The sequence below is a fragment of the Ursus arctos genome, unplaced genomic scaffold, assembly GCF_023065955.2.
Source record: "Ursus arctos isolate Adak ecotype North America unplaced genomic scaffold, UrsArc2.0 scaffold_29, whole genome shotgun sequence".
In the NCBI taxonomy this organism is placed as follows: Eukaryota; Metazoa; Chordata; class Mammalia; order Carnivora; family Ursidae; genus Ursus; species Ursus arctos.
The window spans coordinates 14,316,071-14,460,249 of record NW_026622974.1 but is presented as its reverse complement, the minus strand read 5'-3'; the positions used below and the strand labels follow the sequence as shown (position 1 = coordinate 14,460,249).

Genomic DNA, 144,179 nt, shown 5'->3' with positions numbered 1-144,179 from the left:
CTATCTCTGTGGAATAAATAAATAAAATCTTTAAAAAAAAATTTCAATAAGTAGCTTATAAAAAGAGTAAATAGAAAACTGTTATCTCACAACAAAGAAAGAAGGATATGGGAAGACCACTACAAAATTGGAAACATTTTGAACTCATGATTTTAAAAAACAAATCTCGTTTACAGCTCTCTCACTAAAGTATCCTGATAAAATGTCATATTGGCTACCTACCAGTGGTACAACTAAGGCAATTCTATGTGCATCCTTAGCACCACTAAAAGAGAGAAAACAAGGAAAGAAGCTGATTCCCTGTCTCACAAAAGGAAAAACTCCAGGTAGACAAGGACTATCTTGAGAAAGGCAAGAATCTTTTCACTGGTTTTACAAGTATTGCTGAAAGGCAAAAGGAGCCATACCAGACTTTCAGATGGTGATGCTCAATGAAAAAAATAGATATAATTAAATGGAACAAATTGAATTTGTGAAAAACCATAAATACAAAAGGATACTCATGTTTTAAAGTAATTATTTATGATGCAAAAGAACGGCAACTCCAGTAATATATAATTACACTGATTTTTAATAAGTGGTGGTATCTGAGTATTCTGTTTCTGTACATTTCACTCATAAAGTATAAACCTTTCTCTATCAATTAAATAAAGGAATGATAAGAGGAAACACTAAGCTGTATACTCCTGGGAAAGAACAGGGAGGACTGGTCAACAGAGTAATCACATGTCATAACCATGGCTGATCAGCGCTACAGGTCACACAACAACCAAATAAAAGAGGAGCTAGCAATGTGTCCCCAAATGATGGCTTGGACGAATGTTCTCAAGAGGAGAGGTAATTTTGTACTCAATCTTTTGTTCTGGAGGTAAAGTCCCCAAATTATTAGTAATGAGATGTTACCTACTCAAGCATAAGTTTTCAATTATACTAACAGTCCAGGTCAATAGAAATGATAAGACAGTGCATATGTAATGCGGACTAAAGAAAATTTCTCAGCATAATTGTGGGAAAGGGAACAGCATCTGTAAGGCTAAAGCTCAATGGAAATGTTTGGGCTTACAGAGTCCCTCAACTGAGCACTGAGGTGAAGTTATAAAAAAGTGCAAGCACCCAGCCTGAAGCACTCCCGCTAAGGTTTGGAAAATACAATTAGCTCTAGATGCCAAACAGGAGTCAATTACCCAGAACTTGCAACCTCAGCTTCAGCAAGACAGTAATCTTTTCTTTCTTTCTAGCTTGGAAGATGGCTATATGCTAAGGAAAATACAGAAATATGTCTGATGAAATGACTATAACTTAAGCAGGCATAAGAAGCAGTTTAAGAATAAGCATGTTTCCCAAGAATGAGAGTAAAAATAAAAAAGATAATCAGAAAACGGAGCTACAGTGGGTGGGGGATGGGCTAGACGGTGATGGGTATAAGGAGGACACTTGTTATGATGAGCACTGGGTGTTGTATGTAAGTGATGAGCCACTAAATTCTACTCCTGAAACCAATATTAGACTATGTTTTTTTTTTTTAAGATTTTATTTATTTATTTGACAGAGATAGAGACAGCCAGCGAGAGAGGGAACACAAGCAGGGGGAGTGGGAGAGGAAGAAGCAGGCTCATAGCGGAGGAGCCTGATGTGGGGCTCGATCCCATAACGCCGGGATCACGCCCTGAGCCGAAGGCAGATGCTTAACTGCTGTGCCACCCAGGCGCCCCAATATTAGACTGTATGTTAACTAACAAGAATTTAAATAAAAATCTGAAAAAATAAAGAAAGAAAACAGATCTGCATGCACTGTATTAATCATTTTTAAAGTAGGTTAAATATAAACTAATATCTTTAAAATTTTTATTTTAAAAATGTAAACTTTAAACTGTCTGCTTTTTTAAGTGACTATAACAATTAAATCTGTTATACTTTTAATTTTAATTACATGTTTGGGAAATCTGATTAAAAATGTAATCAATATCTAAGTGAAAAATTTTGTTTTTTTCAACTTATGATAGTTTTCTAAGTATTTAAGCATTCAGAATAATATCATTTAATAGATATACAATATTAAAATATTGAGTATTAAGAAAATTACAAATAAATAAAAACCGTATGATGCTGGAATAAAAAGGCACATAGACCCATGGGACAGAATGAAAAGCCCAGACATAAACTCATGGATATATGGCCAACTAACTTGATAAGGGCACCAAGATCACACAATGGGAAAATAATAGTGTGTTCAATAAACGGTGCTAGGAAATTAAATATCCACATCCTAAAAAGGTAAATGGACCCCTATCTTACACCATTCAAATGATTAAGTCAAAATGAATCAAAGACTTAAATATATAAGACCTGAAACCATAAAACTTCTAGAACAAAACCCAGGGTCAAATACCTTTGACATTGGTCATGGGAATGATTTCTTGGCTAAGACATCAAAAGTACAGGCAACAAAAGTTAAAATTAATAAGTGGAACTATATCAAACTAAAGAACTTATGCACAACAAAGGAACTATCAATACATTGAAAGGGATACATTTGCAAACCGTGTATCTGTTGGGGGTAAACAAAATATATAAAGAACTCATATAACTCAATAACAAAAAAGCAAATAAAGCAATTTAAAAATGGGCAAAGAACCTGAAAAGACATTTTTACGAAGAAGACAAACAAATGACTGATGGGTATATAAAAGTTGTGCAGCGTCACTAATCATCAGAGAAATCCAAACCAAAACCACAATGTGATATTACCTCATACATGTTAGGTTGGCTATAATCAAAAAGACAAGTGGTAATAAATGTTTCCGAGGATATGAAGAAAAGTGAACACTTACACACTGATGGTGTGAATATAAACTGATTGGTGAAGCCATTATGTGTAAAACTGTATTATGGTTCCTTAAAAAATTAAAAATTGAACTGTCATATAGTCCAACAACCTCAGTCCTGGATATATAGTCAAAGGATTTGACATCTGTATCTCAAAGAGGTATCCGCACACCCATGTTCATTATAGCATTACTCATAGTCGCTAAGATAAGAAAAAAACCTATGTGTCCTATGATGGATGAATGGATAATGAAAATGTGGTATAGGAAAAGATCCTGTGATTTCCTGGATAAATATGGATGAAGCTTGAGGGCATTATGCTAAGGGAAATAAAACAGAGAACAACAAATACCATACAGTATACAGGTGGAGTCTAAAAAAAAATTGTTTTTAATGATTTCACAGGAACCAGACTAGAATGGTGGTTGCAGGTACTATGGGGGAGGGGGAACAGGGTGATAGAGGCCAGAGGGTACAAACAAATTACAAATAGTTTAAAAATATCTCTCATAAGATATTGCATAAGAGCCTATTGGGCATTAAAGTTAATAAGAAGAATAGCTACTGAGTACATGCATGTGCTAGGGACTGTTTCCAGTGCTTTATCCTGTCTTCTCCCTCAGTTTACCCATATCACAGCACTATGAGCTTACACCGCTGTAGTTTGTAGATGAGGAAACTCCAGCACAAGGAAATGAACTTGTTCTGGGTTATACATCATGCAGTCCCCCCAGGCAGGGCAATTTCCCTTGTTTCCAATTTTAACTACTGTGATGCGATGCTCAGCCCCTCTCCCCCGGTCACACCAGCATGCAATGAATGGCACTGAGTCACTGTCACATCTGAGTTGAGTGTGACTTCTCTGTAGAGCCCAGTTTATACAGATCATACATTGGTCAGTTTGCATCGGGGTAGCATTTACACAAGGGACAATGGATCTTATGGTAAGATGTTCGTGCCTCACACCTCTACTCTGCTGACAGCAAGAAAGCAAGGCTTCATTTAAAATTCAAATCTTTGGGAGGACATCTCTGAAGAAAATGTGGCTGCCCAAACCCATAATTCATATTTTGAATGACAGTCATAATGTGTGAAAGAAACAACATTTTGAGTTCAAAATCATTTCAACACATTAAAAAATATTTTTACCTTCGCTCGAAATACCAAGAAATACAGACACATAGGTAGTTTTGAATCATTTCGTGTTCTTACCAGAGTTCAACTCCTTCCATTTAATTTTACTTTTACAATTGCAAAGAAAGTGAAAAAGGATATGAATGAGCCACAACTATAATTCTGGAAAGGACCAGTTTCGCCCTGCCTCTCAGCATCATCCAAGAGCATGAGTTTCCATCTTATTGTTACGGTCCTGTCGGCATTTAATGATCAGCTGCAGTAAAACTCACTTATGACTGCATTGACAGTGAGAAAACTACAAAACATGTTTCAATATTGTTGCCTAAATATCTGGACCGTGTATGACAGAGCTATTTTGTTGCCCTTCTAAACAGAGATATCCTATTAGAGATTAATGCAAAAGCTAGATAGCTGCAACATCCAAGCCAGTCTCCTAGACTAATGATTTCATAAACTGGTCATACTGCTAACAGGTATGTCCAAATTGCCCAGAATTAACCCAAAAGTCTTTCCAGGATACATGAGGACAATAGTGTGTCTATTTCAACGCTTATATTCTCAAATTGCCCTCCAGTCCCAGAGAGACAAACGTCATCCTTCCTTCCTGTGCTGCTCTCAGCTTCTATTTCTGTACCTTGATCTCACCCAGTATCCCTTTTGACCTTCTTTCCTCAATTTCTCCCTCTCTGCATTTTATTAACTTACATAAGGGTATATTACCCACTGTTGGCAAATGTTTTTGCACATGTGGAGTCCTCTTAGCAATTCTGAAGGTAGAAATAACACCAGTCTCCTATATTCTAAATCAGGCTTGATTGTACACTTCCTATCACTGAGCTCTACAGAGACCAGAAGTCAACAAAATGGAAATCCATGTCTCTTCTTGCTCTTTCATTTCTAAACCTTTTTGAGGCTCTTTCTGACAGAATCACCATTGTCTTCTTTTTTTGTTGCTATCATCTACCAACTCTTGCACCCAAACACATGGTCTGCATGTAGCCTGGGGTCATCCAGGTCAGGGTCACCGACTCCTCTTCTGGTCTCACAGTGGTCCTGGGTGATGTTGATGTCCATGGGCAGGGCTTATTCGGCAGCCTACCTTCACGTCCAGTGACCGTCTTCTCAGTCCACTTCCACAGTCACACCCTGGACCTTATCACAACCCAAATCAGCTCTACTTCTAAAATCTCTTACTCCTATTTGCCTGTCTCTATCTATGGCCTTTCCTTTCTAAGGCATTCTACCAAGAGCCATAGCAGACTCTGCAGTCTCTCAACTACATCATTTATTACACATCTATCAGCTCAGTTCTGGACTCTCTGCCTTTCCTGTTCAATCTTGGCCCAACACCCAGATCATTAAGCTCCACAACCCTCTTCTCTGTACTATTTTCTATCCGTCACACACATCTTGTAAAATCTCATCCCCAGAGCAAGCTATGTCCTAGTTATTCATGTTTCTGCTGCAGAAAACTACCTAATAGGGAGAATGCATGCCACAAGAAATTCATGGTTTCTACCCCAGCCGGATCTTGAAACCCTCCCAGGAACCCTCCTAAGCATCACTAAGTAGCACATACTGCATTCTCCTCAGTTGTTAGTCTCAACTTTTGCATTTCTCAGAAAACCATGACTCAGCCCCATGCCTCCTCAACCTCAGCACATCAACTTGCCTTACATTTAACCAAGAACATTTAGCTGAAACAAAAATAATTTTCCCCTTTACAAAATTACCTACGTTGTCTATACTCTTCCTTTTCACCTAGGTATTTGTCTTGGAAAAATGTACACTGCTCCTGTATGTGTCTCCTTTACTCTCACATGATACTTCCCACACCAGATGTGGGGTTTTATCCCACACCAAGCGTTTTCATGACACCAGCTGGGTGCCCAACTATACAACTCAGTGCTGACACTCTACCTGGAGATAGCCTCAGATCCCACAGATTAAGGGCTCAGTCCCATAAAATGCCCCCTCCCACTTCAGATGTCAATAGCAAGTCTAGGTTGTCACCTGTGCTTCTGATGGACTCCCTATAGGTTTGAATGGACACCTCCTCATATTTGATTAATTTGCTAGAGTTGCTTGGAGAAAGATTTTCCTTACTAGATTACCAATTTATTATAAAAGGATATGAACTCATGAACAGCCAGATGGAAAAGTTGCATAAGGCAAGATAAGGGAAAAGCATATGGAGCTCTTATGCCCTCCCAGACACATCACTCTCCCAGCACTGTCAGAGGTTCACCAACCCAGAAACTCTCCAAATTCCATACCTGGGGGTTTTTATGGAGGCTTCCTTACATAGGCATGATCCACTGAATCCTTGGCCATTGGTGACAGATTCAACTTCCAGCTCCACCCAGTTCACACCAGAGACTGGGGGAGGGGATGGGACTGAGAGTTCCAACTCCAATCACTTCCTTGGGTCTCTAGACAACCAGTCCCTATTTTAGGTAGGGTCTAAAAGTCACCTCATTAACATACCAGAAGACATCTTTATTAGCTCTCACCACTTAGGAAATTCCAAGGATTTTAGGACTTCTGTGTCAGAAATGGAAACGAAGACAAAATATTTTTTTATTATAAATCACAATACTACACTGAGAAAAGGATTGTGTACAGATAGCTTATTGGGAATGTGATCCCAGAAAGAGGGTATGAGGAACAGGAACAGATGGTTGAAATAGGAAATAAGGGAAAACAAATGCAAGGATTAGCTTTTGAGTTGACCACATAGACAAGCAACTTTTTTGTGTACCGGCAATCTTCTCAGAAGGCTTAAGAATTATAAGAATTGTCCATTCAGGAGACAAAAATCAAAAATATTTCTTGATCAGCTCCCACCACTAGTTGGGGAATTGTGGTCCCCTGGGCAACAGCTCCCTAATATACCTTTCTAGATTTTCTCCAGAGTGTCTCACTGAGTGGTCAGTAGTCTACTTAGCATCTCCTCTTAGAATTTTCACAGATTTCTGAAATCCAACATGCCAAAACCAACTTGTCATGTCCTCTCCACTAACAAACACACACACAGAGACACACAAACACACACCTGCTCCTGTAACCTCCCCATTATCATCTACCTACCTGCCTAAACCATAAAACCTTGAGTCAAGGCAGATTCCTACTTCCCTTTTGATATTTTAATCCCATATTTCACAATTTCTCTTTGAGCCTTACCTCCTGAATAGCTTTTAAATTAATTCCTTCCTTTGTATTCCTACTGCCACTATCTTGTTGCAGGTTCTCATTGCTTTTCTCTCTGATTTCTTTAACTCCTGCATAACCAGTTTCACTGGCTTCTGCCTGATGGCTCTTCATTTACTTCCAGGATGAGGTTTTCAAAGTCTAAAGCTGAGACCCTAAGACAAGTACTCATGTTTACGCAGTTTATTCAGGATGTTACCCCAGAAGGCACAAATAAGGGAGCAGGAAAAGCGAGGAGGGAGGAGTGTCATCAAAGGATGCACACCTCTGTTTTTCTTTCTTCTTCTAATTATCCCTAGACATTTATTTTAAATGTCACATTTCTGAGTTCTCACAACACCCTGTTCAAATCTGTATTGTTAATCTTAACTCTGTAATCTAATTGCTAACTTACTCCTCATCTTCTTCTCTAAATTATTAATCCCTGAAGACCATATCCTGATCCTTCACACTGTGTCTGATATACTGGTTGCTCAATTAACACATCGTGAGTAAATAAATGGATGGATATTTTTATTTTATTTTTGTAGATGAGGAAATTAAGACCTAAAAGTAGTCAAAGAGGTTGTTCAATATCTCAAGGCTTGTAAATTAGAGAGCCAATTGTCACACAGCTGTCTTTATTCCCTGTCCAGGGAAGCAGATCTTGCTCTAATTATTATTTCTACCACTGTTACCACTGTTACTAGTGTTACCACTGTTACTCCCGTTGCTGCTATTCTGTTTCACCCCCTCCACGCTCTTTGCCCTATACATAAACAAGTTAAAGTCTCCCGTAATTTCAGAGAGCTGAAGGCGGGAAGAAGGAATTTTGTCTGACTTTGATGTTCTTCTAGCTTACATATTCATCTTAATTTGCTTTTTAGTCCCAAATATCCCTGCTTTTAGCATTATCATTTCCTGAAAGTTTCCTTTTCATTTCCTATGCTTCGGCTTTCATCTTTAACATTCTGCTGTCAGCCCCACTAAATTGTCTAGTGGTTTTGTGCACATGTGTCATTGCTACTGTTTGCATATTTCCTTTGCATTTCATTTAATTCTGGTTAACTCTTTCTTTTTTAAGATTTTATTTATTTATTAGACAGAGAGAGAGAGAAAACAAACAGGGGGGAGGAGCAGAGGGAGAGGGAGAAGCAGACTCCCTGCTGAGCAGGAAACCCAATGTGGCACTCCATCCCAGGATGCAGAGATCACGACCTGAGCCCAAGGCAGAAGCTTAACCCACTGAGCCATCCAGGCGCCCCTAACTCTGGCTAACTCTTGACTTTCCCTCCTAAAATACTGTCTTCTGTTACTGTTAAGGTTTGTACTCTTATCAGCTCTCCAGCCACCACACTCTTCCTCTTGTACTATCTCAAACTTCTCATCTAATTCTACACCTTTCCAAAACTCAGTCCTCAAGCTGCTTTCATCACATTTCATAGCACAAACTGGATTTTTTTATGGTGATTTCTTGATCTATATTTCCAAACCACAGCTCCTTTCAAAACTTGATTATATATTTACAATTATGTAAAGATCTTTTTACTTGAATATCCTATTATCAACTTAAGCCCAACTTAATTCTCTAATTTCTTTCAACTTTTATTTTACCAATAATCCTGACTCTTATACCAGTCAACAGTCTTGGTTCCATTCTGCCTATGACACAAAGCATTGGTTGGTGCCCTAACCAATTTGAGCCTGATAATATTGTATCCCGCAACCCTGCACACGCAACCTTTAGAAATTTGTGACAGTCAACTCTTCCTTTATTCATAACCTTCAATGGTTTGTAAGTTTACACAAGATAACATCCACATTTCCGGGCCCGCCATTCAAAGTAGGCTCATCAAAGCCTGTGAGGACAGTGGCAATACTGTGGCTAGGATTTGGGATCTGAAGGCTGACTCCTTATCTCCCATCGCAGCGAGAAGTGTGAGCTGGACAATGCTGCTTCACTCCTCCGAGCCTCAGTGTTCCACCTGTACAGCAGGGATAATATACTCTAATTCCTGCAAGGATGGCCAGATCAAGTGAGATAAGGTACATATCTGGCACAGAGTAACTGCAGTAACTGTTCAGTAACAGTAGCTGTCATTCATTTCTAAATTGCAGTTTGGGGGGAACCTCGGCGGCCGGTTAGGCGGTCAGTTAGGCATCAGACTCTTCATTTCAGCTCAGGTTGTGATCTCAGGGTGGTGAGATCAAGCCCCACGTCAGACTCTGCCCTAAGTATGGAGTCTGCTTAAGTTTCTCCCTCCCTCTGCCCACCCCCACAACACACTCTCTCCAAAACAAATACACAAATCTTCAAAAATAAGTTAATTAAATTAAATTAAATGCAGTTACCACTCTAACAGTCAGGTCTACTCACTGCCCTATAAATTGACCCAGCACACTTAGGCCTCGGTAACTTTTCTTACATAACTACCTACCCTTTATATGACTGCTCATCCCTTGAAATAATCAAATTCTAATCATTCCTCCAAGTCACGATCTGTGTCTAATCTCCCCTGGAAGGCTTATCTTTTTTTTTTTTTTTTTTTTTTTTTGTTACAGTGAATGAATTCTTCCTCCTCTTATCATTTAGGAAGTAAAGGTATTTTTGTGTTATTCAGCTGACTCTTACCAGATTCTGCACTTTGTTGCTTATGGTTCTAGAATATGCAGTTTGTCTCTAACCAGAAGCAAAATCTAAGCTTCTTGATGACAGGAGGTGTGCTTTCTCTTTGTTCCTTTCTGCACTTTATACATATTAGATGCTTAATTCATTGAAGTCCAACAACAGGCCATAAACATAGAGATGATGTTTTACTCGTACCCAGGGCACATGTTCATATTTTTTTCCAAGATTAATGTGTTTATTTTAGAGAGAGAATGAGAGTGCAAGCAGGGGAAGGGATGGAGGGAGAAGGAGATAGAGAATCTCAAGCTGATTCCCCTCACCTTGCCCTGATGAGCACGGAGTCTGACGTGGGGTTTGATCCCATGACCCTGAGACCATGACATGAGCTGAAATCAAGAGTCAGAAGCTTAACCGACCAAGCTACCCAGGCACCCCTTAGGTTCATGCTTCTGATATCAGCTATGTTAATACATACTTCATATAGATGCATATATTTCCAAATTTCTGTAGTGTATTAAGCTATCCAGGGACTGGGGCACCTGGGTGGCTCAGTCAGTTAAGGGTCTGCCTTTGACTCTGGTCACGATCCCAGGGTCCTGGAATCGAGTCCTGCATCGGGCTCCCTGCTCAGTGGGGAGCCTGCTTCTCCCTCCGCCTGCAGCTCCCCTTGCTTGCGCCCTTTCTCTCACACACTTTCTCAAATAAATAAAATCTTAAAAAAAAAAGATATCCAGGGACAAATAAGAGTTACTTTTCCTTGTGATGTAATGTTCCTAAAAAAATTATTTTTCCATAGAACTAGACATGACAACAGGTATAACTGTGACCTATACCTCCTTAGTCCAGGAAGTGTGCGATTCACTCACTTCCTGATTTAAAGCCAGCAAACTTAGTGTCTACACAAATAAAAAGCATGTGCACACACGCTCACACACACAGAGCTAGCTCACAGACAGCAATTAGTTTTGAGCCTTCTGTTTTATTCCAAGAGTTGTCCTTTTGATATCCCTGAATCTGATCACTAAGAAGCTGAAATTGAAAGAGTACCTTTTAAATGTAGGGAAAAATATAACTGTTGACTATGTTACCATTTTTCTCTCTCACAGTATTATGCCCCCAAATATGGCTTCGATGTTTTGTTTTCTTTTTGTTTTTGTTTTGAGAGAGAGAGAGGAGAGGGAGAGGCAGTGGAAGAGGGAGAGAGAGGATCTTGAGCAGGCTCCATACCCAGTATGGCATCTGATGCAGGGTTCGATTTCACAACCCTGAGATCATGACCTGAGCTGAAACCAAGGCACTTAAGCAACTGAGCCACTCAGGCGCCCCTCAATATTTATTATATGCTTCTTTTAGTCCACTTGAGGTTTATCTGACCAGGTTATAAAAATGAAAACATTATCTGAAGCAGTGAGGAATGTGCTGACAATTGGATACACTTGAATGTCAAATATTAATATTATGTGTAATTATATTATTTTAGTATATTTTGCTAGGTTGCACTTCTTTCGAGATATTTCCATGCGAATTATTTTAGTTTTAAAGTTGTACAGGGGAGGCACCTGGGTGGCTCAGCCGTGAAGCATCTGCCTTCAGCTCAGGTCATGATCCCAGGGTCTGGGGATCGAGTCCCTCATTGGGCTCCCTGCTCGGCAGGAAGCGGGCTTCTCCCTCTCACACTCCCCCCGCTTGTGTTCCCTCTCTCGCTGTCTCTCTTTCTGTCAAATAAATAAATAAAATCTTAAAAAAAAAAAAAGTTGTACAGGGAGCTCTATAAAGTCCCTAAATCTAGTAAATAACCAAAAAAAAAAAAAAAGAATTATTTTGCATGGAACTTAACTCCTTTCAATCAACTTTCGTTATCTCCTTACAGTTTCTAAAAAACCATTATAAAATAAGTTGGGTATTAATAACAGCAGTCAATACTTACATAGAGTCTGCTCTGCATTAGGCATTGTTCTACAAGCCCTTCATGTATTAACATAGTTAATAGTCATTATTACGTTCCTTGTGTTACAAATGAAAAAAGATTAAATGACATGTCTAATATAATGTTATTCATATTGCCTCAATTTTTTTGTTTCATATATTTAATAAATATTTAGGAACAGTGACCATGTATGAGCCACTATCTTTACCAATATTTTTCCTTTGCTTTGATTCTCTCAATTATTTTTTTTCTTATTCATTTTGATTGAGTATATGTTGGAAGCTATAAACAATTCGGAATGTAACATATATATGCACACACATGTATATATTTGGATGTATACACACACACACACACACGCATCCACTAAACAAAACACTCCCACGGCTGACTTTGAAATCAGACAATTTATGTGTTTTATTTCCCCTTCCCCCACCTGCTACAGATGCTCCAGTCATTGTCATTTCCTCAGCATCACTGCTAGGACATACATAAGTATTTGTCCATGGTGATTCTGTAATGCCCTTCCTTCTCTACTCATTTGAACCCTGTCCTTTAGGTCCTATCTTCTTCATGAAATCTACTCCAATATTTTCACCCTCCTATCCTCTGTCCTCTGAAATCCTGCATTTATTATTCTTACGTGATTCCTGCAGGGACTATAATACATACTTCTAAATCCTATGAGGCACTTACCACTGTCTAAGACTTAATAATGAATGCCAGTTGGTTGATTGATTAATAAGCACAATTGTCCATTAGCTCATATTTCCATTTCGTGAAAATACAGCTTAAGAACATGTAAATTATTACGATGAAGAATAGTTTGAAAGAAAAGCCCATGCCCTGTGGTAAATAGAGTTAGCATACCCTTATTAAACACCAAATTAACTTATAATTGTTTGTTAAAAGATATGGAGCCAAAATAGATATTGAGTGGGTAAAATACTTCACTGATGTTATATACATTATTTCCTCTGCATATACCCAAGATACTTAATAGGTTTTATAAATGTGCATTTTACTTAAAAAAAAAAAAAGTTTTCTCAAATTGCACCTTTACAGAGGATATACTTTCCTCCTAGGTGAGTCATCTTTTCGTAATGACTCATAATCTCCTTCTACAGAGTCCCTTAAACTCACAATCTCTTTTATAAGAATAATTTTAAGGGGGAAAACACTTCAGTGCTTTTCCCATCAATTGTAAATAGATTCAAAGTGGTTGTTGCGATATGTGGGTTTGACCTCCTCCATATAGAAGTATCCAGTAAAACAAAACAAAATCATTGTGGGCTAACGGTCCTGCCTGTACTTACTGGTGCTACTGCATTGTCTTAATGTAAACAGGTTCTGAAGGTATCCTTTTATAGGAAGATACTCTAGAACTATTAGAAAGGGAAGAATTGAGGTTCTTTACATGAAGGATCAAGCAAAAGCCAAATAGTGTCCAGAACATCTGCTTCTTTGTTGGTACAGGGCAGGACTATGTCGCTTATGTTTCCATTCTTGGCTTGACCTTTGTGGTATACAGAGGTTGGCAAACTGAGGCCCACAGGCCAAATTCCTTCCTCTCTCACCTGATTTTTATAAATACTGTTTTATTTTAACACAGACACATCCATTCATTTCCATGGTGTCTTGGCCTCCTTTCAAGGTACAGCAGCAGAGTCGAGTGATTGCAACAGACACCATATGGCCTACATCTAAAATTTTTACTATATGTTTTTTACAGGAAAGGGTTGCAAAGCTGTAGTCTAAATTATAGGATTTAAAATTCTTAATCTCACAATTACCCAATAAACACATGCCATCTCAATCCTTATCAATGGATTTGAAAAATCAGTGAAAAGGACAAGGGGACTGAAAATCTAATGAGTTAACCAGTAAGTCTTGTCAAACACACATACTTACAATTATAATTGCCACTGTTACTATATTATTATTGGTGAAACTATTGAGCATTTCTGATGTACCATGCATTTTACATGGCGTATCTCATTTATTCCACACAAATAACCTCGTGAGATAGGTACTACTACAATCTCCGTTTGGGAAATAATGAAACTGAAGAGTGGTGAGCTTGGGTAACTTGCCCAAAGGAACAAGCAGGAGTAAGGACAGGCAGGACAGGAGTTGGAAACAGATCTATTCTAACAGATCTAAACTTTACAACTCATATTTTCAACCACCATGTTCACTGAGCAACCCCACGGACTAGGGCAGGAAATAAAGAAAGAGAGAAGATCCAGCCCCTGCTTACCCCTCAACAAACTTCTAAACATGTTGCAGACAAAATATATACGTCATAAACATCTATACAGTGTTTGTGGTAGGCACTATTCCCAGAACTATATTTACCATTCCATTTGATCTCCAAAACAACCTTTAGGACTCAGCTCTATTATCTACCACTTTCTAGGTGAGGAGCAGAAGGGTTAGGCTACTTTTTCAAGGCCACACAGAAAATAACTGTGGGGTCTCTGCTTAATCAGCCTGCATTGTCTCACCCTACTGTAAACAAACAATACCCACATAATTGAAGCTTTCAAATGATTTTTAAGTCCCTTACTCTTAAATATAACCAGATATCAGGAAATACTGGACATTAAGGAGACATTCTAACACGGAAATAAGCAAACATAAAGGAAGTAATCAGAGATTAAAGAAAGCTTTTAAAAGTTCTTGTAACTGCTATATTGGAAAATTTTTTAAAAAGATGTTTTATCTATGAAACACTAATAGAATGCTAATGTTTAAAAGGAGGGATATTCAAACCACAAAAAAATAGGTTTTGAAAAATCAGACTAAAAGGGCACAAGAAAATCAGAAGTATAGAAAATAAACAAAAATAACATGGCAATAATCAAAATGGTAATAATATGGAAAGATTAAAAAACTCAACATGTGTCAGAAGAGTCAAAATTTTTCGAATGAATAAGACAATTTTTCAGAACTGAAGGGCTTAAGTTTCCAAATGAACAAACCCAGCACATTGAAAAAGACCCATATCAATAAACATTATCATTAAAATTGACAAAACCAGCATAAAGATAACTTAAACACTTTCAGAAAGAGAAAAAAAGTATTTCACATTTAAAGACTTTACACCAGAAACAACTTGTTGTTGTAAAATTGTGAAGTGTAAAGTACAACTTATGACTTCTCAGCAGCAACAGAAGCTTGAAGAAAATGGAGCAAGGTATTCTTTATTTTTCTACATGAATTGTAAATTCTGAGGGAAGAGTTAAAGCTTTCCAGTAGGATTTTCATATTGTCAGTTTCTCTTTATACACCTAACAGTTTTGCCTTGGCTATTTTTTTTGCTATATAACATTTTATCTGTGTTTCTTCATGGTTTATTGTACCTTTTTTCCAATATGTACTCTTTCTGTGCCTTTTTAATCATCATATATTGAATTCTGCTTTAATACTAGTAAGGTCACCTCTAGTCTGTATTTTTGTACATTTATCTTTTAGAGCTTTTGCTACATTATGAGTTTCAACGGTCTAGTTATTTCATTTCAGAAATGTGTCTTATAAATATCAAGGATATTTAAATATATTTGACCATATATTTTTCTATCAATATCAAAATTAAAGTGTCCATGATCTTGCACATGCTTTTCCCAACTCTTACCTTAAAAATGGCAAGAACTTTAAATTTCATTATAAAGTGTTTCCATTATTTTCAATTAAAAAAATAAGCATGCTCTGGCAAACAGGATAGGGGTTAAGATGGTGGAGGAAAAGGATGACCCTAAGCTTGCCTCCTTCCTTGAACACAGCTAGATAAATACCAGATCATCCTGAACACCCAAAAAATTGATCCGAGCACTGAAAGAACAAAGCTGCATGTCTACAAGCAGAAAAACAACCACCTTGAGGAAATGCTAAGAGTTGATTTGGGGAAGAAAAGAACCGCAGGCATTGCAGAGGGGAAGGATCCCAGAACATGAAGAGAGAAGAGAGGAGAGAAAGAGAGTTAAAGAGAGAGAGAGAGGGAAAGAAAACAGTGAAAACACACATAGGGGATTGCACAGGAAAAAAATCTTCCCCAAAACCATTGTGAAAAAGGAGAGGGCTTAAATATTGCAAGTTGGTTTTGGGTTTTGTTGTTGTTGTTGTTTTCGTTTTTGTTTGTTTGTTTGTTTTATAAACAGCAGAGCATGGAGTCTGAAGTTTAGGAAGTCAGCCCCATCACCAGGGTCATGCCTGGCAAGCTGATCAGTGCTCCAGTGGGGAAGGAAGGCAGAGACCCTGGAATGGGCAGAGTGGTCAGAGGATCCGCTGGACTGCAGGGTGAGAAATAATTTTCCTGCTTGGAGTGCACTTGGTAGAGCTGAAGTGGCCTCTCCAGGGGCAAAAGATCCAGCGGGTGCCAATGAGCTGCCCTGTTTACCAGGATAAGAGCAAGGATAACAGCTGAGGGCAGCAAACCTTGACGTCAGCTTTATGCTGCAATTTAGCATAAACTCCAAACTGCTGTGTGGTCACGTGACTATTTTCTGGGACAAGCTGACATCAGCCTCAGTGCAGTGAGACCTTCCCCCGGAGTATCAGCACACCGAACCAGGGAGTCTCTGAAGTTTAGAGTTTTGAAACACAGCCATACCTTAGATAAAACACAGCTGAGCTGGAACACAGACAGGGTGAAGGCAGGGATATGATGGAAGCTAAGGGCACAGGAAGGGTGATTGCTTGTCTGTGAGGGCTTCCTGAAGAGTGGCTGGCATGAACTTCCCATTCCAGAAGCAAGAGAGTATTTGGACGCCATTTTCACCACCCACCCACCTGCAAGGATCTACCTCAGTGAGCTAAATAGTGCCACCAAGTGGAGACTGGAGCTGCTACACCAAGCCTTGCCCTGCTGTACCACGCAGGCTCATCTCCACTAGGGCAAGTCCACCTGAGAATCAGAGCAGCAGGCCCCTCCTCCGGAAGACCAGCACAAGTGCTTTGCATGCGACAAGTCTACTGATCATGGAGTGCTGCAAAACTTCAGCCCTAGGGGAGATAGGATCTAGCTTCCTTTATATTCTTATTTTTTTATTAAAAATTTTTTTTAAATTTATTTTTATTTATTCTTTAATTTATATATTTTACCTTTATTGTTTGAATCTAGCTTCTTTTAACAAGCAGACCAAAACACACCCAGGATCTAGGATTTTCTTTTTGTTTTTGTTTTCTGGACAAAATGACAAGACAAAGGGGTTCACCCCAAAAGAAAGAAAAGAAAGTAGAAATAATGGCCAGGGATTTAATCAACACAGATATAATGAAGACGTCTAAACTAGAATTTAAAACAACAATTTTAAGGATACTAATAGGGCTTGTAAAAAGCATGGAAGACACTAGAGAATCCCTGACTGTAGAGATAAAAGAACTAAAAGCCAGTGAGGCCAAAATTAAAAACACTATAGATGAGATGGAAACCCAAATGGATGCCCTAACAACAAGGAAGAATGAAGCAGAGGAATGATATAGAAGATAAAATTATGGAAAATAATAAAGGTGAAAAGAGGAGGGAAAGAAAGGTATTGGATCATGTAGGTAGACTCAGGGAACTCAGTGACTTCTTAAAATGTAATAACATTCATATCATAGGAGGCCCAGAAGATGAAGAAAGAGAAAAAGGAATGGAAGGTTTATATGAGCAAATTATAGCTGAAAAGTTCCCTAATCTGGGGAAGAACATAGAGATCGAAATCCCAGAAGCACGTGTAACTCCCACTAAATTCAACAAAAGCTGGCCATCGCCAAGATATATCATAGTCAAATTCACAAAGTACACAGACAAGGGAAGAATCCTAAAAGCAGCAAGGGGGAAAAAGTTCTCAACCTACAAGGAAAGACAGATCAGATTTGTAGCAGATCTAGCCACAGAAACTTGGCAGGCCAGAAGAGAATAGCGAGATGTATTCAACATACTGAATGGGAAAAATATGCAGCCAAGGATACTTTATCCAGCAAGGCTGTCATTCAGAACAGAAGGAGCGATAGAGTTTCCCAGACAAACAAAAACTAAGGAGTTTATGACCATTAAACCAGCCCTGCAAGAAATATTAAAGAGGTCTGTCTGAGTGAAGTTAAAAAAAACCACCCAAAGCAACAAAAATTAGAATGGAACAGAGAACATCACAAGAAATGCTAACTTTACAGGTAACACAGTGGCATTAAATTCATACCTTTCAATAATCACTCTAAATGTAAATGGACTAAGTGCTCCAATCAAAAGACATAGGGTTTCAGAATGGATTAAAAAAAAAAAAAAAAAAAACAAGACTCATCTATATGCTGCATTCAAGAGACTCATTTTAGACCTAAAGACACATGCAGATTGAAAGTGAGGGGATGAAGAACCATCTAGCATGCTAATGGATGTCAAAAGAAAGCCAAAGTAGCCATACTTCTATCAGACAAATTAGATTTTAAAACAAAGACTGTAACAAGAGTCGAAGAAGGTCAGTATATCATAGTTAAGGGGTCTATCCATCAAGAAGATCTAACAATTGTAAATATTTATGCCCCCGACTTGGGAGCAACCAAATATATAAATCAATTAATAACAAACATAAAGAAACTCACTGATAACAGTACAATAACAGCAGGGGACTTTAACACCCCACTCACAGCAATGGACAGATCACCTAAGCAGAAAATCAATAAGGAAACTATGGCTTTGAATGACACACTGGACCAGATGGACTTAACAGAAATATTCAGAACATTTCATTCTAGAGCAGTAGAATACACATTATTTTTGAGTACATGTGGAACTATCTCCAGAATAGATCACATACTGGGTCACAGATAAACCCACAACAAGTACAAAAAGATCGAGATCATACCATCCATGTTTTCAGACCACAATGCTATCAAGCTTGAAGTCAACCACAAGAAAAAATTTGGAAAGACCACAACACATGGAGTTTAAAGAACATCCCACTAAAAGAATGAATGGGTTAACCAGGAAATTAAAGAAGAAATATAAAAGTACATGGAAGCAAATGAAAATGAAAACACGACAGTCCAAAACATTTGGGATGCAGCAAAGACAGTCCTAAAAGGGAAGTATATTGCAATATAGGCCTAACTCAAGAAGCAAGAGAAGTCTCAAATACACAACCTAACCTTACACCTAAAGGAGCTAGAAAAGGAAGAGCAAATAAAGATTTGCCAGCAGAAGAGGGGAAATAATAAAGATTAGGGCAGAAATTAACAATATACAAACAACAACAACAACAAAAACAGTAGGACAGATCAGTGAAACTAAGAGCTGGTTCTTTGAAAGAATTAATAAGTCAAACTTATCAGAAAGGACCTAAATAAGTAAAATCATGAATGAAAGAGGAGAGATCACAACCAACACTGCAAAAATACAAATAATTATAAGAGAATATGATGAAAAATTATGTGCCAATGAACTGGGCAATCTGGAAGAAATGGAAACATTCCTAGAAACATACAAACTGCCAAAGCTGAAACAGGAAGAAATAGAAAATTTGAACAGACGCATAACCAGCAAAGAAACTGAATCCCTAATCAAAAATCACCCAACAAAAAAAGGTCCAGGGCAAGTTGGTTTCCCAGAGGAATCTACCAGACATTTAAAGAAGAGTTGATACCTACTCTTCTCAAATTGTTCAAAAAAATAGAAATGGAAGAAAAACTTAAACTCCTTCTACAAGGCCAGCATTACCTTGATTCCAAAACCAAAGACTCCACTAAAAAAGGGAATTACAGGCCAATATCCCTGATGAACATGGATACGAAAATTCTTAATAAGGTAGGAACAAATCAAATCCAACAGTGCATTAAAAGAATGATTCACCACAATCAGATGGGATTTATTCCTGGGCTGCAGGCGTGGTTCAGTATTTCTAAATCAATCAACATAATACACCACATTAATAAAAGAAAGGACAAGAACCATATGATCCTCTTGACAGATACAGAAAAAGCATTTGACAAAATTCAGCATCCATTCTTGACAAAAACTCAACAAAGTAGGGATAGATGGAACATACCCTGACACCATAAAGGCCATATATGAAAGACCGACAGTGGATATCATCCTCATTGGGGAAAAACTGAGAGCGTTTCCTCTATGGTCAGGAATAAGACAGGGATGTCCACTCTCCTCATTACTATTCAACATAGTATTGGAAGTCCTAGCCACAGCAATCAGATAAGAAAAAGAAACATTGTATTGGGAACTGTGTTTGGAGGGTGTGACAATTCTTGCTAAGGAGCTGCTGTTAGCAGTTTAAAGGAGGGGTGATAATTACTGGAGCAGTTAGAGTGGGGGTTGAGGAAATGACTAATTGAAAAAGAGGCCCAAGGCTGTAGAGGCTGGGGCTTTGATTTGGGATCACTGAAGGATGATAATGATACTAGTTAAACTGGACGTGAAAGAGAAAGAAAAGGTGGCTACATATTGATTTGAAGCATCTCAGGAACCAGAACTCAACCTCAGAGTTACAAACTGAGACTAGTAATGACTCAGTCTTAAAGTAAAACTTTCTCCTAATCCTGACTTGACTTAATAGCTGGATTCTGTACTTAGCCTTTTACATAACTTGTCCTGTTACCAAGTACCCACCTGTAAAATCAGTTTCTCTCATTTATCTCCAGTTCCAAGGACGGAGATGCTTTCTCTACTGCCCACAGTCCATTGAAATGTGTCTGCTTCTTGTTACTCCCTTAATCCTAACTCCTCGTTTCTATGTATCTCTTATCTCCCATCTGAAATCAGTTAAAATTCTGAGATGAAGGCCATGGAAACCAACTCTGGCTAACTTATTCAGTAAAATAATAGTAGGTGCCACAAAGACCCCATAGGAAAGTTAGAAATCCAGATTTAAACAAGCGTCAGACCCAAAGGAAGGATAGACTATGAGAAACACAACCTAAGGCCAAGAAAAAGGGTTAAGACGCAGCTGCCGGTCTTGCTACCATGATACTGCAGGACTTTTCAGGCCACCAAAGCAGATACTTGAAACTACCACTCCAGACATTTGATGCCACCACTGCTACCGTGAATAATATCTAAACTGACTAGCACTGTTTTCTCCAAGTTCAAACTCCTTGTCAGGCGTGTTCTCTGGCTGTACTTAGGGTAAGGACAAGGACTTGCTCATGTATTTGATGTCAAGTATGGAAACAGAGATTGTCACCCCTCTTGGCTTCTCTAGTGAGGGGAAGGCATTGTGTCTTATGAAATTATCCAATACATATTTATTGAGGATGTACTGTGGGTCAATTCTAGGCACTGGGATACAGTAATATACAAAACAAGCAGATATTCTTGCTCTCATGGACTTGTAGGGTAAAGGTACAAGAAAGTTTCTGGCACGCCTTTGCATGATTTTCCCCCCCCAATCTTTATGAACTAGTTTCACAAAGATCCAAACTCTAGACAAATGATTGACTGATTTTCCAAAATTTATGTTTCCTAAAGAATTTAGGTCAGCTGCGGGGTTGGAGATAATCTCTAATAATAGATGTGTCCTAAAACTTTGAAAAGACAGCTATACCTCCATTTCCTTTTACAGCTCTGCACTTCAACAAGCTTAGCCCCCTCACCTCCTACTTCATGTCTCCCCCCAGTCTCATGCTTCTGTTTAACTCGTACAACACAATGAAAATTTGTACCATCCAGGGCTGTGCCTCTTAGATCTGTAACAATTTTTTGGTTCTAAGTGTACTTGCATAGGCAAATCCTCAAATATTATACAAACAACTAATCCTTATCTATATAGCTTCAAATCTAGACCTTTCCATAGGACGAACTCCCACCAGCAACCATCTCTCACCCAATCTCTCAGCAGGAGATAGGGGAGAGAAATGCAACTGGCTTATTAGTTAATTCAGAACACCTCAGATATAAGGGATAAAGACCTGAAATATTTTATGCAACGGTTTCTAACCCCAACCCCTTGAAGCCCAAATGGGGGAAGCTGAAGAGTTTAATACTGAAGTCTACAATTATCAATGAAATATCCTACAGAAACAATGTGATGAATAGGGTCAAACATGAATTAAATCATAGCAATGATATTTCAGGTACCTAAGGGTTAGACAGCTTCACTGGGCTGGGCAACTAACCAGCATGTATGTCTTGTCTACCTGGGAGAAAGTATTTCAACTTTGAAACAATTCAATTTACAAATGAATTTTGGAAAGGCAGTGTTTTACAATCGATCATTTTTGTTTGTTTCAAAACTGGTTTTATAGAAGTTCCTACCCTTATCACCATTTCTTTTAGATTTGAAGATTCATGGGCTTTATGGAGGCAAAGATTGAAAAAATGCATAACCAAAACTGTTATAATGCTTTTATTAGTATCTGCACCCCTTAGTTCCTCACAGTGAAGAAGCACTTGACTTCCAAAACCTTCAGAAGGAGAAAACAAGCCTTTCCCAGGTCTAGATGTCAAAATGACAGCAGAGGCTGCAACTGTGACTCAACCACCTCGCTGAACAAAATATCAGTCTCCTAGGAAACCTACGTGAACCAGAATTGTAGCACTCTTTAACTGCCGGAGATGTTTTCATACAACGCACAAATTATCACCTTATGGAAAATTTCACTTTGAAAATCTTTACTAACTACTAAGAAAGAAGGTGAAATGTAAAGCTAATTCACTGATTTACTCAACAAATAATCATAGAGAGCCAACTCCAGGCTCGAAATTGTTCTGCTAGCTGGACGTACAGCCCTAAAATATTTGATAAAGCCATTGCTTCTCTAGAGCCGACAATCTTACTTACGGGAGAGTGTCAATTAAAGGAAAAATTATATAGATTATAATGTCATATATTTTAGTCTGTGGCAGGGGGAAATAGAGCAGATTTCAAGGATACGGAGCCATGGTTCGGGGTGCTACGTTAAATAAGATGGACACAGAAGGGGGCTCAGAGGAAATGAAACTGCAGCAGAGACTCGGGCGATGAAGGAGGAAGGCTTGCAAGGGAGCAAGCCAAGTACATATGTCAGGGGAACAAGGAACAGGGCATGTGAACGCTTTACGGCAGCCACATGTTTGGTGGGTGTGACACTGGGAGGTGTTGAGAGCCCGCTGATATCACTGTAGTCGAGTGAGAGCGTGAACAGGAAGGAGGCAGAAGCTTCAGCTGGAAAAGAAACAAGGCCAGGCCATTCCAGGATGTGTAGGCCACAGTAAGGACTTGGGATATATTCTAAAGCGAGACGGGAATTGAGGCAGGGAAATTTTAATCGGTGTGGGTAAGCAGTAACTTTATTTTAAAATGGGCTATTCTGAGGAATCTGTGCAGGAATGTGAAAAATCCCTTAAGATAAAGGAATAGGATACATATTATATGATACCATTTATATGTGGAATCTAAAGCAGAAAGTAGAGGGTGGTTACCAGAAGCTGGGGGTGGTGAGGGAATTAGGGAAATATGGGTCAAAGGAACAAACTGGACATTAGAAGATGAGTAAATTCTGGAGATCTGATGTACGGGGTTAAGATTACAGTCGACAAAACTGCATTATATACTTCAGTGTTGCTAAGAGACCATCTTAAATGTTCTCACCACACAAAAAAAGTAACAATTATATGACATGATGAAAGTATTAGCTAAGGCTAGGGTAGTCATCATATTATAATATATAAATTATAAAAAATCTATAAATCTATACAATGTTATGAGTCAAGCATATGTCACTTAAAAAAAGATGCAAGAAAATGCTCATAGAACAATTTTATTCCTGGCATATTAAGTGAGTTATCTTTATTTCTGATTATTTAGTTAATTTTGTTGGTCTCCTGTCTTATAGATTTTTGACAGGAGAGATCCTACAGCTTTCATGATAGTCCATTGATTCCAACAATATCAGGTTTTTTTTTTCAAACTGCCACTGATGTTATTATTTTCTACCCTTCCAAAATCCTCACATTCAAACTCGAGTTCTGATTATATTTTAAGTAAGCATAGCAGAAAAAAATAATCAAAAAATTCTGTTGTGTGAAAACAGAACAGGGTTGTTGTTTGTCAGGTGGTATCACTCGAACTCTTGCTAGTTCAGCAACCGGGAGGGACTTTCAGGCCTGACTCATTGACATTAATGAGTCCTTGGCATTCGCTGTGCACAGTGGCCACAGCGACTGGCAGACGTGACCACATGACCTCAGTCAGGCCATTTGAAGTAGTTCTCATGTCTGTGGGAAGCTGAGAGAAAGAATGCTCTCTCTTCCCACGGAACAAGAAGGGTGAGTTTGTATGGCTAGACTTGCTGCAATAAGTCAGAGCTCCCTGAGAAAAGAACAAACCAGGAGAAGTGGAAATAAAACACTCGAAGAGAGAAACCAGAATTTGGTGTTAGGACTTCAAACTTTGACTCAAATTTCACCTAAAGCCAGTCTTTCTCTTAATTTCTCCCTTGATGTGAGCCATAAAATTAATCTTAAGTTAGAGTGGGCTTGGTTTTCTATCACTTGAAACTAAAAATGTGGTAATGGATATATATTGAGTTCAAACAATCTTGAAATGTGTATGCTAATGAATTACAATAATATAGAACACTAGATAATAGAATTTGATTCTCCTAAACAGTGGGCAACACATCTTCTCTCCTAGCAAATGAAGAGTTATATGTTAACATATATAAGATAAAATTAGCAAGCTCTACCAAAGCCCACAGAGAAATAGGCATAGAGGTCTGGACTTCAGGTAGAGTGCTGGGACCTGACCTGGACGCGGGGAATGGAGTGGATACGGGTTTCAGAGCACAGAACCAAGGGGAAAGCTGAATATCAGAGCCAAGTAGACGGTTCAACAGTAGCTTCAAGTCACAGAGAGAGGCCAGTTACTAAGTCGAATACAAGCAAGAGGCAAAAGATCACAAGGATACCCAAACGTGAAGAAGGTTTGAAGTGGATATTAAAAAGGCCAGACTTGAAGGGGGTGTCTCCTAATCTAGGAATGAGCTGCAGGGCTCTTTATAGGTCACCTCTGAAGTCAGCATAGGTAGAGAGGGAATCACTGAAGGCACTGAACAGACACAAATATGCTTGACAAAATAAAATATTCAGTTATGTATCCAGGCCAAGTAAAATATTCAGAATTCAGTAGACCTTCAAATCCCCGAGGCAACATTACTTTGAAAGGAGGAATATCTTCATGTAGAAAAACACTCCCTATTGATGAAATGGTAATTCTCTATGACCTGCAGCCGAATCACCGGAAGCAATCAAACTACAAGATGAAAGTTGTATTTCTCTGCTTCTCTCCTACCCACCCACCCCCTCCTAACATAAAATGTGTTTGGCATTGACTGCTTCACAATCAAAAATAAAGACATGACTTAAATTTATTGTAATTGTATGTGTGATTAAGGAAAGAAGGAGTACTTGAAAAGTATTGCTGCATAGACAGAACATGGAGAGTACACTTGCCCCACAGCTACAGGTCAAAGTGAGTCCCAGACAAAATTGTGAGATCCAAGTTCTTACCCAAGCAGTTCTTACAGTCTATCCCAGACAGCAGCAGCAGCAGCACCTGGGAACTTGTTAGGTGGACCTACAGAAACAGAAACTGCAGGGAGGGGCCTCAGCACTCTGTGGTTTAACGAGACCCTCAGATGCTTCTGATTTATACTCAAGTGTACGATCTGCTGCCTTAGCCCAGCCTCCTCTCCATTGGAGTCACCGAAGCCTTCTCTCTGACAACTCAACCATAATCATTTTCTGAGCACATACTGGTCACAGAAAAAAAGAGAAAAGCTTCTTGCTATTATAGCAAATGCCCTCAAGCATTTAGAAATGCAAAACAAAACAAAACAAAACAAAAACCATTAACAAATTAAAAAAGAAAAAGATGGAAGAAAAAAAAATTGTTTTTCTTTTTTCCCCGGGTATATTTTTTCTTCCTGAAAATCAATTGTTACTGACGGCCAACCACAAAAGCGTTTTTGCAGTGTGTTTGCTATGGATGACTACATTATGTGAGGATTCAAATATACATTTGTTAACATTTTTTATTTGTTTTCAATTTTAAGCAGAAATCTATTTGAAGTATGTATTAGCAATTTACACTAGGAAGTGAATAGTAACTATACTGAAAACACAATACTAATCATAGATAGAGTCTTCATATTGAGAGGGATATTATTGGTTGTGGATTTTAATCTCTACCAGAGCAGAAAACTCTTTTTCTAGTATCCATAGTAAGTGATCCAAAGTGCCTCTGGTTGAATATTTATAGGGAGAAGAGACAGTTGCAGTAAGACTCAGACTAAGACTCAACAATGATGAGAAACTTTTCAACTTGAACTGAGAAAGCTACCTTGATACACTATTTTGTTGATAATCACCCCTAATTTAGGCTCTCTAAGCCTGGTAGCAAGTGGAATTTGCTACAACGTGATATTAAAAGAAGGATCCTGCTTGCATATATCCCATTGTTTATTCATTTACTTTCATGTAATTTAGCCACAAATGGTCAGACATTTTGGGTCTATATGTAGCTACTTGAGGGTTCCTAGCGTTTTGAAAGCTCTAATGAATCTCTCGATATTCTCTTGCTTGAAACATTAGTTTAGCGCAGCAGCCAGAGAGCCTCATTAAATATGGGATATTAGTCATATATGAAATTTCCAGATAAATAAAAATTTCGCTATCATGAGAATAACACTAAAAAATGTGTAGTGCAAATTTTCACAGGTGGAAATGAGCAGACTTCTTATAAAAACCTTTGGTGTACAGAGCTGATCTTGGGAGGAGAGAAGGACCAATTTGCTTAAGGCATTTTGGAAGAGAAAAATTCAAGACCTTGAGTCATGTTCTATTAAGATTCAATATCAGTGAGAGCTGAATTCATTCATTCACTCATTCATTCATTCATCCATCCATCCATCCATCCATCCATCCATCCATCCATCCAACCACACATACATCCAATTCATTCATTCATTTAGCCATTCATCTATTAAGGACCAAGCACAGATCTAGGTGTTAGGGACACAGCAGTAAGGAATGTTCCTGCTCTCAGCTCCTGGCCAAGTCTGCTGTCAGAGAAGAACTCCAACAAGGTACTTGAATGGCAGCATCTGACACGCTAAAGACCAAAGTACATAGTAGGAGAGATTAGATTAGAACACCAGCATCCCTGGCGTGGCGGCTGGGTTTTGTGGAGCAATAACTGAGCATGGGAGTATGAATAGAAAGAATCTTATTTTTGGTACTCATTGTGAAACATCACTATGGTGCTGGCAGGGGCGTAGACCAGCAGGAATATCCTGCTGCTATGGAGAAACATCATCCCACATCCTAAGCCATCCATCAGCTCCCATGCTGTTTGAAAAAAGGGAACTGATGGCAACAATGGATCAATTATTTCTGTCTGCTTAGTGTCTGAACATAGTACTAACCTCCTTCTGATGGAATAAGCTGGAATTTTTTAACAATGGGAGTCAATGGGCAGATGTTTCAAGAGAGAAATAGTAGATTCACTGCTAATAAATAAGTAAAGTATTGAATGGCTAACTGAAAAAAAATCAAGTGGTTATATATGTAGAAAAGCAGATGAATTGGTAAGGTTGATCACGGAGGTGATTACTACAGCGATGCCTGAGTGTATGTCACTGTGCTATGAGCTACGTATGCATCATATTCGACCCTCCCAAGAATTTGGCATGATAGATCATACATCTCTTTAATTAATAACTTATACAATATCACACGTCTAATAGAAAATAAATAATATTATAACTACTGTGGGTATATATTAACAGCTCAGGGCTTCCTATTATTAAGTCAGGAGGTTTTTATCGCAAATAGGCTGCCATATTAAATAGCTAGCTAAAAGAAATTAGTCTTTTTTCAGTGACTTGGGTCTTCATTATGAAGCTATTAATATTATAATAGTATAATATTACTATATTGTGTTCCCATGCTTAAAACAATTTGAAATTCTTTATGTTAATGGGCAGAAGATATAAGGCTCCACTCCCAAAAAAGTTTCTCCTATTTTTGTGTCTTAACCAGGAATCTGCAGGAAGCTGAACAGACCAAGGTAATCCACCATTTGCATAATGTCCATCTTTGGTTCCACCACATTCTACATTTCTCCTTATCGGTAACATTCACTGCTCTCTGGAGAAGGAACTTAATTTTTCCCTAGTATTTTTGATGAACGGCTGCTCGAGTCCAGGAGGATATACATAAAATTAAAATATAAAGTAGGGAAAGCTTGGAATATTGGAAGACCTTTATAATCCAGAAGACTCCTTGATATGCTCTAGCCCTGAAACGTCTAGGGTCCTAAAATGATAACATTAGAAGCTTCTCTTATGACTTTTTGTCCTGGTGAATCTACTGAAATCTTAAGATATTATTTTTGCTGAAAATTGTAAATAACACAGAAAATATTTTTTTATTATGTTAAGTTAGCCACCGTACAGTACATCATTAGTTTTTGATGTAGTGTTCGATGATTCATTAGTTGCCTATGACACCCAGTACTCATCACAATACGTGCCCTCCTTAATACCCATCACCCAGCTACTCCATGCCCCCAGCTCCCTCGCCTCTGAAACCCTCAGTTTGTTTCCCAGAGTCCACAGTCTCTCATGGTTTTTCTCCCTCTCTGATTTCCCCCTTTCAATTTTCCCTTCACTCCCCTATTGTCCTCTGTGCTATTCCTTATGTTCCCCATATGAATGAAACCATATGATAATTGTCTTTCTATGCTTGACTTCTTTCACTTAGCATAATCCCCTCCCGTTCCATCCATGTTGATGCAAATGGTGGGTAATCATCCTTTCTGATGACTTAGTAATATTCCATTGTATATATGGACCACATCTTCTTTATCCATTCATCTGTTAAAGGACATCTCAGCTCCTTCCACAGTTTGGCTATTGTGGACACTGTGGCTACGAACATTGGGGTGCATGTGCCCCTTCTTTTCACTACATCTGTATCTTTGGGATAAATAACTAGTAGTGCAATTGCTGGGTAGAGTAGCTCTATTTTAAAATTTTTGAGGAAATTCCATACTGTTTTCCAAAGTGGCTGTACCAGCTTGCCTTCCCACTAACAGTGTAAGAGGGCTCCCCTTTCTCCACATCCTCACCAACATTTGTTGTTTCCTGTCTTTTTAATTTTTGCCATTCTAACTGGTGAAAGGTGGTATCTCAATGTGGTTTTTATACAGAAAGGGAATTGTGTAAAATTCTTTGTGAAAGATTATTTCCTTGACTTAATCTCGAAACAGAATTGTATCTCTTCTTATATAATAGCTGGAGATCGTTAGGATAACAAGGTCCAAAAGTCTAAAATTTAGAGGTACTTCATTCAGTTCCTACTCTAACCCTAAATGGTCATTACTATGGAAAGGATACTGGCAAAGTTACAAAATAAAAACAAAAACACAACAACAACAAAAAACCCCGTCATTCTCCAACTTTCGTGCTAGAGGGTATTTTTGAATACATTATAACTCTTGATAACTCTTTTTGCCAATATGATCAGACATTCCTGCATCTGTGTATTCTCTTGTACAAGTGCCTTCTTATCTCAATTCAGCCTTCACTCCCACCCAATAAGTCAATGACTTCATATAATGTGGGATTCTAGTTCAAAATATTTTAAGCGAGACCCTCAAACAACTTCATATTTTATCTGCAAAATAAACTTTATGGACTATATGACAGCTATTTCTTTAGTTTTTTTTATTTACTTCTGAGAATACAAATGGACAGTGGTTGAGAATTTTCTAAATTCCAGCCACCAGCTAGATAGATGGTAGTATAAGCTGTATCATAATACTTCACATCAGTTGTTATTCCAGACTGTAAACAAGGGACTGCTAAACTAGACCACTAGATCTAAACTAGATCAAATACTGACAACCTTATAAGTAACCTGTATGTCTATAAATTCCAAGAAGACTCAGGCTGGCTGGTCTAATTAAAATATATTACATTAGGATTTTAGAGGGCTTCAGCTAAATTTTATAAAAATGTTCTGCAACGAGTATAATTTAAAACAGCACATATACATGCAATGACAACTAATATATATTTCATTCTTTCTATAAATGTTGAAAACCGAGTATGTATCAGGCATTGTCTGTGGTTCTGAGGGTATTGAATCAACAAGAAAGACAATGTTCTTGATCTCAAGAAATTTACATTCTTGTGGGAGGAAAATCCAATAAAAATAAATTGATTTTACAAATTTAGGGTATGATGAAATCTACAAAGGAAATAAAAACGGATATCAGTATAGAGGGGGACTGAACCTGAGAGTAAGAGCCTTCTATGAATAGAAATGTCAGAGAAGGTTTCTCTCAGGAAGTACACTTTAGCTAAGATGTGATTAAATTTTAAACTTCAAATATTAAGCTAGCATTTGATGTAAACTAAAAATATTTTTGCATAAAAAAGTTTAGAAAGAAATGAAACACAAGTGAGAGTGGTGAAACTCAAAGGAAATAAAGGTAATACTTGTGTTATGTAATAGTGAAATTTCAGCATTTGTTTTTTAAAGCAGACTTGATTGTATTGATAAACATTCACTGGATGTGACTGAAAGCTCTAGTGAGTAAGTTATTACAGGAAGATACACTCTGTGCACATTAAAATGATGGAAGGGAGATAAAAAGCAGGAGTCTTATTAAAAACCACCTATCTGTATTTTTGCTCAGGATGACCCATATTTTCTGTTCAAATCACCTCCACATAGGAAAATAGGATTTGTCATGCTGGATTAGAGCATTGCCCTATTACATGTGCAGTGGTGATTCCAGCAAGAGTCAAATAGCTATTGCAGCATATGAAAGTAAAAACTTCTAAAATAGGTTGTCATACTTGCTGTGTTCCCAACAGTAGCCTAAATTCCATATGGAGCTCATTGGACTTCCAGTTTAGATACAAGATATTTAATTCAAGAACTTTCAGACACCTTATTTTATAGAGATCTGTGTAAATGTTCATACAGTCACGTCTTTCAGCTTCCTTTCTCCCCTTGTAAAATAATCTTTCTTTATTTAATGTCTGTACTCGAGTTGAGTGTCATAAAGGTAGGGGAAGCACGAAGGTAAAGAGCTAGAGAGTTCTATGAAGTGTGGTTGAGGCAATGACCATGTTCATCTTTTAGACTGCCCTATAGAGGTTTTCTTTCTCCCTCAAAGAAGAAATCTGTTTTCCAGCTATGTATTTTAATACAAAGGACACACAGTGTGATTTTCTGTGGTCCATGAGCTCATAGAAGTGGCTCCATCATCATTCTTTAGAACTACCCTGGCTGAAATGACACACGGTGGACCCTACTCATATAAAAAGATGGTTAATTATGGATAAAATTTTTTTATGCCTTATTCAGGGATTATGTCTTGTACCTGTATACAAAGTTATGCTTGCTTTACTTCCATATTTTCTTGCACATTGTAGGCATTCAGTAAACTTTCTTTGTAACAGCCTATCAAATTTGATTTTTCAGTTGAAAAATTTAGGCCATTTATTAAGAAAACCAATATATTTGATTTTGTTATATCATCTTATATTACACTTTCTATTTTTCTGCTTTTACTATGTAATTTTTCACTCTTATTTGCCTTTTCTATAATTAAATTTATTTGTTTGCCTTTTTACAGGTTTGTAAGTTATAAAATACATTTCCATATGTTCATGTTAATTTGGTATTTTTAATATGTATATTTCAGTCAACAAAATTAAAGTCAGTCAACATGTTTACCTATAATTGAAACAATTCATTAGAAAGTTTAACTACAGTCACCCATACTCTCCTATAGTCTAGTAACTATTATTTTAGGTTTATCTTGTTTAAAATTAACTTCAGAAATTAGATACAATTATTTAATTTATATAGGCACTGTTTGTTTTTATTCATATAGATACCAGTTTTTGCTCACCATTCCTTCCTGCATTATAGGCCTTCCTTCTGGAATCATTTTTATTTTCTCTAAGGTATTTCCTTTAGTAAGAATATGTGGATCACTAGCTCACTTTTGATTTCTGAAAAATCTTAATTTTACTCTCATTTTTAACATATAGTTTCACTTGTATAGAACTCAAGTTTTCCAGGTTATGGGGTTTTTCTCTCAGTGTTTTGAAGTTATTATTCATAGTTTTTTGGTTTCTATTATTTTGTTAAAGAGACCACATCAGTCTCATTGCTTCTCCCTTGTAGGTAATTTGTCTTTTCTCTCTGGCAGACTTTAAGATCTTCTCTTTGTGTATGATATTCGGCAGGCTCACTCTGACGTATCTACATTTGAAAATCTCTGTATGTATCTTGTTTGGAATTTCTTGAACTGCCTGCATCTAATTGAATCTTCATTCAGTTCCGGTATTTTCTGAGCCATTATCAGTCTGCATTTTTTTTTTTTCTGCATCTGCTTCTTCTGGAATTGAGATTAAATAATTATCAATATCTTTCATTCTATTATTAATTTAATTTAATTTCTCTTTTTTAAAGATTTTATTTATTTGTCAGAGAGAGAGATTACAAGCAGGGGGAGCAGCAGACAGAGGGAGAAGTAGGCTCCCTGATGAGCAAGGAGCCCAATGAGGGACTTGATCCCAGGATGCTGGGATCATGACCCAAACCGAAGGCAGATGCTTAACTGACTGAGCCACCCAGGCGTCCCTGTTTTAACCTCTTTTAATATCCCATCTCCTTTTCTCTCTTTTCTATTTTCTTCAGATCTTTCATCCGATTTATTAATACTTTCTTCAATTGTGTCTAACTTATTTTTTAACTAATCTATTCTTTATTATGTCAAAATTATATATTTAATTTTTTGGTTATTTTTCAAAACTGTCAGGTCAATATTGATAATCTTTTATATTTTCATCATATATTTAGCATTTACCTTTATGTCGTTAAATATTATAAACATATTTATTGTCTCTGATTATTTTCTATCTGATAATTACCTAAGTTATCTGATTATTATAAATTATTTGACATTTCTGTTTTAGGTTCTCAGGCATACTTGGTTTCTACTTCTGCCACAGTCCTTTATAACATATTCTAAGCAGCTGCTTGGCTCTACTTGTTTCATTGGTCAATGTATTCCCACTTGCTTTTAATCTTGTAATTAAAAAAAAAAAACTGTCATTCCATGATGATATTCATCTTATTCTCTTTGCCTTTAGGAGTTTTTTTTCCTCTTGTATATCTATACATTGTTGAGGAGGATAGGAAGAGTGAAAAGGCAAATGTTTTTGCTCAAACATGAGGTGTTCTTGTTGCATACTATTTAAATTCTTTTTATACTGGATTGATCTGCCTTATCACCTTTGTAAGTGCTTTATATGTTATAAATATGTTAAGTCATCAAATATTATTATGTATCTCATGAGTGTTTGTTATGAACATACATAGCTTCGAAGAATAAGAAAACATTTTCCCCAGATTCTTAGAAATAAAGATTATATTCCATTTTTTCTACTGTATAACACAAATTATTTACTCATCTAGAATTTTGATTCTTTATCTGTTAAAAGAGTTAATCCATATTCTTTTAACTAAATTTTCTCATAAAAAATTAACTTTTGTAAATATTTGAAAAGCTTGTATTATAACCTATTGATGTAGGCATGGGAGGTCATAGATAATTTTTTGGTGGTAGTTTTTCTTTTGTCTTTCATTCTTCAGCATTTTATGCAACATAAGATTTTGCATACATTTTCTTTCCTTCATTCTAAGACTTATTCTCATGAGATTGAATGTTTGCCTAACAGTGAACTTGTCAGAGTAGAAGCTAGACTGCAGTAAATTGAAGGCCGAATAGTGCAAACCATGAGTATAAATAAATCTCCCATGCAATTTGTTAAGGATAGGTGAGAAGAAAAAGAAGTAAGTGGAAGGGGACGTGGAATCAAGCAGGTTACAGTTTTAGAATGAAACATACTTGAGCATGTTAAAATGCAGATAGTGATTCACTTTTAGAACAGGCAAGATTGGAGATACAAAAGAAGCTGTGACAACATCTAGAAAAAGTTCCCAGAGAAGGTTGAAGAAAATGAGATCTAGAGCACAAACAGAAAGATAAAACTTAGAAGAGGAAATATCTCATTTATTTTAATAAAAATTTAATAGTAATAAATGATCAAAGGGTTGGTCATTGATTGATTGACTGGGATAGCTGAATATTGAAAGAAGCCTATATCATAACTCAGTGGCTAAATAACTTGCATTTATTTAGTTCATAAATCTGAAAATTTGCTAGGGTTTGGCTGGAATTAAGTTTAAAATCACTTACCAAAAACACCTGAAAACAATTGGAAATTGAATAACACTTCTAAAGGTGCCATGGATCAAAGATGAAAAAACAAAGAAAATTAGAAATTGTGTCACATGAAATGAAAAAGAAAACTCCAGAGAACAAAAGTGGTGGGATGTATCTAAAACTCTTTAAAAGAAAATATATGTCCCTAAATGCTTATATTAGAAAAGAACAAAGTTCTAAATTATAGATTATGTTTCCATCTTAAGAAATTAGAAATGAAGTACAAATTAAATCCAAGATAGGGAGAAGGAAGGAAACAAAGATGAGTGAAAATAAATTACATAGAAAATAACAATAGAGAAAAATAAATGAAACGCAAATTTGTTTTTTAAAGATTAGTAAAATTTATAAACCTCTGAATAGATTTATCATGAAAAAGAAAACATAATATTAACATATAAATAATACCAATATCAAGAATGAATGATACTACATGGCCAAAAAGGCCCCAAATATCAAAAGGATAATAAGGAAATACTATGAACAACTTTATGCCAACAAAATTGATGACTTAAATGAAATGTACAAACCTCTAAAAAAAACACAAATTTCCAAAACTGACACTGAAAGAAATAGAACATATGAATATCCCTATGTTATTGAAGAAATTGGACTGTAATTGAAATTCCCCTCAAAAAGAAAAAATGAAAACTGCAAGTCGGGATGGTTTCACTATTAATTCTATTATACATCTAAGAAAGCTATAACAGTCCAAAAAATCTTTCAGAAGACAGAAGAGGACAGAATGCTTTCCAATCTGTTTTATGAGGCCAACTTTACCCCAATACCAAAAGACATCACAAGACAAAATAATCACAAATCAGTATATCTTATTAACCCCCCTTATTGTTATTGTACCATTTTACTGATATGGAAAGTATGGCTTCGAGTAACTTGCCCAGGATCGTATAGCTAGTAATGACAGACTTGGGGCTAGAACTCAGCCAGCCCATGCCTTTAATTACTAAATTTTTGTTTTTTACCTGAAGCTGTGATTTCTAATCCTTATCAGATTCTAGATCTAACACCCTGTAAAATTAGTACCTCTACAAATATCTGGCACCTGATACACTTTGCAGAATAATTGTTTCAATTGGGTATAGAAGCACCTAGGGTTCCCTAAAAACCAGAAGTCTTACCATAAATATATGTATAATTTCCACTATAAATACTAGCATTCTTTATTTTGGTTACTAATTTTTAGGCAGGGGAAACAAAAGCAAAAATAAACTATTTTTTATTAGTTTCTGGTAATAAACTTATCAAGGTAAATGACTTCTGCAGAGTGAAGGAAACAATCAACAAAACCAAAAGGCAACCTGTAGAATGGGAGAAGATATTTGCAAATGACATACCTGATAAAGGGTTAATATCCAAATATATAAAGAACTTATAAGACTCAACACCTGGGATACCTGGGTGGCTCAGTCAGTTAAGCATTGGCTTTTGGCTCAGGTCATGATCTCAGCAAGGAGCTCGCTTCTCTCTCTCTGCCCCTCCCCCTCACTTGTGCTCTTTCTCTCTCTCCCTCTCTATCTCCCAAATAAATAAATAAAACCTTAAAAAAACTTAACACCCAAAAAATGAATAATCCAATTAAAAATGGGCAAAGACATGAATAGAAATTCTTCCAGAGAAGACATCCACATGGCCAACATACACATGAAAAAATGCTCAACATCACTCATCATCAGGGAATCGGGGAAATACAAATCAAAACTACAATGCTATATCACCTCACGTCTGTCAGAATGGCTAAAATCAGCAACACAAGAAACAACAGGTGTTGGTGGGATGTGGAGAAAGGGGAACTCTCTTGCACTGTTCATGGGAATTCGAACTGGTGCAGCCACTCTGGAAAAGAGTATGGAGGTTCCCCAAAAAGTTAAAAATAGAACTGCCCTATGATCTAGTAATTACACTACTAGGTATTTACCCAAAGAATACAAAAAATACTAATTCAGAGAGATACATGCACCCCGATGTTTATAACAGCATTACCTACAATAGCCAAATTATGGAAACAGCCCAAGTGTCCATAGACTGATGAATGGATAGAGAAGATGTGGTGTATATATGCAATGGAATTTTACTCAGCCATGAAAAAGGAAAATCTTGCCATTTGCAATGACATGGATGGACCTAGAAAGTATTATGCCAAGTGAAATAAGTCAGAAGAAAATGACAAATATGATATAACTTCACTCATATGTGGAATTTAAGAAACAAAACAAATGAACCAAGGGAGAAAACAGAGAGAGGGAGGCAAACCAAGAAGCCGACTCCCAACTATAGAGAACAAACTGATGGTTACCAGAGGGGACGTGGGTGGGTGGGGAGAATGGGTAAAATAGGTGATGGAGATTAAGGAGTGCACTTGTGATGAGCACTGGGTGTTGTACGGAAGCGTCGAATCACTATACTGTACAGCTGAACCCAATACTACGCTGTATGTTAACTAACAGGAATTTAAATAAAAACTAAAAAAACAAAGGAATTGAAAAATCCTGAAGTTTTAAGTGCAAAAACTTTGCCCATTTCTGCAAACTTTTAATAATACTTGGTAAGAACAATAGAAATCAGAGTTGGAGAAAAATTTGAAGAGCAATTAGCTTATCTACTCCATTCAATAAACCCTTCAGGCAATTCTATAACATCATTGTAACTGATACTCCTTCAGAATCCAGGACATACTTATAGCTATGGCAAACACCTAAGTATTCAGTGAAGGGGTAAATTTCTGGTCACCACTCTTACATTTAGAAAAAGTCTCAGCTAAAATAAAGCCTGCTGTCCTGCTGCACTTGCAATTTTTAGGGCTAGGAGACAATTTTCAGTTTGAGTTATGAGTAGAAGGTAGGTACTTTCTAATTGCCATGAACACTGAAGGTACAGATGTCTACTCGTGCTGTGTTTGTAAAGACATCAACATACACTAGGTGCAGACATGCTGGCAAAGAATTTCTACATAGGAAGGGCTGTGGAATGGAAATATCTCTGCTATATCCAGGTGTTTGTGGAATATATTATTTCTAATTTCTATGCAAAGTTAAAGCTTCTGACTAGATTACAAAACAGTATTTTAAAAGATAATTTAACAAAAGCTCACTAGCTGAACTTAGTTTTTTTTGATACTCAGTCAAGTGGTTTTCTGTTGTTGTTGTTTTCCCCTAATATCACTGGAAGCAAGCTAGGAGAACCATGCTAGCTGAAACTGAATTTGTGAGCATACTCCCTAGAAATCACCAGATGAGGAAATGGAGTCTCGCAAATAGGTTGCAAATACAACCTATTCCAGACACACGAAACATTGACCACTGTTGTTGCATTTAAATTAGTAATTTGAAAACTACAAAGGTTCATTGAATAGCTTGATTTAATTTTTTGTCATTTAATTATTAAAACAATAAAATGTATTCATTTATGTAATAAATATATATTTATTATTATTTATTTATTTGACAGAGAGAGTGAGTGAACACAAGCAGAGGGCTCAGTAGAGGGAGACGGAGAAGCAGGCTCTCCACTGAGCAGGGAGCCCAAAGCGGGGCTCCATCCCAGGACCCTGGGATCATGACCTGAGCTGAAGGCAGACCCTTAACTATCTGAGCCACCCAGGTGCCCCCATATTAAATATTTTTGAGGACAGTTATATAGAAGCCCCTGTAAAAGAATCAAAGATATATAGGACATCTATCCTGGCCCCAAAGAAGTGTACAGAAGAGTAAAAGAGTTGTCAATATATGTCAATTACCATAACCTAAGACAGGATACGATTAGAAGCAATGTACAGCAGGGGAAGGGTCATGATCAATGGTGAGCAGGGAGGCTTTGCTGGGAGAAGCGACATTTACGCTGGATCTTGTAGGGTAAGCAGATTTCATTAGGCAACAGTCAAAGAGAATCCAGTGAATGGCATTAACAACAAAGAAAAAAAGGATAGCTAGCTTGAAAAAGGTGGAGAGCATAAGGCATTCTGGAAGAATAGTTAGCATAATAATGCCTGGACTGCTCTTTCTGAGGTAATAAATACACTTGATAATATATGATATAATATTATATAATGATTTATTAAATATATGACTTAACTTAAAATTTAATCATATTTTGGCAGGTTTTACTAATTTAAACTAATATCCTGACACAACATTTTTATGAGCAGGGCAATTAAATCTGTACCTGAAAAATATAATTATAATTTTAATTACAAATTTTACTAAAATATGGTGTAGATCACTACTGAGGCTGTGCATAAAAGCAGTCAGATGCGTCAAATCACTGTCTTTCTGCTGCTGCTGCATTCCTGACAGACATAAAAAGTCACCACCAACGGAAGCTCCCAATTTCTTTATAAGTGTGCTCAAATTAGAAGTATTTCAAAGAAAGCATCAATTTTATCAAAGATAAATGAATATGAATCAAGATACTTTCTATGTTAGGGGCGCCTGGGTGGCACAGCGGTTAAGCGTCTGCCTTCGGCTCAGGGCGTGATCCTGGCGTTATGGGATCGAGTCCCACATCAGGCTCCTCCGCTATGAGCCTGCTTCTTCCTCTCCCACTCCCCCTGCTTGTGTTCCCTCTCTAGCTGGCTGTCTCTATCTCTGTCAAATAAATAAATAAAATCTTTAAAAAAAAAAAAAGATACTTTCTATTTTAAACTCCACAAAGCAAATATTCATCTTGATGCCCTGCGTCAGGCTCCCTGCTCAACCTGGAGCCTGCTTCTCTTTCTCCCTGTGCTCTTCCCGCCTGCTCACTCTGGCCCCTGCTCTTTCTCTCTCAAGTAAATAAATAAAATCTTAAAAAAAAAAAAAAGACCAACAATAAATTAACCAACTGATGGTAAGGAGTATGCTATGCACCCATCTGAGATTTTTTTCAGCTCAACTTGCAGAATTTAGTAATTTAATCTGAGAAGTCAAAAGAAATTTTGTAATTGTCTCTCATTCCAATTATTTTCAGCTGTGTTCAAGAGGTACAGACTAAGCTATATGAACCTCTGTGGTTCAATGAGATCAAAAGAAAAAAAATCAAAATATTCCATTATGTTATTAGCAAAAAAGAAAGTTGTCAGTTGAGTGCAAGTGTAATCTAGTCCATGGCACACTTACACATATTTTACTCTAAATTGTGAAGAGGAGCTGATTGTACAGTTTATTGTAGCTTTTATTGCCTACCATTGGGAAGATGCATAGAAAAATTATTTCAACGATTCATTTAACTGTCTTAAAATTATATCAAAAACGTGGGAACTTTGTGAAGACTATTATGTGAAGAAAGACTTAATTCAATGAGTGGGTCATTTGGGTACCTTTAATAATGTGCCGTCCAACAACTGTCAATGGATTTCAACATGGCAGTGTGAATTTTAACTGGGACTCAGCCATCTCTTCCCTTTCCATATGTTTGGTTGCCAAAGCATGGTGATTAGTATTTGTGGGACTGATTGGGGTTTCTCTGGTCTGCAGGGTGCTAACTGCCTCCACTTTGTCCCTTTGTATTGAAGTCTTTATCAACAACTGTGTGGACCTTTTAGCTCCATATAAATCCTAAGTCCTGTGAGAAATACAACTTCATCAAAGGGCAAACAGGATCCCATGCTGTTCTCTCTCCTCACATTTATGGGTAATCAATGTCCATTTAGTTGTATTCTCTAAGGCCTGATGTCTGCCCCATTACCTAAAATGAAAACTGCTTTGTATGAATGTCAATAGTATTTATTAAACTGTTTCTGATTTCATATAGCTAGAAACGCAATTTTTAAACACAGAAAGAGAAGAAATTGGTAATTGCCAATACATACAACTCCTTCCATATCACAAATATATAAAAAGCCTATATTCCTAAATAAATGCAGCCTTAAGCATGTCAAATCTGCAGGAAATCTCTCTTAGAGTTGAAGAGGAAAGATAGGAGAGAAGCCATATTTGGAAGGCAGATGAAAATGTCTGTAAGCAGCCAGCTGCTTCCTATTAAGAGCGTATCCATGGAAAGACTTCTGTTTTTCTTTTCCTTGTAGAAACAACATTGAACTTAATTCTTTTCTAGCCTAATCCATGTCCCTACATCCCATAAGCACTTGGTGAAAGAGGAAAAACTTAAGAATAGAGAGATCTAGAACAGGATTTGAAGAAGGGACTATAAAGAATACAGAAAGAAATCCTCCTAACAACTAAAAGTAGAAGAGACTGACCTTCCATCATGGCACATGGACAGATTGGCAAGAAGAGAGTTAGAAGTAATGGGGAGGGACAGAAGGAGAAGGAGAGAATCTGCTTTGTAAGTTGGGGACAGAGGTGGGGCTCAATCACAGGACCCTAAGATCATGACCTGAGCTGAAGAGTCAGACTCTCAACCAACTGAGCCACCCAAGCACCCCAGTATATAAATATTTTTTATAAGAAAGTTCAGATCAATTTCACCTGGGTCATGGATGTTTGCTAAAATTAAATCTCCATTGACTGTTGACAGAATTCATTTTCACCCCATCCCCATACTGCCTGTCTAAAAAATAATGTATTTAAATATTCAAATTAAGTCCTTAGAGGCTAGGGCATGAGGAGAATTAATGCATTGTAGGGAATAGACTCAAATTTGTTTGAAACAGGCTCAACTTCTAATATCTAATCCTGTAGCTGTCCCATGAATTTCAGTTTTATTTGGCAAAATAAACAGACAGTCCCCAACTTACAAAGTTGTTTTGACTTTATGATGGTGCTAAAGAGATACTTATTCAGTAGAAATGGTACTTCAAATTTTGATCTTTTCCTGGGCGAGGGATAAGTAGTACAATACTTTCATGATGGTGGCCAGTGGCAGCTCCCAGTCAGCCACGCAGTCACGAAGGTAAACAACAGATATGCTTCCAACCCTTCTGCCCCCACACAACCATTCTGTTTTTCAAATTCAGTATAGTATTCAATAAAGTACATGAAATATTTAACACTGTATTGTAAAACAGTCTTTGTGTTAGACCAACTATAAGCTAATATAAGTGTTCTGAGAACATTTAAGCTATGTTCTCTAAGTTAGGTGCTTTAAATGTATTTTTGACAGATGATATTTTCAACTTACAATGGGTTTATTGGGACATAACCTTATCACAAATTGAGGAAGATCTATAGTATGAGTCAAAATGAATCAAAGACAGAAATGAGCAAAGGTGGGAGTGGATAGAGGCAAGAATAGTCAAATAGTTAACCACTTTTCTTTTCACTTTTCTCTTTGCCACATTCCTCATTTGCTACTCCCCCTCCATCCCCTTCTCAATCTGAGGAACTCCCACTTTATTATCAATGCTCCATGTAGATGTTTCCTCCATAGTGAGTCTGACCTGAAAAAAACTTACCCCAAAGAGTAATCTTTTTTTCTCCTTCGTGAGCTCTAATAATTTTGTTTATATATCACAAACACTTATTATTTGGATAAAATTATTCATTTTTATGCCCATCTTCACCTCTACTGGGTTTTGCATATCCAATAGTTAGCATTAAGTAGTCATTCAATAAACATTTGTTGAATAAAATGAAGAAAAACCAGTGTAAGGACTTAACGGCTGATCAGCAGAAAATCCAAGACATTTCCCATTTCTTTTCATTCACTTATCATATTTCTTTCCCATTCCACCTTCCCTTGCCTCCCTTGTCTCCCTTGCCTTCACTTTTCTTCCTTTCTTCTGGTATTTTTTTTTCCATTTTTATCTCCTATCATTTTCTTCTTTTGTCTTTTTCTCTGTTGTCACCAGAGTTTTTCATTTTCATGAGACTAAGAAACCTAAGTTTCAAATTTACTATTGATAAAACTATTTTGTATTCTTTTTTTTTTAAGAATTTATTTATTTATTTGACAGAGAGAGTGAGAGAGAGAAAGCCCAAACAGGCAGAGCGATACAGGGAAAGGGAGAAGCAGGCTCCCCACTGAGCAAAGAGCCCAATGCAAGGTTTGATCCCAGGACCCTGCGATCATGACCTGAGCTGAAGGCAGACACCCAACTGACTGAGCTACCCAGACACCCCATTAATGATGAAACTTAACTGGGGTACCTTAGTGGTGCAGTCAGTTAAGTGTCTGACTCTTGGTTTCTGCTCAGGTCATGATCTCAGGGTCATAGGATCAAGACCCATGATAGGCTCTGCACTCAGGGCAGAGTCTGCTTAAGATTCTCTCTCCCTCTCTCTCTGCCCCTACCCCTGCTCTCTCCCTTTCTTTCTAAAATAAATGAATTAATTAACTTTTAATTTTTAATTTATATAGAATTTCTTCTTGACCTTAAAATTTTAAGAAATATAGAAGAATTATGCTTTATCTTTTTCTCTTTTTATTTACTCCTACTTTCTCTGATCCACCCCATATTCCCAAGATTTACTCACAAAAAAGTCTAACTAAAGTTATTTCTATTTTCTTTAAAACGTAACTAATTTCTTTTGATTCATGGTAGCGGAATTGCCTGTCAAAAGAAACATTTCTTCTGGTTGGTGCTCAAGATTGCTTATTGTTGAAATATGTATATACTCTCACTTAATCTGGGAATTTTCATTTCTTGTAGATTCATGGCATCCCTAAACAGAAAAATTATCTGGAGCCAAGAATAATCCTGAATTTTTTTTTATCTTAATGTCAGAAGAATAAATCAACACATGAAAGATTATTGATTGCAATTTAGATTTTTTAGTTTCAGACCTCAAATATGAAACCAGATAGGAGTATTTAAGGAATTCCCCAGGTTTTTTTTTTAACTATAGTGTAATTAATTTTGTTCTAATCAGTTCTTACATTCAAGCACATTTCAAAACAATTTCTTTTTTTTCTATTTGAAATAGAACATGTTCCTTGCCTTCATATAAATTATTTAATTTGCAAAACACAATATAGAATATCTACCTGCGGTTTTCTATTATAACAACCCCTTTTCCTATTTCTTTTTTCTTCGAGAAATAGACTTTTGTTTCATGGAGGATGCATTGCTCAAATAAAAGGTAATTTTCATTACTTTTTGACACCATATACTCAAACCCACTTATCACCACAGTGTCCCAATATGATAGGACAAACACATTATTTTCTTTGTTTTATAGAAAAGCATACTAACTCTTATGAAGGGTAAGTGATTTGTCTAAAGGCATGTAACAGGGAGGAGAATGTCGAAATTGATTATTCCTAAACAAGTATTTTATGAAATCTCATTTCCTCTTAACTCTTAACGGCAATATTAAACTTACAGCACTACCATTCTGGGTCCTTTTGCTCCTTCTGGCATAGTTCTTTTTGATCCATACCTATGATAAACATTAAAGGATATCATATTACACCAGTCCGATAGAAGAGGCAACATTAATATACAATACATCTCGTTGGTGGAGGAGAGGGGAATTCCTGTTAGTAGGATACACTGGAAGACTTACAAATCCCCTTGGTATCCTGTTAATGTCCAGCTTGTAAAAACAATATAATTAATTAAAACATGCATTTACAGAGTATTGGAAGAAGAAAAATTAATGATCATATTACCATATAGTTAAACATGCAACCATCTTTAAAAATGCCTTACTTCTTTGTATTGCTCCGTGATCTTCGTTTCTGGCAACGAAATCCACCTTACCTGGCTTAAGCAGTAAGGCATTAATGGAGCCATACCGAAACCTCAAAGAATCATTAGGAATATCGACATCTACTATGGAACTGGCCTGAGCAGATTGCTTCAGACCCTAATGACACCACAACTTTAACCCTGCTATAATTGAAATTTTTAATTTGAGATGCTATCACATTACCCACTGCCAGCCCCAGAAACACCATGCTGAATTGGCTCGATTAGGAACTTGTCACCCCTGTCAACCCCAGAAACAATCATCTGATTCTACTACCCAAGCCAGCAAAGCACATTTTCCATGTTGAACCTATTTGTTCACCTGGCTCAATCACAAACCAAAGTTCAGGGAGATTTTCTTCTCATTGGAGGAATATAGATCATCTGTCTCACCTTAGCAGGAAGGGAAGCTGAGGAATACGAATTTGGGCATTCTATCTTTGGAAGGTGACATTCAAAAAGACTACCAAAATGTGAAGGAAACGTTTAAAAGATTTTTGATAGATCATTCTTTACAACTGTACAAAAATATTGCTCTCATTTGTAGATGTATATAGAACAGAAAGAAAAAATTAAATACAACCATCTACTAAGTTTTTTTCAGGTAGATTACCCATAGCTCATTGGCTCTCAGGTATTTCCTTGGCAAGAAGTTCTGAAGCAAGCTTTATTTTAAAATTGTAAAAGGTGTTCACATATTTCAGTTGTAGTTATTTCAAAGACTAATCAAAGGAGATGTCTAAAATTAGGTTCTTCAAAGTATCAAAGTATCTCTGGAATTAGTCGACACAAAACTTTGACGGGGTGTGGTTAATGAAGCATACTGCTTTCTGTGCCTTTAGAGTTGCACTTTTGTTAGACTCAAGGTACAGTGCTGAACTTTATTTGCTTCCCTTTAATACAGACTTTCAAGCTTGCGCATTTTTTTGGGGGGGGTAAAACCTTAACAAACACAGTTATTTCCAGGTAGTTTTAGAAGATACTCTTTATCAATAAAGAGATATTATTTTGTCTTGCTAATTAATCTAATCTGTGATCTATTCTCTTTTCTTTCCTGCATATTGGTTTGAGCCCATAAAGTTAAATAATCAGATGAAGGGAACAGCATTATCATCCAGCTATTGTCAACCATGGGATCATACCAGCAAAATCTTGTTTTGCTAGGAGATCTGCCACATCTAACTAGCAGGATATGTTTCTTGACTTGCTCATTTGCACATTTGGAGTCTAGCTTCATTGTATTATTACATGAATAACCTTGAACAAATCATTTAAATTTTATATGTTACATTTTTCCAGGGCAGTAAAAGCTAAAGCTGATATACATGACTTTTGCTTCCAAAGAATGTTGGTAGGATGGAATTGATAGCATCTGTACATATTCTGTGTTTCTTTCAAAGAATGTATGAGGTAAATACTGAACTGTGGTCATGTTTCAGTTGAAGAAGCAGCTCCTTTCTGAGTTTCTGTCAGCCTGAATCATCGCTCTTTCCCTGGGTAACAGATTCTCCTTCTCTTTGAGGATATCATCTTTCACTGCTTCATGGATTTCTGAAGGGGCTACCAAATACAGAATCTCATTCCCCTGACCAGGAATGTGAATGCATACCTCAGGCCGAGCTTATTAGAGTTGTCTACGTCCATGCCTCTAGTCCATCCATCCAAAGGCTTGAGACATAAGTAAAGACAAGTCAATATGAGCATCTCTCTGAGATTCGTGTATGCTCAAGAGACAGGCTCTTTCTTGCAGGGCAATGGCCCTCTCCCAATTTTAGTATACTTCAGGATCACCTGGATGGTATATTAAGCTATAGATTAAGGATAGGGAGCCCAGGTCCAGAGTTTCTGAGTTGGCAGGTCTAAGATGTGACCCTGACATTTGCATTTCTAACAAGTTCCTAGGTGTTGCTGATACCCCTGGTCCAGGGTAAACACTTTGAGAACCACTCCTCTGGAATCACTAAGATGAGGCAAGCCTAAAACCAACAGGGACCCATACCCCTGCTATGTGGATAAAGTATTTCACTTTTTAAATGGCATATCATGAGGCCAAATCTCATAGAGGTGGAAAAAAAGAGAGCAAGGAAGAAATGAGATACAGAGAGAGAATGGTGAGGTCACCACTTAGGCTCTGGATCCAGTTGGCCCTATGCTTGGCCCCATCTCTGTTTTTCCCAGTTATATGAATACATGGATGTCCTGTCTAGCTTATTCTAATTTGAGTTGGCTTTCTAATTTTTTTAAAATAAATAATTCTTGTTCACTCAGTTTCCAAAAAATGAAGGGAATTTTATTTCGATCGCAATCATTTAATGACCAAAGTTTTATTTAAGAAAGGCCCCAGAAAAATGTATGGTACTGTGGCCATGTTTGAATACGTGGGAGAAAGTGTTCAGGCATCTTTATATATAACAATATTTTGTACCGAAGTTTTTCAAATAGGTTTGCCATTTTCATGCGTCATACGCTGGAATATATTAGATAGTACAGAGGATCCGTGCATCCCTGATTGGTTTCTTAAGAAACAGATACATGTAATTATTTTGAATTACCATTAAAGATGATATTTAATTTCAGCACAGCTTTTTCTCTGCTCATCACTCTCAGTTGGGTTTTGAAATAGTTCATCAACAGAGTTCAAATTATAATAATATAGGGGCAACATAATATTTCCCTTACTTACAAACATACTTCTAGTACTTTAGCTTGGAAAATACCCCAAAGGAGGGGAGGATCTGTCATTTTTTGCATATTCGCCCTATCTGTTTTACTAATTCTTGAGTGACTCCAATCACAGAATCTATTCGGAAGTTTAAATTCCTTTCCAAAAATAAAAGTGGAAGGGCATAAGAGAGTGGTGCAGGGAAGGTGCAGGAGAAGAATTTTGATGATCCTGCTAGGTAATTAACACAATAAGTAATGCCTTCTTTGCATGAGCTCTCAATCACCCCACAGAGCCAAAATCAAAGTCTTTTCATCTTTTATTTCACCCCCATTTCTGAGGATCTTTTCTTTACACTTCACTGAAAAGTCCTCCATTTCTCATTAATGCTTTAAGTACAAAGCCAGCTCTGGTGATGATATAATTTTTTCCCAAGTCTAAATTAGGTTTCATACAGAGCATTACAAAGTCAAAAGGCAGAACTCATGCTGTTCTGCTATTTTACTTAGTGTTTATATGAACCAACAAGTATGGAGTTTCAGAAGTTTGTTTGTTTTCTTTTCCTTTTTTAAAATCAAATTTTTGTACTTGACTTAGTAGTTATTAGAGTGAAAATAGCGCAAGTGGTCAGTTTTGACTCTATCATTAGACTTGCTTTTCCTGCACAGTTTACAAAAAATACATAGAATTTCATTCAACAGAGAATGTTTGTGTATGTAGCCAAGGAATGCAATCTAAATATTAGTAAAAACCTTCCTTGTATTTGCATCACATGAGACTCTATTAAATTCAACTTCCTGCTGCTATTAAAACCCAGTTTTTATTGATTTCTTGTTGTTCTGGGATTTTGATTAACCAGAACTATCTCATTTTACAGACATTGCTGATACTAAACTTGGCCATACACCATGCATCAGTTCTTTTATATTGCCTTTTATACTGTGCTTTAAAACATTGGAAATTCATTAGCGAACATGTATTAAATATCTGCTTAAAACAAATATTATATTAAAAACAGCTGAGGGGCACCTGGGTGGCTCTGTCAGTTGAGCCACCGACTCTTGGTTTCAGCTCAGGTCACAATCTCAGTCAGGGCCGCGGGATCAAGCCCTGTGTCCAGCTCCACACTCAGTCCGCTTGGGATTCTTTCCCTCTGTCCCTCTCCCCGAACTCTCTCTCTCAAACAAATAAAATCTTTTTTTAAATAAAAGAGTAAAAGTAGCTGAAGATATAAAAGTTTTCTCTGTCAAGAAAATTCCAATCAACTATGAAAACAATATACATTATACATGCAAACACACACATAAGCAACACACATACACATATATACATAAAGCATTTTAGTACTTTTATGATACTGTTTAATTTCTATTTAATTACCCATCCAATACTATAGGCAAATAATGTAATATTAATCAATTCTTAGTACACAGTCATTTCTATTCAAGATTAGTTAACTAAGGATTTTTCTTTTTCCTGATTGCTTTCTGGAAGTAACTAATTCCTAGGACTTATTTGGCCTTCATTAGAGCATCGTGTGGTAAGGGGGAGGGAAGAAAGGTATTTGGCCCGCATCATCTGCACCTGTCCACACTGGCATGTACTGACACGATGCGCAAGTTCTTGTCCGGTCTTGTGCAGGATCACCCCTCAATCCACTGATACGTCCTTCTCATTGGCACTCTCCAGTCTATTCCCATTTTGTCCAATTTGTCCAAACTTATAGGCCACTCTTGCTATTTCTCTGCCCCTGTAAAGGGGACAGAGTCTTTCAGTCTCTTCTATGTCACTCCAGGACCATGGAAGACTTGTAGACATACCAACTCAACATAACCAAATGTGAATTCTTGGCTTTATGTCATTACCTGCTTTTCCTCATTCTTCCACATCTCTGTGAATGACACCACTATTAATCCAACCGGTTAAGGGAAAAACCTAGAAGTCTATCCTAATTACACACCTAAGTCCTCTTTCTTTCTACTTCTCCTTATTTCCCAGTCCTTAGTTACTGCCTGATCTGAGCCTCTATTAGCTCTCACCTGGACTACTGCAATATCTTGCTTCCTGGTTCTCTCTCCTTGTCTGTAGTTCTCTCCAATTCATTTTCCACAGAGCAGTTAAAGTGATAATAGTTGCTTAGGGGCTGCCCACTGCACTGAACACCCAACCTCCTTACCATGGCCTCACAGTCCACATGAATCTGTCCTCTATTACTTCTTTAAAATTACGTTGGTCCATCCCCAATCACATCCCACCCCACTCCACACTCCGCTTACCCCAAAAAGCTTTCCATACATACCCATACTGTCCGGGTGAATCCTCCTTCCTCTACCTCCATAACTGTTCCTTATTGAAGCCTATTTGATTTATGGCCCTTAAGTGCTAAGTATATTTGGTTTTTGTTCTTTTATGTTTTCTCTCTAGATGATAGAAACCATGTCCATTTTTTTTGTCTTTATGTGACTAGGACTCTTCTCAATAGTCTTCAATAAAGTAGGCACTCAAAAGCATCCGTTGAAGTAGGTACCAGATGGGCTGATGCAGAAGAATCACACTCAGCAAGGTAACATTCTTGTCAAAGCCGTATTTCAAGGACAAATTCACGAAATCCTGGAGATTCACTCTGAAAATTCCTGAGGTTTAATTTTGTTTAGTAACTCAAAACTCTGGAGTCATTCTAGAATCTCCTCTCTCCCTCACTTACCCCATTGGTCCTAAATCAAGATCCTTAAACATTTGATAGACCTGGACATTTCTCTTCTCCACTTCCCTAGTCTACACCACTGTCAAATTAGACCCCGAGCTTCACAATGGGCTGCTGACCAGTATCCTTGTCTTGCCCTCTTCCAATCTGCCCTCCAAGCAGCAGTCAGAGTGACTTTTCTAACTTTTAGCATTCCCACCCCACATTGCTTTGGGAATAAAGACAAAACTCCTTAACGTAATTTCTACAGCCTTTACAATCTGTTTGTTGTCTACATTTCTGGCATCCTCTCTAATCTCTCTCATTCACTTACAAAGAACCTTTACTTGGCTTCTTTGAGATAATTCCTCCCTCCAGACCTCCCTAAAACATAATTATTTGCCATTTAGGCCTACTTTCTCTGGCCAACTCCTACTTTTCCTTCAGGTATCAACCTAAACATTACGCTTGAAGACCCCTTCACCAACACTCTAAACTATACCAGTTTCTCCAGCTATAGCTCCTAGTCATGTGGAATTTCCCATAAAAACATCCCTCGTAATTTATTTTATTATTTAATGTCTTTCATGCCAGACTGAAATCTACATGAAATGATGGCCTAAGTCTGACTTTTTGCCCCAAATATCCCCAGTATCTGGCAGAGAGTCTAACACAGAGCAGGCCCTCGATAAATTTCTATTTAAATAATAAACTTCCAAACTTAGACATGAAAGAGACTCCTACTTCCAAAGTTCCAAAAGGACTGTGTATGTGCATGTGTATATGTGTGGGAACATGTGTGTGCCATCACCATAAAAGACATCTTTGTATTAAAACCACTGGCAACAAATGAACATGGAGGCCATCCTCCCTACTGCAAGGAGCCCTGAGAATCCTGAAAAATGGATAATTTCATTTCCATCTCATCAGATAAGATCATATGTGTTTACTTCCAGACTCTATCTGGCAATTGGAAAGCCTCCTTCCCTCACCATACACGCACACACACATCTCCCACCCCTCAACCCTACCCCTGCCCCTGGTAGTCCTTGGAGGATAACTTGAAAACTAGTACAGTGCAGCTAGTTATCAAATCATGGTGTTCATATTATGCTATTCAATTATTCCTGTATTGCATTCATAAACTCATCGAATAGAGACGATCTAAGATGGTACATGAGAAACAAAATATAACTGGCATTGATGTAATTTTTGTCCAGGTTTGACTATTTAGAAAATGTGTTTTCTTTTAAAACAAGTAATTATAAAGAGTTAAAGGAAGCAATGATCATACTGAGAGGCATCATTTAGAAAGCACCGTACATAAGTGCTTAAATTAGAATGCAAGAAAAGTTCAAAATTAATAAACTAAGTATCCGATTTAAGCAGACAGAAAAATTATGCTTTATAAAAAATTTATAAATGCAAATAAATTAGGAAGAAGATAATAAAGATGAGATCAGTCATTAATTCAAGAGAAAACAAAGATACAGGAGAGTACAATTAAACAAAAATTTGTTCCTTTGAAAAGGAAAATGAAATAGACAAGTCTCTGATAAACTTGGTTAATAAAGTAAGGAAAAGAATGCATAAATTAAAGCTTGAATAATATTAGGAAGGAAAAGTAGGAAATAAATGCAGATCCAAAAAGATTAAAATGATATTAATAATATGAATAATATAAACTTATATATTCCAATAATTACAAAAATATATGAAATGGATATATAATATATATATAAATACACACATTGTCTATATTTGCTACAAATATTTTTTCCTCATTTATCTTGTCCACTTTCCTTATCCTGCCTTTTGGTGATCAATGTTTTAGATTTCATGCAAAATGTAGCAAACTTGTTCATTTCATGGCTAAGGCTTTCTATGTCTTACTATATATTTCTTTTTGAGTCACTTTGTTATAATATTATACCTATTTTGTATAACCATATTTATATATAAATATATCATATATAATAATAAATATATATTTACATTATTTATATATATTATATATTTATATATAAATAACATAAAATATATATTCAATATATAATAATATAATATATTATATAATAATATAATATATTATATAATAATATATTATATAATAATATATAATATATAATAATGTGCCAATAATATATATTTTATATATTGTATTTATTATTATATATTTTATATTATATATTATATTATATATAATATATTAATATACTTTTATACAAATATATCATATAATTATATAAATTACATGGTATATAATTACATATAAATATTATGTAAACAGTGACTCAAGAAAAAATCGATAGTGAGACACAGAAAGCATTAACCATGAAATGAATAATTTTGCTACATGAATATTAGAACATTGCTCACCAAAAGGCAGGATAAAGAAAGCAACCAGAGAAGGCAAATCATTCAATAAACTGAGTACATAAGGAACTAAATTTCACTGAATTCAAAAAGCTTTTCTATATTAAAGAGTTTAGCAAATCATTTGTGGTTTACCAAAGGAAAGCTATATCATTTCAAACGAGAAAAAATTTAATAATTTTTGTAATTAAAAACAAAGCTTTCTCAAAATTTGTCAATAGAAATTATTTATGGCAGACACCATGCTAGGACTGGCCGTTACATAAGCATGTTCCATGCCCTCTAGGAAATGATATTATAGTGGGGGATACAAAGAAATAAAGTAGTAATGACACATTAGTATGATAAGTGAAAAGCAGATTTGTTCCTGAATGATGTTTTTGATATTCATTCACTTAATAATTCATTTAGCAAATATTTATTGTATATAAACTGAGCTACTGCTCATAGGAATACTGAAGACAAGAAATAGTCTTTACCTTAGAGCAGCTTACAGTTTCCTGGATATCATCTTACCAAGCCCCTATGATTATCAACTTAGAATATAGAAAAAATGCTCTAGAAATTGGAGGTTTTAACATTTACTGTTTTGTTATTCAAAAGAAAATTGTAGATCAAGGACTTGCACAGATTTAATATCCCTGATGCAAGGATTTAAGCACTGTAAACTATGGCCCAGTTGTGAGGGTAATTTTGTTTGTTTGTTTGTTTGTTGTTTTTTGTTTTTTTTAGATTTTATTTATTTATTTGACAGAGAGAGAGAGACAGCCAGCGAGAGAGGGAACACAAGCAGGGGGAGTGGGAGAGGAAGCAGGCTCCTAGTGGAGAAGCCTGATGTGGGGCTCGATTCCAGAATGCCAGGATCACGCCCTGAGTTGAAGGCAGACGCTTAACAACTGCGCCACCCACGTGCCCCTGAGGGTAATTGTAACATATTGAAAGGTAGCCACCTACTAATGTTGACCTATAAAGTGGGGGTGATCAAGGGGGGAATCTAGCTTTGTGAGATTTGACTGACCTGAAGAAAAAGTGAGCAGTCTAGAAAGATGATGGCTCTTAGTCATTAATCAGAAGTCATCTATAACTTACACAGCAGAGGGTTGGAATTATTGGTATCCTAGATCCATGGTAAGATTCCTTCCACCATAATGATCATAAAAGTAATGATGTGATTGGTGATGATAATAGCTGATATATATTTACAACTTACTCCATGGCAAGAATCATGCAAAATATTTTGCATATACTCTCAATTACTACTCATCACAGCAGGGGTTATAAGCATTTATTGCTCTACTTGACAGATTCAGAAACTGAGTCTCAATGACTATAATTTGTTGACATGGGCTTCTAGCATCTAGCTTGCTGCCCTGCAGAAAAGATGTACCTGGAAAGAAGCCATATGGACTCAAAGCTGAGACTTTGAGAGAAAGGCAGAGTACGAATGGAATCATTTAAACACCTGGAACCAACCATGTGTAAAGCTAGATCCCCCTCTTAATCACCTCTATTTCATAGGTCAATGTCATTCCTTCCTGGCTTAAGCTAGTTTGACTCAGTGTTCTGCACCATATTATCAAATGAGATCCAATACAAATGGTTGGACATTCACAACCTTCTTGAGATGTATCCCTCACAGATGATAATTTTTGTCCTTCACTGGTTAAGTTCAGGAAATCTTTGATACAAGGATCACTGGAATCTTGGGCTGCCTTTAAAACACAATTCAATGAAGCACAGTTCTCTCAAATACCTTAATGGTACTAATACCCCACAATTTGACTCTGTACACCAGTGCACTGTCATAAGACATTTCAGACGAGCTCAGATCTAAGGTACATCCAGCCTAAGGCTGCATTCTGAGAGAGGCACCAAAGCTGATTTGTAGGTAAAGGTAAATGTTCCCACCATATTAATACTCAGAGGTTAGGGTATACCAACTTCTCACTAAAGGCTGATTATGGAATTTATTATTCAAAACTGTATCTAGGCCAGTGTCTGCCAAAATTCATTTTACGAAAGAGTAATTTGTAAGATAAGACAGTACAGGGACTGTCTATCTTGTGAGTCCTCCTCTATCTACCTAGCCCCTAGCATAGTGGCTAACACCTTGCAGGCATATAATAAATAATGAATGGGCAATGTGTGATTTCACGGGGATTTTTAGGAGAAAAGTGTCTGTGATCATATGGGGAATCACTGTAAATAATCGTACTTGTTGGTCACCACAGAAGAGGGCCCGGCCAAGGTGAGTGAGGACTGAACCTGGGTATTGCTTTGTCAGTGGCCTAACTATGAACTGTGAATCTCTAAAATGATGGATATAATACAAGATATATCCTAAATTCTATGTGACTAGACATTGGTTCCCCTTATAATCTTAGAAGAAACATAGAATCAAACAGCTTGTTTTTACAGGGGTGACAGTTACAGAGAGGGGACAGATGATAGAGGGAAGATTACTGCCAGCCACTCTTTCTAAATATCGAACTCTTACTGGTAGTGTCTAAGGAGAAATTCCACTCTATTAGATTTACCTGTCAATGACTTTTTAATTATTGCTATAAGATATGATAGCAAAATGACACACAATACTGCTCACGGCTGAGGATGGAGAATATTTTCCCCTTCATTCAATTACCCATTCTTGACAGTGTTAGATGGATTTTCTTTTCAGCCTTCATTGACTTTTGCAGGGTGGGATGTCTGCGTGTCCTGTAGAAGTCCCCTTTCTCAGACCATGGCACCTGACAGACTGATGCCTTTCTCTCTTGAAACATTTCATAAAACAGCAGTTTGGGAGATAATACTCACTTTTCCCTCTTTTTTTTTCTTTTGAAAATGGGATCAACTTCTACGCAAGGAAAAATAAATGTCTTGAGATCAGATTATCATAATCCTTTTGATAGGTGATAATGTTGAAACAACATACAAAGTCCCCAGAAACTACTGTGAAGAAAATGGGAAAGGATTTTTCCCTATATAGAATAGAATATATTCCCTAGAGGTTGAGTTTAACAACAAGACTTGTTTACAAGACGTGTAACAGCAGGCATTGTAGTACTTAAGACCCATGCACTAACCAAGGAATTGAGTTCATGAGCTAATTAATCACTGAGAAATTGTTCCTTTAAGGAATTTTAATTCCCAGTAACCATATGGGATCAACCAAAAAATGTATTTTCCACATTTATTTTCCTATTTCTCCCCTGCCCTTACTCTATTCTCTTCTGCATCTGGTAAAGGGTGAGCACTCATCCTGACAGTCTAATGTCGTAACCTCCCATCAGTCATCTTTCATCAGGGTCAGTCAGTGAGAGGCCCTTACAACAGTTTGGAAGGCATGAGGGAGGAATACACCTCAGTGTCCATGTCCCTTTCTCTCTATTTCAAGTGGCAAACTAGCAACACCATGTTTTTTTCAGGCTAGTCATGTTTCTAGATACCCCCAGGAAAACACCAGCCCCTAGATTCCAGTAGTGACCCTCATCACTTTGTTCCTTCAGGGGATGATAGCAACTTCCTATTGTTCATCCTGGACTGCTTCCCCACCCTCCATTGCCTTCCCTGCTATTCCATCACCCGTGTAACCAATTCCTTTCACTATATTCCTTCTGTTGGCGATGATTAGAGAGGTTTCCTTTCCTTTCAGTTGAATACCAACTAACAAATTTAATTCCATTTTATGCATTTTTAAGACAATTTGTGACATCCATTTTAGAAACCCGGGGAGGCCTTTTCATTGTTTACAACAAAATGAGATAAAATTCGAACACAGTAAAGCAGGGCAAGGCATTAGCTCTATCTTCAAAGTCTTTCCCATTTCTTTCTGAAGTACATTTCCTAATGACACGTGAAGAAAGAAGCATTATCCAACCGAGTAGAGTGGGAAACATTAATTCAATGTACTACATTGGGACTATCTCCTCTTTTTCCAAGGAAAAATTATACACAGTAACCATGGAAAATATGTAAATGGCACAATCTTCTGAATGGACAGTAAGAAAACCAGGTCTTGGTGCTCACAATATTATCCAATCTGAGATACATTGTCCTGGATGAGTTATGGACAATGTTTTCCTCATATCTCTGGTATACTTTTTTTTTTTAAAGATTTACTTTATTTATTTTAGAGAGAAAGAGAGGAGAGAGGCAAAGGTAGGGGGAGAGAACCTCAAGCCGACTCTGCCTGAGCATAGAACCCAATGTGGGGCTCGGTCTCATGACCCTGAGATCATCAACTGAGCTGAAAACACAAGTCAGATGCTTAACCAACTGAGCTATCCAGGCGCCTCTTCCCTTGTACACTCTTAACACAAAATAATAAGACCCCATATATTCAGAGACTAGAACTCTAAAGACATATGCAACAATATGTGGTCTTTCTCATTGCTCAGTCCAAGCTGAGTGAGTAGGGCATATCTGCAGGCCAAGAAAGCCACAGTGCAGGAGAAACCATCCAGTCATCAATCCAAACAATTCTACAAATAGTCCCTACAGTTGTTGAAAGAATATGCCAACCACTATTTTCTAAAGGTTGATTCAGGACCTTTGGATAATAAAGAGAACCAAACATGCTCTTTAAGGTTGTAAAAATGAGAAGCAACATCATTCAAAGAAAGACACTGACTCGCCAAATGTCAGGAACAGTATTTTCCTTTTCTCATGATAGTGTACTTCTGTCCCAACTAGCCTTGGTCTCTTTAGGTCTTAGTCTTCCTACTGGACAAATATATCTTGGTCTTCCTATGGGGCTCACTATTGTGATATTTTCCTTTTTTTCCTTCAAATCTCTGGGGTTAGTTTCCTTACCAGTTAGGATCCTTAGAAAGGTGGTACATTTTAGAACAACACGATCTAGGCCTACATTCTAGACACAAACCACAATATAAAAATCAATTCCAACAAATTTTATCCATTTACATAACAAGGACAAGAGTGTATCAACCTAACTCCATATGTGTTTTTATTTTTCCCCTTTTTTCTTCTTTTTCTGTTTTATTTAAATGCAATTTAGTTAACATATACTGTATTGTTAGTTTCAGGAGTAGAATTTAGTGATTCATCAGTTGCATATACACCCAGTGCTCATTACATCAAGTGCCCTCCTTAATGCAAATCACCCAATTACCCCATCTCCCCACTTACCTTCCCTCCAACAACCTTCAGTTTGTTTCCTAGAGTTAAGAGCCTGTTATGGTTTGCCTCCCTCTCTGTTTTTCTTATTTAATTTTTCTTCCCTTCCCCTATGTTCATCTGTTTTGTTTCTTAAATTCCACATATGAGTGAAATCATATGATATTTGTCTTTCTCTGACAGACTTATTTCACTTAGCATAATACCCTCTAGTTCCATCCACGTTGTTGCAAACGGCAAGATTTCATTTTTTTGATGGCTGAATAATATTCCATTGTATATATATATATATATATATATATATATATATATATATATATATATATATATATATATATATATACCACATATTCTTTATCCATTCACCTGTCAACGGACATTTAGACTCTTTCCATATTTTGGCTATTGTGGACGTTGTTGCTATAAACATTGAGGTGCATGTGCCTCTTTGAACCAATTGAACATGGATGCAAAAATTCTTACCAAGATACTAGCTAATAGGATCCAACAGTACTTTAAAAAGATTATTCACCTGGGCTTCAGGGAAGGTTCAAAACCAACCAATGTGATGCACCACATTAAAGGAAGAAAGAATAAGAACTGTACGATCCTCTCAATAGATGCAGAAAAAGCATTTGACAAAATATAACATCCTTTCTTGATAAAAACTCTCAACAAAGTAGGGGTAGATGGAACATACCTCAACATCATAAAGGCCATATGCAAAAGACCCACAGTGAACATCATTCTCAGTGGGGAAAAACTGAGAGCTTTTCCTCTATAGTGAGGAACACGACAGGGATATCCACTCTCACCACTACTGTCCAACATAATACTGGAAGACCTAGCCTCAGCAATCAGACAACAACAACAAAAAATTAAATAAATAATAAAAGGCATTCAAATTGACAAAGAAGAAGTCAAACTTGGCTCTTCACAGATGACATGATACTCTATGTAGAAAACCTGAGACCCCACCCACCTCCCAAAATTGCTAAAACTAAAATAGGAACTCAGCAAAATGGCAGGATATAAAAATCAATGCACAGAAGTCGGTTGCATTTCTATACACTAACACTGAAACAGAAGAAAGAGAAATCAAGGAATTGATCCCATTTACAATTGGACCAAGACCCATAAGATACCTAGGAATGAACCTAACCAAAGAGGTAAAGGATTTGTACTCTGAAAACTATAGAACACTTATGAAAGAAGTTGAGGAAGAAACAAAGAAATGGAAAAACATTCCATGCTAATGGATTAGAAGAACAAATATTGTTAAAATGCCTATTCTACTGAAAGCAATCTACACATTCAATGCAATCCCTATCAAAATATTATTAGCATTTTTCACAGAGCTGGAACAAACAATCCTAAAATTTCTATGGAACTAGAAAAGACCTCAAATAGCCCAAGTAATGTTGAAAAAGCAAAGCAAAGCTAGAGGCATCATCATTCCAGACTTCAAGCTGTTTTACAAAGCTGTAATCATCAAGGTCATATGGTACTAGCACAAAAACAGACACACAAATCAACAGAACAGAATAGAGAGCCCAGAAATGGACCCTCAACTCTATGATCTTTGACAAAAGAGGAAAGAATATCCAATGGAATAAAGACCATCTCCTCAACAAATGGTGCTGGGAAAATTAGACAGCAACATGCAGAAGAATGAAACTGGACCACTTTCTTACACAATATACAAAAATAAATTCAAAATGGATGAAAGACCTAAATGTGAATAGGAAACCATCAAAATCCTAGAGAGGAACATAGGCAGCAACCATAGGTGTTTTCAAAAGTGAGATTAGTCATCTGTCATTTTAGTGCATTACCATTTATCATTTTGTCAGTCTTTAGCATCTAAGGAATGTTTCAAAAATATTTTAACACCTGTGAGAGAGACACATCACCTTACCTGCGCCATTTCAGTGGACATCAGCCTGACATCCAACTCCCACTACCTGCTTTTCTTTGCCTGTGGGTTTTTTCTTGACACTACAACCTGCCAGATCAGACCAACCAGGAAATTCACGGCCCTCTAGAGCAGTCCTGAACCAACACACATCCTTCATGGGTGACATTTATCTGAGGAATATATGAACCGTCCCCAGTGGGATAAGAACACATTGCCTGTGGTACCACTTTGCTTGGCAATGCAGCCTTTGTTGTCTGCCTTCGGTGACCCTACCACTACTCACTCTCTTCAGTGTTCCCTTCACTGTTCAGACTATGTGCACTCAAACCTTTGTCTGGGGGGCTGCTTCTAGGGGAATCCATATTGGAACAAAACCAAATTATTTCTCAGTCCACTGCGGGAACTTTAGCCAAGGTGAACCAGCCTTTCGGGTATAATCTAGGGCAGAACCAAGTGAGTAGGTGCTGCTCCTGGTGAAGCTGCAGTGATTAATGGAGGAAGGAACTGCATCTACACTCACCTTTCTATGCTTGGCTTCCTTATATTTTCAGCTTGCCGGGTTTATCTAATCAGGGCACCTTTGGGCACAAAAACATAGAAAAGTTTCACAATGAAAATTCAGATGACGGAGTGCCCAGAAATTGGAGGCCATGGATATCCCACCATGGTAATTATAATCGGCCATGCTCACTTTCTGATCAGCTTTGTTTTTTCATTTGTTAGTTTGCCATTTAAGATGCCAGTGAATTATTAAAAGATTATATCCTTTCCCAACCATTATGATGATACTATTTTTGTTTCTCTGACTATAGAGAACTAAAATAAAAATTAGATGCAAATTAGTGCCAATTTAGCTTACTTTTTAGAATCTCAAGTACTGAACTGTGAAATGGTTGTGATAAAAGTCTATTTATTCTTTCTGACTCATGGCATCAGGTTGCTGTTTTCAGGAGTAAATATGTTATCTGTCCAAATACAGCTTTGCAACTGGTTTTAAGTGTACTGGATTCCAAAAAATAGGGGTATGTGTGCATGTGTGTGTGAAGACTGTACTTCCATTGTTAGCCTCTAAGCTTTTCCATTACTTACCAGTGATGGGGTTCAGGGCAGGCTGCCCCAGAATATGCCACTTTGACATATTGACTACTTTGAATTAAAGTTACTTGAAAATAGCCAGTACAATGCAACTCTGACACTCCTCTCTGTCCCCCTGAAAAAAGGAAATAAATCTCCTGTGTGAAAAGTATCCTCCCAGAAGCAGAAGATAGACATCCTCAGAACCAGAGATAGGGTATTCAGAGCTGAGAAAGCTATGTAAACAAACTCTGCTTAGTTTCTTCACCTATTAGCACCCAAAGCTGGGTTTCTTTGTCTTGTCAGTTCTTCACAGATTCATTGTCTCTTTGTCTAGGAGGTATAAAAAATGCCTGCTTCAGTCCCTTGTTTGAGTCCCATATTTTTATGGGGTACCTATACATACATAATTAAAATATTTGTTTTTCTCCTGTAAATCTGTTAATATAATTAATAGACTGGGCAAAAGAACCAAGAGAGGTGGTGGAAAGTTTTCCCTCCCAGACACCATCTTCTTTACAGCACAGGCCATTACACAGTATAAAGAGTAAACCATAACGAATAGTTATTTCCTGTGGAGAGTTACTTTCCTTTTGAGTTCAGATCGCGTTAGGTTAGGACAAATGAAAAGAAACAAATATTAGCTTATTGAGAGAAACAATTAATAATCTATTTCCATTGTTTTTGGCAAATCATAAGCAAGACATAAATTAAGAAAAGATTGTTTGAAAAAAACACGAAGATGGTAAATTGGTATTTACATTGTTCTTTTTTTGTTTGTTTTATGGGTTTTGTGGGGTTTTTTTTGTTGTTGTTTTTTGGTCTGAAATCATTTGTTAAAGACAAAGAATACTTCATTACTGCAAAGGAATGCCATAAACTTTTAAGACAAGTGCTGTCACACTTTTGTGAACTATCAAAGTCAAAAAGGGCATTATTGTGAGAGAAAAAGAAAGACAACCAGAGAATTTTAAAGGCATTTAGCTACTCTGCTGTCCTCTATTAGTGTTTTTATATGCTCAGTGATATAAAGGAAGCAGAAGCATGGAGCCTGGGGTGTAAGAAGAAAACAGACACATTATAATAACAAAGTGAAGAGACAAAGATTCCACTGTCACAGAGAACCTCACATTGCTTAATTTCAATTTAAGGGGTTACTTAAATGCATAGCCTTATGGAAATTTAATGATATGTTATGGTTCATCTGAACTTGTCAGATGGCCCCAAGCTGCGATAATCAACTTTTCAATGTCAGATTCATTTACTCCTCGAAGAATCCTGAAATAGCCATTCTCTCCCCATGACTTTCCCCAGGAATTGGCAGCAATCTGTAGAAAAAAAAATGAGAAAAGCTGAGTATCATAGTTGGATATTTAATCCTGACTGTAAAAACACAGGGAACTCATATGTAGCTTTAAATACTTTTAACTTTTTATAGATCATAATTATTAAGAGTCTAAATATTTTCTAAATAAGAATAAAAGTTATATTATTTATCAGTTATATTAATATGCATGCATATTCAAGTTCACAATAACCAGAATTGGTATAAAACCTCGCAGTTCCCAAGCATACTACAGTAATATATGTATGAGCGTTCGAAATACCACATCAAAAGATGATACACAAGCTGCAATTATAGTGTCTCCTATATGACTGGCTCTGTGCTAGGCACCAGAGGAACACAGATAAATAATATATTATCCCTTGTTCAGGGAGCTAATGGTCTAATGAAGGACAACAAACATAAGCCAAGGACTAAGGTAAAACTATGCACAGGCAGCTACTGAAGACAGCTGAGGGGCATCTCATGGTTCAGGAAAGTTGTCATGGAAGAGGTGCCACGTGGGGTGCATATTAAAGCCTGGGGATAAATTAACCAGATAAAAAGAGGAGGAAAGGGAATTCAGGTAAAGGAAAACAGTAAAAGCATAAACAGCAAATCATGGAGCAGCATGAAACACTGAAATGAAACAATGAAATTATTATAATTAGATCATAAAACAGAAGCAGTTTGGTAGGTTATAAGGCTGAAAGGGAGTTAAGGAAATGCATACTGAGAAAATAATGGTGAAATGATGACAAGTTTGAGTTGCTTCCAGCAGGAGAGCAGGGTGGACAAATTTATATTTTGATTACATTACCCTGTGTGAAATGAGAAGGATGGATTTAAGAGGGTAAACACAAGAGGCAGGGAGACTAGCTAGTAAACTTGTAGTAATCAAGTCAGGTGTCTTAACGGGGGCAGAGAAACTAGGAGAAGAAATAGGGAAAATATTTGAGAAATATTCAGAATAAATTCAGTAGGAATGAAACATTTTCTTTCTACTTTTATTTTTAAATTTTAAAATATGAGGATGATTAGAAAGTTAGACTAGGTTCAGAATGTCCCCTGGGGTTTAGAGCTTGAGTGAATAAGTCTTTGGGGGGTGGAGGTAGCAAAAACATTAATGGAATATGTAAGAATATCATGAAGGCCAGAAGGGAGCTGGTTGACCACAACTAAGTGTAACAGAGACAGCCCTGAAGGATATATACCCAGACATGGAATTGCTGAATCAATAGTAGTTCCATTTTTGATTTTCTGAGGAACCTCCATAATGTTGTCCACAGTCGTGCACCAGTTTGCCTTCTCACCAGCAGTGCACTAGGGTTCCCTTTTCTCTACATCCTCACCAACACTTGTTTTCTCCTGCCTGTTTGATACTAACCATTCTAACAGGTGTGAAGGAAAGGAAATATTTTATTGTGGTTTTGATTTACATTTCCCTGATGGTTAATAATATTGATTACATTTTCATGTAACTATTGGCCATTTGTATTGTTTTCAGGGGGAGGGGGGAGTACAAGCTGGGGAAGGGGGGTAGTCAGAGAGGGAGGGAAAGGGAGAATCTTGAGCAGATTCTGGCCCAGCATGGGGCTTGATCTCACAACCCTGAGATCGTGACCTGAACAGAAACCAAGAGTCCCATGCTTGACTGACTGAACCACCCAAGCTCCCCTATTAAAGCACATTTTAATTCAAAATCATCAGACTGGAAAAAGCTTCTACATTTAGGATTCTGTAAAACCTACATCGACCTTGAAAGTGCAAAGCATGTAAAGGGCTTTAAGGAAGGCAGGGTTCATAACCCCCATCCTGAAGTTATTTCCTGTAAGAGTCTTAGTTACCTTCCTAATTTTTAAGGCTATTTCTCATATATTAATGTGGAGGATATTAATAAGTACATGTGGCAAGTACTAGCATAAAATATATCTCTACCTCCAAAATACACATTGATACTCTTCACTACTCTTCATCTTGAATACTCCTATTTTAATTCATGCAAAACTCCTCTCTCACTTAGACCACCACTGATAGCCTCCTAATGATTTTTTCCTCTTCTTTCCCTAGCCCCATTACTTGGTAGACATAGGGATTTTTCTCACATCAGGACTTTTGCACATGCTATCCCACTTTTTTTTCCTGTGTATATATGGCGTCCCTTGATTTCAGTTCAGGTCATGATCTCAGCTCGGTTCAGCTTGTGAGATTGAGCTCCACACTGGGCATGGAGCCTGCTTAGGATTCTCTCTCTCTCCCTCTCTCTCTGCCCCTCCCGTCCCCTTCCCCATGCACACACTCTAGGAAGGAAGGAAGGAAGGAAGGAAGGAAGGAAGGAAGGAAGGAAGGAAGGAAGGAAGGAAAGAAGGAAGGAAGGAAGGGGAAAGAAAGAAAGAAAGAAAGAAAGAAAGAAAGAAAGAAAGAAAGAAAGAAAGAAAGAAAGAAAGAAAGAAAAGAAAGAAAGAAAAGAAAGAAAGAGAGAGAGAGAGAAAGAAAGAAGAAAGAAAGAGAAAGAAAGAAAGAAAGAAAGAAAGAAAGAAAGAAAGAAAGAAAGAAAGAAAGAAAAAAAGAAAGAAAAAGAAAGAAAGGCAACTGATTTTTGTATGTTGGTTTTGTATCTTGCCACTTTGTTATTAGGTCTAATAGATTTTTGGTGGAGTGTTAAGGTTTTTACATATAAGATCATATCATCTGCAAACAGACACAGTTTACTTCTTCCATTCTGATCTGGATGCCTTTTGTTTCTTTCTCTTGTCTAATTGCTCTGTCTGGGACTCCCAGTAGTATGAGGAGGCACTCTTATTTTATTCCTGATCTTAGAAGGGAAATCTTTCAATCCTTCACTATTGAATATGATGTTTACTCTGTACTTGTCATATATGGCCTTTATTATGCTGAGGTATACTCCTTTTTTTTTTTTTAAGATTTTATTTATTTATTTGACAGAGAGAGAGGCAGCGAGAGGGGGAATACACGCAGGGGGAGTGGGAGAGGAAGAAGCAGGCTCCCAGCAGAGGAGCCCGATGCGGGGCTCGATCCCAGGACGCTGGGATCACACCCTGAGCTGAAGGCAGACGCTTAACGACTGAGCCACCCAGGCACCCCTGAGGTATACTCCTAAACTCAATTTTTGAGAGTTTTTAATCACTAAGAGATGTTAAATTTTGTCAAATGCTTTGTCTATATCTATTGAGATGATCATGTAATTTTTGTATTTCATTGTATCAATGCAGTGTATCACACTTATTGATTTGCCTATGTTGCCGGGCGTAAATCCTTTTGATCATGATTATGATCATTTTAATGTACTTTTGAATTCAGCTTGTTAGTATTTTTTGGAAATTTTTACTCTTTATTCATTACGGATATTTTCTTTTCTTCTAGTGTCCTTTTCTAGTTTTGACATCAGGGTAATGCCAGCCTTGTGAAATGCATTTGGGAGTGTTCCGTCCTCTTCAAATTTTTGGAAAAGTTTGAGAAGGATTTGGTGTTAATTTTTTAATGTTTTTATTTAAATTCCAGTTAGTTAACATAGAGTGTAATATTAGTTTCAGGTGTAAAATATAGTGATTCAACAATTCCATACAACACCTGGTGCTCATCACAAGTGCACTCCTTAATCCCCATCACCTATTTCATCCATCCCCACACCCACCCCCTTTCTGATAACCATCAGTTTATCCTCTAGAGTTAAGAGTCTGTTTCTTGGTTTGCCCCAGTCTCTCTTTTTATTTCCCCTTTGCTCATTTGTTTTGTTTCTTAAATTCCACACATGAATGAAATGGTATTTGTCTTTCTCTGAGTTATTTCACTTAGCATAATATTCTCTAGCTCCATCCATATCATTGCAAATGGCAAGACTTTCTTTTTTATGGCTGAGTAATAATCCATTGTATATATATATACACTATGTCTTCTTTATCTTTTCATCAATCTATGGACACTAGGGTTGTTTTCATAATTTGGCAATTGTAGGTAATGTTGCTATAAACATTGGGCTGCATGTATCTCTCTCAATTAGTATTTTTTGTATTCTTTGAGTAAATACCTAGTAGTGTAATTGCTTAATCATAGGGTAGTTCTATTTTTAACTTTTTGAGGAACCTCCATACTGTTTTCCAGAGTAGCAGGACAAGTTTGCATTCCCAAAAGCAGTGCAAGAGAGTCCCCTTTCTCCACAACCTCACCAACACCTGTTGTTTCTTGTGTTGCTGATTTTAGCCATTCTGACAAGTGTGAAGTGATATCTCGTTGTAGTTTTGATTTGTATTTCCCTGATGGTGAGTGATGTGGAGCATCTTTTCATGTGTATGTTGCCCACATGGATGTCTTCTGGATGTCTTCTTTGGAAGAATGTCTATTCATGTCTTCTGCCCATTTTTTAACTGGATTATTCATTTTTGGGGTGTTGAGTTTTTAAGTTCTTTATATATTTTGGACACTAACCCTTTACTAGATATGTCATTTGCTAATATCTTCTCCTATTCCATAGGTTGTCTTGTAGTTTTGATGATTGTTTCCTTTGCTAGGCAGAAGCTTTTTATTTTGATGAAGTCCCAATAGCTAAACTTCTGTTTCCCTTGCCTTCCCTTCCCTTCTAACCCATATCTAGAAAGAAGTTGCTACAGTTGGTGTAAAGAGGTTACTGCCAGTGTTTTCCTCTAGGAGTTTTATGGTTTTAATCTCACATTTAGGTCTTTCATCTATTTTGAATTTATTTTTGTGTATGGTGTAAGACTGGTCCAGTTTCATTCTTCTGTATGTTGCTGTCCATTTTTTTTCCCAACACCATATGTTGAAGAGATTGTCTTTTTCCCATTGGATATTCTTCCCTCCTTTGTTAAAGATTAGTTTACCACATAACTGTGGGTTCATTTCTGGGTTTTCTGTTCTGTTTCATCTATCTATGTGTCTATTTTTGTGCCAGTACCACACTGTTTTGATCCCTACCAACTAGTAGTATAAGTTGAAGTCCAGAATTGTTATGTCTACAGATTTGCTTTTCTTCTTCAAGGTTGTTTTGGCTATTCAGAGTCTTTTGTGGTTCCATACAAATTTGAGGATTGTTTATTCTAGCACTGTGAAAAAATGCTGGTGGTATTTGATAGGGATTGCATTAAATGTGTAGATTGTTTTGGGTAGTACAGACATGTTAACAATATTTATTCTTCTAATCATGAGCAGGGAACGTTTTTCCATTTCTTTGTGTGATCTTCAATTTCTTTCATCAGTGTTTTCTAGTTTTCAGAATACAGGACTTTCACCTCTTTGAATAGGTTTAATCCTAGGTATCTTTCTGTTTTTAGTGCAATTGTAAATGGGATTGATTCCTTAATTTCTCTTTCTGCTGCTTCATTATTGGTGTATAGAAATGCAACAGAATTGCCTACATTCATTTCGTATACTGAAAGTTACTGAATTTGTTTATCAGTTCTAGCAGTTTTTTGGTGGAGTGTTTCATACAAACTACCAAAACTGAAACCAGAAGAAATAGAAAATTTGAACAGACCAATAACCAGCAAAGAAATTGAATCAGTAATCAAATAACTCTCAACAAACAAAAGTCTAGGGCCAGATGGCTTCACAGACGAAGTCTACCAAACATTTAAAGAAGAGTTGATACCTCTTCTTCTCAATCTATTCCAAAAAAAAAAAAAAAAAAGAAAGAAAGAAAGAAAGGAAGGAAAACTTCCCAATTGATTCTGTGAAGCCCACATTATCCTGGTACCAAAACTAGATAAAGACTCCACTAAAAAAGAACTACAGGCCACTATCCCTGTTGAACACAGATGCAAAAATTCTTAATAAAATACTAGCAAACTGAATCCAACAATACACTAAAAAAAATCATTCACCATGATTAAGTGAGATTTATTCCTATATTGCAAGGGTGGTTCAATATTCACAAATCAATGTGAGCTACTACATTAATAAAGAAAGGGTAAGAACCATATGATCCTCTCAATAGTTGGAGAAAAAGAATTTGACAAAGTACAACATCCATTCTTGATAACAATCCCCAACAAAGCAGGAATAGAGAGAACATACCTCAACATCATAAAGGCCATATATGAAAAACCCACAGCTAATATCATCCTTAATGGAGAAAAATTGAGAGCTTTTCCTCTACAATCAGGAACAAGACTGGGATGTCCACTCTTAACCCCTGTCATGTAACATAGTACAGGAAGTCCTAGCTTCAGCAATCAGACAACAAAAAGAAATAAAAGGCATCCAAATCAGAAAGGAAGAAGTCAAACTTTTACTATTTGCAGATGACATGGTACTCTATACAGAGAACCCAAAAGACTCCACCAAAAAACTATGACTCGTGTTAATTTTTATTTAAATATTAGGTAGAATTCACCAGTAATACCATTTGGTCCTGTGCTTTTCTTTGTTGGGAGGTTTTTAATTACTGATATAATCTTTTCACTCCTTATTGGTCGGTTCAGATTTCCTATTTCTTAATAATTCGGTTTTAGTAGGTTGTATGCTTCTAAGAACTTACCCATTTTTTCTAGGTTATCCCATTTGTTGGTATATAGGTACTCATAGCAGTCTATTATGATCCTTTATATTTGTTGTGATGTCTCCTCTTTCATTTCTGATTTTTACTTACTTCAGTTTTTCCTTTTTCTTAGCCTACCTAAGGGTTTGTCAATTCTGTTTGTCTTAAAGAAAAGGAAAAAAAACAGCTCTTAGTTTTGCTGATATTTTATATTGATTTTCTGGCCTATTTTTCACTTATTGCTACTCTGATGCATATTATTTTCTTCCTTCTACTAATTTTAGGTTTCGTTTGTTTTCCTTTTGCTAGTTGATTGAGGTATAAAATTATTTATTTGTGATCACGCCTCTTTTTTGATGTAGGCATTTAAAGCTGTAATGTTTCTTCTAACTGCTTTTGCTGCATTGCATAGGTTTAAATATGTTGTCTTTCCATTTTTATTTCAAGATACTTATTAATTCCTCTTTCGAGTGCTTCTTTGATCCATTGATTTTTCAGAAACATGTTTTTCAGAAATAATTTCCACACATCTGTGAATTTTCCAGTGTTCTTCTTGTTATTGATTTCTAGTTCCATATAATTGTGGTCAGAAAAGATACTTGGTATGATTTCAATCTTACATTTGCTAAGGCTTGTTTTGTGACTTAATATATAATCCACCCTAGAGAATGTTCTGTGTAGGCTTGAGAAGAATGTGTTTTGTGCTGCTCTTGGGTGGAATGTACAGTATATGTCTGTTAGGTCCATTTGTTCTAATGTACAGTTAAAATCCAGGGTTTCCTTATTGAATTTCTGTTTGAGTAATCTGTACATTGCTCATAGTGGAGTAATGAAGTCTCCTACTGTTATTGTAGTGTCTATTTCTCTCTTCAGATCTGTCAATAATTGCTTAATTTATTTGAGTGCTCCAATGTTGTGTGCATAGCTTATATTCTTTTGATGAATTGATCCCCTTTTCATTATAAAGAATTTTTCTACAATTTTTTTACTTAAAATCTGTTTTGTTTGATATGAATATAACTACCCATGCTCTCCTATGTTTTCCATGTATACGCAATATCTTTCTCTTCCCTTCACTTTGAGCCTATGTGTGTCCTTAAAGCTGAAATGAGTCTCTTGTAGGCAGCATATAGTTGGGTCTTGTTTTTTAATCCATTCAGCCACTCTATGCCTTTTTGATTAGATAATTTAGTCATTTACATTTACATTATTGGTGAGTAAAACTTACTAATGCCATCTTAATACTTTCTGGCTGTTTTGTAGTTCTCTGTTTCTTTGTCATCTTTTGCTATCTTTCTTATGGGTGATGATTTTCCATTGTGGTATGCCTTAAGTCCTTTCTCTTTAACTTCTGTGAATCTACTGTAGGCTTTTGCTTTGTGGGTACCACAAGACTTACATAAAATATCATATATACATTTATATATATGTCGATTTTATATTGACAACAACTTTGATCACATACAAAACTCTATGCTTTTACTGCATACATAATTCATGTATTTGATGTCATAATTTACTCTTTTTGTATTGACTCTTTGCCTTCCTAGTCAGTTCTGACATCATAAAGGAGCAATTCAAAACTGTGTCTAAAATTATGGCTTCAATTTACCACTTCAAAGATGGAATGGCCTTAAATTAGCTAGAAATGAGACAGCAACAAAGTATGTGAGAGTTTTAGCAACAATGAACTAAACTGAATTCCAATTTCTAAACTTTTTATTCAGTTCCAATATGCATACTTTCAAAGCTAAGAAGTCAAATAATATTAGTCCTAACTTAAGATGAACTGTCAAAAATAATATTTTTAAATTCTTGTAACTATGTTATGTAGCACTGTACCTATTCTCATTTGGACGTCTGAAAATCATTACTACCCACATTTCATCCTTAGATCTTTGGTAAAATCAAAAGACTATGTGAGGCTTTTATAGGCAAATGCAAATTTATGTACTAATGAGATCTAACCCCATAGGTTTGCAAAAAAGACAACATTATAAATTATAAATTATGAGTAGTACTTAGTAAATCAGCACTAATAAAAGACACCTCAGAATATGTGTTTTATTTATTAATCTTATTCTTCCTACTGTTATTTCTTCCATTCCCTCACCAGTTTTTTGTTGTTTCTTCCAAATGCTTGAATTTTAAACAATTTAATTATAAAGGAGTGGGTAAAAATGTAGGGAAGAAATTTTCTAAAGATTTAAATTTCTAAAGATTTTTAAATCTTCTTTTGAGATATATAGTACAGTCACACGTATAAAGTATATTAATAATAAGTGCACAGTTTAGTGAGTTTATACACATTTATAAGTATGTAACCTATGTAACCTCCATGTAGATCAAGATAAAAACCATTTCTAGAATTCCAGAAGGTCTACCATGTTCCCTCCCTGTCGATATCTACCTTCCTATCTACCATCAGTTCTTCCTGGAATTGATGTTTTTAATAATGCAGTAATGCATTATTTTATTCAATAAATAAATATATATGTTACAGCATATATCACTAATTTATTTTTAATTGCTGTGTATTTTTTTAATTATATAACCGTACCACAATTTGTTTATGTATTCTCCTGATAAACACAATGAACATAAGCAGTTATACCATCTACACATTTAACATAGAATGAAAGTTCTATTACTCCATATCCTTACCCATACTTGGTAATATCAATCCTTGTAATTTAAGCCAATCTAGTGAACATGTGATAATATCTCCTGTGGTTTTAATTGGCATTTGATGGACCGCTAATCATGTTGAATACCTTTTCATATGTTGTCTTGCCATTTGGATTTCCTCATTTGTGAAGTAAGTGTTCGAATCTGTTGTCCGGTATTGTTATTGAGCTACTGTTATTTATTTTTTCTTTCTTTCTGTATATTTGTAAGAATTTTATGTATTCTACATGTGAATCCTTGCCACGGAGGGAGAGAGGGAGAGAGAGAGAGAGAGAGAGAGAGAGAGAGAGAGAGAGATGATAATCTTCTCTCAGCTTGTTTTATTTTTTCTATCACATAATGCTGCCTTCTGATAGTTTTTATTTTAATGTAGTCTGATCACTTTTTCTTATAAAGTTTATTCATTTTCTGTGCAGTCTAAGAAAGCTTTGCCTGATTGATATTAACATATTTTGTCTAAGTTTTCTTCTAGAGATTTTATTATTTTGCAATCACACTTCCAGTCTATGCTCCACTTCAAATTAGTTTTGCATGTATTTTGTGAGTTAGGGGGTCAAGGTTCAGGTTTTTTTCCGCATGAATAGAAAGTTGCTGTAGCTAAGGAATTGACAAACTATGGCTCATGGACAAATCTGGTCAGTAACGTTTGGTACAGATCATGAGTTGAGTGTTATGTTTTGATTTTTTTTTTCCTTAAAGAGTTGTAAAACAACTAAAAGAGAATATATAACAGAGACTTGTTGTGATCCCCAAAATGTAAAATATTTGCTACCTGGCCATTTACAAAAAAAAAACAAAAAACAAAAAACAAAAAACAAAAAAAAAACCAAACCCAAATAACAAAACAAAACAAAACGCCCTGCTAACCTTGGTCTAGAACTGTTTATTATAAAGAGTCTCCTCTCTCAGCTCAAATTCAGAGGTTTCTCTGCTGTAAAACAAGTGACCATATCCTGTGCTTTAAATCCAGATTATTTTTTTTGTGATATTAGCCTATTCCTCTATTATTTTGTTAATAAAATGATATTTTCCCCAGTTGTAATGATATATAACTGACATGCATCAGTGTAGAGCATAATGGTTTGACTCACATGCATTGTGAAATTATTACCACAGTAAGTTTAGTTAGCATCTATCACCTCATCTAGGTAAAATAAAGAGAAAAAGCAAAAAAAAAAAAAAAAAAAAAAAAGAAAAAAGAAAAAAGAAAAAGACAAAAAATTTCCTGATGAGAATTCTTAGGATTTACTGTCTTAACAGCTTTCATACATATCATACAGCACTGTTAACTACAGTGATCATGCTGTATATCATATCCTTAGTACTTATTTATCTTATAACTGGAAGTTGGTACCTTTGACCACCTTTCTCCTACTCTTATGGCCCTCAACCTCTACCTCTATTAATCACAAATCTGATCCCTTTTTCTATGAATTTGGGGTTGGTTTGTTTTAGTTACTACATATAAGTGAGAACCTATAGTATTTGTCTTTGTCTGACTTTATTTCACTTAGCATAATGCCTTCAAGGTCCATCCATGTTGTTGCAAATGACAAAACTTCCTCCTTCTTTCTGGCTAATATCCCATTGCACATATATACCACTATTTTTTAATCCATTGATTGTTTTATGGACACTTTGTTCTGTATCTTAACTATTATAAATAATGCTCCTATGAACATTGAGGGTGCAGATATCTTTTCAAGTTAGTGTTTTCATTTCCTTTGGATATATTCCCCAAAATGGAATTGGTGGATCACATGGTAGTTCTATTTTTAATGGTTCGAGGATCCTTCATAATGTTTTCTGTAGTGGCTTTACCACTTTACAATTCTGCCAACAATGCACAAACTTTTCCTTTCCTCCATTTCCTTCCTAGTATTTATTATGTTTTGTCTTTTTGATGATGACTATTCTAACTGAGGTGAGGTGATATCTCCTTGTGGTTTTGACTTACATTTCTCTAATGACTAGTGCTGTTGGGCATCTTTTCATGTACTGTTGGCCTTTTTTAGGTCTTCTTTGGAGCTAAGTCTATTCAGATTCTTTGCCCATTCTTTAATCTCATTATTAGTTTTCTTGCTACTGAATTGTAGGAGTTCCTTAAAAATTTTGGATAGTAACCCCTTATCAGAAATAGGATTTACAAATATTTTCTCCATCCCATAGGCTGACTTTCATTTGTTACTTTGTTTTTATTTTTGCCTTACTGCGTGGAAGCTTTTAGTTTGATGTAGTCCCACTTGTTTATTTTTTTGTCACTTGTGCCTTTGGTGACATATCCCAGAAGTCATTGCAAAGATCAATGTTAAGGAGTGTTTTCCTTGTTTTCTTCTAGGAGCTTTACAGTTTCAGGTCTTCCATTTAAATCTTTAATCCATTTCAAGTTAATTTTTGTAAATGGTGTGAAATAAGGGTCCAATTTCATTCTTTTGCATGTGAATATCCATTATTCTCAACATTATTTATTAAAGACTACCTTTCCCTAGCCAGTTAATGCTACTTTTTTTCTAAGGAAAAACTATCCTTTTTAAAACTCTGGCCTTTCTTAAGTTTTTCTCTTCATCTTTTATTTTCAACTATTTGATTATGAAATTCCTAGGTGTGGTTTTCTTGCTTTCTCTTTCATGGAGTTTATTGAGCTTTCTGAATCTTTTGGTTGATGTCCTTCAATTTTGGAAAACTATTGGCCATCATGTTTTTAAATATTTATTCTGGCCCATTCTCTCTCTCTCTTAATCCTTCTGAGAATACAATTATATACATGTTAAACCATTTGATTGTGTCCTACCATTTGATTGTATTCACACTGTTCTTTATTTGCTTTTGTTTTTCCATTATGTTTTTCTCTGTGTATTACAAGTTGGATATAATTTATTGAATTTTATTTAAGTCCACTAATTCTGTTTGCAATTTAACCCATACAGTGAGTTCTTAATTTCAAACGTTGCACTCACAGATTCAATGAATCATATTTTAAATATATTTAAATCCTTTGTTAAAATTATCATGATTTCTCTCATCTATGGAACATAAGAACTAGGAAGATCGGTAGGGGAAGAAAGGGATAAAGAAAGGGGGGGTAATTAGAAGGGGGAATGAAGCATGAAAGACTATGGACTCTGAGAAACAAACTGAGGGCTTCAGAGGGGAGGAGGGTGGGGGAATGGGATGGACTGGTGATGGGTAGTGAGGAGGGCACATGTTGCATGGTGCACTGGGTGTTATACACAACTAATGAAGCATCGAGCTTTACATCGGAAACCAGGGATGTACTGTATGGTGACTAACATAATAAAAAAACATTAAAAAAATTCTCCATTTTCATCAAGATTTAAAAAAATTTTTTTACAATGATAATTTTTTTTTTTAAGATTTTATTTATTTATGTGACAGAGAGACAGCCAGCAAGAGAGGGAACACAGCAGGGGGAGTGGGAGAGGAAGAAGCAGGCTCCCAGCGGAGGAACCTGATGTGGGACTTGATCCCGGAATGCCAGGATCACGCCCTGAGCTGAAGGCAGACGCTTTAACGACTGCGCTACCCAGGCGCCCCTACAGTGATTATTTTAAAGCCTATATCTAAAGTGTTATCTACTGCTTCTATTGATAGTTTTCCCCCTTAGTTATTGGTCACATTTTTCTGCTTCACATGTCTCATAATTTTTAAATATATGCTGGATATGTTGTCCTAATAAATATTGAGATTGTCCTTGGTATTATTTTCCTAAGAAGGCTAGACCTTTCTTCTGCTAAAGAAATATGGTGAGGGACTAATCACCTCAATTTGTGCAGAAACTAGTTGGGTCAGGGCTGGAGATAAGCTTTTGTTAAGCTCAGTCCACACCTGATTTAAAATATTGGGGGGGGGGGCTTGCCTATTATGTGTGTTTCAGGCTGTCTTCCAATGGGACTCCTCCTCCAGGTTCTCCAAGATTGCAGACTTCACTCTTTCATTGCCCTCCACAGCTACTCACCCTGTTCAAGCAGCAGTAAATTTTCCATAGGAAGAAATGGCTGTGTGTTTTAGGTTCCTCTAAATTCGAATCCAGCTGGATTCTCTTTCTCTCAGAGGTCTCTCTCTCTCTCTCTGCATATTCCAAATGTAATCAGCTTGTGCCCAGCCCTACTGAATGCTCACAGGACAGAAAATCTTCTCCAGATCTCTAGATTCAGATTTCTCATTTCTTTAAAAATATGAGTTTGGAAAATTAATTCTGATGTTATTTTCAACTTATTTAGTGGAATATATGGCTTATTGTTATGTATTACATTTTACTTAGTTTTGGAAGTCATCCATTTTTTTATTATAATTTAATATATTATAGGCCTACTTGTAAATACTTTAAAACATTCATGTATAATTGTGGGCAAATAAAACTTCTCTGAACTTCTCGGTGCTCTTGCAAAAAATTCTAATCCCCTGACACACAAAGAATGTATATGATATAGAGATAGAGAATATTTGCTTTCACTTCTGCCAGAAATATTTTATCTTTACATTCAATGAGAATTAGATCTGTAGCCATTTGTCTAGTTAATTGATTTGATCCAAAAGAATAATAAAACTTCTCTTATCTCCCCAAGAGGGCCAAAGAGTCAGAGACCAGACAAGGTCTTAAATTAAGCCCATGGTGCCAGGAGTACTGGAACACTATCTCCCTTGGTATTTATATGTTAAAAAGGATGAAGTTCAGCATTTAGAGACATTATCTGTGTTTATCTGGCCCTTGGAAAGATATATTCATATTCCTAACGGTAAGGGTAAGAACACAAGACCCTTTCCATCCCATCTTAGTAGAATTTTTTTTTCTCTCCTTGCAAGAAAGGAGGTTTCCTGTCTCCTATATAGATAGACGGAGAAAATCCACTGTTGTCTGTCCCTCATTTATGAGGTATCAGGTGCTACCTGTATGGAAAAACATTGTTGCCTCTTATCACTGTAAGACTAAAGTAGGAGAACCCATGTGGAGACCTATGGTTATTGATCTGGATGTGAGTATCAGTTAAGTACTCTTTTCTTCTGACCCACGTTCCTTAATTCAAGTGGGATAACATTTCAGACCCTTCATAATTCTTGGCAAGACAGTAGGACTACTTAAAGATTTCATATATTAATTAAACCAAATAATAATTTTTATGTAAAAAGAAAACTATTTTAGTGACGACTCATTTTTTCCTGAATTTACACATTAATGTCATTCATTCACTCATTCAACAAGTATTGTGCATATTCCCAATACGTAGCAGACACTTTGCTTTGTCCTTTGGATACAGTGGTAAATAAAGCAGATATGATACTGGCCCAAGATGAGCATACAGTTAAGTGGAGAAAAAAATCAACCAAAATGTGTGACTTAATAAAATACTATAATTTTTAGTCTGATTCTCATTATTACCACTGACATTAAACAATTTATCTAAAAGAGTTATAGCAGAAAGAAATCTTGCCTGTATGCCCATGAAATACAGTTTTCTTTGAAATTTTTTGACAAGTAGTAAGTTCAGAATTGACAGTAATTGCAACAAAAATAACGTAACAGGGTGGTATACATACTTGTGTTGGATATATAAGAATGAGTGAGTTAGTGTATGTGTGTGTACACCACCCATGAGGCTCTAGGGTGGAAATGATGAGGTTGGAGGTGAGAGGGTCACGAAAGTTTTCTTGTGCCCTTTCATTCATATTTACTCCACAAATAGCTATGAGGTGCTATATGCTAAAAACTTATGAATTTAGTACATTAAACAAAGAATTTGTTTTTGCTTCTAAATATTATATTATTATGAAATTGAATAACTGTTTAAACTCATTTAGTAGAAATCCCATACAGAAACTTAATTGTAGGTATTCGAACAACATATCCCCTCCACAAATTATGAATTTTAGCTATTGAGCATTAATGTTAATTATTAGCTACTTCAAGCTTCATTCTAAGGAAGATAATGATATTTAAGAAAGCTCAGTTTAAATACAAAGAAGCCTCATTCTATTTAAAAGCAAAATACCTCCATGTATCAGCAAAACAGTTATAAGGGGTAACCACATATTTGGGTGATTGATTTTTGTGAGTGCCTTGTGAAGAAATCTAATTAACAAGAATCACCCTGATGAGTATCACTCTTAATAGTTAATGTGTTATAAGTTATAATATGCCCTCTACTGCATATATTCAAATTCCAATTTCATAATGAGTACCATTACCTATTCATTCTATTTCTGCTTTTTTGCAGTAATTAAAACTAAAATTAACATATACATAATATAAGGACCTGGGACAATTCACCAGAATTCACTGTAATTAACTGAATATTTGAGGTAATATGTTCCAGTCTTCTTTAAACTATTTCTTATATTTAACTTTCTATATTTTTTTAGACTAGACATTGTTTCTTTCTCAGTGAAGAAACATGCATATCATAATTGGCAAAAGCAAAAATAAAACACTTTACCACTAGGAAATATATTATATATATATATAATGTTATATACATAATAATATATAATATCAATATGTATAATTGATTATAACATTACAAAGCCATTATCCATGGCAAAAACAAATGTAAGAACACAAAACTGACATACGAGAGAAGTCTAACCATTAATATAGCTGATAAAAAATGTTTTCCTGTTGATTCTTGCTTTGAAAAAAAATACTGATTCTTATACATAACTAATGAATCATTAACACTACATCAAAAACTAATGATGTGCTGTACAGTGGCTAACTGAGCATAATAAAAAAATTTTTTAAATGCTGGTTCTTCATTTATACTTTGAAATAAGAAGAATAGAGAAAAACTGTTACTATAATATAAATGATTATAATGATTTTTCTGCTGGAGAAAATACCATTACTACAAACAATATTACAGTGACTTAGGATAGGACTAGCACAAACCAGGAAGTAGAGACTCAGATGACTCTAAAATACTCACTTCACAGTAGAAAGTCAGTTGGAAAGAGTTACATACCCAGAATTTTTCTTTCTGTCCTCGTGCTCCTTTCAGTGTGCCCCATCTACAAATAATAATAAAAAATATTGGCATGGTTAAAAATATTTGATTTGCATCTTGATAAAATGTAAATTATTGTCAGAATTTTATCTTTTGTATTTTCCTTATGGCCCCATACTGGTTTACTATGGAATTGTCATCATGGCCCTATAAAAATGTGCCCGTGCAGTTTTCTTTTTGACCATAATGTTAGTTACTTGCTCAGAATATATTCATTTATGTACAAATGGCTTAAAATCAAATTCATTTATCCGAGAAGATAAATTGTAGGGCAACTGAGGTACGGAGGTTTTAAAGTACTTAAAGATGCCTCCCCTCTTTACATCTAGCCCTCTGAAACTCTACCCTACATAATGTAAACTAAAAATCTCCAAGAGTACTGATAATCATAATATAAATACAGATAACAGTTGTAGATAAAAGAATTTATGTGGAAATATGCATGTGTGTATATTATTTCAAAAAATGGCTATGTGCCTAATGTGAGATTTCTGTTTATGCATGTCCATATGGAAATCAAATCTTTTACTCCTAGAACTGGTCCATTTTCAATGTAGCATGTAACAATTCATAAAGAATCCAAACTTACAATAGCTCATGTTTTCTCCTGATTAAACCCAGTGAGGGAGACGTTAGTAACATGTTTTATTTACTAATAAAATAAACAGACTTGTCTAAGAACATAGAGTGGGAGATGTTGAGCCCAGACTCCAAATCCTATGTTCTCCTTCATCTTGTATTTCTCTCTCATAAATATCCAGCCCCCAACTGCAGCATGTCCTGAGCAGCAACCGTTTTAGGTGGGGAAAGCATATGGACTACCACTTTCATGTGCTGTGATGCATTGTGAGAATACAATTCTGCCCACATATCACTCCCCCAATCCATCCCTAATATCCCAAATCTCAACATCAGAACTCCTTAAAGTTGAATCCCAGTATCTCCCTGTATAACAAACATTCCTGGAAAAAAAATTCCTGGAAGAAATGCAAATTCATTCAAATATTATCAACATGTCCATTTGCTAGAAAGCTGTTCTTAGTAGGGTACAGAATAAGATGGTGACACCATAGCACAGAGATACTGTCTAAAGAAAGCAGGTTTATGATAGAGATCTTGGGGATATTCAAAAAAATATATTAATGCATATAGATCCTTTGGCACAAAAAGGAGGGAGGAAAAAATGATGTGGAAGATGGGATAACCCTGAAAAAACAACTTTTCTTTCTCTTTTTCCCGGTAGAGGCTAGGAGTGGTGATTTCAATGCTTCCTATCTCTCTCTTGGTTTTCTGCCACATGCAGGAATAGTAGACTGGAATACTTGAAGGTTTCAAATATTCTGGGCAGCTTAATGTGTAAGTTCAAGCAAGCTTAATTTTGAAAGCCATTCTGCAGTTTTATAATTATATTTACATCCTTATAACTTTTTTTACAAAAAGCTATAATCACCATTGACAAAAATTACCACTCACAATAAGTGCCCCCAAATCTTCAAAGGTCATTATATACTTCAAGTAGTAGGCCATATCTGAAACTTTGGGTTGCTCATTTTCTACTCATTTATTATGAATCTCGTATCAATTTCAAAAAGCCTTTACCTCAGTCAAATTTCCTTTCAGGTGATCTGGCTACTAGATACTTTACCCACTTACATAAAATACAAAAGTAAATCAGAGTATCTAAGGAACCATTCAACTCCAGTATAAACCAGGCAGGAGAGGAAACCCATATCTGAGATTCCATCAAATCCATGAGAAGTTCAGGCAGTTTTGTTTGAGGCGCTAATGGGCCTCCTAAGAAAGAATGCCTAATCAAAAAAGAAGGATCCAGACAGGACAAGCTTGGTCTAATAACTACACCAAGGTCAAAAGACAGGAGGAGCACCCGAGAGGATACTTCTGTCACTCACATCTATCCACACTGGACTTAGCTAAGTTTAGAGCTGGGGGAAAGGCCAGACTTGGTATAAAAAACCTGATAGGTCTATTTCACTAAAAACTATATATTGTATAAAACCCACTAATGACACTCAAATAGAGAGTAATGCCAAGTTTCTTTCCTCTTCTATAAGATCTTTCTAACTTCTTGGGCTCCAATGCACTGAGGATGATACATGGGAAGACAAAAGAGTATTCAACAGAGGGAACAGAAAAGACGTACAAGAAAAATACACCAGGAGTTGAGTATTTGCATTTACTGTGAAGTCCTTCTCAAATACTCCTAGACACGCTCAAAAATATTGAGATACTGTTTGGGGGCGTGAAGATCCATAGTCACATATGGGGTTCAGATTTAGCAAAACAATGACTACACATAATTTCATTACCAACAGATCAGAGACTAAATTTAAGGAAACAGAACATTTTCTCACAAAGGAGAAGAGATTTCAAAATGTAGTCATTCGTCTTATTCCAGTATTAGCAAATAAAGTAAAAGTGAAATAAACTACTTTGAAGACATCTAAGAAATACAAACTATCATTTTTACCATTGTTCATTTAGTTTTTTCATATGTTCCTGTACATTTTGTTAAGATTTAAATAATATTTTCAGTGGTATAATAGCAATAATTCTTATTTTGCAAATCTATCAACTTTTTGGAGTTTCTATAAGTTTCAGGAAACACTACTGTTCATTATAACTTTAAGATGTCTTTATGAAAATACATTTCTAACCTAGAGAGAATGCCAGCATTCAGATTATTACAAACATTCTCAAAAGGGACAGACAAAAAAAACCAAGTCTTCAAATAGAGGTGAGAGAGGAAGAAGAAAAGAAGTCCACTGAGGTTGACAGTTTCAGACACTAGTGTGCTTGTGAAAGAAAATTATAAACAAAGGTTATTAACCTTGACAAAATTCAGATAAAAAGAAGATATCACACCTCACCAAGGAAGCTATTGTACAGTTCCCAACGTTACAGCCTCTATGTCAGATGACAGGCAAGGTCCATCCATCACAGGCTCTAATGTTTGCATTGCAACTTACAGTTATCTTTTCTTGCCTGTATCATTTTTAGACAGTTTCTAAGATGTTAATCAGCCCATAGAGTCACAGTGGGGTATTGCAGAGAAATATGCCTGTGGGTTGTTTTCTAAATATCCCATGCTTTCTGAAAAACTGGGAAAAATCACTTTGCCCTAGGTGGTTTCCCACTGATATCATAGCAAATTCATGTAATTAAAACCTTTATCCAAACAAAAACAAAGGTTAACTGGTACAAAACAAGAAGACTACTTAATATCTCTCACTTATGGGAGAGAGTTCCTCTTTTCTTGATCTATGAAGGGCATTTTCATATATATATATATATTCTTGAATTATGGTACCAGACTTTGACTTGCTTTTATACCAATAGGCTGAATATTCTAGAAACAGGTATATATTTTTACAAATATCCTTTTATAAGTCAATGGCTGTCTTTGGGGATAAGGATCTTCATTACATTCATAAATACTTTAAACATAACTATTTACACTCTTTTTTCCTTCACTTATATATCTTCATTTTAAGGGCTATTCATAAACATGTCTTTAGATAGGCCAGGACCATAACCTGACTCTGTTGAGATTGTTTTCTTAACCCTGCTAATTTGAAACAAATTATACAAGAGAATCACAAGTTTGAAAGACTTGCTGTGGCTTTTCTTGCTTCAAGAAATTCTATTTCATATGAACTTTATACTGTTCCTTTGAATTTTTTCTACCTCATTAAGTTAAATTGTTTTAATTATTTAAGACCTATTAATACCTATTTTCTCTTAAAATTTCATGACACCTGGGAAAATGCTAATATTGAAAAAAATCTGGGCAGCTCTCATACCACATTCCCTGAGGATGCCTGAGAACTGAGGGTTCCCGATGCTGAGTCTATGTTTACATCTCTCACTTCAAGCATGTGATCGTTTATGCTCTTCCTTCTGGACTGGTCTCATATGCCTACTTTTAGGTAGTTCTGGAAATACTACCCTTTTGCATAATATCAAGTCTTTCTGGAGAGACCATCAATTCTGCAGAGCAAAGCATCAAGACCCATTCAAGGATGATGTAAGATTTTGTATCGCTAAGGTTAGGAATATCTTTATTCATGTTCTCTTTTAAAACTTGTTCTTTTCCGATAACAGTGCTAATCAATAGGAGAATTATGAAAAGCATATTTTAAGCTATTTCTAGATACCAAAATTATTGGAACTGAGTCACTACTTTGCACAGAATTTTAAATAATAAGTGCTGTTATTGTTGTTGTTTCTCCCTTGGTTTTGGTTGATTTTGTGCTCTAGGTGCATATATTCAGTCGTGGTCACATTAGATATGGTAAATAAGAAAGAACTGAAGATACGACTTTCTTAAGGTAATATTTATAGTCCCATAAATATCTCTCTAAAAAAAAAAAACACCCATAGAATCTCTGTGTACTTCATCCACCTATTTCGGCCTGTATTCAGAAAATGGTTGTTTAGTACAAAGAAGATATATCTTCTGCCTTCAAGAAGCTGACAATTTAATGAGAGTGATTAAATTGTTTAAATTATTTAAGACCCATAAATACTTCTTTTCTCTCAAAATTCAGTGACACCTGGGAAAACGCTGTATTGAAAAATCTGGGCAGCCACTGTACCACTTTCCCTGAGGATGCCTGAGAACGGATCATTCCCTAGAGTGAGTGGGAAACACACCTAATGGGAGTGAAATGAAAAATAAACAAGTATAAAAATAATTTGAAGCCCCCCCAAGAAATCATTTGAATCCATAATTGCTACTTTTATAAAAGCGTGTTTTAAAATTTTCTATGGGTTACAGACAAAGAAATTAACTGCCTACAGAGGGCAAAGACGACTTCCTTCACAGAATTGAGTAGAAATTCTTTGGGTACCAATGAAAGTATAGAATTTTAGGCACAATAAGTAAGTGCAAAGTCACAAGAGAGCTGGTGAAACTTCATCTTATTCTAAGCCTATTCTAAGAGCAGCACTCAGTCCCGTGGGACTGCAGAACAGTGAAGGGAGTAGCAGGAAATCAAGTTAGAAAAGCAGATTTGGCTCAGGCCCTAAAAAGCACCCATAGCCACAAAACTTGGCACTCAGAAAGTTGGTGATAAAGTGTCATTCACATATGGTAATGCCATGATCCAGACAGTCTTTCAGAGAGATAACTCTGGTATGAGAGTGAGGGAGAGATTCCAAGGGAAGGAGATTGAAAGCATGAGATAAATGTTGGTCATTAAAGCAAGAAATAATGAAATTCTGAATAAGAATGTAAGACCCATAAAGGAAATCTTGTTTCTTCTTTTAACACCTGTATCTTCAACATCCAGAATAGTGACTAAGACATTCATGTCAACCCTAAATATATATTTGTTGAGCAAGTGAATTGAACTATATTGGCAGTAAGTGAGTTGAATTGTTCATAGGAGGACACAGGTTTGAGAGCTATTTTGGAGATAAAAGTGATGGAGAGTATTATGCTAAGTGAAGTAAGACGGTCAGAGAAAGACAAATACCATATGATTTCACTCATACATGGAATTTAAGAAACAAAACAAATGAGCATAGGAGGAAATGAGAAAGGAAAACCAAGAAACATTCTCCTAACCATGGAGAAGAAACTGATGGTTAGCAGAGGGGAGGGGGATGGGGGGGATGGGTGAAACAGGTGATGGGGATGAAGGAAGGGATTTGCTGGTGATGAGCACCGGGTGCTGTGTGGAAGTGTTGAATCACTAAATTCTATACCTGAAAATAATATTACACTGTATGGTTAACTAACTGGAATTTTAATAAAAACTTTTAAAAAGTGATGGAATTTGTTGGCCAAGTAGAAGGGGAGAAGAAAGAATCAAGGTTAACTCTAAGATTTTAAGGTTGAATGACTAGGTGCCTCCAAAGTGGTGTTATTCGTAGTGCACTTCACGTGACACAGAGATGGGTTCCCGACAATCAGGTGCATGGGTCAGTGCCAAAGACTGTAATTACAGAATGGCTTCATCTGCTTCTGAGTTCTCTCTACTGATAATGGGTCTGTGTATTAACCTTTAAATTCATTACTTTTCAGGGTTTCTGACAGGTAAAATACTGTATGAATCAAGGAACGCTGATTATTAAAAGAAATTGTGAAAGAGCCTTTCTACAGATTGAGAATTCCTCTGAGATGAGAACAATTATCTCCTAACTCACATGTCAAGATCACAACTGCTTAAGAATCAAGTTCTTTAAAGCAGATCTCACACTCATCGAAGAATCTGGAGTTACAAGGAGAAAAAAATGTTTTATTTTATGTTGATGGTAGGTGTTAGTACACTTAGCAGAATCATCTAGACCATGATGTTTCAATACACTTGGCTATTTACCACTTCTGGGATCCCAGCATGTGCCCAATAGACTAACAATAGGAGTTCAAACATGTTTTCTGGGCAGACCAATTCTGTATTAGTGAACACAGATCCACACAGATAAAAAAATAAAGTTTCTCAACAGTGGACATGTAAAGAAATCTTACGCAGTACAGCCTACTAGAACAGGAAATTTAGGAGGAAAACAGGGAACAAATACATAAGAGAGCCTGATATGGAACTCCAACCCTTATTAAGGAAATGAAAGTCAGATAGGATACAAGTATAAAGAAACCACCAGATGAGCCTCAAGCCAATAACAATGATATGACTACTCAGATATAGGATTTTGCTTTTAAAGGTGAGATTGCAGATAGACTCTCAGCTCCCTTTGCACAAAGATTTGAAAGATTAGTGCAGCAAGAATGAGGCAAAAATAAGCAGGCTTTTGTTGCCTTATGAATGTTCTCCCAGAGACACTTAGTAAGTTCATTCAAAAAGTGCTAGTGAGTGTGGCAGTGTCGAATAGGATAGAGAGCTCTAGAAGGTAATTAGTGCTAGATCAAAGACGAAAGAAAATAGACTGCAGGGGAAAGCAAAATAAAATGAGGGCATTCCCCCATCTCCTTTCATTTTTCACTGAAGCAAAATGTAAATCAAGTCAGGGTTTACTCAACTTAAGATCAGGTACTTTTATTGGTATATTCTGCCAAGGGGCTACCAATTTTGTCATAGTTTGGAGAAGCATATGGAAATTTGTGAAAGATCAATCTTCTTGTGTATGAAAATGGCAAAGATGACCGTGTGCTCCTAATATTAATTACTCATCCAACCACACTATTTACTGAGTTGCTGATATATTACTGAGTTGCTCATCCTACCCCATCCTAATATTTCAGGAAGCAAAAATATTATAACACCACACATAATTGGACCTATGAAGAGGACTATGGAAGAAAATGACAAGACAGTTGTGCCCAGGTGTGCTCTGGTCAGAATGGTCTGCTGTGGAACTGAGAAAACGAGCCCTCTGCATTTGCTATAGTGACAGGATGTATGTTAAGATAGTCACAATCACGTGAAATGTACTTGACAGAGGGAGTACAAGATCAAAAATTTCCATCATCACCAATGACACTTAACTAGGGTAGTATCTTATGAAGACATACCATGAGGGAAAGCGTCAATCCTTTGATGTTAGAATAGAAATGGCTTATCTTCTCATAAAATCTGAGCACTCAAAGGAGACTCAGAGATTACAGTATACTCCAGGTTATGGCTCACAGGCTAAATCTGGCCCACTGTCTGTTTTCATAAATAAACTTTTATGGAAAAATCAAGTTCATTTATTTACATATTATCTCGGTCAGCTAATAGCCAAGGTGAGTTGTGAAAAGCATATAGCACTAAGTGTTAATCTGACTCTACTCCAATTTCTTTGCTTCACAGATAAAGCAACTAAGCCCCGAAGAGGTTAAGTAATGTTTCAAAATTGTGTGGTAAGTGGCTAAGCTGGTACTAGAATCTAAAGCCAATTAAGAACACAAGCAATAAAAAACAGGACTAGCAGAAGACAGAGAGGAGTGGGATCATTTATAGTTGAGATGGAGAAGGCATTATGTGCCTTGAGTAATTTGTAACAGAGGCCAAGAGCAAATGAGGACACACCTGAAAGAAGAGCATTTAATGCCAAGAATTACTCTGTGTGCATGCATAGAGAAACCATGAAAGGAAGGAGGAGAATTGTAGACAGCCGTAAAAAGATAAAGCTGGTGATGGCGAGCAAAGACTAAAATGAAAAAGAAGAGGGTTGGAGGCAGGAAGAACAGTCCGATCATTATAATAATATTCCAATCACGGGTGCAATCATCACACCCAACCATCTCACTTGTATCCAGAAATTTAATGAATATAATCATGACAATGATGGGGATGGAAAAGAATAATATTCAATGCATTCGTTTGAGGATCAAAATAAATCAAAGTTGTCAATGTCACATCATATTCACATTAATGTCACAATATCAATTCATCACCAGTAAAATTTATATTTTCGCAAACTTTCCCTTTTTATTGTAATGTAGATTTGGTCTGACCCTCTCTTTAGTCTTACTAAAGTAGTCAGTAGTACCCTCCATGTTTCTGCTTAGAGAAGACCCTGGAAATTGCCATAGCAACCCATGCCTTTTAACAAAATCTCCCGGTTCGTTCATTCATCAGGATTGTCATATATATCATATTCTTGGAACACAGGATAGAATCCTGATCTTAGATTCTGAAAAGGTAAGCTTGTAATATGTACTATGTACATTCTAAAAATGTGCAGTGATTACACTGAAAGCGCTCTTACTTTTAAGAAACAGCCAATCCACACTCCAGCTGACAGAGAGGAGTCAGAAGCCACTGTACTTCCTACTCCTGATGTCCCCTTCCCCCACCACACATCTCTGGAAATTCACATTCACTTTACCTTACTTCCATGTGAATTCTATCATGTGTGGAGTTTTGAGGGCAACACCTACCACAGAAGATACGAGTTTATAGGGCAAAGTCACAAAAAAGAATTTAAACTAAATCTAGAAGGTAGCACTCTATCAGGGGTTAATAAAATCCCATCACACAGCCCCCCCCCCCCCAAATCTGAACTATCCACAGACATTAACACTCATTCAACAAGAACGTAAAGTGTACTTTCCCAAATACTGAAAGCCATTTTCAGCCTTGGCATAACCCATTGCCCCAGTTCTTTATGAATCTAAGAAATTGCCTATAATTACCTTCCTCAACTAACCATTTGTTCATGCACCATCTTTCCCTGACGTCTACCAACTAGGAAATTGTTATTTCCAACCGTGCTGATTTTACACAATCCAGTAGAATTAAAGTGGCTGTGACCAAACTCCTACTATTTACATGGCTTTCTTGGTACAAATAGAATCATATTATCTAAGGCCATGAAACTTTTATCATGTATACCAACGTTATTCATTTACTCCTACAGTCACATTTCTCTTTCCTGTCTCATTCTTACCCATCTACTTATGTTCTCAGTGTAAGCTGGATCAAAAAAAATTAAATAATAATAAATTGCAATAATATGTGTAAAGATGTATATCATAGATAAGTACTCATTAATGCCATAATTAGAATCAGCTCCAAATTATAGTTTCTAAAAATAATTCTGAAAATAGGCTCAGAGTAATAAAAAAAAGTTAAGAGAAGTATGAAATTTTAAAAAATTAAGTGAACTGTAAAGTGAGTAGCCTACTCGGTGGCAGACGCACTGTCTCACTTAATCCTCACAAGATGGTGAGCATTAGATTATTCCCCAACGTAGTAGATGAGAGAACGGAGACATAGAGATTAAGTAACCTGCCCGAGATCACCCAAGGAGAAGAGCAGAACTAGCATTTGAACCTAAACTTGACTCCAAAACCCAGTTCTTTATGCTCTACGGCATTGCTTCCACAATCTGTCCTGAAGCAAAAGAAGACCTTAAAGATCTTCGTGTGTGTGTGTGTGCGTGTGTGTGTGTGCATGTGTACACATATATATTGTTTTATATGTGTTGTATAAGCCACATTCTTAGGAATGTCAAGAGAGCTTTCTAAGAATTCTTTTTAAAACAAGGCTTCTACCATGCCTACACCAAAATGAAAAAATAAAGTTCTTTTCTTTTTTTTTTTTTTTTTTTTTTTTGTTATTGTTTTGTTTTGTGAAAGGTCAGTTCGTAGTAATAGCAGTTATAGAGTAGAATGGACCTGGTCAGGGTTTGAGATGACAAATCAATGAGACACCAATGTCAAACAAGAGAAAACAAATGGAGCACAAACTGTTCTGTCAATTTGATTCAGTGCTGACAGACAAAGGCAACACGATTCAATCAGCACTGAAAATAGAAGAAAAATAAACCTCATTTATCACTTGCACCGTCGCCAGGGTCCCTCTCCACTGCCGGGCTTCTGTTAGTGAGTTCAAATCAAAGAATCTCAACAGTCTGCAGAAACTTCCAGTGGCTTCCTTGAATGCCTGAGTGGCAGCTTTCCATAGTTGCATCAAGTTAGTAGGTCTTATCTTAATTTACTGGTTAAGGCTCTTCACATTATTCATCTCATTATCCTCAGCATCTACCAAGGTGTCTAGTAAATAATCATTGCACAATAAAATTTGTTTAAATTTTCAGTTGGAAATCAATGTGGGGGGTATCTACATGAACTAAATAACCGCACTTTTTTTCCAAAGAAGCTAAAATAATTTTGGAAGTCATTCAATATAACAGCCAAAGGATTATTTTAGCCTTTGTATAGTTTTAATTAATTACGTTTGTTTTCATCAAGTTTAATACACACACAACAGAAAAATATATGAAAGCTAAGTAAACTCACATAGAAGTCAAATCCAGCAGGACTTAAGATGGAGATAAAAAATATTTTAATGTAATTTGTACCTAAAATTACAACTACAGATAAAGATGCAAAATTTTAACAAGAAGAACTAACTGCTATTTGTTCTTTCTTTTACTGCAGACTTTGAGAGCACCAAGCTCAAAGGGCATTTTTCAGCTGTTTTCTGAGACCTCTCAGCAACATTGCACACTGCTAACTCTTCCTGCCTGCTTGGAACACTTTCTCCCCCAGCTCTGTGTGATACCTAGCCTGGTCCTCCCTCTCTGACTTTAGTCTCCTTTACTAGCCCCTCCTTCTCTATTTGACCTTTGAATATTGGGGTTCTTCGGGTTTGGGTCTGCCATCCTCCTTTCCCATTCCGATGGCTTCAGCTACCATCTAAATGCTGATCACTTTCAATGGTTTCTCTTGGGCTCATAAAAGCCTATAGTTTTACTCCAGAAATACATATAATTGCTTATTTGACCTTTCCATTTAAATGTCTCCAGAAATCTCACATTCAGTGTACCTAAATTGAACTCCTGATTCTTCCATTTCCACCTGCTCCTCTCCTCTTCTATCAGTAAATGGAACATTTGTGCACTCTCTTCCTCATGAAGGATACCCGGGGTGTATTCGTGATACTTGCTTCTCCAATCACTACCCCTTCGGACAAATTACCAAGTCTTGTCAATTGTATCAAAAAAAGATACACCTCACACTCACTTACTCATATTTAGAACTACCAACCTAGTCCAAGCTACCATTATTTCTTGATCAGAGCTTCTGACATTAATTTCCTAATTGTTCTTCCTGTTCCACCTTCAACCCCATAATTTCACTCTCTAAGCATCAGAGAGAGTGACCTTTTTTAAAAAAAATGCAAATTGTGCAATTTTCCTTTGAAAGCCCTTGAAAATAATTCTGGTAAAACTTGGGATGAGGTTCAAAACTCTAACCATAAATAACAAGGCTCTGCAAGCTTTGTCTGATACTGACTTCACCTCTTGTCTTTTGACCAGATTGTCCATACTTGTGTTTATCCAAAGTCATTTCTAGTAATTCCCAAAAGACATCAGGATAGTGACTTAGAGGAGATAGTGAAGCAGATTTTAGGCAACATAATCCTTATAAAGAAAGTGTAATAACTGTAGAGCAGGAAGATTTATCCAGTAGTGCTGAACACTGATTGGCACTTAGTATCGTGTGCCATGTTAGGGCAGTAAGGGCTTGAGTAGAAGCGTCAGCATAACGGAGCAATGGAGCTGTTGCTGTACACACCAACCTGAACTTCAATTCAGAATGTAGACTGGGGATTGTACCAGTGACCAACAAGATGGTGAGTGAGGCGAAGAATAATCTACCTTGTCTGTTGGCAACCACAGAGTCTGGATAGATTTCTTTTAGTTTATGGAGAGGGTGAAAGAGGGAAAAACCACTTGATAGCAAACATATATTCATGGGATATAAAACATTGTCCTGTGCTCTTGGAAAAAGATAATGCCTTGGAAAAATTATCAATGATAAGAGAACTTTCTATGAGATTAACTTGCATTCTCAGGAGACTGAAAGAAAGTTTGACTTTTATGCACTGATGACATTAGTAGAGAACAGGTTAAGGCATATGGATAACGAGATTAATAAAGCACAAGTATTACAAACAAATTGAAAGGAACACAGGTAAGGCAAAGAAACTGTTTTATGACAACTTTCCTGATATTTATTATGCTTTTTACTTAATACTAATTTGAAAGTGGAGGGCTGTATTTTTATAAGATTAATATCTTGTTCTGTTAATTAAAAAAATTTTGTTGGTTTTGATTTCATGCTTTCTGAAATTGGGTAACTTCTACTTTATTATCTTTTTCTTCACACTTGAGTGATTTAACTTCATACATAATTTTACTATTTCCACATTATGACATTATGACTTTTTTAAAAATAGCACAAACATACTTATATATAGTAATCTCTATGTGTAAATTATGCAAGGAAATGCAAACATAAATATAATCCAGTGTTTTTGAGCCAAAATATCAGAATCTTATGCTCTTATAGTTACACATCTTTTGAGAGTATTTTTAACTCTATCAGGGGCAAGATTATGGTGTTGAGTTCATGTAGATGAAGCATTTGGAATAGTGCCGAGAATGTAAATGCTACACAAAGGAGTTAGCAAAAACTGCTACTACTTTGTCAGCACAATATTATCATACCCAACTCACCAAACTTGATGAATTAATTTTCTGGAAAGATATCAATTTAATCAGAGTTGAAAGCCAAATTAGGTAAATGAATATAAGGTATGCTAGTAAAGATATAAAATAATTATTACCACAAAAGAGCTTTAGAGTCGGCTAGTTTAGTGTGAGTTTTAAGGAAAAATTACCTCACATATAGCTCCAGAAATCTGAAAATTACCCAGTTTATTTTATGAGACTATCATAATGTTACCAAAATCTGAAAAGGTAATAACATAAACAGACTTTTAGTTTCCTTGATAAGTAAAACTGTAAAACTTGAACTAAAATGCTAATAAATCATGCACATTGGTTTATATAGCCTATGAGCCTTCACAACATAATAAACTCTAGAAATATAACTAGTCTACTACAGAAATTCACCGATAGAATATAACATAGGATCTATTGAAAAGCATTCACTCATCTCAACATATATTAAAATTTTCTATTACATTTTTAAAACTCACTGTGATCAAAACTCTTTCTTTATTTTTTTGAGTAATCTCTACACCCAACATGGGACTTGAACTCAAGACCCCAAGATCAAGAGTTGCATGTTCTCTTAGCCAAGCCAGCCAGGCACCCTTGACCAAAACTCTTTAAAAAACAGGTTAGAAAGGTACTTTCTGGCTTTAAAAAAAGACAATTGATCTTGAGTCAAGAACCAACACATAGTTAAAGATTAAACCTCAGAGGAATTTAATTTAAAGGAACGAAATTACGGTAAGTCCTCTTTCCAAGTTAGAGAGTTCTTAAAGCCCTGGACAGTTTAATATACATGAAATAAGCTTTGTTTTGATCTGGAGTTATTTTGATGTGTACAACAGAATATTTTCTGTACCTACCAATGCACCAAAGCTAATTTCCTTTCCAAATTTCACTAATTTCCTCTATTACCTAATGTCATCTTTTTTCACACACAAAAAAAGGGTTTTTAAAATTTTATTCAAAAAATTTAAATCCATATTCTGTCCAGATTTCCTCCAAGAAAATCAAGGAATAGTATTTAATTAGATGTCTTCACTAGCAACCCAAGGAATGCCCAATTACACTTATAACACATAAAATATAATTTATTTTGCCAAATTTTTCCTAAACTCTGTACTAGTGTTTTGTCCCACTTTTATATGTTTTAGGAAAGCATCAAAACCCAAATAGTACCACTGAAACTAGTATTTTCAATTAAATTCATCCAAATTTTGCAAAATATCAAATTACACAATGTAATTCTGCATTCCATTCCTCAGCAAAATTCATTCTGAAGTCAATTACCAAATAGCAATTGTGGTTTTGCTTGAGAAATCTTGAAATAAAATTGTACAATGTTATAACAATATTATAAAACATGAATTAAACATTTTTGAAAGTATTAGAAAAGGAACAATGAGTCCATTTTTTAAAAAAAATTTAGATGATATCACTTGTTTATTATACACATGATGGTTTCATTTTCCAAATAATTAGTTCAAGTTTCTCAAATAAGAAGTTCAGCTTTCATTCACAAGGAAGGAATCTGAAAACCATAATTTGAGAACATCATTTAAAAATTTTAACCTATTTCAAAATGTTATAGATTTAGGGCAAAGTACAGCATATTTAAAAAGTCATTACTATATATCTAATTACAAATATAGCCTCAATGATTTCCACTTTTGATATCAACTAATAGTAGTCAATAATAATATTTATTGTAATAATCCAAAGCATTTATTAAACGCTTCCATATATCAAGCATACAAATAGAGTGTCTGCATCTCATTTATCCCTCACAAACACCCTTTTATCCTCAGCTTACAAAAGGCTAAATACAACTAAACAAATGGCAGCCATATGATTTAGATGTGCCTGACTTCTACACACATACTCAACACTGTGTTGTGTCCCAGTGGTTTATCAAACAAGATTAGTATTGAAGTGGCTTGAACTGAGTATTGGTTCTGAATCTAACCAGTGTGTAATCTCTGGAAAATCTATATCACAATGTCTTCTTCTTTTACATTAGGTTACTTGATATAAAAATCCATGGTCTTTTGTAGATCCTAGATGGACAAAATATTTTAACTATGAAAAATAGTTAATTTTTTAGTCAGTTTAATCAAATTATCATTTTAATATTTCTTTTGTCTTTAATATTATTTACTATTGAAATACTTCAACTTGGTAATATAAGTGAAATAAAATAACAGCTTAGCTAGCCAGTTAGCTCCATTTTTGAAAGTTGCCTTTAAGAACGATATAAAGATCTCAGTGTATAGAGAAAAAAAATATTCCAGAAACAAAATCCTTGAAGAATAGCAGTTCTCTAGTGAAAAATAAATTCAGTATTCTTAATAATAGTCTTTAGAAAGTAAAAAAAATCTATGCTGTCTTCTTTATAAATAAAACAAGTTCTAATTTAAGTTGCTCTGAGGTTTTGGTTTTTTTTTAAAATCTCAATGGGAAAAATAAACAGGAAAAATAACTACATAAATATTGAAAAAATGAGAGCGATGAAGCAATGCAAACACCATCTGGTATTAAATTGGTAGGAGTTGAATAATAGATAGTATTTTGAACAGGATGACCCAGAATCAAACCTTAATAAATTTATGTAAGAATTTAATAAGCAATAGAATACATTATAAAGAGTAAGGAAGAAGTGGGCTATTCATTTTATGGCCTTGATGCTTTTAGCTCAGAGTTTGGAGGAGAAAAAAATTAAATGGTCACCACACGTCATTTACCCCAATATCTTCCAGGTACATTTTTACTCAATTAATTTAAAAATAAAACTTTAAAAAGGTAGAATAAAACTTTAAGTATTGTCCAGGTCAAAACCATTAAAAATAAATTTCTAAAAGCCAACAATAAACCAGAGTTTAGTCAATAATGTAAAAGGATTAATTCTTTCAATGCATTATGAGCTCACACACATAACATCTAGATTTTAAAAATTAAGACTCCATTAGAAAAATGAGTAAAGGGCAAGGATAAATTAGAGTTCACAGAAGAGGAAATACAAAGGAATAATTAATATATTTACCTTTATTCTAGAGTCATTTCCTAGTTTACTCCTCACTTGTGCTATTTCCAATGCACCTGCACACTCTTGGGCGAGTTTCCCTCCTCTGTGTTTCCATTCATTTCAGAACCAATGCACTTACATTACACAGTTGGTTCCGGGGCTGTCTCCATTGCTTGAGTGTAAACATCTGAAAACCAGCCAAGTGTGTATATGTATGTATTTCCCAGAGCTCTGCTCTGCCATAAAGCATCAGGAAAAGAAAGCTTCCTTTTCCTTTTCAAACCCTATTTGAAATCCCATTGAAATCCCATTTCTTCTCTTTGGTGACGTTGCTGCTCTTAGATATATCTCATCTCAAAGTAGAATGACTCAGCACTAGGATGCTGAACTGAACTGCTTGTAAATGTGAAAGACTTATCTTGGTCTCTATTGGGAACAGCACTTCACAGGATATGGGGAGAGATGTCACCTGGACACTTTCTGGAACTTTTACCATAAACTAAACAATGTTGCTGAAAAGACATGTAAATTAATATAGTGATAATGGAGGAATATGAAGCGAACTCAGAGTGAAGCTGTCAGAGCCAGGCTAGGCTTTGTGGGATAAGTAAGAAAATTATGATGAAATAGAATGCCCCTCTGACTTGGCTACCTCTTAGTCTTATTTTTACTAGATTCCTCCTCACTTTACACTCAACCCATATTAAATTCCATCCAATTTCGTAAATATGTCATGTTTTCTCTCACTGGGAAAGTATGCATTTGCTGCTCACTTTTCCTGAAACATGGTCTTCTCTTCCCATATACCTTTAGTAACTCCCACTTGCCACCTCTTCCCAGGAGTCTTCTCTGGCCCCTGAAATGAGAATTATGAGCCTTTCTATATGATGGACATCCTCACTACTCAGTATAAATTCCTATCCTATTTCCATATTTACTCTTAAGATATAGTGTGTTAGCACCTGCTTCCTCCATTCCCCCTCTCTATCCCTCTTTCTCCCTCTCTCCCTCTCCACCCCCAACCCCTTTCTCTCTCTCAACTTACTTGAGGCCAGGGGTAGTAAATTACTGGTATTTGGATTCCTAATGCCTATCACATTACTTGACACACATTATGGACTTTAAAAAAGTTTCTTGTTGAAAAATCAAGCAAAAGTCTTTATGTACAGATGGAAGACGTGTGGTCAAAGTAAGTGAGATTCGAATTTTAGATAGGAAAAAGGATACATCTATTTTTACCCTAAGAAAATATTTAGTAAAAGAGAAAAGACAGCAATTGCTTTAGAAAGCCTATGTGGTAAACAGCCTTCGAATGAATCTTGGCACTGGACTTTTCTTATAGTTTTGGTCGGATATTCTTATTGAAGCCAGTAGGACCTGAAAAGTTGTTGTTGTTGTTTCTTAAACATTCTCAGTCTCTGATTTCTGGTAAAATGGGATAATAATTCTCATCTCATAAAGATTTTTAAGTATGAGGGTTGTACAACACTACTACATCAGTGAATATGGATAAAGTTGGCACCAAATACTTTAATTAATTTATTCAATCTAGTGAAGCAAAGACTCTCAAAATTTTTCAATGAATATTTTCTAAAACCAGAACACATAATCGAAGAGGGTCTGGGAGATGGAGACCAAATCAGCCTCCACAAACTCAAAATTTGTGTCTTTGTTTTTTTCTTTAAGATTTATGAAAATTTGGAATTCTACTCCAAAATATCACTCTATTTGTTCTGATATTAAAATGTTCCTGTCAAATCTCTTGCATTTTTCATCCACCTTTGCAGTTGGGTGGAGCCATGTGAATGAGCTCTAGCCAAAAAGAATGTGAATGGAGTGATAAGGGTCATGACTGAGTCAAGACTTTACATAAGTGAATTTAAGGAGCCCTCCTCATGCTCTTCTTCATTTTCCATGAGCTGACTGAAATCACATGTGACCCTAAGAGATGGCAGAACAACAGCGTGTCAAGAGCTTGGGCCTTGAAACCATATGGAAGAGAGCCACCCAAAAACTAGATCACCCATCTTGAACTATTATGTGAAGAAGAAATACAAGTCTATTAACATATTTGAACTATTAAGTATTTTTAGTGTATTTGTTGCACCATTATTGTTACTCAAACCAGTACACACACCCTCCAAAAAACAAGAAAGAACTAAGCATTTTGCAGTTCAAAGAGATCCTAACACCCAAATTAAATGTTTTTGTATGGTCTGTACCAATTATCACATATTTATTTGCATTTTCAAAGTAAGTATAGTTGAAATGTTCATTCAACTGTCTTAGACTTTGCCATGCATTAAAAACCTCTAATTAAAACATCTGCTCAGAATTTATCAATTTGCCATGGGTTAAACATAATGTAGGATGAAAATTCATGCTTAATATTTAGTTGTTATTCAGAAAGGAAGAAGAAGAAAAAAAAAGATCAATGAGGGAAAAACAAGTGGTGGTCACACTAAGGCTATGTCAAATAATTTGTAATGGCACTAAATAATAACAATAATGCTGCTGGAATCTTGTTATTTATGATATGTATAGAAAATATGGAAAAATATGTTGGAAACTTGACTGAAATATTTTTATACTTTCTTAGACAACAAGTATCTTTGATTGGATGGATGGATCAGTGGATGGATAGATACATAGATAGATATGATAGATATCAAAGGTTTATGACCACAAAATAGACAATCAGTATTACAACATAATTAGGCACTAACATAAAAAAATTATGGTCTTTAGTCACTGTATTCATAATCTGTAAAATATTACATCCTTAATATTACATGATTATATTTTTTTCTCATAAATAATGATTAAAAATCTAAAAGATTAGAAAAATAAATTAGAGAATCACAAAATCACCGAAATTAAAATCATCATGATCTCTAATCTAATGATTTTTCTATTTTCTCCAAATCCATCAAGTCTCTCTTTTCATTGGTCTTATAAAGCTTTCTATCACTGTAGCGATGCTTAGGTCAATGCTCATACCCTAAAACTCTTGTTTTTCTGACTCTTCATTGTATCCATCTGGAAAACTGTCCATCTTGAATGAATTCAAGTACCCATTCTTGCTGCAAACACCCAAGCAGCTGACTACAGCTGTAGAAAGCACACACGGAGGGCTGAAGGGTACCATCAGCAATGTGTAGCATTCCCTTCAGGTTCCTCTGGGTAACTGCTTCTCCTAACACCTAGATGACCATTGCAAACTATCACTGTGTACACATCAAATTTCTGATAATGCATCTCGCCACCTCTTTCCTTTATAGATAACCTTACCTTCTACAGTCTGGAGATTTAAAAAAAAAAAAAAGCACAATTTAATGGGAATTTTCCTCAATTTACCCCTACCTTAAATGCTACAAAAGTTTCACCTAACCTCGTCCTCTTAGTCTTCTCTCCTGATACAAGAAATTTGCCACTCAGTCTCCCTCTAAAACCAATCTCTTAACTTACTCTGGATTGTCATTCTTATAGACTTATAGCTTTATCAGAAATCTTCAAACAAACAAAAAAATTGCTGGCCTCCTTTTTCTTTCTTTGTAGACTCATCATTTTCTAGCCAGTCATTAAATATTGGATTTTCCCATGGTATGGTCTCACAATCTTTCTTTTTTTTCTTATTCTGTTTAGTCCCATCCATCTTCAAACCTTATCTCTCCTATGACCTTGAGTTCAGTATATCTGTCTTCTCTGATGCCAATCTGCATATTTATGTCTTAAAGACATCTCAAAATCATCAGGCCCAATAATAACTCCTTCCCTATCTCATTGTCCAAGCTCTATTCCAAAACCATATCCAATCTGCCAGCTTTTCTCCTTAAATATTTTTTGATCCATTCATGTCTCTCCAACTCCTCCACCAGCTTATCAAGTCCAGACTGTTATCTTTTACTTGGTTTACTACACTTTGTCTTTTGTATCACATTCTTTATAGTAAAATCAATCTTTAAAAGAAATACAAAGTAAGATCATGCCACATTCCTATTGAAAACACTTTAGTGACTTCCCATTGCTCAAAATCCTTAACCAAATACTTAACATACTTGACTACATTCTGTAAAATGGGCTACAAGTCCCTGTCTTCTGAGAGTCAGCAAACACAACTGTCTTTGTGTTTATGTAATGTTTTGTATCCTTCTGACCATATGGTCTTTATACAAGTTGCCCCTTAGTCTGTGCCTACACAACCCAAAAATCTCAGCTCAGACATTACTGCCTCAGGGACGTTTCTCAGATCTTCAAGTCTATTTCAAGCATTTTAAACTCCCTTACCACTTTCTACCATGTCTTTGTAAAATCTATCATAACTTTACATTTTTATGGGTTTTGTTTAATATCTGGTTGTAGTGTGAAGGCAAGCAGTGTTATTTGTCTCACCATGCCTACTATTCAGCACAGTATCAGGAACAACGAGTTCTCTTTTAAATATTTGTTGAATATATAGAAAAGAGAAATTTAGAAGCATTCTATTTGTACCCAATTTAAGTCATATAATGAATTTGCATCAAAGTTTACAGAAACTTTGGACATGATTTTTTGGTGAATCACTCAAACCAGATGTCTTCACAGTTACATATGGGAAACATGCCCAATTTCAATCACTTTACAGCATTTTTAATATATTTTGGGGTGTTCAATTTGATTTTAAAAAAGTTGAAATTATCATTGATAATCTACTTGCAAAACACCTTTGTTTTTCTTCAGTCTATTCTTCTTGGACTATTTTAATGTTTGCTTTTCTTCTGGCTTCCATTTCACAATGGTTTGTCTCCTTTCTCTCTGGGTCACTATGCAATATTTATAAGTAAAAAAGTTGATAATGCTTTTTTTTTATCAAAGTATAATTAACAGTGTTATGTTAGTTTCAGATATACAGTATAATGATTCAACAGTTCTATATATTACTCAGTGCTCATCACCATAAGTGTATTCTTAATCCCTTTTATCTATTTCACCCATCCCCACCAACCTTTCCTCTGGTAATCACTAGTTTGTTCTCTGTATTTCAGAGTTTGGTTTTTGTTTGCTTTTCTCTTTTATTCTTCGCTTTGTTTCTAAATTCCACATATGAATGAAATCATATGGTATTTCTCTTTCTCTGCTTGACTTACTTCACGTAATGTTATACCCTCTAGGTCCATCTAAGTGGTTGAAAATGAGGAGAACTCAAAAAAAAAAGTTGATACTGTTGACTCCAGACAGACACACACACACACACACACACACACGCACGCGCGCACACACACACACACACACACACACACACAATGTTTAGCACCAAAACACAATTTTATATACCTAATAGCTATATGTCAATTAATAGACTATAAATTTAATGAGGATCAGGAACTGTGTCTACCGATACATCCCTAACACCTAAACCAACTGCTAGCACTTTTGGGTACTCAGTAAATATTTAGTGAGGAAATGAACCCTCACATAAGACATTATTGAACAATGGCAAAAATATGTCCTCAAATTATTTTATCAATCTCTTTTGGTGATATATAAACTATCTTCAACAAAATTCTGCCTCACAAGCAGAATGACAATACAAGGAAACATCAATGTTTATCCTAATGATTGCCTTTCATTTTCTAAAATTTATATCTGCTAGATATTTTTAGAATTTGAGTTGTAGTGGTGATTCCTGAGATCAGACATAAAAGTACATGTATTAACTACATTACTTTATCAACTTCTGACTTAGGGATTGAAGGAAAACTCAGAACCCTTGATGGACAGAGACATAAGATACTGTGATGGTTATATAGATGTGGAATAGAGCCATAATACAGAGAACATTAGGCAGTATGAAAAAACAATCTCAAATGGAATATATATATGTATATATATATATAGCAAGACACACCTTTCCCCCACATTTTAACATCTCTAAAATTGAAATACATCTAACAATCACTGGAGTTTCTTAGTTTAAGTGATAATATTTTCTTCTTTTTATTGGTGTATAAATAATGCCTTATCTCAAAGTTGACAGCATTTTTTTATTCAATTAAATTTTATTCAATTAAATCTTTTACAACATAGTATCCATATTCCAAACATTTTGGAAAGAGAAGAGAGAGGAGTAAAGTAAAATTGATTATTAGGAGCAAAGAAAGTCATTACAAGTGTTTCTCTACCTACCACAATTCTGTGTTTATACACGTAGAAATATATAGCTTTTATTACCTTATGCTACAGTCAATTGTCAATGTGTCTGCCTCATTCCCTAACTCCTTGAGAGCAGGACTATGTGTTAATCCTCCTTATACTCCCCACTGCTGGGCACTTGATAGAAGTTTAAATTCATTTGTTCAAGTAAGTTAAATCTAATAGCTTTGTCTTTTACAGAAAGGGCAGCAAATAGAATTTGTTGTGATAAATTTGTAAGGTACTTCATAGGAGAATATTAAGCTTTCTGATAAGGAACATTAACTTACTCAGGCTATTTGATTACTCTCTAATTCACTGATGCATTAATTTTCTGAATGCAGTAATTACCATCAGGAATTACTAATGGAGAAATGAATTAAAATCTACTGCTCCAAGGCACCTAACAATGCCCAGATGACCTAAAATATTTCTGAAAAATAAACATATTCTCAAAAAGTAATTTGCCTACTAGCAAAATAAGGCTTGCTAATTGCCACACATGTGAGGTAAATTTATAAAGGTCTCAAATTCCTAGGAGTTTATAAAAGTGAACACATTACTGCAACTGACATATTGAACATGGAAGATACACAAAGAGTGTCCGTGTAATTAAATATAAACACATTTATATCTTGTTCAACCCCAGTATGAAAGAGTTTAGGAGTACAGTGAAGAAAACATGACCAACATGTCTAAACAGGTGGTAGAGATGATGAACGATCAGTTCTAATAAATCAAGAAAGTCTCCACCTCAATGCTGGCATTTTCATAGTTCTCTAAATAAGAAGAAACCTCATTTCAATCATCAGGTATGTGGTAGGAAAATTTTCCACATCAAGAACATTATTAGAAAAGACAAAAATTAATACTGAAACATATAGGAAGGAGAGGTTTAGAAGGAATATGATTTTCAAACTGAAAGAAAATGGAGCTAAAGCAGAGCTGAATTTCTAGTTTTGTATCCTATTTCCTTCCTGAAAAATAACTCAACAATTAGGAATGAAAAAGCAAAACAGATTTTAAAATTTCAGTACTTTTTTATACCTTTAGTGAACCAAGCAAACAACCATAATCCCAAATAACAACTTTGAGTAATCATAAAAAAACACATTTTGTTCTGCAGCAAAACACAAGTAAATGCTGAGAAACAACCTGACCACAGCTCTCCCCCTTCATCTCCAGACCTTAACAAATACATTTTCCCCTTAAAAAGATGCAAGACAGTCCAGAAATACCTCTCAAGATCTTTATAGCAAGGGCATGAGCAGGCCACGGCAATGAGATTATATCAATCCCTTCCCACTACACCCAAGGGAGGTCAGCCAAAGAATAAACTACACTGGAAGCCCACTGGGCTGCCTAAGTCCTGGCTAAACCAGAGACAATGGTTGAAAGATGGAGCAAAGGGAAGCAAAAATAAAGGCAAAGAGTAGCATATGACAGCAAAGACACTTGCAAGATATTCTGAGTCCCACCAAATTCTCTGGGCTGTGAACTAAGGGGGCAGAGTTGATTTGATGAGCATGGGCCCAAGAATCACAAATTTCAGTTAAATCAGAGATTTTTCTGCAGGAAAACTCAATGTCAGAAACCCTGGAGCAACGACACCAAAGTTCTGAAGTTACTGTAGTCCCAGATTTTTACACCTAATATTATTCTTGAATTAAAGGAAACCAAACACTTTCTCAAACATGTAAGAAATTAGGGACTGCAGGCATTAAGAGTCCTTCTTGATAAAAGAAAAATAAATAAAAAAATAATAATAAATTTAAAAAGAAGACATGCTGGAAAATAATTCAACAAAATTATTCAACAAAATAACTGATAAAAATTAAGCTCAAGGACAGAAAAGCCATCATAAAAATATTTGCTTATCACTGACTCTATTAATACACAATGAAGTTTAAACAATTATTAATATTATAGTTTCAGAGCAGAATGTAAATTCTATAATCCTGTAATATGTAAAAATCATAATATTACCAATAAATATAAAATGTATGAGAGGAAGAGATGTGGGGAGAAGTATAAGAATGATAACTTTCTTCATTTTGTTAAGAAATCAATAGATACAGGAGGACCTGGGTGGCTCAGTCAATTGGGTGTCTGCCTTTGGCTCAGGTCATGATCTTGGGTCCTGGTTGAGCCCCAGTGTTGGACTCCCTGCTCAGCCAGGAGTCTGCTTCTCCCTTTCCCTCAGCCCCCCCCCCTCCCAGCTTGTACTCTCTGTCAAATAAATAAAATCTTTTTAAAAAATTAAAAGTAAAATAAATAAAATAAAGATGGGACGATGATTACAGAGACATCACAGAAGATAACATGTTTACATACCTTAGAACTGACTCAGAATGTTTCAAAGATTAGTAAGAAGAAGGCAGCAATTTGGTTGGAGTTGAGGTTGCTTAAGTGCAGGCTCAATCAAATTTAGAGAGGAAGGACGTGTTCAACAGGAACAAAGTCATTTACCACGATGGCAAAGTGAGAATAGTGAGGTTTTGGATGGAAGTGAAAGAAAAAGACCCAGAAACATTTCCTATAGCATTTTGTTGAGGTTGGACTGAGACATTACAAGAAAGAGCTCAAAGACAGGGGAGAGTCAGAATGAGCTGGAGAAGGCACTAGGAAAGTGGTCTCAAATGACCTTACTGTCCTTTTGAGTACAGTCTATTTGTGAAACTACTTACTCTTGAAATGCAACCCAATTTTGAAGCTATTTCTTGCCCTGGTAGAGATGAATGTATTTTACTCACAATTTGATAAGTGTAATTTCTAAAATGCTCACAGAAATACAAAAAATAATCTTGTACTGAATTAAAGGTGACCCTATCCTTTCTCCCTGCTAATCGCTACCATTTGTAATTCCATCTAAAACCTTCTCCTCAAATCCTAATATGCTTTGGATTTGTACCCTTCCCCTGCTTAGGCCATATGCAGAATTTATTCCAATAATATATTTCCCTTCTTCTTAAAATAGATTTTTAGAACAAACTCATAACTGAGAGACAGGAAATGATCATCTTTTCCAGAATGTTGAGTTACCCTTTAACCAGACTTTAAAATAATGACTTAATAGTGACAAAGTTTGGATACTTTTTAATTTGTATGGAACTCTCTTATACCAAGGAGAAATCTGGTACCTGTATGCACTTTATACACGTATGTTCAGTTTCATTTTCAAAAAGCATTAAGTGAAGGTTTTTAAGAATTTGCCTTACCCAGTGAGTTTGACGGCATGTGTCTGGAGCTTTCGATATTTGCTTGACTCTTCATTTGTTCTGGTAACATGTCTATATATCCCTGTCTTATAATGGAAGAAATCCTCATGGACTTGCATTATGGCTAAAACAAAACCCAACAGAATGAAACAGTTTTAAACAAATCTCTTTAAAAATCTCTAGAAATTCTCACAGAGCAATCAATGGTTAAATTGCCAGAAGGAGAATCTAAGAAGGGACTTTGCAATTCAGCCTACTTTTCTTTTCTACTTGATTTAATTGCTGCAATTTTTTTGTTGTTGTTCTCTTATAAAAACAGCTTTTAGCTGTTTAGAATATTACTTAAGTACACATTATACCTTTAAAACACCATCTATTCTTAATTGACAGAGGCACTGTTACCAGGAATGGAGACCCTTGCAGAGCAGCCCCACTCCACTTGGCTAGTGATTGCTATTTCTCCATTAACCTTGGTCTTCACCACGAGCCTCTTAAAACTCCAATTAAGCTAGCAGTGAAGGGTGAACCTAGCAAACAGGGCTTAAAGTAATTGCCCTTAATCCTTGGAAGTAAATACAAATCTTTCCTTGGTGAGTTTGAATAAAAAGCAAACCTTTGGCAAAAGAATACTCTGACAAGATTTCATCCTCCCAGCTCCGGAGAGCTAAGCCACCATTGTATTCTTTAGAAAGTAAGAGCTTTTACTTGATAAAGTTCTCCTTCATTCCCTCACCTAGGTTACTTCTTTTCTGTATTGTGTGATGCTTTGTTGAAGGGCTTGGACAATTTGGGGTGAAGACTTTAAACTTCTAGAAGACGTGAATTAAAAATATTTTTAGTTGGGACTAGGTAGGTGTACCCTAATAAGTGCACAATGCTTGTCTATATTATTTTGACATGTTTTTTAAATAAAATAAAAACTAAGGTCACAAGCACTTGATAGATCCTAAAATGAAAATTCTACTCCAAAGGCAAATATAACTTTTTAGTGTTCCATCTTCCATTTCCTTTGTTGTTTCATGCCTTTTCTGATGCTGTTTAAATATTCTCAAAAGAGGTTAAGTCTTCTTTATCTACCTTAAAAATACATCCCTCTAAAATAAATAAAATACCTTCCCATTGGATTTTCAGAATTTATATAACTGTACTTTATGCAGATCTTATTTTGTTCTCTTTTCAGCACCTAAACTTATTTTAATTCTACAGATTTTAGAAGAACGCACACTGTGTTATTTATCTAGCTTTCTATTGCGTTTTACATTCTTTTGTACTGAGAGAGGAGAAAATGCTGTATGTTAGCCCAGGCAATGCTGTGCAGACAAACAGATTGCATCTACAGCAAGATGAGTCAACCAGCACTTATATAAATGTGAAGATAGTGCTAGTGGTTTTTCTCCTCTATAGAAACATTGACCCCTTCAGCTCTACTCAACTCTCCCTAAGCACCAGGAGTAATATATACGCTTCACTGCTGAGAAACAGTACCAACTGAAGAAGCATGGGAGAGAGACCATCACAACGAACTTGAAGGTGGCTCCTTGCTTTAGTTTCTTTTTTTTTTTTTTAAGATTTTATTTATTTATTTGACAGAGACAGCCAGCGAGAGAGGGAACACAAGCAGGGGGAGTGGGAGAGGAAGAAGCAGGCTCATAGCAGAGGAGCCTGATGTGGGGCTCGATCCCAGGACCCTGGGATCACACCCTGAGCCAAGGCAGACGCTTAACAACTGAGCCACCCAGGTGCCCCCTTGCTTCAGTTTCTGACACCAAAACAGACTTGATGAACCCCTAAAGATATAACTACATAAGTTACTGAAGTGCAATTTTACTTTTGGAAAACTGCAGCAAACTTACTACGCAGCATTATGACGAGGCTGAGGGCATGAGGGAGCCCACCTTGACTGCAGCTTTATCTCCTGCTCCTGGCTCAGGTTGGCGGGAGGTACGTTCCTGACACGTGTTGAGTAATTTGGATTTCAACTTTACTGTTGTAAAATGTTTATCGTAGATTCTTACTGTGATTCTTACTTTTGATTATTTATGATTCATTATGGGAAATTCATGAACATTTAAGTACTTGACGATAAAACAAACCTCCGGGGCTGTCAACTTTATAGAATTATGATCCAAATTTCTTGACTGATTAAAAGAGAAGACAGAAACTTGAGAAAGTACTACAATGGACTTGAAGATTCAGAGAGCTTAAATAACTTGCCCAGAGTCATTTAAGTAGAAAATGTCAAAGGTGGAATTTTGAATTCAGCCTTGACTTCCAATGCCTGTGCTCCTTTAAATCTGTCACAGGAACTTAACTTATCGAAGCATGCACGTAAATCACATTGATACCCACAGTCTTTTAACAGCCACTAAAAGTTACATAACTATAAGGGAAAAAAATTCTCTTCATTTGCTCGTGTTTTGTTTAAGGTCCCAGGATTTTTAGAATTAAATTCAGGACATGTTTAGTGTAAGCTCTGGTTTCTCGATAAATGTTAAGTGATGATAATGATCGACAAAAATTATTCCACCACAAATTCAAAATCTGTGGCTCCTGCTAGATATTGAACCAGTACTAATTAGGTCAGCATTCAGAAAAGCAAAAGCAGATGCTGGCCAATAATTCCTTTGGTATATATCAAATGTTTTAAATTTAATTTTGGTTAATTTAAATTTATTTGGTTCATTCCACTACACTGATAATATATTTTGGGCCTTTCACATGTTCACAACCTGAATTTCCACTTTAGGCCTCGTTGGGTTTGTTCTATGCTCTTCAAGGCAATGTTTAGTACAGGAAATATACTCTATAAACTTATCTACTTCATACATTGCAGTGGTGCAAAATAAAATTCAATGGGTAAGCAGAGGAACTACATATCAGAGATAATATCTTAAAAATCAAAGTTAATGTAAAGTCGGTATATTATTTTTTTACTGTTAATTTACTATCCATAAAACATTTACAAATTGAAAATAGAAGGCATTTTATAAAACACAAAAATCACACTGGCTTATTTAATGTATTTTGAGTTTATGGAAAGGGAAAATATTTAGATTTTTTCTACTGCTAAAGCTCAATTTTTTTTTCCAGTCCATTACCTAATCTCTTTAAAATGAAGGTGAGGAAATTTCTAATACTATGTACGATTCTTAAATATGACTGAATAATTAAATGAACTCCACCACTTAGCATTTCATGTTTGACTGTCTGTTTGGCCCATGATCACTTTTGGAAAGACTTAGCAGACTTTCATCAAATGTGTCACTAATATTTAGGAATTCAATTTATGAATCTATCTTCTTAAAATAAAATGGCAGAGAATGAAGGTATTAGGTAAACATATACCCTATAACTGCTCTGATCTTAGAACTGTTGAACCTTTATGAACACTCTAAAAGTAAAAATTTTCTTTTATTAAGCTCCTTTTGCATGAATTAAAAGGTAATATTGTTAATTAAAGAAATAAATAAGAACCAACTACATTTCACTCAAGCTTACCCTGTACTGGTCCATTTTGCATGATTTCTTTCATGATCTCAGTTTCCTAGAAGGAAAAGTATCAATGAACATTGTTAGCAGAGCATACTAAACCTATTGTTAGTGTATAATGTTAGGTGCTGTATAATCAGTTTAAGAATTATACAACCCAATGTGCCTTGACCACTTATAATTTACTCTTAATCATGCCTTGAAATACTCACCTGTGAAACACTACATTGATCAAGTTCCTAAAGACAAGATGCACCCATTTGTTTCATTGACTTTTACCACTGGTAATAATTTGGGAATGAAAAGGAAATAAAATAACAATTTTTTCTTGTCACAAATAAAAAATAATTAACTATGTTTTATCAGTGGAGACTTGTGTCATCTCCATTCTTTTGATCACGAGAACACCAGATGATTGTTTAGTGAGGTTCCTCAGTGTGGCTATAGTATATAAATAGCCACTGCGTGATGCAGCCCTTAGTAAAAAGGCAGGTCATTCATTTATTCATTCGTTCATTGATCACAGAGTATATACCAAAAACTAGGACAAAAACAAATATTGACCCTGTGCCTGTCCTCAAAGAATTTACATTTTGGTGGAGTAGACAGACAGTAGCCCAACTAATTGCATCATGATATAATAAGTTTATTATAGAGAAAAGCACAAAGTTTCCAGAGATGCAAAAAGGAAAAGTGATCCTATGTAGGAGTGAAGATAAGGTCACAGAGAAGATGAAGTTTTGACCTCGGTCTTGACCCATGTGTAGGACTCTACCAGGTGGAAATAAGTGGGATAACCACATGGGTCAGAGGAATCATCACGTGGCTAAGTAGAGAAGCGTGAGAGAGCATGATGTTTCTAGGGAGCAGATAGTAGTCCTATCAGGAGGTTTTGGAATAGGTGGAGGGGCATATGCAGGCAGGACAAAAGTCTGTATAGGCAGTAGGTCAGAACCAAATCACAGAAGAGCTATATGCCAAACCGTAATCTGTAGGTAATTGAAAGCCACTGAAGGTTCAGATATTCTGAAAGTGAGGTCTGGGTAACACTGATATGATGGAGTAAAATTTGTCCAGGCTTTCAACATGAAAAACTAGAATCTAAGGGAGTCATTTTCCCATTATGTCTACGTCTACTTCAATTATTTTGTGGACTAAGGCAAAGGATTGACACAATGAGCTCCTACCACCAAAAAGTCAGTGAATAAAGGTCTGATTTAGCTTTTGTTAAGTATGTGAATATATATCATGTAATCATTCATGCTGCTAATATTACAAAATCTGAGAGTCTTTAATGGACACTTTAAGAATATAAAAAATTATATCTGAAAACTAGCATTATTTTAGAATATAATAGTTTTTAAATAGTTTTAATAACAGTAGAGCTGTATCTTTTTGAGAAAGTTAACCATTGTAAATTCTTGCCATTTAGACTTACATTGGAGGAGACTCTGTATGGAGGAGAACATTGGTAGATCCTGTTCGATTTCTCGATGTTGTTGGGACATGGCTTTGTGGCATGCCGTTTTCCCCGCCCATCAGACCTACTTGCCATGGCGCAGCCATAGTTGGTAGCATTTTGGTCCTTGAAAAGTGGATAGCATGCATGGGATACCAGTCTATGAGGAATAAGCAAAGAAGTAATACTTAGGAAAATGCCATAATATCCTATCTAGGTGCAATTTTACTGAATTAAACATTTATAAATGTTCCTGACTGCTTACATGTGAAACTTTCAAAATGTGGATTAATTCCAACATACCAGTTCAATATATTATACTCTTCCCTGCCCCCTCATTTTTACTATAATTTTAAATGTCTCATTTCAATCCATTTTAATAAATAATTTGTCTACAGTACAGAATTTCCTGAAGATGAGAAGTGACTGTCAATAAAATCTATGGTAATATTAATAGTGGAAGGACTTCATCCTGCACCTATAATTATAATGTAAAGAAGCCAAGTTTTAATGTGAAAAAGGCAACTATTTTATTATGTTGAGATGGGGTATTTTGATTGATGATAGAAGTTTTGTAATTAAGGCTGTTTTGATTTTGGTTTTACTTTTATACTTTAATTGAGTTATAAATACCTTTTCATAAGATTCCAATTATTATGTTTCTGCGGTTCATGATATTTTGGGAGAAATACTATACAGTAAGATAATGTTAAAAGTTAATAGAGTAGAAAGTTATCAGACACGTACATTGTGCAAAAGATAAAATCATTTTGATTTCTGATTTTGAAACTGAACATAAACAGTACAGATTATTTGGTACCAAAACTAACATAATTTATCAAATAAAGAAGATCATAAGGAAAATAAACCATAAAATTGATTCTATATATATTCAATTTGAACTGGCCATAGAGGTATCCAACAGGATTGCTTCAGAAAAATTCAATAGTGTTCAACAGAATAAGAGAATCTGTGCAAGGAGCGTGATGAAAGCAAAGTCATTAAAGACTATAAACACTTCAAAATTTCTTGCCTTAAAGGTATTGCTTTGGGATAATGAATGTTATAGGTTGAATTGTGTTACCCCAACACCTAATGTGATGGTGTTTGGAGGGGGCCTTTGAGAGATAATTAGCTTTAAATGAGGTGATGAAGGTGGGGCCCTCACACTGGCATTAGTGCCCTTATCAGAAGAGGAAGAGATACTAGCACTCTCTTTCTGCCTCTGAGGACACAACAAGAAGGCAAATGAGAAGAGGGCTCTCACCAGGACTAAATCAGCTAATATCTTCATCTTGGACTTCTCAGCCCTCAGAACTGTGGGAAATAAAGGCCTATTGTTTAAGCTCCCCAGTCTATGGTATTTTGTTATGGTAACCTAAGCAGACCAACACAGTAAGATTTAGTTGGGTTTCAATGTTAATTTATATTTCTAAGCTTCTAAAGGGTATTAATTTTTGTCATAGTACAAAATAGAAGCCAACCAATCACTACCATACCATGAAGGGATCAGCCCAAGTTGTTCATTCTAAGCACTACGTTATTAAGCAAAATGTATGAAATTTTTTTGAAGAAATTTGTTGCCACCCATCAATATCTGACATCCATGTTTTCATAGCACCTGACTGTTCTACAGCAAACCTAGAGCACTCAATGGATGATAAAAAGACAGGGGAGAAGTACATATGTATACTACTAGCTATCAGCTGCAATTTCCTTACCCAAATAACTTAGCTTTTAAGTCGATTAGCTTTTACAGTAGCTATGAGGATGCAGTACATATCAGACTACACAAAAGTAGGGAAATACAGCCTGCCTTTTCCCATCAAATGGGACAGTGACACTCAATGATGTTGCTAAGTGGAGGCAACTATAAATTCTTTATTTTATTCATCTCATTCTTAACCTAATTTTTATCTGGCATTATTCATCTACCTGGGTAACTGAAAGACTCAGCAGAGGTATCAGCAGTATCAACTAGTCTATTCCCACTGGGGCTCAGTAGAGCCATTTAGCTCAGAGCAACAAGAAGACAATGCTTACTTGAGTCTTTTCATGAATTTAGTAGAATTTAGAAGGAATATATACATTCTTCAAATAATGGCTTCCAATAGCTTATAATCTTAGTAGATACCAAATATGGTGCATATTTAAATGTAATGCACGCATTTGTCTAAATGTAGCATCTACATATTTTTAGTAAAAATCTTGCAATTTATTTTTTTCCTTATTCTAACCCCAAACAGAATTCATAAGAATCCTAGAAATATATGTTGGGCAGCTATTTACCCACGTTTTCTCAGGAACCACCAAGCCCTATCGATGCTTCCACTATTGCATCCATGTCGGTTCTTGGCACAGCAGGAGATCAAATTCTGAGGGGATAGATTGGCTGTGTATCGACCTTTGGACTGAATTGCTATTCGGTCAGCTGCCACACCTATTTCAAAGAGAATACTCATTAATATTCAAATGGCACATGGCATTTTTAATAATTTAAATAGCCCTTTTTTTGAATCCTAGTTTTCAGAACTTAATGTAATTTAAAATTAAAGCCAATGTCATTAATATATCTCCATATTCTAGCAAGGTCAACTGGGTCTTAATTTCAGTCATAATTTTTATCCAATTTTGGTATTGCTCAATTGTCTTATTGACTTCAAAGTCTTTTCTAGTCCCTTGTGCCTTTCATGTTCTATACATTCATGAATTTTTCATTAAGAAATCTGTCAGGTGAAACTCCTTGAGGGCAAGAATCATATCTCATTTACATTTGTAACTCTTGTAGCTCACGTATAGTCATGGATAAACATATAACTTTTGAAATGAGTGCAACTAAAAGGAGGAAATCAGGAAAACTTATTGAAATACTAAATAGAAATTCATCCATGTTAATCTGATATACTGGAATAAATTGAATCCTTGGTTTTTAAAATGGTATCTAGGTTAAACATTCTGAAAACCATTCATAAGCTAATCTATACTAATATGAATCTTATAAAATATCTAAAAACTACATAGCACACATTTTTCCTTATAATACTTCTGAAAATCATGATCCTATATTACATACATATGGAATTCACCTTGTTTATACTTGATATAAATTTATAACAATATAAAATCCCCATGGTTGTTGTTAATCTGTGCATTCCTTTTCCCGACACATATTTATTGGTTGCCTACTAGGTGACAGGCACTGTACTAAACACTAAAAATTACAATGATGAACAAGAACCACAATGCTACCCTCACAGAATACTAAACTACGGAAATTAATCCACCAGTAGCAGAAAACTATTTATGTTATCTTTTTGACTACACTATCATGCTACACTAATATGAATGATGAGATCATGGAAAAATTTTCGTACAAATTTTTGTTGTTGTTGGGTGGCTGGTATAGTTTGTTCTTGATATTTAAACTTAGTTACTTTTAATTAAAGACATCAGAGTCGTAAACTTTCTTTTATCCATCCAATTTTCTCAGAAGAAGTTATAGTTTTTGGCCATCAAGATTGTCTGTATACTGGAACTTCTCAAGGTGCTAATTTAGAATTATTCTACAATAATTCATTTTTAAATAATTCATTTACATATATATTTCTGTATGTACAGGGTTTTTATGTAACTCAGCATATGTACAATTCTGTAGTGCAATTTTGGCACAGTTTAAATGCTCAATATCTGTTCAATCTATAACTTCCTACTTCCTTCTCGATTCCCACCTCTTACTGTGCTGGGATAAATTTCATAAGAGCAGATGACATTCTACTCTCACCTCTGCTAGTCTCAAGAAAATAACTCCCTCTTTCATAGAAGAAAATAGAAAATTTTTAATGTTTTGACTTTCAGTACAAGGGTTCAGAACCAATGTAAATTTGAAAATGTTAGTGTAACTATTTCTCTAGTTCAAAAACTACTTGCGACAACAGCAGTCAAGGAATCAGTAACCTGGCTTCCAGGATCATTTCTGAGATAGGGTAAGTCATTTTATCTACTTGTAACTCTTTTATAAAAACAAAGGCTTGAAAAATGTGACCTCTAAGATCCCTGACAGCCTCATGAATCTGTATATTTCAACTCAAGGATAAATATTTTAAATTCCAATGGGACACAACATGTTGCTCTTCTCAGATATTTCTGAATCTCAGTGAATGTTTAATCCAAATTCACTTGAAATATTTAAGAATGACTCAGCTCAGTGAATTGCTTTCCACCTTCTTTTGAAAACTGTAATTGGCCTTTGCCTCTGAGACACACTCTATCATTTCCCCTGCTTATTTATTCTACTTCTACATTTGCCTGTGACATCATCATCCCCCTCCCCCATTTCAAACTCTTTTCACCTGGTCAGCTTCTGACATCATCCTTGAATTGTATTTGGCTGCGTAACTATTGTTTTATATATGTATATTTTTAAATGTTTTCTTTATTCCATTTAATAGATTTTAGCTTCTTTGAAAAACATTTTTTTCTTATTTTGACTATTACTTTCTGACATAATTATTTGGATCTTTAAAAGAACCTAGTTTATTCTTTTCTTTGCTTAACACACTTAGAAAAAAATAGCACGAGCCTGATTTGTCATATTGAATACACACAATATAAAACCATGTCTTCTGAAACCACAAAAGTGTTGAAAACCCTCTTTCTGGTGTTTTGGTGAATTAGGTAGGGGGACATATCCAGACATAGCCCTGGCCTGAGGCCATCAGTGGAACCGTGTCCTGGGGTGGGGACACCAAAATGCACCATCCAAATCAGGCTAGCAAGTTACTCTCACTATTTAATCAGCAACATCTTTCCCAAGACATCTTCAGAAATACTGGTCGAACTTCAATTTAAAGCAAAATTCTTATAGCTCACCTAAGAGGTATAATACATTAACCACATGAACATAAAATGACAAATGATTTATCTGATTAAATATCTCCCTACCCATATGAAACAAGGCTCAAGCAGGTCTGCCACGTATATCCCTAATAAAGTGAGGACAATAATCGGAAATCCAGAAAGCATTTGTTTTAGAGGAGTAGGAAGTAGCATAGACTAAATAGATAACGCCATTCCAGAGGTAAGCTTGGCCAAAGGTATTGGTTCTAGAACAAACTAGCTAATACTATGAAGCAATGATATTTGAACACATATATCAGCACTTTTCTGTCCAAAATAGTATCACCCTTCAGAGCTAGTTTCTCTGCGAACCTATGTCTCTATTTTACAAAGCTTTCTGTGCCAAGACTTTAGAATTCTGAGCACTCTTGGAATTACCTTCAAAGCCTAGAACATAGTTTTATGAAGATTTTTGATAGTAGCCAATCAACATCATGTTAGGCTTAAGTTATTTGCTGGAATATAATTAACATTCCTTTGAGATTAACTTAGAGACCAAATCTTAAGATTAACCTGAGTATTGATGTATTGGACTTGTGAACTTACATGAAAGTAACTATAAAAGTAGTATTCCTTACACTTTTGAAATAACAGCAATACTAATTTGGAAGCTACTCTTACTACTTTGGAGTCAAAAGCCACAAATTCACAAATTCATTTTTATCTAAAATGATAAAATCCATTTAACCCATTATTATTTTGTTCTGAAGTATTTCTTTACATCAAAGTTTTTTAATAATGAGGTATATTTTTGCAAATTTATAAAGAAAAGAATATAAGAATTATATAGGTATGTTTAAGTTCATATTAGTATTACAGATAAGATTATGAATAAAGACATATCTTACATTCTTCTTATCATCTGGCCTTAACTCTCAAAGGACAAACAAATTTTAGCAACTTTTCTTTGTTGCTCTTTTGACTTATCCTCCCCTTAAAATTACACACTAAAAATCAAGACCAATTTTCAGAGTGAAAGTGGATTTTTATATAATGTTCTGGCTGCTTTCTCTGGTATAAATACAATTTTATTTTAATTGACCAAATGTTAATATTTAGATATTCTAAATTTCAAAACCTTTTAATTACTACCCCAGAATCTCAACTTAAAGGGAGAATTATAAGGAAGTAAGTAAAATGACTTTATTACTTGCAGTAGAAAATGCCCATGATGCAGCACAATTTTTTTGATCCAATGGGCCATGAGTCCATCCAGGCCATTTATAAGAAGCAATAAAAAACTCTGGGAGATCAGTTGTTGCAGGTAAAGAAGCCTAAAGAAGAGAGGCAGACATGTCAGATTTCTTCAAATGTATCCCAATAACCATAAAAAAAAATGCCATGGTCTTTTATAATGTTTATCATTATTTTTTTATTTCATACATTCATGTCTTCTGAATGACATCCCTGAAAGGGATTAGTAGTGTAGGATTTCTATGTCATATATGTTTAAAAATAATTCAATGCAGGGAATCCTAACATAGAGCAAAATCATAAGATCAAGAAGTAGAATTTTTTCTGGGTTACCATACAGTGCAATAATTTTAGTCAATGTTTCTATCATCCTGATTCAGAGTTTGGGTCACCCATACGAAAGATGACATGGTGTTATTTAAATTTGGCCTCAGAAATAACATTTACTTTTATGTCCCTTCTTATGTGAAAGAGTGTGATTCTGTATGAAATTAATTTTGAAACAATGCATTTGTGACAACTACGCGTTACTACATTCAGAGGCCCAGGGAGCACCGAGCTTACCCTGGCCATTAGGAAACAAAACTGGGATGAATTGGTTGATAGTTATAAAATCCTTGAAGATCAAAAAGGGCTTCTGAAAGTGTGGAATGCCAAATGTAGAATACCATTACTTCTTCAGAGAACCACGTTCACCTCCTGACAGGGTCAGTTTCAGCTGCTGTCTTTCCATGAAGGTCAATTAAATGGTACGGACCTTGCTCTGTTCAAGTCACTCAAAGAAAATCTCAAACACAATACCTTTTTTCCCAAACTTTTCTAAAGAGCGATAACTTTCACTTCCATAAATAATAAGGACTAAAACCAAATAAGGATTTTGTTTATTAATTTTTATCACTTAAGCATACACATATTCATATACTTCATTTTTGAGAGTGCTTTAAGGTTTTCCATTTTTTTCTCAATATTTTATCTTCTTGATAGCTCTATGTTGTATAATCATGGCAAATATTATTTACTCTATTTTATGGATGAGGAGACAAACTTCTAAAAGTTAAATGACATGTTAAGGTTAAATAAGAAATACCCCTGAAACTAGATCCAGGTTTTAGAATTCTTAAGACTAAGCTCCATTTATCATTTCCTTACTTTATCAGAAATACATCGATATTTTGCAACAGAAGTAAAATGTCTATAAAAACTAAAATTTTACCTATTTAATAGTTTTATGAGCATGGATTCCATTAAACAAGTTGGGCTACTGATCCAGTATCGTGCAAACAAAATTACTTCTGACACGTATATAATTACTTCGGAGACTAAAGGAAGATTTGGAATTTACATGTCAGCTTGAAAAGATAGCCCTCCAAAATATTTATAAATTCGAATTTTAATGAGATTGCTCAGTTTTGATTTAAAGAAACTATTATCACCCAATAAGAAAGTTATTAAATCCTGTGTTCCATTACTAAAAACACTGCTATTTAGATGATGGAAGAAAAGTACAGAAAATGTCAAGCAGATCACAGTAGAGTGCCTGCATGATACCTTTAAGAGCAGTATCATGGAAATCCAGGTGATGTTAGATCTTTATGCCATTAGACTGAGCACTCTGCAGAAACCTAGGGTCGGAGCAGAATAAATTGACTGCTCTAGATAGATAGTTCCAGAGAGATAAATTCATTCTCCAAAGGAGTCTTTCTAACTGTGATGGAAATACACCTATCTTATTAATTACTAATACCTTCCAATTTTATTATCATTGCCTTGTCAGTGTGCTTTTAAATATTTATAGGACTAAGTGGTCTCAAGTTTCCAAAAAACAGGTGCAGTGTTGGTTGTTACTTTATCACTTTATAATTTAATAAAATAGCTAGGACATTTTCCTTCAACTCTGTTGAAGCAATAAAGATACAACTATTACTTCAAACACATTTCAGCCTGGTTGAATTCAGAATTTGACTTCCATATGCCAAAACCTGCCAGAATGCTTTGTACATAGGAGGTATTCAATAAATAGCTCATATTAATAAGGAAATATAGATCTAACTGGTGGAGTTCATCTCTTAAAGTGTTTTTCTCCCATAGGCTCATTAAGTTAAATTATAAATACCAGTCTGATTTGTTGTTTTTATGATTTATTGCTTAAAAAAATACTAATGGTTAATACTTCTCATTAAGATAAAGCAATAGAAAAATAACAAACAAAATGACCTTTTTATTTAAAACATATTTACCAACCCACTAAGCCAGATCCAATTCAAAAAGCTCACCTATTGGATCTTTCAGAATTTTTATCATTTTTTAATATTGCTTTTCCTAAAAATAAGCCCATAGGATTTGAAGATCAACAGGCACATACCATCTTGCAATTTTATTTGCCTTATGATATCAGATAATCTGATATAATAAACAAAGAGCAAATTTTATATCCCATTATTCCATAATTATTGCACGCCCTTGTAAAGCAAGAGTGTTTTTAAGGCATATAAATAAAGGTAAGAATCACAGAATAATAGCTTTTAGGAATGGGTAACACAAATTTGGCTTCAATACATACTTTGTCTGTGTGTGTGTGTCAAAGGATAGCTTAATAAAGCAAAAGAATCAAGAATATCAGCTGAGAGTGACAGAAATTCAAAATGACAGTGGCTTAAATAAGATGGAAATTTATTTTTAAAAAGATTTACACTGTGGCATATGGGCATTTTTAATTCTTTTAACTGTAACATTGAAAAAGTTTCCATCATAATCTAGTCGTATTTCCAAATTAACATTAGTCAAATTTGAGGTTAAATTTGAACAGTCTCCCTGCTTCAGTATTTCTATTTAAAATCAGAGATTAAAAATACTGTGAATATAAAAATTAAAGGCAATGGTGATCACTGGAGAATTTTTTACAGTACTTTCTGCATTTAATTGAATCAAAATCTCCGAGAGTAATGCAAACATAACTGCAGAGCAGCTTGAGAACACTTTAGTCAAATTCTGGACATTCTGGACATTCTTCTCTGAGCCCATATCTCCACAATACCCACCATGTGAGTGACCACCTCTATCTCTGGCTGCACTTTCCTCCACTTAAATTTGGATAATCAGAATTACCTGAGAATCAAAAGAAGGCAACAGAGAATATCATTCTCTTCTGCCCTTCACAATCCAAGGCCATGAATATAAGAAATTTCTTCTAACCTGTTTGATATTGGAGAGGCTAGGGCTAATTTTCTGGTTGCTAATGGCAAAATGAATTTTTCATCTTCAACAATATTTGTCTTCATGTTTTTAATTCTGGAAGGATTAGTTTGGATATTTCTCTAGTTTCTATTTATAGGGTAATTTGCTTAATGATCTACAAATAACAATATTTCATGATCACACTATGGCAGGTGGTGCTAATTCTTCTCCAATCCTTCCCCTTTTCATAGGATTTCCCTTTATTCATAGAAATAACAATTTTAGCTCATCACATGCAGCTCAGAAAAAATGACTGCATTCCCTAGTCCCCTTGACTACTATGTGTGGCTGCCTTACTAAGTCCTGCCCTCTGGGATATAAGCAGAACTGTCATTGGCAGTTTTTGAGAACTTTCTTCAAGAGACAAATCACTTCACTTTTATTCCTTTTTATTGATCTTTTTTCTTTATTTTCCTGCTAGCAAAAATTACATGTGTACAGATAGACATGGAAGCAGCCTTCTTGAACCATGATATAACCTTGGCTATAAAGACTGGAAAACAGAACAACAAGAAAGAAGCAGCCTGGGTCTCCAACACCATGGAGTGCAATTCTAATGGCGGACCACCCATCTCCAGGTTTGTTGGTGGTAGACCAATACCTATGTTATTTAAGCCACGATCATTCTGAATTTTTGTCTCTCTCAGATGAGCCTAATCATAACTAAAATGGCACACATATCTGACATTAAAGTTTCTAGGGAAATAGCAGATTTCACTGAAGCCAAGACATCATCAAATACAAGAAGAATCCCAACTCTAGAGGTGTAAAAAAATGAAGACAATAAGCATCTAGAAATTGATGAACTATGATATTTCCTCAAACGAGTTTCTTAGAACACAAGTTCTCGGGGAATTGTAGTAATTACAAAAGAAGGAGTTGATTAATCTAGCAGTTCTGAGAAACACTGGTTTTGAAAATTAAGTAGATTTTCGTCCTCATTGCAATATTTTTTACAAGCTACCTAAGTGTTGTGAGACTCCAGGAAGTGGAAATCATATTCTCGGTTTTAAGTGTTCATGACCCAATGCCAAGTATTTTATTTTATCTTATTTTATTTCATTTCACATCCTTTTGATTGTGAAGCACATCAAAGGACTAGTGTTTCCTGGAACATGCTTTGGGCAGAGCCATAGTCTGGAGTAGATAACCCAGGTTTGGGACTAACCCAGAGAACAGGTGGTTGTACTATCAATACACCAAATCACCTCAGGAATCTACTTTTTCACAGCTCCAAATATTTATTCACAGAGAGGGGAAAAAAATAAATTTTCACATTTCTTTTTGGAGATTTGCCTTGCAGTGATCAATTCAGCCCCATGGTGTTGTTCAAGTCATGTTCAACTATTTCACAGTGCTATGCACCAGATTGCAACTAGTACAGAAAAATAAAACTGAGAACTAAAACCTCAAAAACTGACGTGAGAGATACGACACTGCCGCGAGCTCATTCTGCCACAAGCTCAGCTGAATAAGGAGTGAGGCAGTATTTTCTAAAGTTTTCAAAGGGTCTGGGGCTCCACTCTGGGAAGGAGGAAAAGGAGGCATAAGCACATGCTTTGATGCGCTTCGAATTTTAAAACTCTTAATTCAGAGACAGCAAGAACTGGCATCTTAATCTGCCCCTCGCTCTTTACCTACATAGATGAGAAGATTCGGAGACGAACTGAGGAAATATACACTTAAACAGACTCCACCATGACGTCTGGCCGTGCCCTTCTTCTGCAGCGACATGGGCACCTGCATTTTATAAAGTTATTACTCAAGCCTGATGCCATTTGCTTATGTTCATGTATGTGGGAGCTAAACTTCATTTTATGGGAAAAATGGTCATTTTTGTTTCCTATTATATAAAGAACCAAACCATGTAACTTTTCTAGTTACCAAACTTTACTTTTCTAGTTAGTGTTTCATTTTCTACAGAGGCTTCTATTTACACAGGTGACAAACATATTTGGAATCAAGTAGATTATTTTTAATCAAATAAAAAATTTCAATAGCCTAATGGAGGGTTACAGACTACACTTGGTAATATTCCCCTTGATTTTTTCCAAAGGTACTTCTCGCCCCTCAGTACTTGCTATCATTGAAATATACTTCAGAAAGGAAGAAACAAATTCCTCCTATTATAACTAATGATAATAGAAATAAATCCAGGGACACCTGGGTGGCCCAGTCAGTTAAGCATCCACCTTTGTCTCAGGTCATGATCCCGGGGTCCCGGGATCCAGCCCAGGGTTGTCGGCTTCCCTGCTCAGTGGGAACTCTGCTTCTCCCTCCCCCGTCCCCTCCACTTGTGCTTTCTCTCTCAAATAAATAAATAAATTTTTTTTTTAAAAAAAGAAAGAAATCTAGTCAGTCAATACTGAATATTATCTAGATAACGATCAAGTATCCAGACAATTAAATAAATTTTCATTTCTCATCTCAATAATTGGTGGCTTTAAAAGTTATTACATAATACATAAAATATTTTACTTTAACTTCCAATAAACCATGAAGACATTATTTTTCCTGTGTTAATAATGCCTACTAAAACACACCAACATCATTTATATTGAGTGACTGGGAAAAGATGTTATACTAGTAAGCTATCAGGTTGACGAAAAAACTTTTAAAGCATCTGTAACAGCTTTGTTCACTTCATTGTTCCCCCTGGGAAATCAACAACAACAACAACAACAACACTATTTAAAATGTTTTTTTAGCTGAGACAAGTATAGAAGTGAGCTCTTAATTTCCCCATTTCTGTTTGGAAAGTAGTATTTTTCATTCAAAATATTTGCAATATTTATAATACGGTATAACACAGTGAAGCTTCTTAAAGTTATCTCCCAAATTCAAAAGCACTTGAACATTATGTCTAGAAAAACAATCAGGTACAAAGCTGTTGATTTGAATAGATTTGATTTGATATTATTTGATTTGATTTGATATTATTTGATTTGATTTGATTTAGGAGCATAGTAGAACTTTCAGGTTCACCAGATATATGTAAACCCCATCAGAGCCAGTAAATCCAGAGCTATAGTTTTCTTTATCAAATAAAAATCTCCAAGTGATGAAACTTTCTATAACTTGGTTCTTACTAAATTAGTAGTAAGGCATAGTAGGGAATTGACCCCACTATTCTCCCAAGGTTAATGCAAGGGAGAAAGAACTTTATATGATATATAATAACAGTTCTGTTATATATATATAATATGGTATATAGTAAGCACTTCTCTTTCAGCATTTCATGGACTTCTAACAACCCTATGAGCAAGGTACTACTGCCATCACCATTTCACGGAGGAGAAAATGGAAGCAATAAGTGCAAGAGCCAGACTGAGCCCCAAGTGCACTGGCTCCAGAGCTCCTGTTCATCATGGTAAATGGAATGGTGCTCACATGGGTAAACACACTGACTCACACAGACCTATTAACAGACTTCAACTGTGATGTTTCTGCTGCCTCAAAAGGACCTCAGTCAATGCCAGGTTTGTTTGCATATTGTCATAATAATTGTTGTCTCCATTGTTTTCTTTCTGAGACACTGAGAATGTTCTGATTTATCCCTAAATATACTTCTGCTCTAGTGTGAATTTTCAGTAGGAAGAATATAATGCACCATTACACAAATTTATTTGACCACACCTTTATTCTTAATCTTACAAGATTGCTGGTCCATGGAACAAATGTTGAGAAATACTGAAATAAGGGTCAAACCATGTCATAGTCTATTTTGTAGTGTAAGGAGACAAAATGCTCAATAGGCAGAATTTGAATTTCCTGTGGGGAGCTGTAGTCCTTCTGGTGGCCAGCTCCCAATCAGTCCCATTGTGAATCTATCCATACGATATACAAAGTTTCAGTGGAGTGCCAGAGGATGGTTAATTCGTCCAGTGGTTCTTAACACTTCTAGAACAGAGCTGTCCAATCAAGACATCACTTTGAACAATCTCAAACTAAGAAAACCTTCCAAAAAAAGGGGGAAGAGGGTGGGGAAGGAGAGGGAGGTGAACCATAAGAGACTCTTAATTATAGAGAACAAAGTGAGGGTTGATGGAGGGGAGGTGGGCAGAGGATGTGCTAAGTGGGTGATGGACATTAAGGAGGGCACTTGTCATGAGCACTGGGTGTTATCTGTAAGTGATGAATCACTAAATTTTACTCTTGAAACCCCTATTACACTATATGTTATTAACTAACTAGAAATTTAAATAAAAACTTGAAACAAACACAAAAAGAAAACCTTCAACAAAAAAAGATAGGCATGCATTCACCAGCCAGCCAGCTTTTGTTGACCTGACACCAGACATAATTATTCCAATGTGGGTGAAGTGAGTCTGCATACACAGCAAGGAATTGCATGGTCTAAACAGTGTCCCTCCCAGCCCTTCTTTCTCTTTTTTCACTTCCTATCATGCACTCTGCTTGTACCCAGGGAAAATAGTAAGTTTATGTTTCTTTTTTGTCTATCCTCACTTAGGATTGTCATCCAGGGACGGTTCTCCACAACCCTAAAGTTAACTTTTTCAGTCCTCCACTATTAATATCTTTCTATTCTTCATTGTGACTAACCACACTCTACAAATATTCATTTGAATTGAATGAATTCATATAGATGCAACACATTTTTCATAACTATATGATCATGGAACTCTTTGTACAATGCTAACTGATATTTCTCTAACTCATGTTCAGCAAATATATTATGGGAATAGTGACTTAAACCAGGAATGAAACCAGGAATCCAACCAGGGAAGAGAAGAGCTTTCCCAGAAACCAGGAATGACTCATGGCTCATCTTTCCCTCCCCAGATAAAGAATTACATGAACCTCAACTCTCAACCAGGTAACACAGTCAAGGAAAGGAAGATGTTTTGGGTGGGAATGCAGTGGAGTTCCTCAACAAAATCATTACCACTGTTGGCAACTGCCTACCCTGGCTCTCTATATAGGCCATCCTGTGTTAAAAATGCTATTAAAAAAAAAAGTTGGGGAAAAGGGGGGGAAGAAAAATTATCAGAAGCATAGCTACAAAGAAAAGAACTCATTTTCACTGTAGTCTGAGGCAAGTTGATGTATTGAGGTATTTTCTATATAGTCACCAGGCTAAGAATTAACATATTTTTTACCTCTTTCTGTGGCAACTGGTTCAACTGAGTTCACTTCCTGGAAGTACTTGTTATATTTCTGATTTTCTTGTGTCTCCAGATATTAGGACAACTCTAACACTCAGAAACTTTTTGAAAGACCCTCACCCCTCAAGCTACTATGCCCTAGAAATAAGAAGCTATTTCCTTGCCTTACATCATAAGTGGGTGATGGAAATCTTACAGATCAGCCAAATTTTCCTTATTGCTTTCCTGGAATAAGCCGGCAACTACATTACACTAATTTATAGCACTCGGCAATTTTAATTCTCCCAAAGTACTAATCATTGGGATTTTTCATTTAAATATCACTGCAATGACTTTCATACAAACAAATCCCTAGCAGCCAATAAAGGACGAATTAGAATTTGACTTCCTTTTCTATACTAGGGTAAATGACAACCTCATATTCTCTAGAATAGAAAATATTCCAGGTTGCAAAAATTAAAGCTTAAAAAGGAAGGTTAGAAATAATCCAGAGAAAATGTATATAGACACCCAAATCAGTATTTGGCTGACTGGGACCCTTAATAAAAGCGAGGGAAAGAGCAATCCTTATAAAGGGAGTGAATTTATTCTTTTCTTAAATAATTCAGCTTCTTTTTCCCCCCCAAATGGGGATAAAAGTGAAAAAGAAAGCAGCCAGAAAAAATTAAAATAAAAATAACTCTTCCAATTGATCATATAATTAGGTCACTAAAAACCATGAATCCAAGCCACATCTCTAAAGATTTTGTATCTTACTGTTTCAGGAAAGATCCAAAAGTATATCTAAGCTGATCATTTCATAATCTTAGCTCTGCTTTTTGCTATTTTGAACCTGCACTGGCCAAAGCTAACGATTCTAGTGGAACTCTAGGGACTATTTTTGGGAGCAGATGTTTTAAGATGTCCTGGCTCTGCACTCTAAGTAATTCTGTGGTAGCTTTTCACTTTTCCCAATCTCAGTGTGACTTAACCTCTCTCAATCTCAATTTTCTTGTCTTTAAAATGTGGATAATTATAGTACCCACTATATCAAGCTGCTGTGGAAATTAGATGAAATAAGGTATGAAAGTGCTTATAAGAGCACATAACACACATCTCCTCAATACGTGGCAGCTATTATGATCTTTTCTGATACTAGTTATAATTTATCAGGCCCTGCTACTGCAATTTGAATTGGTATAATAACTCAGGGGATTACATCTCTTGAAAGCAAAGTACATTAAATGCTTCACGAGAAACCTGTGGATTTACAACTCATCCAATGGCAAACAACAACCCTGCTTGCTCCCGAGCCACTGGGAGCTTCCAGGCAGCCAGGACCCGAAGCCTGCATTGCAGAGAGAGGAGGCTGCACTCCCACTTTACCCGCGAGCACCGCTCAGCCTTGGGCATTTGAACTAGGCCTTGAATACATTCAACATCTCAATTGGGATGTGTGCCTGGGACACCACACATCTGGTGGTCAAACTGCAGCTCTATGAGTTAGAGGTCTGTGACACTGGAGAGATAGAAGCCTCTTTATACAAGATACCTGTTATGGGATGATAACATCTCCTAAAAATGAAAGGGGAAGCCAATATAATGGTACAAAGCTTAAGGCTGTAGGAAATGCAGCAATTTCATGGAGGAGTTTGCAAGGTCACCTGGCAAAATTTGAAAGTGTTCCTGTAATGGAAATTTTGAGGATAAGCCTTTATGAATCGCCATAGTATACATATCTGCAGTCACTGGCATTTCTCTTAGCCTCATATGATAATGGGTAGCCCAAAGACACCACAACTTTGTTTGGATGAATTCAAAAAATATCTGGGTTTACTTTTAAAAAAGAAAAATAAGGACAACTAATAACTTGTTTGAGCACCGGGTCACTAAATAATCAATAATCAGAAATAGGAATTTCTACGAAATTATGAGCCGTGTAAAAGAACACAACCGTTCTTAAAGACAGGACACTTGATCTAATTGACATTGGTGAACTTCAAAATTCACCTGAAACATTTAGGGAAGGTAACAACCATTTTGGTAAAGGTTTTTTATTTATATGACAAAATTACAACTCTGAAAGCTCAAAACCCACTATTTTAGTTACTTAAAATTTCTTTAAATGCACATACAAACATACCTGTACAAACACACACACATTTGAGTCAGACAGAGAGAACACTTACCGTCATTTCATTCATACTGAGAAGCAAGGGACTAGGTGGCAGGGTGCCGAGACGGTACTTGAAACCTTCTTCCAGAGTCATTCCCCAGAACTGGCTGTAGTTCTGAGCTGTCCATCTGCCTTACAAATGAAAGAGAAAAATTGGTATAGGTTGTGTAATATCACTTTTATAAATGGTGTTTGTTTATATTTCTGAAATTATACAAAATTGGAACTATTACTATAAGCTAATTATTCTTTATATAAAGAATGCATGATTGTTTACTCTAATAGGAAAGCTCTTCCTAAATTAGGTCTCTTTCAAATATGTTAATGACTTATATGAGGAACCTAAGGCTATATATCAATATAGACTAAATACAAGGATAGGTATCTTTACATATTATAAGGGATTAAGCGGCAAAAGGCCAATATATGTAGTTTCTTTTAAATGTTATTAAGTGCATTTTAGAAAGAAGCTTGAATGTATAGAAATGTACTTACAGATTAAACAGGGTAATTGTTTTACATATAATTTAGATTCAGAAAGAATTTGACCATGTAAAAGGAAATATCCATAAAAACTGAGGATAAAATAGTTATACTTAAAAAGATTATATCAGTGCTAATTAATTATATTGAAATATTTTATTTAAATACTGGAATGTTCTATCATAGATTAAAGAGTTAATTTGCATTAAGTATTCAATAATCTTAGTTATTATTAATGATGATACAAATTCAATTGATGTGAAATTAGATGGTAAAAAGTACGTATTTTTTAGAGACAGGGTTTGTGCCCTTACATAGGAAAAGAAGCTTTGTTTTCAAAATCTAACACTGACATTTAAATCCAATGAAAAATTTCTTGAAGAGATAAGAGTCGATGAGAAAGACAAAAGTGATTTAATCACTGCTTGTTTGAATTATTTACAACTTGAGGACAATATATTTTCAGTAGTTAAGTCAAATCTAAACTTAATTCTGTTAATTACCAAAAATGCTGATAGTGCGATAGACTCTAATGAATGATTAAAGATACAGCTTGATTGTCAATAATATGCTTAGCAAGTTCATGCTTTTCTTTTATAAGAATCTGTTAGGTCATAAAACCCTAAGCAACTTGGAGCCACAATTTTGGGAGTGCAATCTCCATCATCCAAGGAAACCTCTGACTATATTAGATATTGCAGCCTATGTAAGAGAACATTAGGACTAGCCTTGGGCAAAACCATGACATCAGTGAAGTATGTCTTTGGTACCCTACACTAGTAATTTTCAAACATTCAGATACATTTGTGGTCATTTAATCACTCAATTTAGTGAGCAGGGATCAGTATTTTGAAAAATAAATAGAATACAGGAAAAATAATAGGAAATATTAGAATTTATTGCATGTCGTAAGGGTGAGTATTGTTTTTATATGTGTAGGTGTGTGTATAGCATGTATTTGTATGGATATTCATGTGCACATGTGTATACTAAGTCACAACGTCAGATGTATGTTTTACTGTGACGTAGGCTCAAAAAAGTATGAAGGGACTACCACGCCATCCCATCCTCTTTGATCAAGACTCGTTGCTTTCCCTTTAATACAATTTAGCATTTACTGAACATTCTTCATTTATCATATTCTCTCTTAAAACATGGCAATAAGTTAATTTCTCTACCCTCACAGAGCTCATACCCTAAAAAGACTGCAAAGAGAGAAATGACTTCAGTGTGTGTCATTTATTGGTAGGTCAGGGTACGATCAGAGTAGAGGATTCAAATATAACTCTGCCTGAAGGAGTTGGCATAATTTCATTACAGAAAGTGACTTTAGTGCTCCATCTGGAAGGATGAGAATAAGTTTGGTGGACAGATGTAAAAGAAAAGGTATTAAAAAAAAAAAAAAGACAACTCAGGAGCAGGGCATACAGATTTGAAACCAGGTAGCACCTTTAAGGATGAGCAGGTAAGTTCGATGCTGAACCCATGAGAGGGCCTAGGGAGACAGAAGCTGGAAAGAGCATAAAAAATGAGGTAGTAAAGAAGCATTTGGGCCAGATTGTTACTCATGCTAAGGAGTATAATGATATTCTACAAGCAATGGAGTATCACTGAGGATTTTGAAGAACACGAATAGAGGGATAACTATGAAAGTATTTGATTTAGAGGGATAACCATGAAAGTATAAAGGATCGGTTGCAGTTTGGTCAGACTGGAAACAGAGAGAAAAATCAGGTCATCTCAAATGAGGCTTGATAAAGAAATGCTCTAGAATATAGCAGAGAGGTAGAAAAAATAAATATCTGAAAGAAACTATGAATGTGGAAATTATAAGAGAGTAGTGACTGAGAGAGATGAGGAGAGAAGAATCAAACTAATTTCTGATTTCCTGGCTTGGCTGACAAGGCAGAGGGGAAGGCCAGTCACCAAGGGCAGGTCGAAGAGGTCAACTCTTTTGGTTTGGGATGTGTTGATATGAGAAACCGGTGGGGGGGGGAGGGGAGAATCCAATAGAGTAGGTTTTGAGCTCATTAAAAAAAAAAAAAAATCAAGCTCAGAGATGTGACAGATTAAACATGGCCACAAATTATTTGTGGCTCTTGGCACCAAGAAGTGGAATCTATTTCCCCAACCTCTGAATGTGGGTAGGACTAGTGACTTGCTTCACCCAACAAAAAGTAGGACAATTGATGTTGTGTGACTTTCAAGCGTAGGCCTATGGGGAGGCCCTTTACAGCTCTCCCTCATGCCCTCTTAGAACACTTGCACTATGGCAAGAGGCTAAGACTAGTCTGCTGAAAACATGTGGGTCCACTAACAACAAGCACCAACCACCAGGCACAGGAATGAGGCCACCTCAGACAATTCAGCCTCAGTTGAGCTCCAGATATCCATAGACATCTGAGTAACCCCAAGAGAGATCAGGAAAGGAGCTTCAGCTAAGTGCATCCCAAGTTACTGAAGTGAACCAGTGAAAAGCTATGGTTTTAAGCTGTTAAATTCTGGAGTGCTTTGCTGCCCCACAGCAGATAACTGAAACAGTTATCTAACTCCCTTTGTTCCACCAACTTGTTGATTACTACTTGTGCTACTAATTCGGCACTTACATACTTCCCTATCATCCGAAATCCTTCCACAAAGGGATGACATGTTGACTCCTCAGCTAGACTGTAAATTCCTGTAAGACAGGAATTATTTATTTCTATCCTCAGCAGTGCCACAAGAGAAACACACGTTTTGTTCATATTAATTGGTTGCATTGAAAAATAACACGGGGAATAAATATACACTGAAGTAGCTTATGTAGAACGAATAAAGACTTGGATCTAAAACACCACCAAGATGAGAAAAGTAAATGTTTTAAAGCAAAGATTGTATATATTTGCATGTAGGCTATTTTAAAAAGCCCTTAGTAAGTACTAAATGATATGCTTCTATTTTCACACATGAAAACAATTTGAACGTCTGGACCAGAATATATCTAAGAGTCAGAACTTTCTTTTAAATTCAAGGGCTCCCCCTACCTTTTTGCTCTCCAGTAAATAATTTTAGTTTTACTGTTTCTTCATAGCTTGTCTCTTTTACTTAACTTTTTTTCTTTGGGCAATGGAGGTTTCCTTTTGCTCCAATTATACCTTGCTTTTGTCCTTTTAAGGTCATCGATGTTTGCTACAAAAGGCTTTGTGCCTCTTAACTCTCCCAGAGTTACCGCACAGTGAACAAATGATGGCAGGAAAATTCTTCCTTCCAAGGAAGACAGCATTCCTACCAGCTTCTGTATTCTTAATGTACTTTCCATGTCGCCTTCAATTATGGTTTCCTGTGGGTTCTGGGACATTGGAAAAACAGGCTGCTGATGGCTTCTTGGAAGTATGTGCTCCATAGGTCAAGCATTTGAATTATTTTAGGAACCTGATTCAGATAATTTCTTATGATGGCACATACTCTGATGTTCTTTTAATGATTTAAGTATCACTTAGCCACAGAAAATCATAATGTATTTTCCCTAGAAATACTTAAAATGTCATATTATCACCTAAAATATTGGTTAAACATTGTATACACACACAGAAATTGAGCATGGTTTAAGAATATTAATGTCAAAAAAAAAGTTAATTTCTAAATTTCACATCTTCCAAGAAAATACTTTGGGGACACTGAAAGTCAGTGTCCCCACTGTGCTGGGAAATATCTGTCTTATGGTCTTCTATGTGGAAGCAAATGATACTTTTAATTTTTTAAAAATCCATTTCAGGATTACATCACTTTTATAGTTACTTGATAATAGATCTTCTTACGTGAAATCTTTTCCAGAATGTAGAAAATGTTAGTGAGGGTATATAGAGATTCGATCAATGACAATGCAGCAATCCTGAGGCAGATAACCAGGTGTTATCCCTCTTCCTTTCAGTTCAGTAAAGAAAACCAGTGTTAGCACTGACATCACAATTCCCTCTATGTAAATGGAGAAGCCACCTAATTTATTAATCTGTCAGAGAGCATCAAACCATTATTTCCCATGTTTAAGTGTCAATCAGCCCTATTTATTAGCAAAGTAAAGTGGCTCAGCCTATCTTTTGATTCAGCTGTAAGTGAAATTGTCTATATAGGTCATGTCAGTGAAATTGTCTAGAGGGACTGGCTATTTGGGGAACCACCAAGATTAAATACTAACCTATTAGGGTCTGATTCTCCCATGATAGCTGATTGGTTGGGTCAGGGCAACAGCAGAGGGAGAAAGATGGTTTATATGAAAAAAAAAATCAATTTTGCCTACTTCTTAATTTTGCCTAAATATTTATCCAAACTAAAGCTCCCTCTACTCCCCTCACTCACACCATGACACTGATCCTTCCTAGATAGTTTAAGACCCTGTTCTATATTTCTTTGTGCAATTTAATTTTTAATTATTTAATAATTACCTCCATGCATTCCTATTTTACACATCTTTCTACTTCTCTTCCCATTTCTCTCCCGCTCTTTCTTTTGAAATAATGGCCATTTTTAGAAGTAAATGATAGGAAATACATTGTTTGAAGACTGAAGAGTAACTGGGACTGCCAAAAAGTCTATAAAGCAAGATTTTCCTCACCCATAGTCTCCTTTATTGACACGTTCAATTAGTTCTGGTTGAACAAGGCAGACAAGCTGGGAGCATCTCCATTGCTGTCCTGAGCATGTGCTGCAAAGATGTAAAAATTACAAAAGTGGCCTAGCCTTTCTGAAGTACATTTACACAATTAGTAACCAGAATCGCACACTGCTAAGACATACAACATATTTTTGATTAATGATAGCCATATGCCTATTTGATTCTTGGCAGAAGTAAAATACTAACATACGCATTAGCTACCACTCCATACGCTCGAGGCCATCAATACGCGAAATGACCACACAGTCGTTGAAGTTTGAAAACATAGGAAAATTCAGACAGATTCCGTGTCTTTGTATTTGGAAACTTTCTGCAGGATAATCATTTGAAGGCAGCCTGTTTTTATATACAGCTACCGTGATCAAAGAAACACAATTTGCCTGTAGCGTATCTTGCCTGTAGAATGCTTATAATTAAGAGGTATATTTAATGCAGGCCTGCGGTATGAGGAAGGCCATCGTCATGAACAGTATAGTGTGAAAAGGTGTATCCAGGGCTAGATTTGTCAACATTCATTAAATATGCTTATATAAAGGTACGGATATGCGATACCCTATGACTTATGATTCTATCTGTATTTAAATATATGTTTTATTTCACAATACTCCTTTTATTTGAAGAAAACATACACGGACAGACTTCAGTTCTGTGCCACTTAAATTCATTACCAGGAGTTGCAGTTTTCTTTAATTACTGATCCTTCTTCATAAGCTTGGCCATCTCTGAGGCAACCTGCCAACATAACACGTAAACAAATGAAAATTCTAAATTGGATAATAAAGTGCATTAACATCACAAGTAACTTAAAATCCTCTTAGTTTCTCAAATAGGCAAAGATAGTTGGTGCCACTCTGATGAAAATCCACATCTGGTTTGTGTCAAGGTTTATGTATAGAATTTTTCTAAGCTTGTTCTATGAGCTTTTATCTTTAAAACTGCATATTAGGTTCCAACAGAGGATTTGTAAAGCATGAAAACTTGATTACCACAGAATTAATCACTAACCACACTGAAAAAATAATTTATGTGTTTAAATATGTGAGCAATAAGACAGTGTTTGGATAAATTTACGGCTTTTCACATTTAAAAATCTAATCAAGTCTCATAAGCAAATATGAGTAATTGTATATGACAGGAGTAAGGAGCTCAAAGTTTTGGGCCAAAATATGAAGCTATCTCACTGAATTCACCTTTTAAAGATAAATTTTATTTTTTTCTTCAGAATTTGGATCAGGAGAAAAATTCATGAAATCAATAAGATTGTAGTCATTTGTGTTCCAAAGCTAAACATTTCTCAATTAACTGAAACTAGCAGTTAACTAGTTTACCAGATTATACAAACTACTTAAAAGAGATCAATAGTTGGGGCGCCTGGGTGGCACAGCGGTTAAGCGTCTGCCTTCGGCTCAGGGCGTGATCCTGGCGTTACAGGATCGAGCCCCACATCAGGCTCTTCCGCTATGAGCCTGCTTCTTCCTCTCCCACTCCCCCTGCTTGTGTTCCCTCTCTCGCTGGCTGTCTCTAACTCTGTCGAATAAATAAATAAAATCTTTAAAAAAAAAAAAAAAGGAAAGTGTTTAAAAAAAAAAGAAGAGATCAATGGTTTATTACCATTATATGAAAACAATCAGTAAGATATGGTGAAAATAGTACCCTGGCTACAAAGGAAATCCTTTGCAAAAATATAATTAGCACAAATTTAAAATTCACTCTGATTTAGCAAAGGTAGTAAAATTTACTTTGTCATGTGAAAACTTCTTTGACAGAAACATGTAATTGATAGATTACATCAATGGTCTCTAATTAAACAAAATGAATCCTAACTGTTTATTAATACAATCATAGGAGAAAATGTACATGTTTAGTAATCATTCCAAGGGACTTGGTTTAATTCCTAGCCACAGTTTCACAAAAGTCATTTAAGGAATTTGCTCTCCTCTGATTTTTCAAATAATGGCTTCATAGAAAAAAAACTTCACAGCTTCTACTCTTCAGTATGCACTGTTTTTACAGTTCAATATTTTGCTTAATAAATCTAAAATCTCTGCATAGTTGCATCTATTTACCTCTTTCCCAGGATTGTTAACATTCCACAATCCATGGGAAGAGAAACAAAAACCGCCTCTCTCCTGGACCACAGGCTTCTAGACATAGCAAACTCAGAAAGATTTAACTTTAAAACAAGTCTGAGTTTTAATTACTACTCAGTATTAGAGACTTGAAATAAATGAACTTCCACTATGTAACGTAAAGAGACCTTCAAACTTTTTATTACTTAGGGGTGACAGAAAATTCATGCAACAACTCAAGTTTTCAAAGTCAAGGAAAGTACTTTTCTGACCAGTTTTAAAGGACAGGGGAGAGGCCAAAACCAAAGCTGATTTTTAATCATACTTCATTAAGTATTCCTTGTCCAACATACCATTTCCATAAAGGAAATAGAAATCACAAAAGTCTTAAAGGGAAAAAAAATTCCTTCTCTGACCCATACTCTAGCTAATAATTTTGAAATCAAGAGAATGCTAACACCAGCCCTACCCCAAATCACCAGTACTAAATCTAGGTTAGCAAAAGTTCCCTTTCTTGGTCAGCCTTCCTCAATGTCAAGTCAGAGTTTACTACGAGAAACTACATTTATTGTAATCTCACTTGAAATCTGGCCTCTTGAATGAAAACCATAATCAGTTCATCTGAGCCTGGTCATGGGGCTGACAAAGTATCAACTTCTACGTTATACAGAGATAGCCCAATCCTTGCCTATATTCCTGCCTGGCCCCAATGTATCCATCATTTACTTGCCGAGCATTTAGCGAGGCCTTTTTTTTTTTTTTTAATGTTTTTTTATTATATTATGTTAGTCACCATACAGTACATCCCCGGTTTCCAATGTAAAGTTCGATGATTCATTAGTTGCGTATAACACCCAGTGCACCATGCAATACATGCCCTCCTTACTACCCATCACCAGTCTATCCCATTCCCCCACTCCCCTCTGAGGCCCTCAGTTTGTGTCACTTCTTGCTTAAAATCCTCAAGTAATTCCCCATCAAATTTAGAATAAAACCCAACTTCTTATGGTAACCTATAAGGCCTTACTGAAAATGTCTCTGCCCTCATCACTTTCCTAGTCCTGGATGGAGTGGGGCTCCCAGTGAAGTGAAGATTTGCATAATAGCAGTGAGGAGGGAGAACAGTGGATGGATATAATATAACTTGGAGGTAAAGCAATGAACTCACTCACGGACTAAGCTTGGGGAATGAGGAGAAAGAGGAATTAAGCATGTTTCACTAGGATTTTGGCTTGAGTCATAGAGGAGAAGCAAATCTATCACTCAAATAAGGAACAGGTTTGTGGCAAGAAATTGAGAGGTCTGCTGTGCATATTTTAGATTTATATTAAATCGAGGTTAGATATCCCAATAGCAAATGTCAAATAGAGTAGTTTATGGAAGTCCAGAGTTAAGTCAAGGCTGGAGCACGAATTTGAGAGACAGTAACATACATTTAAGAAAAAGGGAGACGAAATAACAATCCATTTGAGAGAGTGTGTATAGGTGAGAGAAAGAGGGCCAAGACGGAGCTTAAAACACTCCAACCAGTTAGACATTCAGAAGAGGAAAGGGAAAGAGTTGCCTGTGAGGAAGTAAGAAATTCAGGACAGAGTAGAGCTTTGGAAGCTAGAGAAGAAAATATTTCATAAAGAGAGGTGGTCAGCTGTGTAGAGTACCACTGAGAGGTCAAGAAAAGGAGAAGAGACATCTGAATGTTACATTTGGTGATAAGAAAGTCACGGACCCTGCCAAGAGGGATCTCAGTGAGGTAGCAAGGAATGACATCCTGTAGGAAAGGGTTGATGAGAGACTTCGAAGTCAGGAAGCAAATGTTTCTTTTAGCTATTTTACCATAAAAGAAAAAAAAGGAAGAGACAGATGCTGGTTAAGGACATGGAGCCAAGGAAGGACTTTTTCAAACTTGAGAGCTAGAAAAACACATTTTGTAAATTGATTATTGATCCAGGAAAGAAGGGAAAATGATGCTTTAAGAAAGAAAGAGAAAGAAAGAGAGGGAGAGGAGGAGGGAGAAGAGAGGGAAAAGAGAGAGACAATTGTAATGGTGCTGTTCTTAAAAAGACAAGAGAGGACAGGATTCAGAACTCAAGAGTGTAAGCAATAACCCAGAGGGAGGGAGGTTGAAAATTATGATGAGGGAGATGAGAGCATTCCTGGTGGCTTTATTTTCTCAATGAAATGTGCATGAAGCACCTCGGAGTGAGTTAATCAAATTAGTTACCCATATAGCATATCGACAAAAGAAAAGAAAATGACTGCTGAAATTAATAGGGTTTTGCAACTTAACAGCCATTAATACAAGATAAGGCAAATCAGGTATTTGGAAAGTGAAAAAGTTGGTCCATTGATTACAAAAAGATGATAATATTGATGGCTGTAATTTATTTTAATACTTCATCATAACACACTATAATATCTTTGCTGGTCTAAACTTCACTTTAGGAAGACAGTTACTTGCTCGGATCAGGAATCCACATCCCAGGGGCGGTCAGTAGCATTCATTCTTAAAGGCCAGACTCCAGGGCAGCTGCTATAAGTGCTTCCATCATCCATCTTCGGATGAACACCAGACTAGCAGCATAATGAATGTCAGAAATGGGCTTTCATTGGTAAAGTTAGTGGCTTGTTAATCAATATAACGGATATAAGTAATCAGCTCTCATTGGTAAATTAATTGTATTCAATTTATATATATTAGCTAAAATATTTAAAAATCATGCCGCACACTCCCACTCTTACAGCCAACAGTTTATATGTTTCTCTTAAGGTCAAAAGCCTTCACTTATAGACCTGGTGCCTAGGATTGATCTCTGTAAAGTTCTGTGTCCAGACACTGGGTAGGAGCCATTCTCATTCCCTGATGCTCACTGCAAGGGTAAGAATCCTATCTCTGTGTTATTATGATTGTGCCTCCAGTAATTTACTTAAGCAAAGTAGATGTGGGAACGTCTAAAGATGAGGGACTTCAGGCTTCATGAAGCTTACATACACATAGGTTGTATGAATTGGTGTATGTCTCCTTACCAATATGTATTTTTGTAACTATGAGTGTGTGTGGCAGAATTTGGACTGTGACTTATCTTCATTATACGGTAGTTAAGGAGGTTGTGAAGGAGTAAATAACCCTTATCCAATTCAAATATGTCAGTGGTTTACACACCTTTTTTTACCAATGTGAACATAAAAGTTCTGCATAATTAAATTAACTTAGGTCTATTCACAACAGATGGTATACTAGACTCTTCTCTTAAAATCTGCTACACCAAAAGATTTGTCTGGAAAATCCATCCTCATTCTCTTTCGAACTCTGTAACTTGCTTTTGGTATCTCACAATGAAATCCTCCAGTTACTAGAAGTTACCATCAGAGATGGGGAAAACACACCCACCCACCCACACACACACACACACACACACACAGAAGGAAGTTATTTACCAGTATGTCCTACTTCCAGTTTATAAAAAATGTACATATTTATTTTTATTACCCTTAAGATGATGTACATAGTTTTAAGTCACTGATTTAAAACAAACTCTTAGGATAGTTGCAGTATAAAGAACTAGATAATACCACATAATTAGATAACTGAAAAATAATGTTTAGTAGATCAGTGAGTGAACAACTTAGCATTGCCGAGGAAAGTCAGATTATGCATGCAAAAATTGGTACAAATAATATACCATTGTGTTTTTATTTTAATTTTGCACGATTTTTAATATTGTGTAGTGCTATTTTCTTTCGACCAGCTACTTTCACAAGATAAAACAAAAGAAAACAAATTACCTTCATAAGAACAATTATAGTCTAATGTGAACTTTTTGCTACTAAATAAAATGATTAATTGCTTTCCTTCATAATGAATGGAATAAAAACTATACCTGGAACATAAGTTCTACCTAAAACATAACCCTAAATTAAAGTCATAGCAAAATTCTAGCTCTCAAGCAAAAATGGACATTGAAGAAGTAGCAATTACTTTTCTAAATGAGCTACATGTCTCAGATAAGAAAAGCTCAAATACATTGCAGCCCATCAAAAACACCCCAGCTTATATGAAATACTGAGACTCAACACCCATGAAGCCTGTTCCTACTTAACATCTTTCAATGAGTCCTCATAACAGAATAAAATCTCAAATCCTTAATATAGCCTATACATCCTGGCATAATCTGACCTCTACTCACCTCTCAAAGCTCATTTCATGTCCACCCCCGGACCTCTGCTACACATTACTCTCCAGAAATTTCGGCCACATTCCAGCTCCCGGACCAGGCCAACCTCCTCTCTCTCAGATCTACAGCTTTCCATCAATTCTCCTTCAGGTCCGCTCACTTCCCCTCACTCCTAGAGTCTCTGTTAAATATCTTCCCTTGCCGACACTCCCCTCAGGCTGATGTTATATTTTACATATTAATGTTACATTCTGATATTCTCTCACAGCACCCTAAAAGTTTCCTTCAGAGAATTTATCACAATTTGCAATTGCACAATGAATTTGTTAAGTATCTTACCCTCTCCCTGGCCACTTGACTGTCACTTCAAAGAGAGTAAGATCTTGTCTTTTTCTTCCCCATTGGTGTCCCAGCACTAAGTACAATGGCAGGCATAGGGAAGACATTCAATGAATAATTTTTGATGAATGACTAGATTCTCCATTCTTAGTAAAGGATCTGCCACTTTTTAGGATAAAATAAACGTTTCATGTTTTCTGCATTTTGCATTGGTAGAGGCAAAGGTCTGGGATAAATGACAGTTCTGTGGAAATGTTAACCTAATACATACAGGTTTTAAGACTCATTCCCTCAATTTTACAAGCAAGACGACATTACTGAGAATGAAGGCAATGGCATCTGGATTTTGAAATGAGATCTGGACTTTGAAATAAGGACGCCAAATCCTAGTTGATCCTAAATTGTCTTCAACCAAAATTTCTAGTCATCATCACTCATTTAGAATAGCCTTACAAAGCTCCAATTAAACCTGCATTTCTGCTGAGGAGATTTGATGTGATGGGCAAGACAAAAAAAAAAAAAATAGGGCTTTATTTAAGTATAGCAAAAGAGTGTTGCTTTGTGTTTTGTTGCAAATCTTAGATGCACTGATTGCTCAGAATCTAGAACCAATGTAATTAGACCAATGTAATAAATACCATCATTCTCCTTATGAAGTATTTGTACTTAGCCACTCAATCTGACTCCATAGGAAGTTTTCCTTTGTTTCAAAGGTTTAAAAAAATCCTAGATTAGCAAAATGAAACAAAACAAAAATACATATGAAAAAACTATTTGGTATTACGTAGGCAGGTGGCTAGCTGACTCTATTTTGCTTTTGTACTGGTCCTAATGGCATTGCTCTACCACAGGTTCTAATGCCGGGAGGTCCATTAGTCATATGACATAATAAGCAAAATGTTAAATGAGTCTACAGATGATCAGGCATGTGACTGATGAGATTCCCTAAGAGGTTACACTCAAAAGAGCTTAAGAGTCCTGTTGCCAAAACATTTTACAAAGAAAGAAAAGTTTTAAGTAACCCTTATATACATTGAGTCAATATTCACAACAGGATCCAGACCAGCATTCATGGCCATCACGCGAGAACTTTCTTGAAGGTTCTAGTACAATGCAGGTGTCTTGCATCTGAAGCAAAACACCTTAACAATCCAAGGAAATTTATTTAATCATAATATTCATTTTTCACCTCCTCTTAAGAAAAGAAGGAAGGTAAGAAGAAGAGGAAAAGAAAGTTTGACAGAACTTGTAATGAACCAGGTACTTGCTTAAACACATTCCCAAAGCCTACCTTCTGGATCCCAAGGCTTTGTGTGAGGAGGCCATTCTTTCCCTTCACGGCAAAACGACTTGTAATCAGGACAGCAATCAGAATTTTCCCTTTCACAGAATTTATCGCAGTAACATAGTGCATTTGCCTCATAGAACTGAGTGGCACAGTCATCATCTCTGTCCTCACAACAACCAAAACTTCTACAGTATTGCCCTTTGAAAATGGCTCTCTTGAATCGAGGACCTTCCCAAATCGTGTGATTCCTAGTGAAAGCAGGTCCTGGGTTCACTTCTCTTTGAGATAAATACCGTTTCTCCATCCAAATTTCTGTGGTAAGATAGGAAAAGATTAAGATCTTATATCCAGTCCACATTCTCTAGACGTCAGGTAGGGTTCCCACTTTCTGTTATGGTCAATACCCTTGGCTTTGGGGCTTCTCCTTGGAGCTGGAATTCTAATTATCAAGACAACTCAGCCTGAATCCTGAATGGATCCTTTACTTGACCTGAGTATACTTCTTGTAGTTAAACATTAATCAAGAATTTCAATGTTTGCCCAAGATAAGGTAAGTGTTAAAAATAGACCCTCGTCATTCCTTCAAAGTTAAAAATGTATAATATGTTATATCATGCAAAAAATATCCATCACCATAAAAATAAAATAAAATCTTAGATGAAATACATTGAATATTGCTTGCCTCCAAAAAAAAAAATCTAGATTCTTAAATCAGAAACCTCTCTGGAATACACATGGCCCAAATTATGGCTGCAATAACCACTGGCAAGGTGTGGGAAATTGGAAAGTCAAAAACACAATTATTCATTTCACCTACTTGCGCCGCAACTAAAATCCAAGCTTTCATGAGGTTGCCTGCTCGGATCTGTCATACCAATAACTGTAGCTCTAAATCGTGCCCCGTCACACACTGGTTTGATTTCCCATCTGTACCCCATTTACCTACCAGAAGCATTTTGACTTCAAGGCTTAGTGGAGCCTAATTCAGCTAGAAATTCCCTGAGGGTGACCTTAGTTCCTTCCACTGAGTCCCTACCTGGCACTAGCGTAGGAACCTGCAGTATCGGAAAGGCATTTTATGGTCAAGAAAAGTCCGTCTCTGTGCTAAGAAACTACAGGAGTAGGGAGCCGCAAAGGAAACCCAAAGGTCAAGATGTCTTTAGTGTTACAAGTGTACATTTACAGTAGGTTTTGTTATACTGTGTTTATTCATTAACTACAATAAGTCCCTTTGCACTAGGGATAAGTAACCAGTGAATGATGAATCAGCAAGAGTGGCTGGGTGGCCTAATAAAAGGACTTGTCTTGACAGTTAGGAAAGCCGGACTCTGGTCCCTGGCTACTATTTAATTGGCTTTATGACTTTGGGTTCACAATTTGCTTCTCTGGTCCTCAGTTCTTTTTTCCTATAAAACAAGGGTCTTCTCTAAGGCTAATGCATAATTCCAACTCCTCAGACTTGTTCCCTGACTTTGCCCCATAAGTTATCTGATTCACGCATCATTGTTTCACTTTCTTTTCCTTTCCTCTGTAGCTATAGGCCAGCCTAAGTCCCTTTATCTTTTCTGTTTCAAATACATCTTGGCATCACTCTCCATAATCATCCTGACTCTCTAATCCCAAAGTGGCAAGTGGAGAATTCCTTGCCATTCACTCACTAAACTACAGCAAAGTGATGTCAACATTCTCACCACCTATGACCAATGACCCCTTGATATCCAATTCCCATACACCTGTGGCCATTATTATCAGACATGAATCTTCTGCAGCAGTTAGCATTTTATTACAAACTGGAGCCTAAGAGACTAACGGAGTTCAAAACCTTGTTTCACCATTGACTAGCAGCATGTCTTTGGCTTAATCTCTCAATTTCTTTATCTGTAAAATTTGGATAATAATATCAGTTACCACACCAGATGGGTGGCAAATTTAAATGAGATAATACCCGAAGTACCTGGCACATCGCCCATGCCAAGTAAATGTTACCTACCATTAATCAGTATATTGTCCCCCTAGAAACCCTTTTCTCCTTTAACTCTATTCTTTCCTAATTCTCTTCCCATTCTTTATAAGGCTTTATATCTGCTTGGACTCCATTCTTTTCAGTGATGACTTAAAGTATGTTTTTACCAATATTCTCAATTTTTTCTTCCCTAGTCCTCATACCTCATCCTCCCTCAAAAAATTCCAGCAACCAAATCAGTCTAAAAGCCATAGGCTATAAGACTTCATGGAAGGTGGACATCCAAACCTATTATCTCTCTGACCTCAATTTAAACTACTCTACCCCTTGCTCATCCTGGTCCAGTCATCACAGGAACCTTGCCTTTTCTCAACATGCTGGACACACTCCTATCTTAGGATTTTTCACTTGCTCTTCCCTCTACCTGAAACATGCTTTGCAGATACCCATATGGCTCAATTGCTCACCTCTTTCAAGTACTTTTTTTCAAATGACACCTTCTCAGAGAGACCTTGCCTACACTGTCTATCTAAAATAACACTTTCTCTCCAGCCCTAGTACTCAATACCCCCCTTCTCTGTGATTATCACTAGTGTACTATAATTTTATTCGCTGATCTTATTTTCTGTATTTTCTCTCCAGAATGCAAGCTCTACAAAAATCACAGAATTTGTTTATTTATAACTTGTAAACTGTTTTTTTCTCTAGCAATTAGTGCTTGATGCATATTAAGCACTCAGTAAATATTTTTATTCAGTAAATGAATGTATCCTACAATTTGCATTTTCTGCCCCTGTATCACACCTACTGAGTACCATTGGAGGTGATCCAAGGGCCCATAGCATTGGTGCCACTACAAATTTTTGGATTTTTTGTCTCAGCTAAGCTCTTAAATGCTGCTGCTCATATTTCTTCAACTTGTCTCCCATTTCCCCTAGTGGCCATTACAAGCTTTGCTTTCCTAATTTACTGGAGTTTTTTTTGTTTGTTTGTTTTGTTTTTTTTAATGTTATGTGAGTCACCATATAGTACATCATTAGTTTTTGACGTAGTGTCCATGATTCATTGTTTGCATATAACACCCAGCGCTCCACTCATCACCAGCCTAGCCCATCCCCCACCCCCTCCCCTCTGAAGCCCTAATTTACTGGAGATTAACACTTTCTAGGGATGACCTTCTCTCAGAGATTACCAAGAAAACAAAGAGAGCAAATGCTAATGCTACACCTTTCTATCATCAAACCCATAAACCTATCTATATTTTCAGTCATCTTTCCCATCATCCTTCCAGACTCATAACATAAAGTGTCATCTTGTTCTCAGGCAAATCTTCCACCCTAGGATTTTTAGTCTGCTGCCATTTATCTTATTCCTTCACTTATCTCTTGGTCCCTGTACAACTACCTCTCTCTCATCCAATTCCTTCAGTCTGTTAGTAGGATTGTAACAGACGCTGTTTTCACTCTGCCCATATTCCCACCATCCTTGCCATTTTAGGACAAGCTAGCTGAAATTCCCACTATATGAGTTAATGGCTAGAGCCCACTCCTCCTCCCACCCCTGCCTCACTGCAAAAGGAGCCAGAAGTTAACACTCTCCCTGTGACCCAGAAGCAAACTTTAAACAATGCTTAGATGAGTTGGTGTGTAAGCACCTTACTCTCCTTACTCTTGGATGAGCTCTCTCTGTTATCTCCATATACATAGCCCTCTTCCTAAGGTAAGAGTGGGAGTTCTAGAGTCAGAAGAGATTGACAGCGGCTCCTTAACTTTTTCTTTACAGCATATAGTTAAATACTGCAGTTTTCCACTGTCTGGTGAGTGTATCTACCAGACTTATATCTTGCTTTTACCTATCTAACTTCTCTAAGTTGATAAAAGCTTTCAAATATCTCTGCAAAGAAACTTCACATTGAAAGAGCATATTTCACACAAGTTCCACTACTAATGAATTTATTTATTTATTTATTTTTTTAAAGATTTTTTATTTATTTATTTGACAGAGATAGAGACAGCCAGCGAGAGAGGGAACACAAGCAGGGGGAGTGGGAGAGGAAGAAGCAGGCTCACAGTGGAGGAGCCTGACGTGGGGCTCGATCCCAGAACGCCGGGATCACGCCCTGAGCTGAAGGCAGACGCCCAACCGCTGTGCCACCCAGGCGCCCCACTACTAATGAATTTAGACCAGGGGTTTCAATAGGGGTGACTTTTTTTTTTTTTTTTAAGATTTTATTTATTTATTTGACAGAGAGAGAGATAGTCAGTGAGAGAGGGAACACAAGCAGGGGGAGTGGGAGAGGAAGAAGCAGGCTCCCAGCAGAGAATCCTGATGTGGGGCTCTATCCCAGGACTCTGGGATCACACCCTGAGCCAAAGGCAGACGCTTAACGACTGAGCCACCCAGGCGCCCCCAACAGGGGCGATTTTGCTTCCCAGGAGAAGTTGAACAATATCTGAAGATAGTTTTTACAGACCTAACAGGGAGATGCCACAAGCATCCAGTGGATAGAGGCTAGGAATGCTGCTAAACATCCCAGAATGCATAGGACAGAGCCCACAACAAAGAAGTATCTGACCAAAAGTGTCAATAATGACACCACTGATAAATACTGATTTACACACATGAGAGATGTAAAGAAGGTACAGTTGTCTTTACATTAGGCTGTGATGGAGACTGGGAGATTTGACACATTATAATTACCATATACCTCTGTAATATATACATATATATGTCTATATAATTCACAACACATATTGTGTTAGTGACTGTACACAATCTCGTTGATCCTTGCAACCATCCATGATGGCAGCAATTATAATTATTATCCCTATGTTAATTTTTACACATGAAGGACTGAGGCTCAGGTGACTATGCCAGGCTCACAGCCAATGAGAGTGTTTGACTGCAATCTCAGTGCATAGTTCCCTGCCCCATCCAGCCTTTCTGTTTAAATGTTCACCTGGTCATCTTGCCTAAAGACTGGTCTTAGCCATGACATGATCATCTTTCTAGATTCTTTTTAACCAAGTGATTCTGAGGTGGAGAGAGTATGGGAAGGGGTAAAGATCAAGGGAAGGATCATAGGGTTTTTCACTGACTGGTTGTACATTATAAAAACACTCAAGTGAAACTCCACTCTTCTGTGAAGTTTAGCAGTTAATGCAGATCTGGTCTCTAATTGTACATAACTGAGAACACTGAAAAGAATTAAAAATTTAGCAGATCCATGAAATGGAAAAGAGGATCTTGCAATATCTCCCCAACTGACAATAGTTCAGGTCCAGGTTCAATAGCCCAGGTCCAGGCTTTAGAAATTTCGCTCAAAACCTTATAACCTTTTAGAATAATTAAATTTCTCTTGCTTTTTGAAAAATAGCAATTTCAATATCTTTTTCCTTTAAAATTTTGTTTTCCAATAAAATTGCATTTGCAGAATAAGGCAGCTGGGGAGCATATTTGACTTAGATTATCAGACACCAAAGAAAACCTCTAATGGGCCGGGAAGATGCATCCATTTGGGTCTGGAAGCAAGACAGAGAGAGGACCTGAGGAAGGCCCCGTTTTACCTCCACCAGGTCTTCACTCTGGTTCAAGGCCTCCTACAGAGGTCACCTTGCCAATTCTTTGCCTTGATGTGGACAAGGGAGGAGCCGTTCAAACTTCAGAATGACCAGACCCAAAAATAAACTAGAAAAAAGTAAAGAAAAAAAATGAAGAGAGATGCATGAAGGCAAAGGGCATATTAAAGACTACAAGGGAGAAAAAGCAAACAGGAAAAAAAAAGTTATTAGATGAAAAAGTTATGCATATGAGTAAAAACAAAATTTTCTTTCACATCGAAATTCTAATTTCAATATATTTAAACAGGAAACAATGGGGAATGCCAAAAGTTACCTCTAGAGAGAATAAAAAAACATTGTTTATTTCACAAGAAGCACTTAAAAGTAAGAAACCGACCTGCTATTTCATTGTCTTAGTGCACTTCTAGCTGTAGAGCTTTGAGGAAAGGCAGTTGTAGTCATTCATTCTCTTACTCAAAAAAATATACATTGTACTCCAAATGTATTCTGGGGAAAGCTAAATTCTGCAGATGCATATATTAATAAAACCTAATCCTAATGCTTAAAGAACAACCCAGGATAGACAGGGAAGCTAACTTTTTATAACAACAACAACACACATGCATATTATTGCAATGAGTGTTATTACAGGGAGGATTTAATGAGTGCACGAAGGAGGTGATGGTCAATCCTTTCTGGTAGAATTAGGAAAGACAATACTAAGGAAATGACATTTCATATGAGTCTTAAAGAGTAAATAGGGATATTTCTCATGTAAAGTAGATAGAAATTCTAGACCCAGAAACAGAAAACACATGATGTACTTGAAACAGTGTTAGGGACCAGATCATTTTAGACCTTGAATGACAAAAATATACTAAGTATAGACTTTCTTTAAAAATGGATAGGAGTCAGTTGTTGTTTTTGCTCCCCTAATAATTCTTTAAGTAACAGCATGAACTTTCCTTTGGGGATCTGCTCTTCCCCGCATGTAGTCCTGGTGAAAACATTAGTCACAGGTCTTCACCTTCACCACCTCCCAGAGGTCTCCTATGACTTCACCTGAGCCAGTTACTCTCTCTTAAGAATGTGAATCTTGAGCGGAGTGCCTGGTATATAGACCAGATGGAGCGGAGTCATTCAGATACTGACACTCCCCAAACTACCCATGAGTTACTAACCAAGACCCCTGTCGGTTTTTCCTTAATTTCTATGAATGTCAATATCCTTCAAAAATCCTTTTTGGAGGACTTTAAACTAACCCGAGTCAGTGTCTGTCATTTGTAACTAAAGAATCTTTGAGACGGGAAGTTATTTTGGGTTCATCACAAGACAAGGTTATGGTCAGGATAGCATTTTTGGTAGGTAATTATGTTAGAATAGAGGATGTATTGGTTGAGGGTGGGATTGGAGGTGGGGAGATCAGTCTGGAAACTACTATAGTAGTCAGGTAAAAGATGGGAACTTGCCCTTGAGAAGTAGTTCTGAAATGGAAGGTAAATAAGAGACATAAAAAGGAGTTAATACTTGTAAATTATCTAACTGGATATAGGGTTTGCTTAGCATGAGTTCCAGATTTCTGGCATAAATGACTAGATAGTAGCATGAGCTATAGAAGAAGCAGTTTAGGGCAAAGTTTGCAATTTATTGTTTGATTTTCTGGTAGATTATCCAGATGAAGATGCCTGAGGAGGAACTGGCTTCCGCCTCTGCTAAGTGTAGATTGGGAAGTCATCAATATACAGTTGATGGTAAAAACCATGAGAGTGAATGGCATTAC

At 36.1% G+C, this 144,179-nt stretch overlaps 1 protein-coding gene across 2 annotated transcripts; it reads right to left on the bottom strand.

The window, feature by feature from the left end:
• Nucleotides 1-60,077: 60,077 nt before the first annotated feature.
• TINAG (tubulointerstitial nephritis antigen) lies at nucleotides 60,078-137,368 on the bottom strand. Of its 2 annotated transcripts, XM_026507207.4 has the most exons (11): nucleotides 136,880-137,368; nucleotides 129,677-129,740; nucleotides 128,949-129,038; nucleotides 123,888-124,002; nucleotides 113,316-113,439; nucleotides 109,559-109,709; nucleotides 107,249-107,429; nucleotides 105,820-105,865; nucleotides 102,322-102,445; nucleotides 76,933-76,978; nucleotides 60,078-60,760 (listed from the first exon to the last, which is right to left on the bottom strand). In XM_026507207.4, exons 1-11 carry the CDS (start codon nucleotides 137,232-137,234, stop codon nucleotides 60,626-60,628), a joined length of 1,431 nt encoding a protein of 476 aa, XP_026362992.1. In that variant the 5' UTR covers nucleotides 137,235-137,368; the 3' UTR covers nucleotides 60,078-60,625. The 2 variants fall into 2 exon arrangements, with proteins under 2 accessions (XP_026362992.1, XP_026362997.1); XM_026507212.3 differs by lacking the exons at nucleotides 128,949-129,038; nucleotides 129,677-129,740 and having other exon boundaries at nucleotides 123,888-124,006; nucleotides 136,880-137,351.
• Nucleotides 137,369-144,179: the final 6,811 nt, after the last annotated feature.

What these genes read in the sequence shown, in the direction of transcription:
- TINAG (XM_026507207.4), bottom strand. Translation starts at nt 137,234, where the DNA reads ATGTGGACTGGATATAAGATCTTAATCTTTTCCTATCTTACCACAGAA. An exon ending in AAAGAAAACTGCAACTCCTG is followed by an intron (nt 129,039 to 129,676) that starts GTAATGAATTTA and finishes ACATCTTTGCAG; the next exon opens with CACATGCTCAGGACAGCAAT. An exon ending in CATACAGAGTCTCCTCCAAT is followed by an intron (nt 105,866 to 107,248) that starts GTAAGTCTAAAT and finishes TTTTCCTTCTAG; the next exon opens with GAAACTGAGATCATGAAAGA.